This window comes from Zalophus californianus, chromosome 16, assembly GCF_009762305.2.
Source record: "Zalophus californianus isolate mZalCal1 chromosome 16, mZalCal1.pri.v2, whole genome shotgun sequence".
Classification (NCBI taxonomy): domain Eukaryota; kingdom Metazoa; phylum Chordata; class Mammalia; order Carnivora; family Otariidae; genus Zalophus; species Zalophus californianus.
The window spans coordinates 24,644,699-24,783,677 of record NC_045610.1 but is presented as its reverse complement, the minus strand read 5'-3'; the positions used below and the strand labels follow the sequence as shown (position 1 = coordinate 24,783,677).

The 138,979-nt window shown below is 47.9% G+C and overlaps 6 protein-coding genes, 1 long non-coding RNA gene and 1 pseudogene across 15 annotated transcripts; 5 read left to right on the top strand and 3 right to left on the bottom strand.

Annotated features, from left to right (window-relative positions):
• The first annotated feature begins 28,177 nt into the window (after positions 1-28,177).
• Positions 28,178-36,124, top strand: ZNHIT3 (zinc finger HIT-type containing 3). 2 transcript variants are annotated; one of them, XM_027615588.1, is made up of 7 exons: positions 28,178-28,809; positions 30,902-31,147; positions 31,268-31,299; positions 33,014-33,097; positions 33,511-33,582; positions 34,066-34,146; positions 35,587-36,124. In XM_027615588.1, exons 2-7 carry the CDS (start codon positions 31,062-31,064, stop codon positions 35,766-35,768), a joined length of 537 nt encoding a protein of 178 aa, XP_027471389.1. In that variant the 5' UTR covers positions 28,178-28,809; positions 30,902-31,061; the 3' UTR covers positions 35,769-36,124. The 2 variants fall into 2 exon arrangements, with proteins under 2 accessions (XP_027471389.1, XP_027472196.1); XM_027616395.1 differs by lacking the exon at positions 33,511-33,582 and having other exon boundaries at positions 28,203-28,809.
• LOC113938998 lies at positions 28,303-29,669 on the bottom strand (annotated as a pseudogene).
• A 143-nt stretch (positions 36,125-36,267) lies between the features above and the next one.
• Positions 36,268-65,506, bottom strand: MYO19 (myosin XIX). Its single transcript, XM_027599866.2, is given in 24 exon segments — positions 36,268-36,761; positions 37,656-37,958; positions 38,352-38,437; positions 39,568-39,697; positions 39,832-39,998; positions 41,611-41,714; positions 43,441-43,511; positions 44,424-44,531; positions 45,558-45,710; positions 46,020-46,196; positions 46,458-46,571; positions 46,740-46,861; positions 47,552-47,625; positions 49,350-49,518; positions 49,949-50,039; positions 51,764-51,840; positions 51,982-52,078; positions 52,740-52,842; positions 53,376-53,445; positions 54,131-54,263; positions 62,618-62,731; positions 64,646-64,794; positions 65,261-65,437; positions 65,440-65,506. Coding segments are annotated over 24 exon segments (2,985 nt in total). The 3' UTR covers positions 36,268-36,632.
• Positions 65,507-70,537: 5,031 nt separating this feature from the next.
• PIGW (phosphatidylinositol glycan anchor biosynthesis class W) lies at positions 70,538-74,690 on the top strand. 3 transcript variants are annotated; one of them, XM_027602105.2, is made up of 2 exons: positions 70,538-70,846; positions 72,758-74,690. In XM_027602105.2, exon 2 carries the CDS (start codon positions 72,770-72,772, stop codon positions 74,276-74,278), a length of 1,509 nt encoding a protein of 502 aa, XP_027457906.1. In that variant the 5' UTR covers positions 70,538-70,846; positions 72,758-72,769; the 3' UTR covers positions 74,279-74,690. The 3 variants fall into 3 exon arrangements, with proteins under 3 accessions (XP_027457906.1, XP_027457145.1, XP_027456522.1); XM_027601344.2 differs by having other exon boundaries at positions 70,538-71,075; positions 72,758-74,689; XM_027600721.2 differs by lacking the exon at positions 70,538-70,846 and adding an exon at positions 71,109-71,331 and having other exon boundaries at positions 72,758-74,689.
• A 5,229-nt stretch (positions 74,691-79,919) lies between these two features.
• LOC113924664 lies at positions 79,920-80,996 on the bottom strand. The gene is made up of 2 exons (XR_003520828.1): positions 80,713-80,996; positions 79,920-80,599 (listed from the first exon to the last, which is right to left on the bottom strand). It is a non-coding gene; the product is annotated as an uncharacterized LOC113924664 (long non-coding RNA).
• A 56-nt stretch (positions 80,997-81,052) lies between these two features.
• GGNBP2 (gametogenetin binding protein 2) lies at positions 81,053-111,745 on the top strand. 5 transcript variants are annotated; one of them, XM_027603960.1, is made up of 15 exons: positions 81,053-81,252; positions 81,763-81,961; positions 88,785-88,865; positions 90,519-90,772; positions 92,651-92,749; positions 96,509-96,634; positions 96,723-96,836; positions 103,140-103,343; positions 104,413-104,587; positions 105,771-105,965; positions 107,806-107,953; positions 108,746-108,871; positions 108,952-109,100; positions 109,821-110,069; positions 111,104-111,745. In XM_027603960.1, the coding sequence occupies exons 2-15, from the start codon at positions 81,869-81,871 to the stop codon at positions 111,305-111,307; spliced, it is 2,217 nt and encodes a 738-aa protein (XP_027459761.1). In that variant the 5' UTR covers positions 81,053-81,252; positions 81,763-81,868; the 3' UTR covers positions 111,308-111,745. The 5 variants fall into 5 exon arrangements, with proteins under 5 accessions (XP_027459761.1, XP_027452616.1, XP_027423268.1 ...); XM_027596815.1 differs by having other exon boundaries at positions 103,140-103,349; XM_027567467.1 differs by lacking the exon at positions 96,509-96,634.
• A 1,982-nt stretch (positions 111,746-113,727) lies between these two features.
• Positions 113,728-121,805, top strand: DHRS11 (dehydrogenase/reductase 11). Its single transcript, XM_027619979.2, has 7 exons — positions 113,728-114,087; positions 116,684-116,893; positions 119,462-119,556; positions 119,956-120,085; positions 120,689-120,781; positions 120,984-121,049; positions 121,174-121,805. Exons 1-7 carry the CDS (start codon positions 113,728-113,730, stop codon positions 121,213-121,215), a joined length of 996 nt encoding a protein of 331 aa, XP_027475780.2. The 3' UTR covers positions 121,216-121,805.
• Positions 121,806-122,629: 824 nt separating this feature from the next.
• MRM1 (mitochondrial rRNA methyltransferase 1) lies at positions 122,630-127,714 on the top strand. Of its 2 annotated transcripts, XR_003515695.1 has the most exons (6): positions 122,630-123,334; positions 123,530-123,623; positions 125,245-125,377; positions 125,462-125,581; positions 125,794-126,295; positions 126,625-127,714. XR_003515695.1 is itself a non-coding variant. In XM_027569384.1 (5 exons), the coding sequence occupies exons 1-5, from the start codon at positions 122,772-122,774 to the stop codon at positions 125,874-125,876; spliced, it is 993 nt and encodes a 330-aa protein (XP_027425185.1). In that variant the 5' UTR covers positions 122,630-122,771; the 3' UTR covers positions 125,877-126,481. The 2 variants fall into 2 exon arrangements, 1 of the variants encoding a protein (XP_027425185.1); XM_027569384.1 differs by lacking the exon at positions 126,625-127,714 and having other exon boundaries at positions 125,794-126,481.
• The last annotated feature ends 11,265 nt before the right edge of the window (positions 127,715-138,979 follow it).

Here is a 138,979-nt window from a genome sequence, read left to right as displayed (position 1 = left end):
GGGGCTTATGGGGTCAGAGGGAGGGGGCTGGTTCCTGTTTTGAGGCCCCCAGACCCCTGAGATGCGATGGGAAGAGAAGAGACAGGGGTCTGAAGGGACCCCTAGTTCTCTCATCTGCCAGGATCTTCAGGGGGGTCCAGGCTTGAAGGAAGCCCTAGCATTTGGGACAACGGGGCTGAGGGCAGTCATAGAGAGGAAGCTGCCCCTGGTCTCAGGAGGGGTACTCTGTCTCCTGGCTGCCTCCCCCCGGCTGCAGGGCCTCTAGACTCTTTCACGATGGCTCTAGGTACTCTGCGTCCCACATCGGGTGGGACCTTCTGTGGGGGTTTGGAAAGCTCAGTCTTGGGTAGGGAAGAGGGACAGGGAACCAGGCAGCGGGCCTGGGCCCCCTTCATCAACAGGAAGCCCCTGTTTTCTGGTTTAGTCGCTTCCCCATCCGCTGCCAACCTTTCTGCTCCCACTGGCCTTTGAACCTAGGCTAGGGACCTCTGAAGAGGGATTGCTTCTCCTAGAACTCTCCAGGCAAAGGGGCCTCCTCCTTGCTCAGAGTCCTGGCTCTAACCTCTGCCCCCCCCCCCCCCCCCACCTCCTGGCCCAGGATCACAGCCTCAAGGAGCAGCTTTGATCCTTCGGAGAGGGGAGGGGGCGTCCACATCATGTTTAGGGCTCTATTGTCTACACTGCTTTTGAATTTAATCAGCAGCTGAGGCTGTGGCAGTTAGGGGAGGGATTCCACACCCTAGGGCCTTTTCTGGGGAGTGGATTTATGTCCTCAGGGCTATAAAAATATATCTCTCAGGACTGGGGAATGGAGTGGGGAGGAACCCTATTCCTGGGAATGAAATGTACTTCAGGGGGTCCGTGTGACCCCCCCAGGCCAGCCCCCTGACTGGCAGGAGAGATTGAAAACCTTTGGTGGGGTTAAGGGGCTACTGATCAGTGACCTTCGGACCCACTTCAAAGTCCATCCCCTTGGGGCCTCCCAGGGGAGAAGAATGTGATGGGGGAGCTTCCCTTGCTCCACACCTGCGAGTGTGCCCCCCTAGCATGCAGGGGCCAGCGAGATGGGGGAGAACCGAGCTCTGGTGTAGTGTCCCCTCTGAGGCATGGAGCATGCATGGGAGGAGGTTAAGGATGGGAGCCTCCTCACGGATGTGCCTCCATCAGGGACACCACAGAGGCTGTACATGGGCAATGCGGGACGTTGGGGCATAGCTCCTGCTCTGTATGGCATCTCCCCAAGGCTACATGGGGCAAGAGGCTCCCCGCTTCTAGGCTTAACATTCCCAGCCTTATCTCCCAGCCAACCCCCCTGTCCTGGCTTGCCATAAACTAGTCACCTGTCACTGTCTAGGCCCAGGGCCCCGCTCCCATGGAGGGGACAAAGCCCTCATTCAAGCAGGGGTCATTAGAGCAAGGATGGGCCCTGTCACGTCTTAGTGACTTACAGGGCCCATAAAGCTGCCAACCCCAGGCCCACTGGCCCCAGCCCTGGCACGGTTTCCTTCCTCTTACTCTGCCCAGGCTCCCCAAGTGTCCTGCATTCAAGGCTCTGCGCTTCCTCTAACCTAGGCATGGCCTTGGGCAACTTTCCTACTCCTCTCTGATTGCAACTTCCTTGGCTGTAAAGTGGGGATGGGATGGTCATCCCTGCCCTCTGCCAATGAACAGTTACTGAGAACCAGCTGTGAACCAGTACCTGCCCAGCCCAGGCTTTCACAATGCACCTCATGGCTCCTGGGTGCCTCCTCCCCTGACCCATGGCTGTCGCAGAGATGAATCATGGCTCTCATCCTCTGGGGATGCTCACCCCCATGGCGCCGTCTGGTGTGAGGTGGTTCCCGGTGTTCATCAGTCAGAGGAAGGCTGAGCGTGTACCCCTAAACAGAAACCCATCGCACCTATGTTCAGGCAGCAAGGTGGGCTGACAGAGTATGAAGCAGAAGCTTAGAACCCGCTTTGGAGCAACACTGCTCTGGGTTCACATCCCAGCCCCACCACTCACCCTTTACCTCCCTCAGGCTCAATGTCCTGATCAGGAAAATGGGGATAAAGACAGCACCTCCCTCACATGGTATGGTTAGGCTCCAACTATGTGATGCTAAGTGAAGAGCCTGGTACAGGTCTAGACACTCAGTAAGTACTCAACAAACCTCAGCTCTAATTACTAGCCATTAAGGGCAAAAATGGCACATGCCCTTGATTGTATAGGAGCCCAGAGAAGTGGTGCCTCAACCAGTCAGTGAGTGGAGAATTGGAGAAGGCTTCCTGGAGGAGATGAGATCCACACTGAGTATTAGAAGACAAGTAGATGTTAACCCGAAAAGGGAAGGGAAGTCCAGCCAGAGGGAACAGAATGAGAAGAGGCAGAGTGGGGTGGCTAGTCACTAAGTGAGAGGTAAGGGTGCTGAGAGACAGAATTGGGGAGGTATTTGGCATCAGATGGATAGGACCTGTTTGTTGGGGTTAGAAGGTTGGACTGATACTTCTTTTGATGAGGGGGTTGATCTCAAGAGCCTGATTTTCTAGGTCAGGAAACCTCTTCAGAGAGGGTCCCTCGGCCCTAGAAAGGGACAGGGATCCTTAATTACTACTTTGAGTCACAAAAGAGGAAGCTGAGGCTCAGAGAGAGCAGGAACTCACCTAAGTTGCCCAGCAAAGAGAGAGCAGAGCTGAGATTTGAACCCGGGTCTCCTGCTTCCCTCCTCATTTCCATGCCATTTCACCCCCCTCTCTCAAACACACACACACCTCCCTCCCACAGGGATACCCAGCCTCCATCTCCCATTGCTTTCTGCACTCTCAGGGCCTCCTCGGATTAGCAGATAATTCAAGGAAATGTTTGCAGAGACTCCAGGTTTGTGTCCCTGGAAGTTAAGATGAAACCCACATGCGGAAGAAGGTTTAATCAATATTCTCCTCTCCACCACTCCCCAACCTGGATCTCTGCCATGTTCCAGCAGAGACAAGAAAGCTCCTTTCCTGCTAGCATCTGTGAAAGCTGCAGTTCTTCTTCCCTCATCCTCACGCCTACCCTATTTCTCTGGTCTATAGGGAGAATCCTGGGGGAGAGTGGGGGGGGCAGAAAGATTTGGAGGCTCTCATGGGGGCAGGATAGGGGCCTCCTTAGTGGAGGGGTTGGTGGAAACTTCTGCCCTTGAACATTTTGAAATAACAGCAGTAAGAAGCATGGGGAATGGTCCAGCAGTGGAGATGACATATGTTCTGTTCCTGCCCTGCAGAGAGTTCAGGAAAACTCCCCCAGGGCTGTCCCCCTCTCTTCTGTGTCTCAACCACAGGAATCCAGGCTCACACCAGCAGGAGGCTGGGATCAGAGCTGCTTTGGATTTTCCAAGTGTATCCACTTACGTTCTGGTTTCGTGATAGGAGAACCTCCGAAGAGGATGATGAGGGTGGAACCAGGTGGGGAGAAAAAGGCAGCCTTGGGGGAAAAGGGGACATTCCCTCCTCAGTTCATGATGCGGCCACATGAGGAGAACAGGCTCTTTCAGGGTGTGTGTGTGTGTGTGTGTGTGTGTGTGTGTGTGTGTGTGTGTGTTAACTTCTTTTTCTCTGATTATCCAGGTAATACTCATTGTAGAATATTTTTGAAAGAAGCAGTGGGGAAAAATCACCAAAAACCTTATCTCTCAGAGGCAACTATTTTACAATTTGACATATTTTTAAGAAAAAAAATTAAACAAAATAATCACCTCCCCACCTTAATCTGTTTAATTTTTCTTTCTCCCTCTCTCTCTCTCTCTCTCTCTCTCTTTTTTAAGATTTTATTTATTTATTTGACACAGCGAGAGAGAGACACAGCGAGAGAAGGAACACAAGCAGGGGGAGTGGGAGAGGGAGAAGCAGGCTTCCTGCTGAGCAGGGAGCCCGATGCGGGGCTCGATCCCAGGACCCTGGGATCATGACCTGAGCGGAAGGCAGACGCTTAATGACTGAGCCACCCAGGCACCACCTGTTTAATTTTTCTGTCTTCTCTTTCTGTCTTTATCTATAGGAAAAACACTGTTGACATAGTGAACAGCTCAGTGTCATGCTTTTTAACCTTCACATTTCAGTGTAAACATGAGTCCACCTTACCTCACAGCCTTTGCAACTGTCATTTTGTGGTTCCCATTGTACCCAGGCTGTGTCCTCAGCTGACTTCCCATTGTAAATAACACTTGAAGGAACATCTTCCACTGAGGGGCAGAGCTGTAGGCTGGGGAAGGAAACCAGGTGTCCCAGGGCCTTCCCCCAGCTCCTCATTGAACAGAACTGCCATCAGTTCAGGAGAGCAATGTGGAGGTGGGATAAAGGAGAAGGCAAAAGATTTGTGTGGGACCCCTGCCAAGGGACCCTCAGAGGTCAACTGGAGAATCTGAGCCTGGAGTCTCTTTGACCTCGGGTGTGCCTGTAAGGGAACATGTGGGAGGGGGCTGGGGAGATGAGGGGGTTGTTCTGTGTAGATCTGAGGGGAAGAGAGGCTGGGAGGAAAAGTGTGCGGGTGGGTGCCTCGGCCCCAGGGTGTGTTTGCACAGCAATGGCGCCCTCTGCTGTCCCTGTGCTTCCAACCCATCAGGGCCTTTTACACTTCCAAGTTCTTGCCACTGGCTAACTAGATCAGTCTGTCCTGCCCCGGCGTTTTTCAGTTGGGCATGGGTGTCATCTAATGACAGTGAAAGAGCATGCAGAGAGTTGGAAAGCAACTCGTTAGGGTCACCCCATACCTGATTCCCAGAACTTTAGCCCCCTTCAAGAGACTTCACACCATGACCACCGAAAGCAACCTCATTTCACACCTGAACTACTCTCAGATATCAGAAGGGAAACGGAGACAAGTACTTGAGAATGTGTCAGCAAGTACCACACCCTAGCTCCTTCCTTCGGGTGTGGCCCTGGCTCCCCCATACCCCGGGGACATGATGAAGGTGTCAGAGCCGCAGATAGAAGCTGAGATTTAGCAAGGCTGCATAGATTGTTCACCTCCTGCCTCTGGTAAGAGCTACGTGTGGGTACATGTGGGATGGTAAGAATAATCTGCCCTGCCTCCTCCCTTATTCTGGCAACCAAGGGAGGTGGGGGGCAAGTGGCTGCCATAGTAAGTAACCTCAAAGTTAACTCTGAAATGTAGTTAAAGTTCGATGAGACCTACGCTAGATGGGACTGGGCAGGGCTGGCTTCATGAGTGTGGGACTTGTGTAGACACAGAGGGGCCGCACTTGTTTGAATATTCTGCCGTCGCCCTCTTGACATTCTTTTTTTTTTTTTTAAGATTTTATTTATTTATTTGACACAGAGAGAGAGTGAAAGAGCACAAGCAGGGGGAGCAGCACGCAGGGGGAGAGGGAGAAGCAGACTCCCTGTTGAGCAGGAAGCCCAACACGGGGCTCGATCCCAGGACCCTGGGTGGATCTCCACCCTCCTAGGGCTGGCCAGGAAGGAGGCAATGGTGCCTCAGAGAACCCATGGGCCAGCAGCCCCTTGTGGAGCCCTCAGCTGGGTCACATTCTGCTTTCTCGAAGCTTGGACTCCGGCGTGCTTGCAATTCAAACCAGTGATGGTTTGAACTGTTAAAACAGAGGATGATCCATGCAAGTGATTGGACAGTGTGAACGTGTCCTAGAGTTCGGGTCGGATTCTGAGTGGAGGCTACAAGTGGGGGATGTGGCTCCCAGGAGGGATGGGAGTAGTTGGGAGCTTCAGCACCGTGAGATGGACAGCACCCTTGAGGCCTGGGCTGAAATCCTACTGGGGCGGTGACAGCCCCACTCCCCCACTGTAAGTTTTACCCTGGGAAGCAAGGCAGAGGAGTGCGCCCAGTAGGGCCAAGCCCCTGAGCCGGGGCCACAAGTCCCAGAGGCTGGCTGGGGCTCGGAGCCTGTGCTCAGGGAACCAGCCAGAGTTTGAGGTCAGGGATGAGAGGGAAGGAGGTAGGGAGGGAGCTTGAATTGAGCTAGCCTGGGGGGGCTGGTGTTCCAGGAACGTGGAGCCAAGAGCTGGAGGCAGAGGCCTGGTCACACCCCTGGGGCCTCTTCCCTGTTCACTTGGAATCCCAGTATAGACTCTGGTTCCAGTGCTTGTTGTGACAAACCCTCCTGCACCCGCAGGCCCACCTCACACCCCAAGTTAAAAGGAAAGGTAAGGGCACCTCTGAGGAGAAATGGAGGTGCAGAAGGGCTGTTTCGGGGGAGGGAGGCAGAGAGATCCAGCTGTGCTGACTCAGTGACAGTGAGGGACATGGTGGACTGTTTCTAGGAAACATGAAAATGACCCTTTGTAGGATTCAGATTCCGTGTTTCATGGAGGGGAGTAGAGCAGCATCCCAACCAGGGCCTCCTCCCAGCAGCCACCCTGTCCCTGGAGCCTCCATGGTTGGTCGTGGGGCACCCCTGTCAGAGTGCGACAGAAAGGGGGAAATGAGTGGACAAAGGCGGAGGGGAGACACTTGAGGGCAGCAGTTTATGGTCATGGGAGGGCAAGCACAGTTGGTGTGCCCTGGACAGGTCACCCAGCCCCACCCCAGGACCAGGATGAGGCCCTGGACTTCCATTAAACACGACTCCATCTATACACAAGGCCTCCCCTCCTGAGCTCCCGTGCACCCAACCGGTCCCGCTCATCTCTGCCCATGGCCACTCCCCAGGCAGTCCGCCAGCGCTGGTCTGGGGAGCCACCTCCTAGCCGTGTCAGTCTCCTGGAATTTCTGATTCCATCTACTCACAACACCCTTCTTGAGCAAACTTGTACAGCCCCTCAAGCCTGAAGTGTCCCAACGCCTCCAGTTGGGTGGTGGCTCCCTAGCTTGGGGCCCTTGGCCCAGGCCCCATCGTCTGGTGGCAGATGTCACTGGGTGTGGTCCTCTTGTCTCTTCCCCGATCAGTCTCTCCCAACCCCGAGGCCCTGAGCTCAGTCAGGTCAGGATCCAGGTCGGCTTCTCCCACAGCAAAGCTCTTACACGGTGGGAGTGGGAGCTCCGCAAATATGTGTCAGTGAGCCAGCCTTGTCTTGCTGTACTCATTGTGGGTGGTCTGACTGAAGAAAGGTGGGTCCCTATAGGCCAGTGGCTCAGGATCACCCCGGGAGCGTTTCTGTGAATGCCTGTACCAGGCCCCAGCTGCTGGGACCAATCCAGGCTTGCCCAGTTGCAAGATGTATTGGCAATGTTATGAAAATAACATGGTGAATCTCGGCGCATTTTGCATTCATTTTACAGCTAGGGCTACAGAGAGGGGGCTGTAATTTGTCCCCAGTCACACAGAGAGGTAGGTAGACCCAGGCAATCAGAGGGAGGCCCCTCACACCCCTTTCCTGTCCTCAGAATGTGCATGCAGCTGCTTGCCTTTCCCACACTAGAAGCTGCCCAAGGACACAGCCTTGAGAGAGAGAGACCATCTTGACTGTATGTGTGACTGAACCCAGTTAAGGCCTTTATATAAACTCTTAAGATTCTGTCAGTGGGTGCGGAGATAATACTCACCTTGCTGCTGGCCAAGACAAGCCTCATATGTAAGTTCCCTCGCTTGTCAAACCTGCCACCTACCCACAGAATGGTTTGTCTCCTTCTCCCTCTCTTCCCACCCCTCTGCATAGCGGGGTTGATTTCAGATTACACCAGGGAAGCTCGGAAGTTTCAATTTAACAATGTCAGAGTTTTTTTCTTACTTTTCCTTTCTTTTCTTTCTCTTCTTCCTCTTTTCTTTTTCTTCTTCTTCTTCTTCTTTTCTCTTTCTTTTCTTTTTTTAAACAATGTCAGAGTTTTTCTAAGACATCAATGGATCAGGGAAAATCACTTTCCACCACCACCTCACACACACACACACACACACACACACACACACACACACACACACACAGACACACACAGAAAATTTGATCCTTTAGCAACCTGGGAGACAGCCAGAAAACACAGTTTCCAAATAGCTCTAGTCTCCCAGTCCTGGTGTTGATCAAGTGCAACCATGCTTTACTCCCAAGACTTGAGGAACACCAGGGTTGCTCTTTTGGTTATGCCGGCCATGGGATGGGGGTTGCTGAGCGCCCACCCCATGCGTGAAAGTCTTACACCAGCAGAAAGGGAGCTGGAGAGGACCAGGCATGGGTAGCACACCGTGAGCATGAGCTGTAGGGAAACACGAATATGGCTGGCAGGTCCTCAAAAAGGTTAATCATGGAGTTACCATGTGACCCAGCAATTCCTCTCCTAAGTCTTTACCCAAGAGGAGTAAGAACCATGTTCAGGCGAAAACTTGTACATGACTGTTCATAACAGAATTATTCATAGTAGCCACAAAGTGGAAATAATCCAATGTCCATCAACTGATGAATGGATAAGGAAAATACGGTATGTCCATTTAATGGAATATTATTCGGTCATAAAAAGGCAATTCTAATATACACTACAACATGGATAAAACTTGAAAATGTTTAGCTAAAGAGAGGTCACAAAAGATCACATATTGCATAATTCCATTCATAGGAAATGTCCAGAATTGTCAGATCCAGAGAGACAGAAAGTGGACTAGTGACTGCCTATGGCTGGCAGGGTTGGGGGGAAATGGAAGTGACTGCTAATGGGTATGGGTGTTTTGTTTTGTTTTGCTTTGGCATGGTCTATGTGGGAGGGCTCACCAACCCCAGTCAGAAACTGAATGGCCTTGAATGGTTCAAGAGAGAGGGCTTTTCTATTACTTGGAAAAGCTGGCTCTTTCTGGGGGAGGTTGGGTGGAAGCCCACATTGCTTTATTGGCTAAGCCCTTGTGCAGTGCACAGACTGCACCACATCCATGTCATCCCTCCCAGAACAGGTGAGAACAGCCCTTCAGAGTGTCAGCCCTAGCTTGAAGTGCACCTCTGGTCAGAGCTGATGGTCCTGCTTCTTATCAACCCAGGGCCACGGTCAGGCTTGTCTCTGTGCAGAGACCAGGTCCTATGTGAATTACCTCTTCCTGGTGTATGGTCTGTGCTTGTCCTGGCTGTTGAGCTTGATGCAAGGATGTAGGGAGTGTGGTACTGTGCATAACCTGCAGGACATGGGCCAAGGAAGCCTTCAGAGGGGAGAGAAAGCAGCTCGGGAGGGGATGAGCACAAATCAGGGGCTTGTTGACTGGATCAGACACCTACAGGGACCCTCCCAGCCCTGAGATTGGGGTCCCCAGATCAGGATCCTCATGTGTCCTGGGATGCCCCATTGGATGGCCACACCTCCTGTGCACCAGCAGCCGTGTTGGGGCCGCAACAGAGCTATCTCTGCCCTCCCAAAGCGCAGAAGCTAACGGGTCATGGTGGTTGGGCTTGTGACTTACGCCAAGGCATGCACAGGGCACTAACTAAACTCGGTGTCTCGAGAGGTCCTTCTGTGGCAGCCGATGGTAAAGCTGAAGTTATAAGGAGACCGAATAAACTAAGAAAGTGATGTGGAGGATGGGACTGAGGATAGAGTTGAGGGGGCAGTGGTTGAAAAGCGTTCAAAAAAAGAAAAGAAAAGAAAAGCATTCCAGAAGGTGAACAGCATGTGCCTGGAAAGGCTCAGGGAAAAGGAGAGAGTGTGGGATATTGGAGAAAGCCACAAACAAGTTCTGGCTCAAGGTAGAGACTGGGGAGGTACCTGGAAGGTAGGAACAGGCCAGATCACAGAGGTTCTTATGATTAGTACATCCCAGTGACCATGCCACCAGCAGTGGGCGAGGGGCCCTCACCGTGTGTCACCCACAGCCCCTGAGATCACTTACACCTAATGATCTATTTGCACGTTTCCTGTGTCTGTCTTTGGATGGGCCTTGGTGCCCTGGGCTGTCCCTATCACCCCTCAGGCCCTTCTGCCTGCTCTGGGCTCACAGAGGGGGCAGGGGAGGCCATGGTACCACCTTGGGTATGTACGGAGCGGAGGTTATTGCTCTGTTCACTGCCCTGCATCGTGTTCCCCAACCTTGTCCTCAGGCGCCCCAGTAGTGGGTTTCTTCTGGTTCATGATGGCCATATGTAGATGCTTAGGCTGTCAATCATTCAGTTTGGTGGGAGAGCTCCTTCCCTGGCCTTCACGAAAATCCTCTCCTGGTGGGCCCTCAGTTTCCCTCATTCTGCCAGGCCTGCTGGAGGTGTTTGGATTCATGTTTGTGATTTGGCACAGCTGTGGCTCAACTCCCGCAGTGAGAAGCTGAAGCCGAGCTCCGGGCTCACCCCGGGAGGGCCCAGCAGGTGTGCGAGGCACCTGCACTTCCTCCCAGCCCCCCACACGGCCGTGGGGGCTGATTGGCAGTCTCCTTTCCTCATGGGTGTTGTGCGTGTGCTTGCGGTGGCTGGCAGGCCGGCCAAAGGGGGGCATGTTGGTTCTCAGGGCGGAAAAGCCCTCCTCCTGTCTTCCCAAGGAGGATTCTGTTGTTGACGACCTGTTGTTATTTACCATGACGGGCAAATCTGTTTGGATTTGACAGAGGGGACAAAATCTGCTCCTCGATGACGGAGATGGAGAGCAAGCTACAGGGAGGAGGGTGTCACAGGGAGCTGAACACCACAGGCTGGTCCTTGGGCTTTCTCTGGGGCTTTGGTGACTGGCCCATGCCCTCTCTTGCCCCTCTGTCTTCCCATCTACCTCATGGGTTTGCTAATACCCACTTTGCCTCTTGAAGTCACTATGTCACCCAGTGGGACACTTGTCCCCTTGTGCTGTGCCAAATGGACAGAGGAAACTCAGGTCCTGGTGGGCAAGGAGACTTACCACAGGCCCCCATAAATGTCGGAGGCAGGACTTGAACTCAGGCCTTCTCTGTCCCAGTCCACACTGCCTCACGTGGGACAGATCACGTCATAAATGCTCTTTTTTCTCATCTGTAGAACAGGGCCGCTGCTGTCTGCCTCCCCAGAGATGGGGGTGAGCAGGAACATCATGGTTTCACCGAGGGCATCGCCTTCCACATTCCAACCCTGGGCCTCCCCGCCTCCCCCCCATCCCACCCATGTTGGCCCTTTTGCAGACAGGGCGGGCCCTGCTCCCTGGCGGTGTGACCGAAGCCTGAGCCCCGGGCCCCCGCCCTGTCCTCACACTTGGCATCGCCCATCAGCTGGCAGGGCTGAGCTTCGTCCTCAGAGTCGGCAAAGCGGATGTTGCCGAGGTGCAGCAGTCCGGCCAGGACCTGAGTGGGCAAGGGGACACAGTGTGAGCTCTTTCTCCAGGGCTGGAGCCTCGCCCGGGAAGGGCCCGTCTCCTGCTGAACAGAGTCCCGGTACCAGGATCATTAAGACAAGCTCCTAACTGATGCCCCCTGACTACGAGACCCTGCCAGGCACAATGCAAGCAGCTTTTATGCATCACTGACTAGAATCCTCTCACAGTCTGGGAGGCGTGTGCTATGACAGCGCCCACCGCGCAGATGGGGTCGGTAGCAGTTAAATCACCGCGCAGACCACACAGTTGCAGAAGGAAAAGCTCGGATTTGAACCTAGGGCAGCCTGACTTCAGATGCCTCTCAGATGCTTTCGGTGGGACTTTGGTGCTCAGGAGAGCATGGCCTGCCTGGTCACCTCAAGACAAACCAAGCACCATGCCAGGGCCAGCAACGTAACAGGAGCACAAGATTTACCAATGAGCAAGCCCCATTTTTTTTTTCCCTCTATGCCTCAGTTTCCCCAGAGATGGTGTGTCGAACTGGGGAAAACCTGGCTGCGTGTGTTACTGCTGGAAGAGCTTCAGATGGCCATGGCCAAGGTGAGACCACTGACATCAGCCAAGAGACACCTGCGCTGATCTTGGGTTTGTGAGGCCAGGCTGAACGAGGGACCATACTGTTCTGTCCTATTCATGCTTTACAGGTGGAGCAAAAGACCCAGACAGAGTAGATGACTTGCCCCAAGCCACACTGTGAGGCCGGGGGGGGGGGGGGGGGGGGGGGGGGGGGGAGGGGGACCAGATATGGTGTTCTTCTAGGACCTGAAATGTTCGAGAACAACTTCTTTCCATGCCACGGAATCTTGACCTCCCAACGACCCAGGAGGCAACAGGAGAGCAAAGTCCTCCAACTTAGCAGGGGTCCCTCCTTTGGGCCCAGGACCTCCCACCCATCGAGTGCACGACGCTCTGCTTCTAGGTCTCGAAGACCAAGCAGGACAATCGATTGGTTTTCCCCTCCGGGCCTTGCTGAGCGCGGATTGGCTCTGGTTTGGAAATGCGGAAAAGACGGGGCGAGGGGAGAGCAGGTGGAGGGGGGTCCCGAGGACGCCGGGAGTCGAGTGGCCCCAGCACCGCCGTCTGCAGGAGGTACTCGAAGCCCAAGTGCGGGGTCCTGTCGCGGGGGCCGGGGGTTCCCTCCTTCCCCAGTGCCGTTGGTTCTAAGTCTGGTCAAGTCCGCCCTTTACGTCGCCCCCTGGCCGTGCCCAGAGGTCCTGTGGTTTCTTGTTCGGTGGTCTCCATAGCGAAAACTCATTAGTCGTACCCGCTCCTGCAGCCCCCGTTTTGTAGCAGTGTTTTTCAGAAGAAATCACAGCAAGCGGTCTTCTGTGCCCAAAGCAGAGTTGGGGGGCGTCTGGGTTCCTGAACACCTGTCTACACTCCAGAACTCTGAGGGTTTGCCTCCAAGCATATTCCTGTTCTTTCTCGGTTGCCCATGATATACAAGCATGGCGGCCTTGGAACATTCACTTGCCACCCTCAAACCCCACCCCACCCCGCACCTTTCTTCTGTTGGGAAGGGATGTACGTTAGAGTAGTAAGATTTGAAAAAACAAATCGCAACACCAAAAAACCATGTTATGTAATGCAGTGCCATTTGACAGAACAAGCTGTCAACAAAAATAGGACTAGTTAATTCTCTGGAAGCGAAATTAATTACAAATTCACAGGAGATGCCAGAACCCTTCGCTGGGAGGTTTTAAGAAGTAATGGGACTCTGGAAAATTCCTAGCTGTATGGATACAAATAAACCAAAGCTAAAGCACCGAAGTGCAGGCTTCTGCCAGAGTTAGGGGGGCGCTTGACCTAACTTCCATCCCACTCCCCCTGGGGCTGCCTGGCCTCTCTACAGGGGCTGAGTGGGGCCGGGAGCTCTGGTGGGGCGTTCTCTCCTGTGGTAGAGTCATATCATGGATAAATTCAACGGAGGATTGGCAAGCAAAAAATAAAAGAGAAAGAGGAGTAATTTCAAAGGTACAGGCAGTTCATTCTCTTCCATTCCAGAACTGAGCCTGAGACCGGAGGAGAGGGGGCTGGGCCCCTAGCCAGTCTCAGCAACTGCTGCCTCTTGACGTGCAGGCATTTCTCCAGGCTTATGGGCAGTTGGAGGTGTATTTATTTATTTATTTATTTGACAGAGAGAGACACAGTGAGAGAGGGAACACAAGCAGGGGGAGTGGGAGAGGGAGAAGCAGGCTTCCCACGGAGCAGGGAGCCTGATGTGGGGCTCTATCCCAGGACCCTGGGATCATGACCTGAGCCGAAAGCAGACGCTTAAATGACGGAGCCACCCAGGCGCCCCTGTTTGTTTTTATTTATTTTTTTAAAAGATTTTATTTATTTGAGAGAGAGAATGAGAGACAGCACGAGAGGGAAGAGGGTCTGAGGGAGAAGCAGACCCCCCCGCTGAGCGGGGAGCCCGATGTGGGGACTCGATCCCGGGACTCCAGGATCATGACCTGAGCAGAAGGCAGTCGGTTAACCAACTGAGCCACCCAGGCACCCTGTTTTTAAATACCTTTTGAGGGGCACCTGGGTGGCTCAGTTGGTTAAGCATTGGATTTGATCGCAGCTCAGGTAAAAAATAAGAATAAAAAAAATACCTTTTGCTGTTTGTGCTCGGTATAGAATATAACCTTTATGAGGAAGCATAACACAACCTTCATAGAAAAGAATATTATGTTACTTCAGTGGCTGGCTCATCTGATGGTGTATGTTTAACATTTTAAGAAACTGTGGGACTCTTTTCAGAGTGGTTGTACCATTTTACATTCCCACCAACAGCAAATGAGGGTTCCATCTCCTTGTGTGAGGATGTATAACTTGTACTTTTGTATTTTCTGCATTTTGTTTTTAAGTCAAAATGAGAAAATGCTGTTGGTATTATGTAAGACTCAGTATGTTGGCATTTGTAGATGAAACTAAAAACCACCTTTAACCTCACCCCCCCCATGCTTTTGCTGTATTTTCCTGCAGGATTTTTTCTTTTTTTAAAAAATTTTTTATTGTTATGTTAATCACCATACATTACATCATTAGTTTTTGATGTAGTGTTCCATGATTCATTGTTTGTGCATAACACCCAGTACTCCACGCAGAACGTGCCCTCTTTAATACCCATCACCAGGCTAACCCATCCCCCCACGCCCCTCCCCTCTAGAACCCTCAGTTTGTTTTTCAGAGTCCATCATCTCTCATGGTTCATCTCCCCCTCTGACTTACTCCCCTTCATTCTTCCCTTCCTGCTATCTTCTTCTTTTTCTTTTTTCTTAACATATGTTGCATTATTTGTTTCAGAAGTATAGATCTGTGATTCAACAGTCTTGCACAATTCACAGTGCTCACCATAGCACATACCCTACCCAATGTCTATCACCCAGCCACCCCATCCCTCCCACCCCCCACCACTCCAGCAACCCTCAGTTTGTTTCTGCAGGATTTTTTCTGAACACCCACAAGCCTAATGAAGGGTGTACCATGATTGAGTCATTCCTCTGCTATTGGATATTTGGATTGTTTCTGATTTCTTTAGTTTTTAAAATAATATTGCTATGAGCGTGCTGCTAAATAAAGTCAATTTGGTTATTTCATTAGGAGTGGAATTAGTTCATTCTTAGAAGTAGAATTATTGGGGGCAAAGGCATGAAGATTAAGCTTCTTGGTGAACACTGTCGCAGAACCAGTAAGGTATATATGTACATATACATGTACATACGTGTGTGTGTGTGTGTGTGTGTGTGTGTGTGTGTGTGTGTATCCTGGTCAAGGTGACATATGAAATTCGCCATCACAGGAGTGAATTACTGATGCATTGCTATAGCATGCATAAAACTTGAAAACATGATGCTAAGTGAAAAAAGGCAGTAACAAAGGACTACGTATTCTATGATTCTATTTATATGAGAGGTCCAGATTAGGCAAATCTATAGACACAGAAAGATTAGTGGTTGCCTAGGGGTGGGAGGATTTGGAGGTGATGACTAAGGGGTGCAGGGTTTCTTTTTGGTGTAATGGAAATGTTCTAAATTTGCCACGGTGGTGGTTACACAACTCTGTGAATATAATTTAAAGCCACTGAACTGTACACTTGATTTTTTTTTAATTTTTAATGTAAGCTCTATGCCCAGCATGGGGCTTAAACTCACAACCCTGAGATCAAGAGTTGCATACTTTACCAACTGACCCAGCCAGGTGCCCTGAATTGTACACTTTAAGTGGATGAATTATATAGTATGTGAGTTATATCTCAATAAAGCTGCTAAAAGGGATGCCTGGGTGGCTCAGTCGGTTAAGCGTCTGCCTTCGGCTCAGGTCATGATCCCGGGGTCCTGGGATCGAGTCCCGCACCCGTCTCCCTGCTCAGCGGGGAGCCTGCTTCTCCCTCTGCCTGCCACTCCCCCTGCTTGTGCTCTGTCTCTCTGACAAATAAATAAAATCTTTAAAAAAAATAAAGTTGCTAAAAATATATCAGTCAGTCATCGCAGCCAATAGAGTGGTATGTTTGGTATTTGGTGGGTGTCAGCTCAGTGACCTTATTTTTGTCTGTGTTTAAAAATTATGAAGTGGCTCATTTTGTCTCATTTTATCATGGTTTCAGAGTAACCTTATCTGAGGTTAGTATTGTTGATTGCTTATATCCAACAAGAGAAGAAAATGACTTGGCTGTAAATGTTAGACCAGTTCGTAGCAACGCTGAGGTCTAACAGTGAATGTCAAATCAGTTGTGAATGTCAAGGCTGTGTTTTTTCTTCCTCAGCAGACACTGGGAACCTCAGCGGGGGCCTCAGGGGCCCTTGGGAATGCAAGTTAACACACTTGGGAAGGCCACAGAAGCTCTGGTCCCAGCCTCCTGCTGGTGTGAGCTTGGGCTTGTGTGTGTGGGACCTTGGGAGGTGGGGCCACTAGGCTGGAGGAGAATGTATGCCATCTGTGTTGTAGGGACTTTCTGTACTTCTTATGTGTGCTGCTATTTCAAAGTATTTAAAGGCAAAATGTTCCTTAACTCGCTCTGCCAAGGAGGCCCTGTCATACTCCAGTGACCACCGCTAGCCTTCTGCTTTGTTCAGTCTCCTAGGATTCCCTCAGTAGCCCAGGGAGGACTTGTAGGGTTGAGGTGAAGGAGAAGGGAGGGGAGCAACAGCTTTTTCAGGCCTGGCAAGAAGAGAACTTTTCCTGTCTTTGCTCTCCATTGCTGTTGATTGAGCCTTGTTTTGTGTTGGGTTTAATCCCAACAGACACCTAGGGGCACCCAGAGTCCCTGCAGACTCTTCCTGGTATCACTGCCTATCAGAGGATGCAGAGGGGAGGGTCCAGTGGAGGTTGGGGGTCCCAGTGAGCAGAAGGCAGGGGGATGGCATAGAAAGAGCACTGGGAATGAGCTTCAGATTCCAGCTCTGGTTCACTAGGCCTGAGGGCCTAGCATGTGTGGGGGGCAATCAAATCCAGAAAACATCTGTGCTTCCTCCAGGCCCCCCACCCTTCCTCACGGTCTGCCCATCATCATCATTTCTTCTTTGGATGCTGTTTGAGTCCTTGCCTTGGCTGTGGGGCCAGCCAAGGGGTGGCACATGGCCCTCAGGCCACATGTGCCCTCCTCCTGTCCCCCTAGGATTATGTTGTTGAGAGCCTAGAGTGGTTGCTTTTTAATTACTTTGGTAGCCAGATCTGTTAGGATCTGACTGAGGGGGACCTCTATTAGCATCAACTCCTTGATGGATGAAGTGGAGAGCAGAGGACAGGAAGGAGGGTGTTACGGTGAGCTGAACACCAGAAGTTGGTCTTTAGGCTTTCTCTGGGGCTTTGGTGACTGCCCCATGCCTTCTCTTGCCCCTCCGTCTTCCCATCTGCCTAATGGTTTGCTAATACCCACTTTGTCTGCCTCTTGGGGTCATTATGATGCCTAGGGTGACATTAGTTACTATCTGTTGCCATGGAGGCCACAGTATGGAGCCCATGTGTTGGGGGGTGGAGGGATTAGAACTTCTCATCTCCTAGTTGACTGTCCACTCCATCCCACACAGGTGTGTGCCTTCAATGGGCTGAGCAGTACTGCCCATCTTTCGACACTCATCCAGGGTGCACCAGCAAGCACCCTGGATAAGGAGAGGGGCAGGTTCTAAGAGTCAAGCAACATTCACTATGCAGCACAATAATTTTAAGAATCCTTGGATGGTTCAACAATCCTGAGGCCACTGCCTGCCCTTCCCCCTGGTATGAATTCATCCTTACAGTAGTACATGGTCCCCTGTGGCTCTGCAAACTGTGTCCAGCCAGAATGCTCTCTGTACCCTGGAGAGCCTCAAACTGGAGTGGCGGGTATTTGTAGGCACTGGACCTGGTTCCTTTCATAAATCTCTGAAGAGCAGGATGTGACATTTACTTCTGCCAAATGAGTGCTGACCACATGCCCAGCTCCTCTGGAGTGCTCTCTCAAAACCCTTTTGCCTCAGCTGATACCTCATCTCTCTTCTAGCCTGAACTGAGGCCAGCTGATGCTAAGGAGGTATGACTGGGCCCTGGACTGCCATGAGGGTCACCATGGGATCCTGGGGCAAGCCAGGGCGTATGTGGGGTTGGTCATGAGCTCCGGTGCAGTCATCTGGCTGCCCCTTCTGGCGTCCTATCAGCCCTCTTCTCTGGACTAGTTTCTGGCCCAGGAACTATATGCAGCTTCTTCTTGCTGCCCACCATTACTGCCATCATGATTATGCTAGGCAACTGTGCCATTTACTCCCCCAGGACAAGGTTCTAGACTCTTAAGTTGCAGAGCCCTTCACTGGGAACACCTGGTCTCCCCTGCCTGCCTGAACACTGGGTGGGTGGGGGGGGAGGTTGTGGGCATTCACAAAAGTTGGGGGTCATCCAGAGTAGAGGGAGAAGCATCCCCACTGCAGGGAATGTGTGCAGGAGGAATTCCAGGGATTGTCTCACCTCATCCTCTTCAGGTAACAGGGCCTACTGGGTTTGGATGCAGGTGGGAAGAATCAAGTTCTTGGAAAGTGAGGCGACCCTCCCCTGGGCCCAGTCTCCCCACACAACCCGTAGGACAAGTTGGGAGAGGGCAGTGGAGATGCCCATAATGTGTGAATGCCTACTCATTACAGAATGGAGCACAGGAATTGAGTACTGTCCACTTTCCTGTGCTGAGTGGCCCCTGGAAAACATTGGCCTTCTCTTGGCCCCATCTGGGAAGCTTGGACCTCCAAGGCGATTCCTTTAAACCTGCTGAGGCAGACAAGCATCCTTGTGGATTATTAGGCCAGTGTGAACAAGGCCTGGAGTCTCCTGGGTTGGGAACGGCGGCTGTAGGCAGAGACTATTCTCTGTTCTCTGGCTGCCGGGCCCAGCATGCTTCAGCACTGCGGGCTGGACAGCGCCTTTCAGGGCGAGCAGTGGCGCCCGGCAAGGACGACTGTCCTCACCTCTTAACCAGACCTTCTCACGGAAGGAACCGGACGGAGTTTCCGGGGTGGGCCCTGAGCCGGCTTTGGGGTGAGGGGCAGGGTGTCCTTGTCCCAGCGCGGTGAGGCAGGTGTCACGTGACCCGGCGCCACCAATCCGCATTAGCCAGTGCCTGGACTTCTGGCGTTCTGCAAATACGAGGAGAAGCGGCTCCGCGGGGATGCTGGATCCCTGCCTACGAAGCCACCCTTTCTGGCAAACGCTACCACCAGCGACTGGCCCAGAGAGGGCCTAAGCATCGTCCCAAGCCACACAGTGAGGCAGGGGAGAGCCAGCAGTAGGTAGGACATGAAACATCGGGAAAACCTCCTTCTAGTTCAAACCTATGAGAAAAATCACCGAATAAGCAGCCCCGAATTTACCCTCCTGCTATGGGCATGTGGACCCTCAGTCTGTGTCATCTCTCCACTAACTGCCTTTGTCACAGCATCATGCAGCTGAGCCAGAATGTCCAAACATGCTCTCAAGGTCCTGGCAGCCTTCTGTACCTTTTTGGACACTGTTCTGGGGTTTGCTATTCCCAGAAAGCCAGCCATGAGGCAGCAAGACTGGTTCTCAGGCCACATAAGTGGAGAATGTGACTTGAGAGAGTGGTCATTTCTCAGCTACCAGGAGAGCCAGAGCTGTTTGGATCTGCTTGGGAGGAAGAAGTGCAGATATCAGCTGTCTGCAAGTGTTCCTTCACGGAGTAGCAGAGGAATCAGATGGAGGTGGATGGGCAATGCCCTCCAGCCTGTTTGTGTGATGGGAAAGGTCCAGAGGAAACCCTGATGCAGGAAAGGGCACTCTTTAAAAGCTATGCTAATTTTTAAACTTCTTATTTTGAAATACTTTGAAGCTTACTGGAGAAGGTGGTACAAAGAACTTCAGTAAACCCATCACTCACATTTTCCCAAGTTTCTACTATTCTCTGCCTTCATTTTCTCCCTCCCTCTCTGTTTCTCGAGTACACGCACACACATGCAATTGTTATTATCACTGTTGTTTTGAATCACTTGCCAGTGAGTTGTACAGGTCTTACCTACTCATTTTTATTTTTATTTTTTTTAAAGATTTTACTTATTTATTGGACAGAGAGAGACAGCGAGAGCAGGAACACAAGCAGGGGGAGTGGGAGAGGGAGAAGCAGGCTTCCTGCTGAGCAGGGAGCCTGATGTGGGACTCGATCCCAGGACCCTGGGATCATGACCTGAGCCGAAGGCAGACGCTTAACGACTGAGCCACCCAGGCGCCCAGGTCTTACCTACTCATAGTCTGTGAAAGAGCCAGGTCATTGGGCCCCGCTGGGAGCCACAGCCCAGGGGGGAATCAGCCTGGGGGGGATGGGGTAGGTGGGGGTCTAAGTAGAGTGATCAATTTAGTGGGGACACTGAGGGAGCCTGGATCTCATGGTTTTCATCTCCTCAATGAGCCTGTGGGGCAGGTTGTTTGCATCCCTCAAAAAGCAGGTCACCCCCCCACCCCAACTCTGTCGGGGGAGGGGCCCAACCCAGGGGAGGAAGCCAGCTCTAGTTCCTACCTCAGTGAACGGCTCCCATTCAGGGGCTGGAGTTGGGGAGGGGCCCAATTATCCCCCTGCCACTTCCTGACCGCCATTGACCGTTTTCAGCCATGTGATCTCTCTTGAGGGGGACCAGATTCTTGGCATGGGGCTTGGCAGTAGGAAGTGAGTCCTGTCTACACATAGCATGACACCCACACAGGCCCTATTGAGACAATCTGCTTAGTTTTTCTCCTGTCTTGGGTGCAGTTTTGTTACTTTCACTCTTCCTCCCACCTCCCTTTTCTCCATGGCTTACTTTCCTCTTCTGTGTCCCTTGCCTCTGGCTTCTGGTTGTCATGGATTTTTTTTTTTTAAGATTTTATTTATTTATTTGAGAGAGTGAGAGAGAGCGCATGAGCCTGGGGGGGGGGGGGCGGGGGAGGAGCAGAGGGAGAGGGAGAAGCAGACTCAAGTGGGATTACAAGAGGCCTCGGAATGGCCAGATCCTGAGCTCCTCAGAAAATGTCCAAAGGGAAGAAGAGAATTGGTTAGAGGCAGGAATGGCAGGAGAAGCCTGCGGAGTGCTGAGGAGGCCAGAGCCAGCCATCGCTCCAAGCTAGTGGTGGTTTGAGGGTTGTTTTCTAAGGTAATTTCTGACTTATTTTTGGTGCTGACTTTAGGATTTAACCTTTATGAAGAAGGTTAATATATTCAAACCTTGGGCGCCTGGGTGGCTCAGTCTTTAAGCGTCTGCCTTCAGCTCAGGTCATGATCCCAGGGTCCTGGGATCGAGCCCCACATCGGGCTCCCTGCTCAGCCTGGAGCCTTCTTCTCCCTCTTCCACTCCCCCTGCTTGTGATCCCTCTCTTGCTGTGTCTCTCTCTGTCAAATAAATGAATAAAATCTTAAAATATATATATATATATATATATATATATATATATATTTAAACCTTTACAGGAACACTGGCTTCAGATCAGGGACAGATGCCTAACAGCTCTAATGACATTTTAATTTTTCTCCTTTTTCTGGTTGAAGCTGAAACTATTAGCAGCGAGTTCCTGGCTAACCCAGAAACACACGTGGAGGCTGAGGTGGTTGCTGCTTTCACCAGCCATGTACCGTGCAGTGAGCGTCCGACTGTCCGGCCGAGGAGGCAGGGAGGCGTACTCGGCCCCAGACAGGCCTGAGTTCGGAGGCTGGCTCTGCCACTGAAAGCTGGGTGACTTCAGGGGAGTCCTTGCACCTCCTGGGCCTCACGTTCCTCCTGTGTGTGGGATCCCACCCACCTTGCAGCCTTCCCTCTGGGAGTTGTCTTAGGCTCTGGGGCTCCCAGGACCTGTGCTAAGGCTGCATCTCTTCCTGGCCTCTGCCCATGTCCATTACAGGCTGTGTCCACTGAGCATCAGCCACACCATCCCTGAACTCGAAGCCGAAAGTGGGACTGGATTTACCAAACCAAATCCTGCTTGGAAAACAGGTCCATTCAATGGAGATCCATTCTACCCAGAGACTTTTCATGGGGCCATTTTAATTAGAATTTCTTTTTTTAAAAATTTTTTATTGTTATGTTAATCACCATACATTACATCATTAGTTTTGGATGTAGTGTTCCATGATTCATTGTTTGTGCATAACACCCAGTGCTCCACGCAGAACGTGCCCTCCTTAATACCCATCACCAGGCTAACCCATCCCCCCACCCCCCTCTCCTCTAGAACCCTCAGTTTGTTTTTCAGAGTCCATCGTCTCTCATGGTTCGTCTCCCCCTCCGACTTACTCCCCTTTATTCTTAGAATTTCTTTTTTTTTTTAAGATTTTATTTATTTATTTGACAGAGAGACAGCGAGAGGGGGAACACAAGCAGGAGGAGTGGGAAAGGGAGAAGCAGGCCTCCCGCCGAGCAGGGAGCCCAATGCGGGGCTCGATCCCAGGACCCTGGGATCACGACCTGAGCCGAAGGCAGTCGCTTAACCAACTGAGCCACCCAGGCTCCCCTTAATTAGAATTTCTTCGAATGTCCGGATTAATTAAGGGATAATTGGCATCTTTAGTACAGAGGATTAGCATTCCATTACTTAGGTACTCTTTGAAGTTTTTCTAATTGTTCGGTAATTTCCTCTATGACATTTTATGGTAGCATTTTTACAGATTCCCCATGAGCTCTTTGGAAGAGAACAGTGCAATCACCCAGGGAAGGCCAGAGTGAAATGTGACTTGAAATTTTGGCTGGGGAGGAAGTAGGGATTTGGCACAGAGTTCCTTTTGAAAGGGAACCAAACCTTAGTTTTTAATAAAGAAAACTTTGCCAAATGTTATAATCTTTTATGTGGTCTACCTTCATTATACCAAAAACCCAAAGGTTTAAAAACAACCATTTGGCAGTAAGCAAATGTCATGTCAAGTTTTCTTTCTGCAGGGGATTTGCCACCTTGAGTGCCTCCATATTTCTGTGGAGATGAGGATGAAGGCTTGAATGACTAGAACATTTAAGGAGTGCGGGTCTCTAGTAAACTTCAACAGGTTCTTGCCTCGGAACTATTCTCTTTTTTTCCAGGCCCTTTGAGAGATACACACCCTTTTCTCCTTAGTTTCTCTGACCCCTATTCATTTATTGGGCTGATATTTCTTAGAAAAGTATCATGCCAGAATTTCTCCCAAAAAGAGGAAATAATTCTAGAATTTGATGGTAGTGATCAAAATAGCCAATCCAGGGAATTAAATGGCCCTTTGCCATCTCTTATTTGCTCCATCTCTGATAGCACTATACCTGAGTCTGGGGACACTGATCATTTATTCCTATGGATCAGCTACCATCCTTTTTATGGGTAAAACCCTCAAATGATACTGCAGAATCCGCAGTGCACCTCCCATCAGGATTCAAATAGAGTCCTTCAAACCTTTCTCCAGAATTAATCAATACCCTATGAATAACAAAGACCTTTAAGGTATCAAGCCCATAATAGAAGAGTAGAAGCCTCAAGGCCTCATCATCCCCAACACTAGTCCCTAGAATACCCTTATTTTACCTGTGAGAAAACCCAGTGGCTGAGGATGGAGGTTTGTTCAGAAACTCCGAGTAATAAGTAACATTACTATCTCTTGCCGCCCTGTTGTTCCTAAACCCCATGTGCTACTCACATCCATTCCCACGGAAAGCAAACCTTTTCACTGTGATTGATGTATGCAATGCATTTTTAGTATGCCAGTTGATAAGGAGAGGCAATATCTTTCTGCTTTCACTTGGGAAGAATGGAAATGCACCTAGACAGTAACGCCCCAGGGTTTCAGAGTCCTTTTTACCTTTCACAAATCTTTTTCTTTTTAAAGATCTTATTTATTTATTTGAGAGAGAGAGAGAGAATGAGAGATAGAAAGCACGAGAGGGAAGAGGGTCAGAGGGAGAAGCAGATTCCCTGCTGAGCAGGAAGTCCGATGCGGGACTCGATCCCGGGACTCCAGGATCATGGCCTGAGCTGAAGGCAGTCGCTTAACCAACTGAGCCACCCAGGCACCCTACCTTTCACAAATCTTAAAAGCTGATTTGGATGCTGGAAGGGTTTCTGCAGCTTGCCCTTGGTCGCAGTGAGTAGATTTGCTTCTCTGTTCCCCTTCTCAATCCTCTTCAAAAGGAAGACAGCATCCACCTGTTAAAACCTTTGACCTTAAAGGGACATAAAGTCTCCAAAGAAAACTACGCAGTTTGCTCAAAGTCAGGTTCAGTACTTAGGGCATCTGATCTGGGAATGAGGATGACATTTGGACCCAGATGAAACCCTCACAACTTCTTAACAATGACAGATTACCTTTCGACTCCCCATGGAAATTTACAGAAAACTCTAACAAATGCAGATTATTCATAGTTTACCAATGGTTCTTATTTATTTTTTTAAAAAGATTTTATTTATTTATTTGACAGAGACACAGCGAGAGAGGGAACACAAGCAGGGGGAGTGGGAGAAGGAGAAGCAGGCTTCCCGCGGAGTAGGGAGCCCGATGCGGGGCTCGATCCCAGGACCCCGGGATTACGAGCCCAAGGTAGATGCTTAACAACTGAGCCACCCAGGCGCACCCAATGTTTCTTATTGAAAGGATGAAAATGGTGCATTTCTTGCTGAGTCTGCTATTGTAACTCCTTTTGAAGTCGCGGAGGCAGCACCTTAACCTTTCCCTTCTTCTGCCCAACAGGCCGAATAATCTGCCCTTACTCAAGCTTGTACCCTAGCTAAGGGTAAAACTGCCAACATTTATACTGATCATTGGTATGCCTTTGGGGTAGCTCATGACTTTGGAATATTATGGAAACAGCAAGATATCCTTACCTCCAATGGGAATAGAATTAAAAAATGGCTCTTATGTCCAAAAAATTTATTAAATGCCATTTTGCTGGCTGCTCCAGCTATTATGAAGGTTCCTGGGCATTCCAGACGTGACTCCCTGGGGGCCAAAGTAATCTACCTTGCTGATATTTCCACCAAAAATCCTGCTTTCAAGGAAGCCAATAGCCAAACCTCAGTCATGGTTCAAATGGATGTTCTCCCAAATGATAATTTGTAAAAGTTGACAAGAGATACCCAACAACTGTCCCAGAGAGGGAAAAATTTAATTGGAAATTTAATAATTATTGGCTCAATAACATAATTCGGTTTGGACCAAATAACAATCTGGGCCTACCAGAAATTCTAAATTCCCACTACTTGCCACTGTACGTGCATTGAACCATTGGTCTCCTAGCAAAATGACAGAATTCATAAATGGGTATTTGTGGGGAAAAGTTAATAAGGCCACAAAAAGCTCCCACTTCTCTTGTCCAAAGTAGAACCTGGCAAAACCTGCTCACACAAATGGATTTCATACAACTTCTCCTCTCATTATGTTTCATGATATGTTGAATAAATCTGTTTTAGTCATGGTTTGTATGTGTTCTCACTGGATCAAAGCTTCCTGTTGTAGACAGGCCAACGCTTCTTCTCTTGGAGATTATCCCTGCCTGGGGAACCCCTCTCAAACTTTATGGTGATTAGGGAACCTATTTTCCTGGTCAGGTGCTTTGACAAGTCTGTGCTATTTGGCTAGTTGTACCACATATTTTTGTTTTGTTTTGTTTTATTTTAAGTAGGCTCCGCGCCCAATATGGGGCTTGAACTCACGACCCTGAGATTAAGAGTCACATGCTGTACTGACCAGCCAGCCAGGTGCCCCTACAACATTTTCATTGTGCATACCATCCTCAGTCCTCAGGGTTAGTTGAGCACGCTAAAGGCACCACTAAGACTCAATAGGCAAAATTTGTCAAGCCCCTCCAAAAACCTTAGCCAAAAGCCTTGCCATTGGTCCTTCTAAATCTCAGATCTACCCCTTAGAGCAGGATATCCAATACACTTGGCCCCTGCCTCCTTTGACCCACTGTTGATCAAGGAGATTTACTTCAATATTGTAAAGTCCTAATTGCTTCTATTAAAAGTAACCATGCTGGGGGCACCTGTGTGGCTCAGTTGGTTAAGCGACTGCCTTCGGCCCAGGTCATGATCCCGGAGTCCTGGGATCGAGTCCCACATCGGGCTCCTGGCTCAGCGGGAGCCCTCTGACCCTGCTTCTCCCTCTGGCCCTCTACCCTCTCATGCTGTTTCTCTCTCGCTCGCTCTCTAATAAATAAATAAAATCTTAAAAAAAGATTATCTCTTAAAAAGAAAGTAACCACGCTTTGGGGCACCTGGCTGGCTCAGTTGGTAGAGCATGCAACTCTTGATCTCAGGGTTGTGAGTTTGAGCCCCACATTGTGTGTAGGAATTACTTAAAAAAAAAGTTTCTGTTTTAAAAAATTAAAAGAAAAGACCAGAAAGACTCTTCCGCCTTGATGGAAAGGTCCTTTTCCGGAACTGCTCACCAACTCTTGTGTCACCAAAGTCCAGGAAACCGACTCATGGAGTCACATGACATGAAACTTTGGACCAGCACATCATCTGATGACCTGAAAGTAAAGATTTCCAGGAATTGGAGCCGACGACACAGCTTTGCCAAGATGTCCAGACTAGGCCTGTACACCTTTTTCTTACTGTTGCTTCTTCTGTCTCTTTTGTGGCAAGAAAATGCCCTTGTCCACGTTTCCCAAACTCTTATGAAAAGGGGTAACTTCTTCTGTGACTATGGCCTTTCGGACACAGTCTCACCATGATCCTGTGACAAAGGAATTTTTCACTTGCTTTTTCTGAAGGGTTAGAAGGTTCCGAATTCATGAAAGTCTTCTTTCATCTGAACTATTATTATCTGGATTCTTATTCACATTCATGGTTTCTGAATTTACACCTTTACAAACTGTATTACTGAAAACCTGTTTGGTTCTAAACAGTTATTTTGAGATAACATTAGTGTTTTAAATCGTCTTTGAAATTGTGCTGTTTTGCAAAAAGTTCGTTAGCTGTTGCTCTATGTTTATACCTGCCCTGAATCTTCCCAAACGCACCGGGTTCATTCTTTCAGCGCGTTCCTGCACGTTTGCTAGTCACTGCTCTCCGGTTGCTTTAAGCGGAGACCGTAGGAGGCATACGGGTTGCCAGGTCTGCTCTTGCAGGATGGACCTGTCCCCCTCAGTCTCAGTAAGTGCCAGTTACTTTCAGACCTAGAGTCCTGGTTCAGAACCATGATTCCATTTGGAACTGTTATGTTACCTCTTTTGTTATGTATAATTGTTTTAAGTTTTGTATTTTGTTGCCAGTCACACTGTAAAAAAACCCAAAAACCAAAAAACAATGTACCCAATAAGGGGATGCTGGCTCAGTGCTTCAAGATGACCTCTGACACCTACGACCTTGAGAAGATACGGAGTTTAGATGGGAAGTACGTGAGAGTTCTCCCTCCTAGTCTTCCCTATTACTCAAATGTGACCTTAAGTGGTTTCCAACTGTTATGCACTTTCCCTCTGATGTAGGGTATGACGAAAGATCTTGATCAAAGGGGGAAAACGTGGAAATTAATAAAAGGAAACCTTGTTTAGAATGGAGTGGGGAGGGGCGCTTCCGTGGCTCAGTTGGTTTAGTGTCTGTATCGGACATCCTGTTCCAAGGAGTAGATCTGAGATTTAGAAGGACCAATGGCAATGCTGTTGGCCAAGGTATTTGGAGGGGCTTGAGAAATTTTGCCAACTGAATCTTAATAGTGCCTTTAGCGTGTTCAACTAACCCCGAGGACTGAGGATGGTATGCACAATGAAAATGTTGTAGGGGCGCCTGGCTGGCTCAATCCAGTAGAGGATGTGACTCTTAACCTCAGGGTCGTGAATTCAAGTCCCAGGGTTCTGGGACCAAGCCGGACATCGGGCTCCCTGCTCAGTGAAGAGCCTGCTTCTCCCTCTCCCTCTGCCTGCAGCTCTCCCTGCTTGTGCTCTCTCTGTCAAATAAATAAATACAATCTTAAAAAAAAAAGAAAAGAAGAAGAAGAAGCTGAGATTTGGCAAGGCAGCAGAGAGCCCAACCTTATGAACCTCCCACCTCTGATAACTGGAACATGTAGCTCAGGTTGGGTGATCAGATCCCTCTGCCCACCCCATCATGGCACCAAGGAAGGTGCAAGGAAGAGGCTCAGGCCCTAGTTAGTAACCTCGCCCTCCCGAGAAGTACGGTTAAACTTCCATCAGCTAATGTGGGTGGCCAGCTTGCAGCTGGATCTCCACCCCTTGGGAATGCCAGGAAGGGTTGGGCGATAAGCATCGGTGAGTTTGGCCCTGGAGGGCCAGCTGCAATTGGAGCCCTCTGCTGATACAGGTCTCGCTTTCGTGGAGGAGACACTCCTGCCCATCCCGTCGCCGGCTTCAGCACCGCGCCCTGCAAGCTCTTTCCTGCCACTTGGCGATGGTCGAGGTACCGGCCAATGCCTGGATTTACCCTCCCCTGCGCGCGGAGACAGCCTTGGCTCGGACACGGAGTGGGGTGGAGTTTACTCCTATCCAGCTCGAGCTCTGCTACACCAGGCCAATCTGGACCTGGAGCGCCCTCTGGCGCGCAGTGCCAGGCTTTGAGCTTGGTCCCGGGAATGCGCTGGAGGGCGCCTGCTGGGTGGCGGAGCTCTGAAAATCATTCGGCCTTGATTATTATCTCACCCGTCTCCAGGTCCGGCTCGGGGAGGCGCAACGCAGCCTTACACAGCTGCTAGGATGGGTTTGGACGGGGGTCAGGGAGAACCAGGGTGCTGCTAAGGGTGGCTACATCAGTGTGGACATGCCGTTGCTGGGCCTGGAGTCATACGTGTTTTCTCTGAACTGGTCACTGCCAAGAAGATCTATACTGGCCTTGCTTGGCCTTTTGATGTTCCCCAACCTCATCACCACCGCTGTCTTTTCCTGGACATTGGAGCAGGAGGGGTGCAGCTGTTTCGGGATGCTGGGGGTCTCCCAGAGTAGAGGGAAGGCTGTCTTTACCGCGTGTAATGTCATGGGAGGAATTCCAGAAACTTTTTCTTTTCACTGATGTCACCATCTCTGGACCCAAAGGTAGAGGAATCAACGTGGTTTGGATGTGGGTGAGTTGGGGTTGAGCCCTGAAAATTGTAGAGACTCTCCATGGCCTCAGCCTCCAAAGACAGCTCACAGGAAAAATCTGGAGTGGGAAGTGGTGATGTCCACAGTCAGCAAATTTCTACCAGGTGCCAGAGAGGGCACAGGATTCAAGTGTGGCCTGGACAAATCACTGACATTCTCTGGCCTTCCCAGGTAAGCGTGGACCTTCTGGGATGGTTCTGGGGTGGTCACGACTATTGAATACAGGGAATGCTGCTGATTACTGGGTCGGTGTGGACATGTCTTAGATTTCAGGCGGGTCCTGGGATACCCAGGGGTAGCTGCATGCGGGGCAGGTTGGGAACTATGTCACTTCAGCACTAAGGACTGGACAGCATCCTCAGGGCAGTTTCGCAAAGCCAAAGCAGGGACGCCCGATGGCTTACGCCCACTGAGGGTGGCCCATAGAGGCTGCCGGCAGAACCCTTTTTGAGGGTCCTGAGCTTCGGGACCCTGGCCTTGAGGGACTTGGGACCTGACACCTGCACTCATAGGGTTGGGATCTGAGCTCCAGGAGTTACAGACTCTGGGTATCAAATAACCCTTTGTAGTGCTTCGAATTACAAACTTTTAAAAAATTCAATCCATTTCTTTACATATAAAGTCTACATGAGTTATGAATCCTCACTTCTGCCACTCTGCTAGAACTTTTCCAGAAAGCCTCCATTTCTTCCTTGATCTTGTTTTCTACCAGTAATGCGAAGTTACTGTGTTTTGAAGGTTATAGCTGTTTGTAAACACCTGCTTGTTGGTCTTCCTGGCTAAGTGCTGGGCAAGGCCAGAGGAGGTCACCATGTCAGAATTGTCTCTAAGGAGGGAGGTAGACACAGGGATGGAATCGTAGCTTTGCACATGGCCACCTCGAGGCTGTGCAGGTGTGGCATGGCCCCCACCCACAGGAAGAGCGAGTCCATCAGCTGCATGACATGAAAATGCGTGAGCTGCTCCTACAGCCTTGTGCTGAAGTTGTGCAGAGAGACATCCTCGACCTTGGCGACCCAAGGCCCCTTCATGCCACAGCAAGCCCCGGCCCTCAATCATCGAAGACTCTGGCTCCGCTCAGATTACATACACTTTTACACATGGTCTTTTCTGTGCTTCTCAACAGCTCAGGAGAGCAGGCCTGCACATCCACACTAATAGGTGGGGGACCTCAGGGAGGGTAGAAGTCACATAGCCAGGGAGGGGTTTGAACCAAGACTGAACAATTGCCTTGGTCCTAGCAGATTTATCCACAAAAACAATGACGATCATGTGGAGCCCTTATAGTAGTGGGATCCTGAGGGCTGATGGGCTCAACGCAAGGGAGGAGGGATTTGGGAGTGAGAATGACTTACGGCCCTAGGTGGGCACTGTGTATGTGGGGTGGGAGCCCTGGTTAGGCTGGGCAGTGCTTAGGGCTTTAAGGAGGCACAGGCTACTAATGAAACATGACTGTTCCTGAAGTCTGAGGTGCCACTCAAGGCCCATCACAGTTCATAGTTCATCTATCCAGACTCATTAGGCCAGGACCCCCTCCTTTGGGCCAGAGCTCCCTCATCTGTTGCCTGACCAAGCCATCCCAGCCAGGGCTGGGACTAGGGTGAGTCAAGTAAGGAGCCTAGGGTGCAAGATTTGAAGAGGCATTCACTGTCAGGGCCGTGCAAGTGCAGGCTGGCACCGGCAGGACCCTAAGACAGAGTCTCTTCTCCCTCCCCTCTCCCTCCTGCCTTCACTCTAAGCTTTGAGCTCCTAGAGGGCAGAGACTGTGCCTGCTACTGCCTTGGGGGCCCCGGCCCAGCATGTGGGCTGTGCAGTGCTGTTCTCAGAGCTCAATAAACATTTGTCAGTGGTCAAGCCTCAGCTTTCGTTCCTGAGAGAAAAACAGCTTAAGCAGGGAAGAGCATGTGCGTGTCACTCAATCTAACCGATTCTGGTTTGGCCACGGTCTGGACTTCTCATTTGCTAAATATAAGCAAATGGAATGTCAAGGGGGAGAAGGCAGTGCCCTTGCAAGATTCAGAAAGTCCAAGTCAGGGGCGCCTGGGTGGCTCAGTGGGTTAAGTGGCTGCCTTAGGCTCAGGTCATGATCCCAGGGTCCTGGGATGGAACTCCGCATGGGGCTCCCTGCTCGGCGGGAAGCCTGCTTCTCCCTCTCCCACTCCCTCTGCCTGCCACTCCCGCCAGGGACAACAGCTAGATCTAATCCGGGAAGCCAAAGCAGCTACTGGATGTGGATCGAGTGTATCGACTTTCTACTTATCAGGACTGGAGCAATAAGCAGGATCGATCCATTGCTTTTGACTGCCAGTGAGTGCTGCGCGCCGATTGGTCCCGGTTAAGGAAACGAGGAAAAAAAAGGCGTGCATGTGGGTGCCTCGGTCAGAGACTGGCGCGTTCGGTGGGAACGAGGCCGGCGAGGGACCATGGCGTCGCTCAATTGCAGCGCCGTCGTCTGCGTGATTTGTTTGGAGAAACCGAAATACCGCTGCCCCGCCTGCCGCGTGCCTTAGTGAGCGCGGGGATTGTGGGGAAGGGGACCGGGCGGGGGCGGCGGGGGGCCGGGCGGGGACCCCGGGAGGGTCCGCGCGACCCTTCGGGCTGACGCGGCTCGTGGCTTCTGTTGTTACAGCTGCTCGGTGACCTGCTTCCGGAAGCACAAAGGTAAGGCACCGGCGTCCCCTCTCCCCCCCTACCCCCCGAGCCACCGCTCTCCTCGTGCGGGCAGCCCCACGTCCCGCCGCCCTCCCTCCCGGCCTTGCCTCGCCCGATCCTGTCGGAGCCCCAGGGGGAGCCTCTGCCTGTGAATGCCTCCCCGGATTTTGAAGTCAGAAACTTCTGCTCTGCCTTTCCTCCTACAGACTGTCCTCCCCACCCCCCCCTTAAAAATCGGCGACTGCTTTGGCCGTCGAAGTCAGCCCTAGCAGTTTCTTCATCTTAGTATTCTGACTCAGAAGCAAGACCATTTTCTTTAAATGTCTGGCTAGAAACAACGAGGTAGATCTGTTTGCCTTAAGGAGCGATTAGTGCTGTTAAATCTACATTTTAACTCCAATCAGGAACGTCAGTCCTCAGAGACCGTTTCCCACGACTTCATGCTGAGTTGACTCTGGTTAAAGTTCTATTGGTTTTTTGCGTCTAGTGTGATCTCCCCGCCCCCCCCCCCCCCCAAGCCAGTCTCTGGCTTAGAGGTCTGTTTCAAGCTGCATCGCTCCCCCTGCTGTTTTTTTTTTTTTTTTTTTTTTTTTACCCTAGTATCTCGAGCATTTTCAAAGGAAATTTGTCAGTTCAAAGAAGTAGAACTGTTTTGCTGGAAATAGGGTCGGGGGAGCCAGGTTGGGTAACTTTGCTCTGGCTCTGCAGCCCTGGGTGGCCCAAGAACCCCTAGGGCAATCCGGGGCAATCTGGAGCTCTAAACAGTGTGGCCCTGCTGCTGCCAGGGTTTCTCCTAAAATGCACATTTGAGTAATTCACTCCCTTGTTGAAAACTCCAGCCTCTCTAGCAAAGGGAGGCAGTGGTTCTTAGCCTGGGTATTGCTCTTCCTAGGGAGACACATTGTGACAATGTGTCTCAGTAGCTGAGGAGGCTTGGGGCCGCTTCTGGCAATTGGTATTTGTGCAGATAAACATCCTGTGGTGAGACCATCTCACACCGTTAAAAGACCTTTCCACCCTGAACATCACAGTGCCTTTGATGAGAGACACTGGTCTTGGGAAGGCCAACCTCCCATGTGGCATTCTTCTGCTTTCTCCACTTGCACCCCAGCCACCTGCCAGGCCTGCCCTGTCAATCAGCTGCTAGTCAGGCATCACTGTGTCCTTGCATGTGACCCTGTTTTTCAGGGGTCTGGTCCAGCTGTAGACCTTTCCCTCTGCTGGGAATGCTCTTTCGCGCTGGCAGCACCTCCCCTTTGTCTCCCAGTCCTCTCAGGTGACATCAGTCAGACTCTTAATCCAGGGCTCTAGCTGCCGGCCATAAGGCTCAACCCCTTGAGGTGGGCCTGATGACTTTCATCTGTGTCATCCCAGTGGCATGTGGTACATGCAAATTTGGTATCTGAAACTGCTGAGAAAATAGCTAATTGAAGTCAGTGTGCTACTTAATCTTGGGGAGAGCCCTGTGAGGTTAGGCGGTGTGAGGAGGATGGGGACAGTCCTCAGGGTGCATGAGGCCTGCTTCCTCCACCCTCTGCCAGGCTCAGGATTTCTTTTTTTTCTGGGTGCTGCCCTTTGATTGGATCCCTCGGTTCCTTTGCATTTATCTCCATCCCCACCCACATGCCTTACCCCGTACATGTTTCCCACCTAGATGCTGGCTCGGTGGGGAGGTGCAGCCTTTAAGTGGAAGTGATGTGCATCTGATTTATGTCTCTTTCAGAGCAGTGCAACCCTGAAACTCGTCCTGAGAAAAAAGTAAGGTCAGCTGTTACAGCAAAAACTATAAAGCCTGTAGCAAACAAAGGTGGGTTGCTTGACTTCAAAAAAACCTCGGAAAGGGTTTCATACAGAAGCTTAAGGAAGAGACGTGGGTTGGGACAGGGAATCAGGAACAAAGGCTTCATCTTAGCTCAGCACCAGGATGGGGGGGGGGGCACCTGTTGTGTATTTTAGAGCAGCCTGAGGGCATTGTTAAGGACAAGAAATGAGGGGGTGAGAGGCAGCTGGCTGTGGTGTGGGGGTGAGGGGTGGACCCTGCTGGCAGGAACCTTCTCCAGTCATAGCTTCAGGTCTCCCTCCCTGGGCCTGGATGGAGCGGTCCGTTCACCTGAGCGAGGCTCAGGTAGGAGGCTGCCTTGACCTAGCTCACCTCCCTGCTGCTGGGGGCTCCTCATGGCTTATTGTGGGAGTGGGCTGTCAACCCATCCATCTCTACAGACTTCGGTATCTCCTGGGTGTCAGGCACCATGCCAGCCTCCGAAGGCAGCCCCTCCTGGTGCCAGCAAAGAGGTACTGAACATTCACAGCATGGGATAGCCTATTTCTGCCCTTTGAGAAACTTCCTTGTTGGCTTTAGGCAGTGTCAGAAATTTTTGGCCATGCTGAAAGCACAAGGTATTCACGGTAGCAGGTTTTTATAGAGCACCTAGTTTTTTGGCCCCTGACAGGGCTGGAGCCATAGTGAGGAGAGCTGGGGTGATAAGAACTGGAAAATGAGGCTCCTGGCCCAAAGACCACAGAGAAACACATAGAACAAGCATGTGAACACGCTAGGATGCATCTGTTAAACTCCCCAATTGTTAGCTTCACCCTCCTTCCCCAAAAAGAGGAATGTTGGTAAAGTCACAAATTCCAGAAAAGGTCACTTTTGTTTTGTCAATACCTGCTTACCGCTGCTCCTGTCACTGGTGTGCACATTTATCTGTTGGAGTAGTTCGTCTGGCAGCTGGGTTCTATTTCTGGTCGTAACTAGTTGTGTTCTGTGTTCCTCAGATGGTGAGGACTCTGTAGCTGACTTTCTCAACAGTGATGAGGAAGAGGACAGAGTTTCTTTGCAGAATTTAAAGAATTTAGGTAAGTGTGCTGTGCTTGCTTCTTTATCGACCACTGATACATTTAATCCAATGTATAGAATGTGATTTTTTTTTTAAGTTACTAAATACAGGTGACCTTTGAACTGCACAGGAGTAGGGCTCCCTTCCGTCCACCCTGCAGCTGAAAATTCATGTATAACTTCGGACCCCCGCAGAACTTAACTACTAATAGCCTACTGTCGGCCGGAAACCTTACCGGTAACATAGTTGGTTACCACGCAGTCTGTATGTTGCATGTATCATATGCTGTATTCTTACAATAAAGTAAAAGAAAATGTTAAGAAAATCACAAGGAGAAAATATATTTACATCACTGTATTTATGGGAAAAACTCCATGTATAAGCGGACCTGTACAATTCAAACTTGTGTTGTTCAAGGGTCCCTGTACTTGAGTGTGGCACGCAGAGCCCTTCAGCCACATGACCCTGTAAACACTCAGGGCTTCCACACTTCCCCGCCTTCCTACGACCCCCTCGGCCTGGAATCCTACTGGTTTTGTGAGTTGGCAAAATTCTCCTCCCTCAAGCTTGGTTCAGATTACCCTTCCTCAGCTCAGTTTTTCTTAGTCTTTTGTCTTTCTCAGAAGCAAGCACTTTTCACCTTCCCATGGGGCCTTGCAATATACCACTCGTATTTTATGGTACCTTCTCTCTCCCACACTGGTCTGTAGGGCAGGGACCTGCATTTACCCCACCTCCCCAGTGCGCCATATGTGGTCTAGCCATTCAAGCAGACGGTAACCCCAGGAGTTGGGAGTTTTAGAGGGATGAGAATGTTCGTGACGCCCGGTGTTTCTGTAGGCCCGCGCGGTCAGGCCTTGGGGCCATTCTGTGACCCAAGTGATGAACGGGCCTGGGTAGTTCCTACACGTGGGAGGTTTCACTTCCGCCTCACCGTCAGGCCCACCCTGCTGCTCACCCAGTCCCACAGCAGGGAGGAGACTGAGGGCAGGTGTGAACGGTTTTGTAAACTGTAAGGCACCACGCAGATGTTGGCGTCTGTTCATTGCTACTGAGCCTGCAGTGTGAGGGCCATGTGCTGGCTTCTGCAGCGTTCAGAGTCTTTGGTGTAACTCTCCTCACCAGGGAGAACCTTTAGGCCTGTGAATAACAACGTGCCATCAACTTCATGTTGTTCTCTGTGGTGTTCTCTGTGTTTGTGCTGGAATTTTTTCCTACTTGAAATGGTGTAAATTTATAGAGATGCCAAGAACAAGAATCTGTGATGGCATTTAACTGGGAAATCATCTGCTATGCTGACCTCACCTTGTTTATGTGGAGCACTGGTTCCATTCTCGGGTTTAAAGGTGAAGGGAATGCACCACCCTTGATCTGTACACTACATCGGACGCATTTAGCTTTTAGCTGTCTCCATCTGTTCCCACTTGAACTCACACTGGCTTTCTTGTTCATTTTTAAGGAGAGTCTGCAGCATTAAGAAGCCTGCTGCTCAACCCCCACCTTCGACAGCTGATGGTCAGCCTCGATCAGGGCGACAACAAGGCGAAGCTCATGAGAGCCTGCATGCAGGAGCCCTTGTTTGTGGAGTTTGCGGACTGCTGTTTAAGGATTGTGGAGCCATCCCAGGATGAGGATTCCTAAGACGGATGATTGTGCTGCTCACTGGAACGTGTGCGTGACTTCGAACCTGCCCGCACCCCCAGGAGAACAGCTAGCGAGGGGCCCTCAGCGAGGGTGCTGACTTGCAGACTGGCTGGCGTAGCGTGGGCTGCACAATGGCCTTATCTCCAGCACTGTAGGTGTGGGTTTCAGGCAAGAGGAGGATACTCGAGGTGACAAACCCTTTATGGAGGGAGAACTTGACATTCTGATGGTGTTTAAATGTTTTAATTTTGGTAGCGTTTAGGCATCACACATGATTTGTCAAGTTTCATACCCATTTGAGTTAAAACTTGCTCACTGTTGCTAAATAAAATCAGGATATGGTGATTCTCTGGTAAATGGCATTGTTCATCCTTAGTTCATAATTGCTTGAAATTACATTAATCAACCTATTAAATAGTAAGGTTTTGTTCCTTTCAAAGGAACTAAATGCAAATATCCCAGTCGAAATTTGGGGGCTACTTTCAAGCTAACTCGGCCTGTTCTGTTTGCAGGGACTTGGGGGTGCCCCACTGTAGTGATGGACTACACAGCTCAGTTGGATCTCTGAAGGTAGTAAAATTGGGGAAATCCTTTCTGGCCCTGAGGTTTCTTAGCCCTGGTTTGCTAACCAACCCTTGACGTCTGTCAGGGCCTGAGATGTGCACGGAAGCCCCGGGCAGCGAGTGTAGGGGCCGCAGCAGCCGTTGCTCATTCACAGGAGCTTGGAGTCGTTGTGGGAGTAGTGTGGCGGCATTGTGTGGATTAAACGTCTTTGGCAAAGCAGCCGGCAGGAAAAGGCCTTGTAAACACAAAGGCACCAAAGGGTTGCCCAGCCAGGTGAGGCTAGAAAGTGGGAAGACCTCACTTGTGGCCCAGGCTGTGTCTTTCCAGCAGAATCTGATTAAAGCCAGTAACACTGTAGGGTGAGGGTTCAGGGCAGATGTCTGCATATGGCAGAGGAGACTTTTTGCAGTGGAACTTGATCGAGCCCTGGGGGGGAGGGGGAGAGAAAGAGACCACTGAACCCCAGCTCCCAGCTGTGCCAGCCCTCCGGGTGCCCCCTGCCCTGAGCCAATGCTAGAAACGCACAGAGATGTGGACGAGCACTGGTAGGAGACCAACAGCAGGAGGATTGGGTTCCTGCTTTTTGCTCATTCTAAACCAGTGGCAAATTAAAATACAACATTTCACATCCATTCACTGTGATGGATGAGGGAGCTCTCCCCTAATAAGAGTATTATCTGCCACAGTCTTAAGACTGCTTAAAACTGGAAGAGCAAACAATCCCACTTCTGTTTATACTCTGGCTGGCTTGTGTGTTGTCATGGGAGATCTTCTCCAGATTACGTCCTATCGTAATTCCTCTGGTATGGAAACTTTCCTTTTGACTTGTGTCACTTAATCCTTGCTGGGACCCCATGTGGTAGGTTGAGCATTAGCCCACTATATGTGTTGGCTGACTGTCTCTCCGGCAGCCCATAATATAAAAACAGAGCTCTTGGACCACTGACTACCTGCTTGTCATTTGCACAGCTGGAGCAGGAGATAAACCAAGTAATAATGTGAGGAAAATAAGATGCTAACTTCAGAATAAACTGTCATCACAACCCAAATTTTAAAAAGTGGAACTAATTAAATGGAGGTTCAGAGGAGCCAGAACACTCAGAGGCAGTTTTTAAAAAGTGAGAGGGCTCTGGAAAATTCCTAGTTGTAATGATGGAAACCACCCAAACCGGCAGCCAGTTGGGAGACTCAGGCTTCTGGTGTCCTGAGCGGGGTCAGGACAGCTCTTGTCCTAGCCTCAGCCCTGCTCCCACCACAGACTCATGGGCTTTGGCTCCTGCCTTCTACAAGGAGGTGTGAGGGACCCAGAGGCGTGCTTACCTGAGGCAGTGCTCGGATGGATGTGACACCAGCTTGTCCTTGGGCCATCTGGACCGTGTAGCTACTGGGGCTCCCCATGGGGAGCTGGAGGCAGGCCCAGACCACCAGCTTCCTCTGAAAGCCGCGGACACCCACAGCTGCGTTGGCCAGGACCAGGCCCAGGGGCCAGAGGCGGATTACTGCCGCCAGGAGGCTGGTCTGTGTTTGTGGCAGCAGAAGGGAGCCCGTGGGAAGGGGAACTTGAGACAAGTGGTTTTCTTCCACACCATCCAGTTCTTTCGAAGCAAGGAAGGCCATTCCAATCTAAAAAAAAAAAAAGAGTGCCACTTTATAGCTTTCAATGTATTCTTAATGGAAACCAAAATGATCTTTAACAAGGTAGCTTAACAAGGTGACCTGAAGGGCACTGGGCTGTTGAACAGCTGGATGCCTTCAACTAGATGGGCGCCATGTGGCCGAACTTCTTTATGCGCAGGGCACCTGTGCTTATAGGCCTTACATATGCTACTTTAAGAACAGCCTTGAGATCTAATTGATACACCATAAAATTCACCCCTTTAAAGTGTGTAATTCCATGGTTTTTAATATATGCCCAGAGGTGTTAATGTCGCCCTTTCTGCGTCCCAGGAGCCCCACCCCAGGGCCGTCGGGTACCACCGTCCACTGTCCATCTTGCCCAGGGGGTCAGATACTCACTTGCCACCTCCGCCACGCGCGCTTGATGACTGTGGCAGCTGCATGAAGCCTCCGCACGTGTTTCCGAGCTAACCAGGACCGGATGGCTGAGGGGTTTGCCCAGAAACAGGAAGTGAAATGTTCCTTAGAACTATGCGTAGCCTGGCCCTGCAGCCACACCCGAGCTGCTGAAGAAGTTTGGAATTGGCGCATCTTCAGGGGACGGCTAGCCTATGCCACCCGGTAAAGGAGGGAATGGAAGTTGGTACCGAAGTGAACTTGGCTCTGAAAGACGCCCCTCAGACCGTCAGGCTGGGACAGACGTCGTGTGGAAGGGCCGCAGGGAGCAGGCTGAAGTTGCCTACCGGCCTTACGAATTCATAAACTGGACCCCACTGGGCACCCACGTGTTGGTAAAGGTGACACTACTGGATGGTAGACTGGCAATTTTCATTTCCTTCTCCTGCAATTTCAGCATTTTCTGGTTCTTTTACATTCAGAAAAGGAGCTATTCCATTCAATATTAATATGTCTGGATTCTAGAAAACTAAAAAGCTTAAAGACAGATCCAAATCCTATCTCACCAATGCAGACAGTTCTTTAGTTTCCTTACGTTTTTTTAGGCCCATACACACAGAAACACACTTGAGGAAGGTGGCATCACCCTTGACGTGCAGTTTGGCATCCTGGTTTGAACATCACATTGGAAGTAGTTTTTCATTAAATTTAAAATGTTCTTCTAAAACACTTCCTAGCTGCATCATAAGGATGGTCCGTAACAGCCATGACTTTATCACTGCCAGCTACATGGGTGGTTTCTAGTATTTTCAAAATAAGACTGCTGGGAACATGGTTCCTATATCTCTTCCTTTGATGAATCAAATCTTGTCAGTTTTTACCTTCTCAAACTCATTACAAGCCCTGGACCCAACATGTAATTTGTCATAGAGGCAAAGGAAGGTGGCGGCATAAGCTGCTCTCTAGGTCTGGGAAAGGGGAATTAAAGGCAAATTTTCAGCCTCTGCTGCCTACAGAGCACCCTTATTTGTGGTGTCACCTGGTTTCCACTGAACTAGGGAGACACTCTGATGAGAATTCGAATCCCAGTGTACCATAGGGTCGTGCCGTCAGTGTCTTGAGGCTGGGACACAGCCTTGGCACAGGGGGTCTCCAGGAAACCCGGATCATTAGGGGTCTGCACGTGGGCCCGTGGGCCCCAAGCCCATGCACCTCGTACCTGCCTGGATGAGCACGGCTGCCCGTCTCCGCCTCCCCTGCTTGCGGGACCAGTGTCGCCTCCAGCTGCCCTGGATGCGGCGAGCACACTGCTCCAGTACTTGGGCACGTCCGTGTTCCAGAAGCTCCAGCTGGGAGAAGGGGCATCCGCTGAGGGCCTCAGCCTATCCTCCCATTGTCCTGAAGTGGTCCCAGACCCTATCCTGCTGAGGAGAGCACACGGCTGGCTTCGGGGAACCCCCCTCCTCCTCATAAACCAGCTTACCGTGAAGTCCGTCATGAACACCTTGGTCCTGCCACAGTGAACTGGGGCTGCTGAGGCCTCAGATGGGTCACCAAGTGTAGCCGCTGCCTGAGTCAGAGCTGGAAGAGTGTGGAGGATGTCCTGGAGGAGAGGCTGCAGTGCGGCCGCCTCAGTGCATGGAGACCATTCTGTGGGATGGGAAATGGAGGTCCCATCAGCTCTTGGTCATTCACACGCTTCTGTGGATTGGAGAAACCGGTTCTGGTCTCCCCAGTACTCCACAGACTTCTCTGCTATTCTTGCCTCTAACCACTTCCCCATCCTTTTTTGGGGGAGGCCAGAGGTGACCCCTCTAGTGTTCCTCAGGCCCTGGCTATTCTGAAGAATACAGGAGTCCCCACTTGTGGCTGTGTCCTGGGCTGGCCTGCAGCCTCCATCCCCACCAGTCCCCTGGGCAAGCTCGCAAAGGGCACTTGGTGCCTGGACCCCAACCTGGAAACCCAGGCTACTCAGCCGGCATTTGTTCCAAGGCCCCAAACATGCAGGGGACCAAGCAGGGCAGCTGAGCCGCTCCCTCTGCACTGGACCCCTTAACTCCCTGCCACGTATGAGAAAAGGGAGAACAAATCCCCGTCCCAGGGAGGCCCAGCAGGTGCCCCTGCCTGCCCTCTCGCAGCGTGCAGGGCTGGCTCCTGTAGAGGATTTACCTGAGGGCTCTGACCACCTTTTGCTGCCCAGCACCTCTCTGGAGAAGAGGCTGCCAAAGAGGACGCCGCAGACGAGAAACCGCAAAATCGACTGGGGGTGAAGGGGGCTTTGGGCACGAGACACAGCAGTAGAGCAGATCATAAAGAGAGGAGAAGGAAAGAAGTGGGGGAAAAGAATGAAAGGCAAGTGACAAAACTGCCTGAGAGAGGCGGGAAAGCAGAAGTGTTCCAGGTCTGCTGGGCCCCAGGGTAGGGCTGTGTGTGTGGGAGCCGTGGCTTGCTGGGCTGGGGTCCGGCTGGGCAGGGGCCTTGCATTCAGTCCTTGGCCCCTTCTTACTCCACCTGTGAGGGGGGGCTTACCCTACATGCTGACGACCCCAAACCGGGGCCACACGCCAGACCTTTCCCTTGACGTTAGAGCTTGCCAATGGGATGACACCAGGGACCTGGAGCTCAGGTCAGCCCCGCGCTCCCCCAAACCTCTCTTCCCCACTGGCCGGGCACAGTCTGACCAGTTTCTTCCCAACATTGCCCACTGTGCTCACATCTCTAGCTTGACTCTGGCCAACGTAATAGCCTCACGCCCATGGCCTCCAGAAAGCACAAGGCTGACGTCACTCCCTTCCTCCTCTGAGGTGCCTCCATTTGCCCAGAGAATAAAGCTTGGCTTCTGTGACATGGCCTATCACCCCAGTCTCACTTCCAACTGTTCTTTGGCCGTATGGGCGAGCAACACTGGCCCGGAATTCCTCACACACAGGGTTGTCTCCTGCATGTAGCCCTCCGTTTGGATTACCTGTCAGGTGGAATGCTCTTCACCTGGCCAATACCATCTGTCCTCAGACACCACTTCCTCCAGGAAGCTTTCCCTCATTCACATTCCGTAGCACTACCCACGGCACTCTGTTCCCAGCTCTGCCTTTCTACTTTCCCCACTGTCTTCTTTTAGTCTGCTTTCCTGGCTGAACCAAGAACCATGAAGGCAGGGCTGTGTTTTACTCTGAATGCCCAGCCCCTACCCCTGAGATGGCTCAGGATAGGCGCTCAGTCAACTGTGGCTGAACACACAACTAGCAAATGGGGCCCCACTCACCTGAGCGCCCTTCAGCAGGAGGTGGGCCGTGGGGGCCCGGGAATGTGTGAGCAAGGAACCTTCTCAGCAATTCATATCGTTCCACGAAGTTCCGGTGAGGGATCCTGGAAGCCAAGGGCAGCGGAAAAAATGAAGTGACTTCATCTGTGAGCCTGGAATAGCGCTTGGGGCCAAAGGGAGCTCCTCTGTTCAATCTACTCAACAGCTGCCTGACTGTGCCCACAATGAATGGATGAGGTGGTGCTTCTGGAGGGATGACTATGGTCACTCATGGAAGCCCGTGGAGACCATTTTAAACTGGGTCTGCTCTTCCTGCCGTCTTGGTCTACCCAAACAAAGCTGTTCGCTCTTCTTGTAGGGGATTTGCGGCCTGCCGCCTTCCAAAGGGGCTTGCAGGCTTCTCCCTAGTTGGATGGCTCCTGCCACGTACGTGGTCAGCCATATCTGTGCCTTCTGACCCCACAGCCTCCCTTGCTTCCTCCCGATTTCTCTGCTCCCCTTCACTGCAACACTTAAACAGCTGGTGACACCTTGTATCTATCTATACCTCCTCCTCCTGAGTCTGGCTTCTGTCCCCAGCATTGTTCCCATGTGGCTCTTTTTGCAGCCATCAGCAGACACCACGCCACCAAATCCAGTGGCCAGTGCTCTGACTGGCTGATGGGAGGTGCCCGGCTGACCCCCATGACCCCCGTGAGCCTGGCTTCCTCCTTCACCCACGATTCCTGCCCAGTTGTTGTTGCTGGTTTCTCGTCACCTACCCTAAATGTGAATGCTCCTCAGGGAATGGCTTCAGAGTGCTTCTCTCTCCCCACCGTGATTTCCTCCTTGCTTGTGATGTTACAACCCACTGAGGACAGATCCTCATGCGCCCTCCAGTTCCCAAAGCTCTGGGCCCCGAGCTTGTCTTACAGCCGCTGCAAACCTGACGAGGTCACGTTCCTGACTCCCCCCACCATCCCACCTCCAGCCTGTGCCTTCCCCAGACATCCTATCTCAGGGAACTGTCCCCTGATGCATCCATTAGCCTCCGATGGAAGCCTGGAAGTTTCCTGTGTAAGCTGGAAGCTGACTGCTCCTCTGCCCACAACCCATGGTCATCCAACCCCCAGTCCTGTTTCTATCGCAAGCCATACTCCAATTTCACCGATTTCGCTCCATTTTGCACGGCTGCCCCCTCATCTGGGTCACCATCTTGCCTGTATACTGGCAACAGCCTTCTCACACATCTCCCTTCTCTCCTGCCCCTACGTCCAGCCTCCACACAGCCGTCACAGAACATGAATGGGAGCACAGCACTCTCTCCCCGCAACGTCCAGTGGCTTCCAGGCCCTGTGGACAACCTGCCAAGTCCTCGTGGGACCTGTGCGGCCCCTTTCCCCCAGGTCCCTATGCTCCCATCACTTTAGTATCTTAGTTCCTAAGCTGGGAGCTTTGTGCTTGCTGTTTTCTCCGTTCCCAGAGGCCTGATCTGCTTAGAGGGCTCCTCCCTGACCAGCTCCAAGATCCTCTTCCCCCATTAGTCTCCTAGCAGCATTTTTTGTTTCCTTCCTACACTGATCAACTTTATATGTGTGTGTGTACCCGCAGGAACGCATGCCCCAAGAGGCAGAGGCTCACCTTCCTTATTCACTGATACTAAAAACTGTGCTTGATACAAAACAGTACACAGAAAGTGAACAGATAAACGAGCGAAGCCTCTCGAGTTGCAGAGGTTGACCTCTGCAGACCTGCTTCTTTCTCTTCACCTCTACCTCCTGCTCTGGGCTGGGCAGCTCTTGTCACGCCTGAGTCCCAGGCTCCACCCCAGCACCGGCCCTGCCCACTCACCGGACGGGGAAGCCAGCAGCACTGATGTGGATGGTCTCCACGAGGCCACAGGCCTCCAGCTGACTCAGGACCTGCAAGGGTGGGAGACAGGCTGGGCACCTGCGGCCAGAAATACCACTCCTGCCCTCTCTCTGAGGCCGTACCATGGCCTTGGTTGGTATGAACCTGCAGGCTGTCTAGGGGCGTGGCTGATAGGGGTCTATTCCTTGGGATCTCAAGAAAATCTCCCTGCTGAAAAGGGTCCTGGTGGCCCCAGGTCCCCTTATCTGATGCCTGACTTCTGATGCAGCTGAGGCAAGTGCTGGTCCTGCTCTTCTCTCACCCCTCCAGGTAGTGCAGAGCTTCTGCCTCACCATGCAGCCCAACCCCATTTGTTTCCTATTTATTTTCTATTTTGTGGGCAACAGAGTAAATCATAGCTGAGAGGGAGGAGAGATAATATTGTAAAGATTCTTTGGGACCTGAGTGGAGAGAGCCTGGCCTTAAACCCCCAGGCCAGTTGACTGTGGGACACTCTCCAGCACTGTGCAGCACTCAGACCTCATCCACATCTCAGAGCCCCGTACCCTGAACAAAGGACAGCTGCTGGCCACCGACTGCTTTTGTGCAAATCAGAAAACACTCGACCTCTGGTCAGAAATGGCTGCACTGTGCAGGACTGTAAGGCGACGCAGGCTTTCAGCGAATCACAAAAGCCACCCGCCACCCATCCCTCGGGGCAGCTTCAGTTTCATCAGGGCACGTGATGGGCGAACAGAGTGTCAGACGCAGTGCAGCCTTCCTGGCTAGCTTACTGTGCTGTGCACAGACCACAAAACCGTACATGACTGTCCTGCCAAAGCAGGGGACACAAGATGCCCTCATGTGAGACTCAGCCCGAGAGACACGCTCTGTGCACTCCATTTGGAGCCTAAGTTCTGCCTTTCGGCCGTCCCCCCCAGGGCCTTGGCCAGATGGAGCTCCCCTCTGGTCCCGTGAATTACCTCCTCCCGGAGAAAGGTGTGCGCCTGGCCCTGGCTGTTGGGCTTGATGCAGCGAATGTAGTGGGGCGTAGTGCTATGTAGAACCTGCAGAAGCTGCTCCAGGGAGGCCTGCAGGGGGGGAGACTGCGGGGTCAGGCAGACTGGAGCTGCCTGTGTGCATCAGCTGGGTCGTGGTTAGTGACTGCCTCAAACACCCGAGGCAGTCCTCAAAGTCCTGAGGCGGGGATGCTCCTGGGCCCTGGGATGATTATGGGAGGTGCTGAGTCCAAGCACCCTCCTGGCCTGACCTCCCACTGCTCCTCACCCCTGCCTCCAGGGGCCTTCCTGACCTGTGATCCTGTACCTGGTTGGTCTCTGCTGCCCTCCCCCCACCCTCACTGGTGCAATCTTCCTGGAAGAGCACAATCTCGGAAGCCAAAGCCATTCATTCAGGCAACAGCTGTTCTCATTAAGCCCATCCTGTGTGCCAGGGGAGCTGTGCTGGGGCAATGACAAGGTCTGCGGCTGAGCCCAAGGTCTGACGGGCCACACAGACATGGGGTGGGCCCCCTCAGTGGCATGTCTGAGGCTAGGCAGGAAAGTGCCAACAAAATCTGGGCCCCACAAGGTGCTTCTCCAGGAGGTGATCAGGCTGAGGTTTGAAGGAGGAGAAAGCATCAACTTAGGACAAAGGGTATAGAGGGTGGGAGTGTGTGGGGAGGGCAGGGGCATCCCAGGAAAGTGGAACAGAAAGTGCAAGGGTTCAGAGGTGACAGAAAGCCAAAGGTGCTAGAGAAGGTGACAAATCTGCTAGCCAAGGACAGCTGGAGCAGGAAGCTGGAGAACTGGGAAGGGACCGGCACACAGAGGTTCACGGTAACTATTGCTCTTCCATGACCGCCCTATCGGCAGTGGATGAGAGGCCCTCACTGTGCCACCCACAAGCCCCTAGGCTTCCAATCATGTCAATTATACGTCTGTCAGTTTCCTGTCTCGGTCTTCCCCATGAGACTACCAACTCTGCGTGGACCGGGACCATGTCTACTTGACTCGTCAACACTCCCTGGCACACAGTACCAATCCTGGAAGGTGCTGGGTAAATATCTGAGACTGGTGAATGAACCAAGCATATCGTATCAACACCCCCCGACCCACCTTGAACTTGGACACCACAGTCAACACAGGGGCTCTGCTCTGGCCAGAGAGCTCCTCCTGGGCCTTCTCTTTGGGGTCAGCAGGAAACAGCACCTTGAGTAGGGGGTCCTGGGATTGCTGTAGGAGCCTGGTCAGCTCAGGTGGGACAGGGTCCTATTGGAAAAGGACAAGGGCAGCAGGTAACGGCACGTGGAGTGCTACCCAGGGCTGTCTACAGATGAGCCAGTCCTGCTCACCAGCGCCCCAAAAGATGGCTTCTATGGGAGCCCCACTGTGGCAGGAGTCATTTCTGGGCAGCTCATGCCTGATTATCAGGGACCTTAGGCAGGCCCTAGAGGTGACTTTGGATTCTGGGAGGATGTTCAGGAGAGAGTGGATGACTGGATACTTCCATGTATGTGCAGCAATGACTCAACAACCTCATTTCACGCAGGCTCCCACAAGCCATGGCCTGGCCCTCACCTTGTTCTTCTCCACCAGGCCTGCAGTGTGGTACTGCACAGGCCCCGCATAATGCACCACGATGAAGCTGGGCTCCCGGCTGAGCTTGTTGTGGCCCAGGCAGGGGCTGCCCGCCAGCGCACTCTCGATGCGTGTCTGGAGCTGGGCTGCACTGCTTGGCCGATTAAGGCGGCATTCCTGCATGGGATGGGATGGGCAGTCAGCCACAAACATGAGACGGGCCCACCGCAACCCTCATGGTCCCCACGCCCTGTGGCCCCCCCCCCGACAGCAGAGTTGTCACACAGTGGCTCTCAGAGTGAAGGAATGTAGGGATTAGCAAGCCCATTTGGCAGATGGGAAGACAGAGGCACAGGGTGGGTACAGTATAGTCTCCAAGGCCCCAAAAAGGCCCCAGAAAGGCCCAACTCTGGTGCTCAGCATACTAGCTGACCCCACCTCATTTATGAGGGAGCAGATGCTGATGGGGCTCCCCTCGATGAGATCTAAGCAGGGCTGGTTGTCCTGGTAGTTGACAAATGACCACTCCAGACCCTCGACTGCATATTCCTCCTAGGGGACAAAGGTGGGGGTTGGGTGGCAGGAGAAGGCAACTGTGATCTAAGGCCCAAGATGGCTCATCCATGGCTGGCCTCGATACCACAGCATATTCCAGAATGGCATCAAAGAAGGAACTAAAGGCTCTTGGTAAGATCCTGGAAGGAGCATTCCACCCCTCACCTGTTGAGCCCTTAGGTAGTGAGCCACAAAGTGCTGTTGCAGCTTCTCATTGGCGTAGTTGATGCACAACTGTTCCAGGCTGTTGTTGGGAAAGGACTCAAATCCGTACACATCCAGCAGGCCTGAGAGGATGGGGAAGAGCCCATGGGGCTGTTGCAGGGGCAGGGGGGCAGGTGGGGGGACTACAGGAGCCTGGGGCGAAACCTCACGCTTGGCAGCCTGGAGATGAAGTTAAATGAGCATGACACCTGGCAGTGGGCACAGCACACACCCCGCCTTGGGGAGGGGCCCACCTCCACTTCATAGCCTCTCAGAATTCAGAGCAGGAGAGAAGGCTGAATGAGGTTTGAGGGGTGGCCTAGAGAACATTTTCTGTGTCCAATCCAGTTTGGAGGGCCTCGATCTCACCAGCCCAGCTGGTATCTAGAATTCCACTGTCCCTTGAGCAAACTTCACATCTTTGAGCTTGACTTCCTCCCCTAACTATCCCACCCCAGTTCCAACCACGTTAGCGTGTCCCCCAAACCCCCTCCAATCTAGCTACCTTGCCTCTCCCCCCACTGCTCTCCTGAGGCCGGACCTGGGTCTCAGGGGAGAGGAGGGGCCCTCACAGACAAGGCACCATCTGAGTCTGCCTAGGGAGCAACAGACGGGGCAGACGTGGGCACCGAGAGCACAAGCCGTCTTCCCCAGACGTTGGTGGATGAGGAGATGGGAGTGCAGAGAAGGGAAAAGAGCTGGGTAGAGTCGCACAGTGGGCTCTACTGTTCTTTTTCTGAAGGAGTGCTCCTGGAAAGGTGAGCCCCTGCTACCTATGAAAGTGGTCCAGGAGTCAGGGTCTGCACAGATGCTGCTATTGATCACGGATACCAGCCAGTCAAACAGCCTGTTGGGGTGGGGGTGGAGGGAGAGAGGACTCTGGTGAGAGGTCAGGTGAGCCTGAGGGGTGGCCAGACTGCTCCTCTAGCCAGGGTGCCACACTCTAAAGGGCCTGTATCCCAAGCCTGACAGGCCAAAGGGTCAAACCCTCTCCTCCAGTTCTCTGGCCCATCCTGTCTTGCCCTACCACGAATGCAGTCTATGGTCGTGCCTGTTCCTAGGTACATAAACCTGGCCTGTCCTGCCAGCACGCTGAACACAGGACAACGAGACCTTGGGGCTAGATAGGGAGTGGGTCTCCATCAGTCACTTGGCCAGACACCCAGCTGGTGTCTTGACTAGAAAGGAAGGGGCCCGTGGGTAGGCCTGCATGAGGCTTGCGAAGAACCAAGTTCATTAGACTCCCCTGCAAAACTAGACCTGTGGTGCCTAGAGCTCAAGATCCTGCTACATCCCCCCCACTCGATCCTGCACAAGTGGGCCCTGAGTCACCTGAGGTCAAGTGGCATCCCGCACTCTGAACCATCCCCCCCCCCCGCCGCAGAAGACGAGGTGGTCGCGGTCCCGGGGACACGTTTGGCATGATGTACGGTACTATTAAGGAGTCTCTTTCTTACACTTTTTCTTAAAGTGACTGCTCTGCAACTTACTGCAATCCAGTCACTGGTTTCTATTTTTGCCATAGGGGCTTCAAGTACCCGTCTGAGGTACTGAACACAAGTGACCCGGCGTTTACCCCGTTGGAAATGTTCTATTGCACACAGGCTCGCTATGTCTGCGGTCCTCATATTTATCTAATCTGCTCATTTTGCAGTGACTTGACACACAGGCTTTAGAAGACTTTGGCCTGAAATCAGCTTCGGCGCAGTGGGAACGAAGACTCTTGCTGAACTGGGGTCAGTCTGAGCCCAGCTGCCGTGGGCCACTTTCATCCCAGTAGTGCCTCTCAGGCTCTCGCCTCTTCAGGAAGTTCATGAAAGCAGAGGGACCCTCTCTCCCCAGTGCTCAAGTTCCCATAAGCAGCACATGCATACGCACACGTATGTGTTCTGTCCCATAGCTGTGCAGGATTCCAGGGCCCTTGATACCTTTACTTGGTACCTTGAAGGTTCTCAGAACCCAGGGTGAGAAATCACCCTTAACCACATGGCCAGAGTCCACGTGGAGATGTCCAAAGAACCAACCAGGGAAAGGCTAGGACCCCCACCTTCACCATGTTCTGGGCTTGCACTTGCTGCACACTATGTCATGTGAGACTGTGGGCCACACTTCTGGCTCTACCGTCTATCAGTCTCCCCAGGTAACATGAAAACATGAAGTGCGAGGGCACATGGAGACAGAGGAGCCGATTCACCCATAGGTCTAAACCTGGAACTGAGAGGGCCCCAGATCGCCTTGGCAGCCTGCTCTGCCAGTGGAGAGCCAGGCAGGCTTTCCTCACCCACTGCCAAGGGCAAGGCAGGCTTCTATGCTTTAATAATGAGTTGAATCTAGCCCAGACTATGGCAACTTCCCCACACAGAGGACTCCGGAATTAAGGTCAAAGGCCTTGCTCAGGAAAAATCCAGGAGCCACCACCTGCTGTCCTTGAGGGTCTGGGAAGCAGGGAGAAGAATGTGTCTGCTTTATCTGGAAGGCTCCACCGTGGGCCCGGGCCTACTGCCTGATGGTGTCTGGTCCAACTCCAGACAGGGGAGAACCTGGAAGGAGGGCAGGGCCCCAAGTGCTCACCGTGCATAGACTAGTTTGGCCACACAGTCTCTGCGGGTGTCGCACTCGGCTCGGGAGCAGGGCTTCTGGAACACCTGCTGCCTGCCTGCCCTGATGGTTCTGATCCGCAGTGTCTCCAGCAGTGGGTCTTCTGGAAGCTGCAGCAGCAAGGCTGACGTCCTGATAGAACCTGAGGACAAATCCCCTCCATGCACACGGCCCTCTTCACAAGACAATGTGACGTCATCACAGTGGAACCATGGAATGGAATGGAATAAACCCCGGTTCAGGTGCGGGAGGCTTGCCCGAGGCAGAAGCAGGACTTGAACTCAGGCCTTCTCTGTCCCAGTCCACACTGCCTCATGTGGGACAGATCACGTCATAAATGCTCTTTTTTCTCATCTGTAGAACAGGGCCGCCGCTGTCTGCCTCCCCAGAGATGGGGGTGAGCAGGAACATCATGGTTTCACCGAGGGCATCGCCTTCCACATTCCAACCCCGGGCCTCCCCGCCTCCCCCCCCCCCATCCCACCCATGTTGGCCCTTTTGCAGACAGGGCGGGCCCTGCTCCCTGGCGGTGTGACCGAAGCCTGAGCCCCAGGCCCCCGCCCTGTCCTCACATTTGGCATCGCCCATCAGCTGGCAGGGCTGAGCTTCGTCCTCAGAGTCGGCAAAGCGGATGTTGCCGAGGTGCAGCAGTCCGGCCAGGACCTGAGTGGGCAAGGGGACACGGTGTGAGCTCTTTCTCCAGGGCTGGAGCCTCGCCTGGGAAGGGCCCGTCTCCTGCTGAACAGAGTCCCGGTACCAGGATCATTAAGACAAGCTCCTAACTGATGCCCCCTGACTACAAGACCCTGCCAGGCACAATTCTGTACGAGTTACATGCATCACCTCGTTTACTCTTTTCAACGATCGCTAAGGAATGTGCTGTGATGATGCCCATGACAGACAGGGGTGACAAAGGGAGAAGTTCAGTCGTAAATCTACAGGGCACCTGGCTGGCTCAGTGGAGCGTATGACTCTCAATCTCAGGGTTGTGAATTCGAGTCGCACGTTGGGTGTAGAGATTACTTAAAAAAAAAAAAAAATACATAAAATCTTCAAATCACAAGCCTGCAGGCCACAGCCTTGGTAAAAGACAAAGGCTGGATGAGAACCCAGGCAGTCTGACTTGAGGTGCCTCCCAGGGCAGCCAGTGGGGCTCCCAAGTCACCCACCATCTGTCCCTGTGCCTTCCCTTCTCTAGAAGCAGACTGTGAGACCACTCCTATTACCTGTGGGCCAGGCTCACTTCTGCATGGCCAGTGGGGCTTTGGCCCTGGCTCCCTCTGGCCTCCTCTCAGCACTGGGGCTCTCTGACAGCTTGGCCTGGGGTAGAATCTGGAATTTTGGTCTCTGCACATTGGGCTCAATGTCCCAGGCCACACTGTACAGTGGATCAGACCCTTATCGGGAGAGCAGGACCTCTCCCACAATCCCCGTCTGGTCCCAGGACAGAGGTCTCCACATGCTACCAGTGTTCAGGCCACAACCTACCTTGGGAGAAGACTGCCATACCCATTGGGCAGAGGGTCATGATACTGCAAGGCCAGAACCCTGGGGTTGTCCACTTGCCCTGGGCTTGTCCCCATGTGCTGTCCCTCTGGCCAAGCTCTGGCCTGATGTGCCTATGCTGGCCATGAACCCCTCCCTGCCTGAGCAGCCCCCATCTAGAGGTAGAGGTCACTGTCCACTGCACTGTCACCTCCCTGCAGAGGCTTCCATGTGGCTGCTGCCAGCCTATCCTGTATCCCTGCCCCCTCTCCTCTGGTGGGTATGGGGTGATAGGCGAGGGCAGCAGTCAGCCCCATTAGCAGACACAGAAGGGAGAAGGGAGGCCACTGGCGGGATGACGGGGGCCCAGTCACCTGGGTCAGCACTCCATCTGAGAGGAGGGAAAGGTGGGAAGTCGGAATTACTACGTCTGGTACAAACTGTCACTTAGTGATGTCCAACCCGGGGAGGTCACTTTACCTCTCTAGTTTTCTCAAGCATAAACATGGAAAAAATCTCCACACACACAGGACTGTTGAAAAAACCAAGTGGACTAAGAGGTATGAACGTGATTTTAAAGTCTGAATACACTAGATGAACCTGTGATAGCATTACTTCTCTATTCTGTACTCTGATCACTGCAGTAATAACTGACCTGGGCCCTGCGCCCTGCACCCTCCCCCCGCCGCCCACTGTTAGGTTTTATAGCACAGCACTGCACACTAAATCACTGTCCTCTATGCCCTGTCCGGGCTCAGCGGCTCAGAGGGTAGGTGACTCCTTAGAGACTGCACAGTGGGGCTTAAAGTCCTAGATTTTCAGAGTTCAGAGAAGGGACGTATGAAAGGGGCTGCCCATCCATCACCTCTGCCAAACACAAGAGCTGTGCCTTTTCTTCTAACCTGAAAGATGTTGTTCTGAGTGGGGGTGTCGATACCCAAATGAAGCATGGCCTCTCTGGTCACCTCGAAACAATCCTCTGAAAAGGAATCCAAGTCACAGCCCAGGGTCAGGAACAGAGGTCAGCAGGGGCATCGAGGGGTGAAGAAGGCAGGCCCTGTGCAGAGGGTGAGTGGGTACTGACGGGCCAGCCCAGGGTGCTGGACAAGGCTCCCCCTACCTTCCAAGGTCCTCTCTGGGTTGGGCAGCCAAGAGAAGGCTGCTCCCTCGGGGAGGTGCCACTGGAGCCTCTCGTCCGTGCTGGCTCCTTTACAGATCTGTGGGGAAGGGTGGGCGGGTGGCCGAGGTGAGGGTGTGAGGAAGCCCAGGCCCGCATAAGCCTGGGGTTGCCATGAGAGGAGAAATGCTTTGATATCACAAGGCTGAGAGGTCCCTCCACAGAGCCCAGGGCAGGCCCAGGGGCAAAAGCCTTAGCAACAGTTCTGAATGTCTCTAATCTGATGCAAGAAAAGCCTGCTGAGGAGGCCTGTGGTCTGATGAGGAAAGCACGACTCCTGTCTGGGGAGCCCCAGGTCCCATCTGAGCTGGGAGACATACTATCCAGGTTCTGGGGAACCCAAAGTCTGATTTATAGGAGACACATCAGACACAGCTCTAGGGAAGCCCTCACTCTGCTGGAGACCTTTGCCATTGTTAAGAGTCCTCGGTCTCATGAGGGGGACCCAGTCCCAGTCCCAAGGACCTTTTGGTCTGATAGAGAAAGCAAATGCATCTCCATGTCAAAACCATCCTGGGAGCTAAAGTCCAGCACGAGGGAGAAGAGTTGCACAAAGCCTGCAGGAGTAAGTGGCAGCCTCATGGAAAGCAGTAGGTGGGGCAGGCCTAGAGCATGGGGACGGGGGCGGAGAGGAGCGTTTGGAGGCTCAGACCCATCTCCACCCTACATCTGGGCAGCTGTGGGCCCAGCTTGACACAAACCTGGTAGAAGATGTGGAAGTTCCTCTCACTGGATGCCTGACAGGCCACTCGAGTTTTCTCCAGGAGGTACGTCTGGACTGCAGCTCCAGTCATCTGCTGGGCCCTGGGCACAAGCAGGTAGTCATTTATTAAGGACTTACCATCTGCCAGAATGCACCCTAGCCACTCTCCCAAAAAGCTCTTCCACTTAGTCAAAGTGAATCTTGAGAACTAGGGACCAGCCAGCAGGTCCTCGGGTGGTCTGGAACATTCCCCTGTGACCAGCTCAGGTGGACAGGGCCAAGCCCTCTATATACCATTTTGTCCCATCTCAAGGCAGGAACAGAAGCCCCAGCTTCAAGCTCAGGGGTGCAGTCCAGAGAGGTGGTAGTTTAACTAGAAGCCCCTGAACCAGGGTAGAAGCCAAGAGGAACTCACAGGCCATAACAAGCACACTGCCTCAGGGTCTCTAAGGCTGGAGTAGCTAGAATTCTCCAGGTTCAAAGATCACCCCCAGGTTCATTTATTCCACAAACATTGCATGCCAGGAGGAGCAGGGTTCTGCCCATAGGAGTAGCCCAGGCTGGAAACCGCCCCAGCCACTTTCGGTCTCCCCATCCCCATCCTCCCATCAGCCAGGGCGGCAGTGACCATTACCTATTCAGCTGGAGCTGGATGAACTTCCCAAAGCGACTGCTGTTGTTATTCCTCAGGGTGCACGCATTCCCTAGAGATCACACCGAGGTTTATACCACTCCCCCATGCTGACCAGGTCCTTGTGGGCCAAGGTGGGGGCACGTCTCGATCCTCAAGTCACCTAACAGCCCCTTTGTGGGTTTCCATGAAACAGGGCACAGGACTAGGGAATGGGCACTCGCACTTTAGCAAATGTTTCCAGAGGATTAGAACTTCTTGGCAATGAATTGGAATAAGCAAGGCTAGGAGGTCAGGGACTGTCTTCTTTGAAGGGAAAGGACCAAAACCAACAAGCTGTCACTACTGAGTTAGACAACATCTAGGTACAACAGACCTATCTCCACCCCGCGTCTGGGCAGCTGTGGGCCCAGCTGGACACATCTAGGCTCGAGTCCCGACATGGACACTCACTGATGAGCATTCTTAGGCAAGTCCCTTTCTTCTCTGAACCCTCAGGAAACCATTTAAGAACAGGATTTGAACTAGGTGAGCCACAAGGTCCTCTCCAGCACACTGTTACATCTGCCTAGGCCAGAGAATGGGGTGACTCTAATGGAAGGAGTCCAAGGGCACCTGGGAGGTTGAGGGTCCAAGGCAGTGAGACTCTCATCCTCCAACTCCCAGAGATGGGCTCAAAGCACTACCCCTCTCCCTGGGTGGTGGCAAATCCCAGAGGAAATAGAATTGAGGTACTGTGCAGACGACACTGAGCTTACCAAAAGCTTCCATGACAGGGTTGGAGTTCAAGATTCGCTGCTCAATCCTCTCTGTAATCCTGTGGCTCTCCCAGGATGTGGGTGAGGCGGCCACCACAGCAAAGAACTTCATCAGGCAGCGGGATGTCCAAGTCTGTGGCAGAAACAGCCCTATGGGAGCTGTGTTCATGTTCCCTCCCACCATACCTCAGGATGTGGGGCCCACCAGAGTCCTCTTCTCTACCAGGCACGTTGCTGACCGAATGGGGGAATGTTGAATTCAACTGTGTCCTTTACAGTGAAATGGGGGGTTGCTCCCTTCTGCTGCTCCTAGTTCCAGAGGACACCTTTAAGAAATGAAGGAAGGAGGGACAGAGAAGGGACAACCCACCTTGATCTGGGCAGACTACTCAGTGTCTCTGAGGGCTCACAGCTAATACTGACTACTCTGTGGCAGGCGCTGAGCTAATAAGGATGCTTTCTGTGCATCTTCTTACTAAACCTATCGATGCACGTGCCAGGATATACCTGTTTTTAAAATGAAACTGAGGCAAATAAAGATACTTAATTTTACTGAAGATTACACATCTAGTAAATGACAGAGTTCTGATTTACACCCAATCTAATTAAAAAATTCCCAACTTGTTTTTAATCAGCTGAAATGAGGCACATTTTCACTTCCAATTGTTTGTTGCTAGGGCATGGAAATACAATAGATTTTTAATTTTGTTTTTTAAAGATTTATTTATTTATTTGACAGAGTGAGACAGCAAGAGGGAACACAAGCAGGGGGAGCGGGAGAGGGAGAAGTAGGCTTCCTGAGGTGCAGGGAGCCCGACGCGGGGCTCGATCCCAGGACTCCGGGATCATGACCTGAGCTGAAGGCAGACGCTTAACGAATGAGTCACCTAGGTGCCCCAGATTTTTATTTATTTACTTTGTAACCTGTTACTTTGCTCAACTCTCTACACACCTCACTACAACTTTTTAGTTGTAGTAAAGTTCTGTAAATCCTTTTAGGCCTTTCTATGAGGTGGGAGTTGTTCCCTTCTATTTTCTGAAAGACTGCGTAGAACTGGTTAACATTACCTCCTTAAATACTCAGTAGAATTCACAAGTAAAGCCATCTGGGCCTGGAGCTGTCTTTGTGGCCAGGTTTATTACCATGACTTCGGCATCTTTCATTGATAAAGGCCTATATATTTCTTTTTTTTTTTTAATGGTATTTATTTATTTATTTATTTATTTATTTGAAGATTTTATTTATTTATTTGATGGAGAGAGACACAGCGAGAGAGGGAACACAAGCAGGGGGAGTGGGAGAGGGAGAAGCAGGCTTCCCGCGGAGCAGGGAGCCCGATGCGGGGCTCGATCCCAGGACCCTGGGATCGATCACGACCCGAGCCGAAGGCAGACGCTTAACGACTGAGCCAGCCAGGCGCCCCAAGGCCTATATATTTCTTGTGTGAGCTCCAGCAGTTTGGGTCTTCCACAAGATTTCTCCATTTCATCTAAATTGTAGAATTTATTGGAATAAAGTTGTTCATAATAATCTCTTACCAATCTGTAGGATCTATAGTGATATCTATCCTTCAGTTCTGATACTGGTAACTTGTGAATTTTTCTTTTTAAAGTTTGACTAGAATGTTATCAATTTTATTAATCTTTTAAAAGATATGGCCTTTGACTTCATTTGTTATTTTTGTTTCCTATTTTATTGATTTTTCACTTTATTTCCTTCTTTTTATTATTATTAATTTATACTCTAGTTAGGTGACAGTTCAATATTGATTTCAGGGGTAGAAATTCAGTAGTTCATCATTTACATACAACACCCAGGGCTCATCGTAACAAGTGCCCTCTTTAATCCCCACCCACACACCTCCCTCCATCAACCCTCAATTTGTTCTCTACCTTCAAAAGTCTCTTATGGTTTGTTTCCTTCTTTTTTTTTCCCCTCCCATATGCTCTGTTTCTTAAATTCCATATATGAGTGAAATCACATGGTATTTGTCTTGCTCTGACTGACTCATTTTGCTTAGCATAATACACTCCAGCTCTATCCATGTCATTGCAAATGTTAAGATTTCATTCTTTTTGAGAGCTGAATATTCCATCTCTTTTTAAAATTTTAGGTAGTTAACATACAGTGCAATATCGGTTTCTTTCATTTCCTTCTTCCTTATTTTGGGTTTATTCTTTTTTCTCCTAGCTGCTTAAGTTGGAAGTTCAGATCACTAATTTGAGTTCTTTATTCTTTCCTAATTAAGCATTTAATGCTACAAATTTCCCTCTAAGCAGTTATTTTTTTAAAGATTTTATCTTAAAGATTTTATTTATTTATTTGAGAGAGAGAGAGAGCATGAGAGGGGAGAGGGTCAGAGGGAGAAGCAGACTCCCCGCTGAGCAGGGAGCCCGATGCGGGACTCGATCGATCACGACCTGAGCCGAAGGCCGTCGCTTAACCAACTGAGCCACCCAGACGCCCAGCACTGCTAATTTTTTTAAAGCAGATTTTGATATGTCCTGTTTCCCTTTTCATTCAGTTCACAGTATTTTTCTAATATTCTTTGTGGTTTTATCTTTGCCCATAAGATATTTAGAAGGGTGTTAATTTCCAAATGCTTTGGGTATTTTCCAAGTATCTTTGTTACTTATTTTTAGTTCAATTCTACTCAGGACAGAGAACACAGTTCGCATGATTTTAATCTTATCAAATTGAGATTTGTTTTAATGGCTCAGAATGTGGTCTGTTGGTGAGTGTATCATGTATACTTGAAAAGAATGTTCAGGGGTGCCTGGGTGGCTCAGTCATTAAGCGTCTGCCTTCAGCTCAGGTCATGATCCCAGAGTCCTGAGATCAAGCCCTGCATCCGGCTCCCTGCTCAGCGGGAAGCCTGCTTCTCCCTCTCCCACTCCCCCTGCTTGTGTTCCCTCTCTCGCTGTGTCTCTGTCAAAAAAATAGAATCTTAAAAAAAAAGCTCAAATCTCAAACTATAATTTTGATTTTATCAAATTCTTTCAATTCTATCCACTTTTGCTTCATGTATTTTGAAACTGTACACATTTAGTATTATCTTCTCTTTTTTAAAGTTTAATTTTTTTAGGAATCTCTACAGATTGACCTCAACCCCAAGATCAACAGTCACATGTTCTTTCCAACTGAGCCAGGCAGCTGTCCCTAAAATGTTCTTTGTTCTGTATAACTGCTTCAGCTTTCCTTTGATTAATGTTGGAATGAGGTATCTTTTTCTGTTCTTTTACCATGAACCTACCTGTATAATTATAGTGGGTTTTTTGAAGACCTATAACTTGAGTCTTACCTTAAAAAAAAAAAAAAAAAAAAAGAAATCCAGTCTGATGTTGTCTTTTAATTGGGGTGTTTAGTCTATATTCATTTAATGTAATAATCACTATGGCTGGGTTGAAATCTACCATCTTGTTACTTCTTTGCGATTTGTTTCACATGATCTTTGTTACTTTTTTCTTCCTTTATGGTTGAATTTAGTACTTTTACGATTCCATTGTATCTCCACAGTAAATTGTTACTATCTTTGCCTTAGAGTGAATTATTTTTAAGGTTTTTTTTTTTTTTTTTTTTTAAGATGGGGGAGAGAGTTGCGGGGGAGGTGCAGAGAGAATCTTAAGCAGGCTCCATGCACAGTATGGAGTCTGATACGGGGCTCAATCTCACAACCTGATCACGACCTGAGGCAAAACCAAGAGCTGCCTAACCAACTGAGCCACCCAGGACCCCCTAGAGAGAATTATCTTATAGAGATAAAAAATAAGATATCACATCCCCAATGTTCTTTACTCCTTTGTATCAATCCAAATATTCACCCGCTTTCATATTCCTTTGGTCTAAAGAACTTCCTTTAATGTTTCTTGTGTACAGGTCTGCTGGCAATGAATTCCTTCAACTTTTGTTTGAAAGTCTTATTTCACTTCCATGGTTAAAAAAATTTTTAAAGTAATCTCCATGCCCAAAGTGGGGCTTGAAGTCACAACCCTGAGATCAAGATTGTATGCTCCACTGACTATCCGGCTGGGCATCCTTTGTTCTCATTTTTTTAGATATTATGATATTTTTGCTGGCAATGGAATTCTAGGTTGACAGGTATTTTTTTCTTAAAAAAACAAACAACAAAAAAACTTTCCTTTTTATTAAGTAATATTTACACCCAATGTGGGGCTTAAACTTACAACTCTGAGATCAAGAGTTGCATGCTCTACCAACTGAGCCAGCCAGGTGCCCCAACAGATACTTTCTTTCAGCACTTTAAAGATGTTGCTATTACCTTTGGGCTTGCAGTTCTTGTTTGTGTTTGTTTTTGTTTTAAAGATTTATTTATTTTCTGGGGCGCCCGGGTGGCTCAGTCCTTAAGCGTCCGCCTTCGGCTCAGGTCATGATCCCAGGGTGCTGGGATCGAGCCCCGCATCGGGCTCCCTGCTCCGCAGGAAGCCTGCTTCTCCCTCTCCCACTCCCCCTACTTGTGTTCCCTCTCTCGCTGTGTCTTTCTCTGTCAAAGAAATAAATAAAATCTTCAAAAAAATAATAATAAAGATTTATTTTTTGAGAGAGAGCGAGCAAAAGAGAACTAGAGAGAAAGAGAGCAAGCATGAGCAGGAGGGGCAAAGGGAGGGAGAGAGAATCTGAAGCTGATTCTGTGCTGAGTGCGGAGCCCGACGCAGGGCTAGATCCCATGACCCTGACATCATGACCTGTACTGAAACCAAGAGTCAGACACTCAACTGACTGCGCCACCCAGGCATCCCAGGGCTTGAGTTTTTGAAAGATGCCCGTTGTCATTTTTTTTTTTTAAAGATTTTATTTATTTGACAGAGAGAGCACAAGCAGAGGGAGAGAGAGGGAGAAGCAGGCTCCCTGCTGAGCAAGGAGCCTGATGTGGGACTCGATCCCAGGACCCTGGGATCATGACCCGGGTCGAAGGCAGCCGCTTAATCGACTGAGCCACCCAGGCGTACCCCCGTTGTCACTCTTATCTTTGTTCCTCTTTTTGTAATATTTCTTTGTTTTTCTGGTTCCCATAAAAGTTTTCTCCTTATGTTTGGTTTTCAGCAATTTGACTATAATGTGAAGTATGTTTTCTTTGTATTCATCTGCTTATTGTTTTCTGAACTTCTTGGATCTGTGCCTCCCATCTTTTGTTCATTGTGTAAGATACCACCTCTGACCCATGTGCTCTCTTTCTCCTGCACACCAAGAACAACTATGGTAGAGGGCGCCTGGGTGGCTCAGTCGGTTGGGCGACTGCCTTCGGCTCAGGTCATGATCCTGGAGTCCCAGGATCGAGTCCCGCATCGGGCTCCCTGCTCGGTGGGGCGTCTGCTTCTCCCTCTGACCCTCTCCCCTCTCATGCTCTCTCTCTATCTCATTCTCTCTCTCAAATAAAATAAAAATCTTTAAAAAAAAAAAACAACAACTATGGTAGACCATGGGATACTGTGACATAGCTCTCAGATGTGCTTCTTTCTTTGTTTCTCAATCTGAATTATTTCTATTGATTTACTGTCAAATTCACTAATGTATTCCTCTGCACGTCTGGTCTGTTGATAAGCATGAAGGAATTATTCATTATATTTTTAATTTTTATCATTTTCATTTAACTCTTTATAGTTTCCATATCTCTGCTAAGGAATCTTTTCTGGAGACACTTGACAAGCTCATGAGAAAAGTTATGGACATTCAGGGTCCCACAAGTTTAAAAAGTTACCTACAGTGAGGCTCCCTGGTTGACAATCCTATCCATAAACATAATGACTCTAATCAGTTACTGAATGAGGCATTTAAGAATAATGCCTTATTCTTAAATATGAACAGAAATTTACTGATCATCAACTATTTGATAAACCTCTTTTACATGAATGACAAATATCACAACAAATGAAGGAAAAGGAACCAGAAAGAAACAGAGTCAAAGCAAGGAGAAGACAAATAAAAATCATGAAGTATCCTCAAAAATAAGATACTGAATCTATGAAATAATACCAGGATGGTGGGGCTGTGGGGAATAATATTCAGAGAACAAGCGAGAACTCTTAGAATGAACCCTTTTTTAACAAAAAATTCAAAATTCAAAAAACTGGAAGGTAGAGAATTATCTCCCAGAAGGTAGAACAAAATATTGAGATGGAAAAATAAGTGAGAAAAATAAGAATATTAGACAATTAATCAAACTTCCAACAGGAGTTCCAAAAAGAGAAAATAGAAGGGAGGAAATTATTAAATTACTAGCTATAATACAAATTCCCCCAAACAAAAGAACATGAGTTTTCAGGTTAAAAAGACCCACACAAAATATCCAGTAGAGCAAATGAAACAAAACAAAACAACATGCCAAGACATAGCCCTTGAGTTTTAATACCTATAGATAAAAATGAAGACTATAAAAGCTTTTGGAAAGAAAAACAAATCGCCATTATGGACTGGGACTCTATCACAACATTAAAAAAATATAGAAGAAAAAAACCTTATAAATTTGGAAAGAAAATGGTCTCTAACCTGGAATTATAAAATCCAGCACGGGGTGCAACAACTCAAAAATCTGCCCTGCATGTAACTTTTCCAGGAAAAGAATGTGCTCCATAAAAACAAGGCCGTTAAGAAGTTGAAGCCATGGGCTCCAGAAATGGGTTAGGGGTGGGGCTGCTGTCATAGGACAGAGGGCAACTGGGGGATCCCCAGTGAGGCAGAGAAGTTCCCAGGTAATAACTGTGTGGCAACACCCCTTGGCAGCCACCAGTCCAGGTGGGAGCCAGAGATCTGGGAGCCCTGGGAAGAATATCACCAAGAAAAAAAAAAGGACCTGATGTACTTGCCGGTGGATAGGTGTTACCCAGCTTTGGTGATAAGTTTAGTAATAACTTAATAATAGGTATATAGAAACTAAACAAGTGAAAAAACAGGGCAATTATTAAGTAGAGGGCAAGTAAAAATTATACAAGGATATTATACTGCTTTGCTGTGAACAATATACACATGGCTGTAATACTGCCTATTAATTAGAAATCGTGATATAATCATGTATGTATTTGGGGGCAGAGAAATAGGGCGAAAATCCTTATCAGGGTAGGAAATGAGTGGATTAGGTAAAAAACTGAAAAATTAGTAAAAATATAAGGATGTTATTTAGAAATACAGATGCAAACACCCAAATAAACTGCTAGAAGATGTGAAAGTAGCTGCCTCTGGAGAGAGGGACAGTCTTGACAGATATGGGGTATGGCTGCTGTTTTTCTCTTTAAGCCCTGCAGTATTGCTTGATTTCTGATTTATGTAATTATGCTACTACTTATTAAAAAACCACACAGACCCAGCAAAAGACCATAGCGGCTGCTCAATAAAGGGTTACTGAGCTCCAGTGGCATGGGTTTCAGGCCAGGTCCAGCCTCAGCTCCTCAGAGCAATTCTGGAGGACAGTGGGCTTCCTTCCTCTGGGGGCTGGGTATGAGCCACTGCCCTGGCCAGTTTGAAAGAGCTCTTGTAGATCCTCTCCACACCCAAGTCCAAGCTGTCATCCCTGCAGCTAACTATCTTTCCTAGTGGACTGAGAGCCCCCTGAAAGCCATATGTTGCATTTTTCAGCTCTGTTCCTCCCCCTGCTACTCTTCAGTGGCTAGCCCACGGCCTAGAAGCTGACAGGTACTCAGTGCTCGGCCATTCTCTTACGTCGAGTACAGGCAGAGGCAGTTTCTGGTCTAAAAACTCCCTTGTGAAGGTACAAGCATTGTGGAAAAAGTGGGGTGGCTGGGTAAGCCTTGGCAAGAGGGTGGCAAGGCCTCGCCCGGTGGCCTCCTCTGACCAGCGGTGCAACTCCTTAAGTGTCCTTGTGCAACATTCTGTCTCACCTGTGGTGGTTCTGGCACCTAGGGGGCCACATGACCGCATCACATGCTTCTGTCCTTCCCCACAGCTGGTCCAGTGCACTGTTGTTGCCAGCATGGGCAACCCAGAGGGTACAGGAGGGCTACTCCAATAACCCTTTCCTACAAGTGACCTCAGCTTCTTTTAGAGGAGTGCTGCTACGTGCCAAGCATACCAAGTGCCTATGTGCACTGGTCCATTTAACTCTCGTAGGAGTCCCATGACTTACATATTGGTCCTCCTGTCCCTGTCATGTTACAAATGAAAGAACTGAGGTTTGCAGAACCTAAATACCTTTCCGATGTGCTCTTAACCGTATTCTGGAATCCCCAATAGCTGACTTTTGTTTCCAGTGGTGTCAGAGCTGAGACCTTTGAGGAGAAAACGAAGGCTGAGAGAAAAAAGTACCCACCCAGGGCTACATGGAAGAGCCTGGACTAGAACCCCATCTCTTGACTTCTTGCCGAGTGCTTGCTCAACGCTGCGCACTGACTCCCTGCTTGAACCAGCCTATCTGGGAATGATCAGGCAGCAAAAGAACTCCACAGGGAATGACCTCCTCCCTCTCTGCCCACCCCACCAGTCACGAAGTTGACAGGGTGGGAAAGAGGCCCTCCTACCTTTCCAGCACCACTCTCTCCGCTGACAATAACAGACTGGTTGACTGGCTCAGTCAGGCTCTTGACATTCCTGTAGGTCTGTTCACCCACAGTGAAGATGTGGGGCTTCAGTTTCTAAAACATCAAGGGGTGAAAGGTCACATGAGGGAATGCCTGTCTCCAGGGAGTTGTTGATCCAATGATGGCTGAGATGGGGAGGCTTCCTCTAGAAAAATCTCCTGGATGTAAGTGTTAGACCCAACTGTGGGACCCCTATGGTGCCTATATCCGCTCATCTTTTAGTATGGAAGCAGAGCTGGCCTTGACCAGTCTATGACCTTAACACTTTGTCCTCCCATTTTATTTTACCTTAATAGTCTTATTCTGCTTACTCTTTTACGTTACTATACTTTGAAGCATGCAAAGAACTTTCCTACAAGTTACTGCCTAAAAAATCTATCCATTAGTTGGATAGCTAATCCTATTTTATGGACGAGAAATCTGAGGTTTGGACGGGTTAAATAATCTTCCCAAGGCCACTCAGCAAGTAAATGCAACCATGTGATTTGAACTCCTAGGCCACTAGTCTTCTTTCCACCCACAAATATTAATTATCTTCAATGTGCTGGGCATTAAAGTGGGCACTGGGGAAACAGGAAACCATGACATGGCTTTTGCCTTTGAAGAGGCTGTCAGTGAGATATGGGCTCTCAGGGAAGACTTGGACACTTAACCATGCATGAGCTTCTGGAGGGCCAGGCCATCTGCACAATGCCTAGCCAGCCCAGCACTGCCCACCCAGCACTCACCACCTACCCACAGCTTCCTGGAGAGAAGGTGCTGTTGTGGATAGTGTCAGAGCCATCCCTCTCTGCACCTGCCTCTGCCCCAGCTCCCTCTTCCCTGAACTGTTAAAAGCCTCCAACTGTTCTCCCTATATCCTGTTTCACCTTCCTGAACTTGACTCCCCCAACGTCCCGAGTAATTATCCCCATGGTGGGCTCCAGTCAGCCCCTCCAGCCCTGGGGAAGCAGCACTGTGGATACATTCTGCCTGCTCTGGTGCCTCGGACCCTTTGCAAGCAGCCCTGGCTTATCTCATCTCATCTATTGTCTCTCTTCTTGACAGCACCCTCTTTTTTTTTTTTTTTTTTAAGATTTTATTTATTTATTTGAGACAGCGAGAGAGGGAACACAAGCAGGGGGAGTGGGAGAGGGAGAAGCAGGCTTCCCGCCGAGCAGGGAGCCTGATGTGGGGCTCGATCCCAGGACCCTGGGATCATGACCTGAGCCGAAGGCAGACGCTTAACCAACTGAGCCACCCAGGCGCCCCTGACAGCACCCTTCTTTTTTTTTTTTTTTTAAGATTTTATTTATTTGAGAGAGAGAGAAAGAGAAACAGTATGAGAGGGGAGAAGGTCAGAGGGAGAAGCAGGCTCCCCGCTGAGCCGGGAGCCTGATGTGGGGCTCGATCCCAGGACCCTGGGATCATGACCTGAGCCGAAGGCAGTCGCTTAACCAACTGAGCCACCCAGGCGCCCTGACAGCACCCTTCTTGCTAGCAAGTTTGCTCTTGACTCTCTCTGAAGACATCATGCACTTAAACACCAGCTAGCCTATTCTCTGCCTGCACCACCTCCAACCCCATCAGAATTTATTCTTCTCATTCCTCTGAGAGGAACAAATGCTGAATTTTCTAGGGCACTCCTTATTATACGTGATTTTATTCTTTCCCCAAAAAATGGTTCATTAAATACACAAATATACCTTTGTAAATCCTTCCCTCTTAATAGTCACAAACAAGAAAAAAGTCCATTATCCTATGTCCTTATTTTAGGTTCCAAACTCAGTTGAACAAATATTTGTCTCTCACTTGGCACCTACTGTCATGTGTCCAAAATTCTTCAACCACCTGGTGGGCAGGGCTGTGGCACCAGCCGATTCTGGATGACTGCATGGCTGGTGAATAGATGGATAATGACAGGGAAGTTGCAAGGAGGCCCCGGGGATATGGCGGAGACCTGAGGCCCAGGAAGTGGCTGAGCCTTACCTGGGGATGAGGCGCAGCGTGGTACTCTCTCATCAGTGCTGGTGAGTAGAGCTGAGGGACGGGCTTGAAGGGGTTCAGAGCGACCAGGGTGCAGCCAGCATTGGTGTAGAACGTGTCTGCTGCGTACCGAGCCTGCAAACACCTCAGGACTGAGGCAGAGGCACCTTTAGCAAACTCTGGCTCAAATACAGACACAACTGCCCACACAAACACTGGCCTAACAGGGCTACCTTTGCAATTAGCCAAGTGCCTTTAGATCCCAGCAGCTCCCTGATGGATAGGTACAAGATCTAATTAAGATGAGCCCCAAATCTGGAGCAAAGTCTGCCCTGGGGAGCTTGGGTGCAGCTGCCAGGGAGACGTCTGGAGCAGCCCATTGGCTCGAGGTCAGGAGTCCTGCCTGCCTTGGTCTGGCCAGGGGAAGCTGTGCAAGCTACCCACATCACACCCCTACCCTCTTGGAGACAGCCCTTTTTTTTAAAGATTTTATTTGTAAGTAATCTCTATACCCAACATGAGGCTCAAACCCACAGCCCCAAGATCAAGAGTTGCACGCTCCACCAACAGAGCCAGCCAGCACCAAGGGGTGCCTCTTGAGGATAGGGAGGCCCATACCTGTCTCCAGTGTCACGGGATTCACCTTGGTGAGGTCATCCAGCTGGTGCAGCGGGGCTTCCCCACTCAGGAACTCCCGCAGGTCTTCTCTGAGGGATTCCCCTCCTTGGGCACCAGAGCCTGAGCTGTGGCCATAAACCTGAGAAGCCACGAGAAGAGAGCCATGAAAGCTGGGACGAGACCAGCTGGCAGCAATGTAGGGGTGGGGGCCTGAACAGCAGGAGGAGAACAGGCCTCTAGTATCATAGTCTGCTTGGCTTCAAATTTCAGTTCTGCCACTTACTAAGCCTGTGAACCTGGGTAAGTTACTTAACTTCTCTGAGCCACAGCTTCTTTATTTGTAAATATAGGAAAATAAAACCAGTTCGCAGGGCTACTAGACAGAAAAATAAGAGATACACAAAGCACTTGGTGCCTGGCACACAGTGTGTACTCAATAAATGAAAAAATGCTATCCCCTCTCCTCTAAACAAGCTCCAGCTTCCAGGCTGGCCAGCTAGGGGTGGGGCCCAAGGTGGGGGGCTGCTATAGGGGATCATAACCCCCCCCCAAAAAAAGAACCATGGCTTGGGCCTTTTTTGAAAGAGACCACTTAGCTTGTGATGAAAAACCAGCTGTAAGGTAGCCCCATGCCTTCATCACCTGGCTCTTGGGGCTTAAATTTAGCCTGGCTATTTAGTTAGTTTCCTCTGCCCTGGGTCTACTTGAGAGGAAGCCTGGTTTGGAAGTTGGATGAGGTTAAGAATAGGCACAAAAGGGAAAAGGCTGTTTCTCTTTCGCCCTTGCCGATCCTTGATGCCAACACTTTCCACGTGTTTCCCCTTTCCAAATTCCTCCCATGGTCTCATTTTCCCTCTGATCTCGCTGGAGACTGCAGGGAAGATGGGGTGGGGAGTAGGAGAAGACAGTAAGTAGTACCTGGCTGAAATCTGCTTTTGGAGAAAGGAGTCTGTAATAGGACTGTGCAGGTTTCCAATGAGATTAGGGAACCCTAAAAGTTCAAACCCCTCAAGCCAAGGTGTCAAGTGTCATCTGAGAGGCCCAGCAACAAGTTTCTTTCCAAAGATGTTGTCTGTTCTCTGAATTTGGGCCCACCATAATCCACAAGGCAGGCTCTTGGCCTCCAGGATAAAGGCTGAGGTCAGAGCATGGCTGGATCCATGCAAATCCCTTTGCTCTGGGTGGGGGGAATAATAAGCTGGGCCATAATTTATGATTAGCTCTGATCCAACCAGAGAAGTAGCTGAGTATAATGGTCAAGAGCCTAGGCCTTAAAGCTAGATGCCCTAGATTTGAATCCTGATTATACCACTTACTAGTTGTACAATGTTATGTAAATTTCCTAATCTCTCTGTGCTTCAATTTTCCTATCTATAAAATGGGAATGCTGGTAGCACCGAGGTCAGACACTAATAAGCACATCAAGTATTTAGAGAAGGCAGCTGTATATGCACCCAAAATAAGCTATTATTATTCTTTTAAAAACAGTTCTTTAATTATGAAGTGATATAGCAAGGCCTAAAAAGCACACATGCCTCTTTAGCCTGCAATTCTTTTAGAAAATGATCCTATGTAAAGGCCATAAGAATATTCAGTACATTTTGAGCTACTTATAATCGTAAAAAAGTTGAAAACAACCCACTTGTCCTAATGGTGGACAATTTACAGTATATCCTTACAATGGAATAAAGCAGGTTACAAAAAACTATGTAGCTTCAAATATTTAAAAATATATATATTTAGGGGAAAAATAAAGGATATTTTCTAAAACGTTATCTCTGGTTAGTGTAATTATGGGTAATTTTAATGTTCCTTTTGCTTATATTTTCCACATTGCTTACAGTGAATGTGACCTTGAATAAGTCACATAACCTCTCTGAGCTTTATCTCCAAAACGGGGATACAGTAGCACCATACATATAACACTGTAACTTGCTTGAGAACTAAACAAAATTATTTGTGTTAAATGCTTAGAACAGTAGCTACTACTTAGGGCTCAATACAGAGCAGCTGCTAGAATGGTTATGGTGAACATTACTACTTTTTTAATTAAAAAAATAAATAAATAAAAAGTTAAACAAACAAAAAAAGCCCAGAGCAGACAATCGTCCTGCCAGCTTCTCTCCAGTCTCAAGCTCATTTCATAAGACAAAAGTCTGGAAGATGATCAAGCAGTAGTGTCTACCAGAGCTCCCTTGAGGCTGGCTGGCTTTGCACTTGGTCATCCTGATAAGTCTCAGGCACCTACCTGCCTAGGACTCTACTAGGCTGTGAGTTCCTGGAGAGCAGGTATCACCTTAAACATCTGCCTCAGCCCAGTGCCTGGCCACGTTTTGTAAATAAAAACTCAGCAAATATCTACCTACTGGCATTCTCTTTGGACCGAGAGCTGCACGAGAAGGATGATATGGACAGGAGATGGCTGATTTGGAATCCCGAAGGCCTGGGGCCATAGTAGCCTTTTTAGAGAGGCAGAGGCCTGGAGTAAGGGCAGGTTTCATGCTGCAGTAGCAATTCTCCCACCATACGCTTCCTGATCCATTTATCAGACTCCTATATTTCCACCTAGGCATCTTCACCCACTGACCCCTCTGCTTGGACTGCTTATGTCCCTTCTCCACCTGGCTAATTCCTACATATTCTTTAAGGTTCAGCTTCAAAGAATACCTCCTCTTGGAAGGCGCAGGCTTCCACTGTACCTCGGCAGTTCAGGCCGGCAGGGACATCTCTCAGGGCTCCCTCACTGGTTCAGGCTTGTGAAGTCACCAAAGTGCCCTAAGGATTCCCCTTGCCACCCCATCTTACTCATCCCGGGAAGGAGAGCTAAAGACCACAGTAGGAGAGATTCAAATCAGGTATCAGGAAAAGCTTCTCAGGTGAAAGGCAATAGAGTGACTGTGCGAAGACAGAAAAGGTCTTTCTTCTTTCTTCCTTCCAGGTCAGGGTAAGTGGAATCTTCATTCAGCTAAGTGACAGATGGGAAAGTGCCTTGGATGCTTCAGGGCCTAGGTTACCTAAGGGTGAGGTTTTACCTGCTGGAGCATCTTGCTTCAGTGTGACCAGCCAGGGTTCTGGGTCACAGGCACAAAGAGTGCTATCCACGTGGTCATGGGGGCACAGGTTGGAACATAGGTCCAGTAAAAGGCTCAGTTCTGGAGGAATCTCAGATGAATCACCTCAGAGCCTACGACATGAGAGAGAAGACAAGGGCCAAACACGGGTGAGGGCTTCTTCAGGGTGACTCACTCCGGCTTCTCCCGCCAAGCAAGAAGAATCAAAATAAGAATCAGGGCGAGCCTGGGCAGAAAGGGAAAGTCTGTCCTATCCCCTGCCAATTAGGAAACGAGAAACTTTTATGAGAGCCTCCAGAGGCTCCCTAGGCTCTTCAGGGGCAGTTTTACTACAGAGGTTTGGGGTGGGGCTGCATATGTTCTGAGTCAGTGTGCTGTGGAGAATGGAGACACTGGGAGACAGAGAAGTCTCATGCCCTACCCTCTCCACTGGACAGAAATATCGTATTTTTGTATAGCCAGTAATTGATAGACCAGGGAGGCTGGAGTCAATTCTTGATGCTCTAAGAAAGTTGTGTGGGAGCAAAATTACAGCTCATTCACAGGAAAGCCGTATCACCTTCCTGGCCCACCTTGATCCTTTATCTTGAAAATGGGGGTAGTAAAATCTACCTCACAAGGAATGGTTGTGAAGGTCAATGATGTCACGGAGTACAAATCTAATATTCAGTCAGAGGGGGAATACTGTTATTAACAGTAAGGACTACCGAGGATGGATAATCCATGTGGGGACACTAATCAGGTAGAACAGCCCAGTGTCAACTTTAAAAAGGCAAGGATTTCAGAGGAGGAAAATCTGAGAGGGGGGTGTTGTGAGGCTATACCTAGACCAATCTCTGAAAAACCGTAAGTGACCCTAAGACTCAAAATATCCCAGGCCTCACACCTCCCTGGCAAGGAGGAATGAGGATGAGAGGTGTCTGTAATGGATGGACCCTGGCGGAGACTTGTTTGAGGCCCTGAAATGCATCTAGCATGTGAAAGAATTCGGGGATAGGGACTTCATGCAAACTGGAAAAAGGACAGAGAAGAGCATCAGGAATGTGTTGGGTACATTCACCTTGGACATTGATCATATGCTGCCCAAGGGACAGCCATGGAGAGGGCAACCCGAGAGTCAAGGAGAACAAAGCTCCCTCACCTGGAAGCTCATTTTAAGAGAAAGGACGGGGGGGGGGGGGGGGGGGGCGGAGCATAATAGGTTGTGGCGTTAGAAATCAAAGCCCACAACTCCTCCAAGGCAGATCACAAGAGCTCTCTAAGCCTTATTCCATTTACTCGTTTGCAAAAAGGAATACTAATACCTACACCTCAAAACACTGAGTTAAGGATCAAATGGGCTAGTACCTCACAGAACGCCTTGCAAATGTTGGTTATTATGATGCAGCGTCCGTTCCCAGCCAGAGTCAAGTCAGATTAGAGCGGTTTTCTCCAGTTCTCCCAGCTCTTGCTCTCCCCCAGCTTCGCGGTTACCAGCCAAGACTTTCTGGAAAGGGTGTGACCACTGTGGGCAGAAGGGAGATGGTAATGAACAGATATAACACCAAGTCGAGGCAAGAGGCAACCTGATCACTAGCTCCTCCTCCTCCTCCCCAGCCTCAGGTTCGTCCTCCGCTTGGAGGACCGTGGGAGGGCAGGCGAGAAGAGCTGGGTAAGGGTCCTGGGAACCCAGCTGGGTCCGCCCCCAGCTTCCCTGCGGGAACAAGGACTCCCTCTCTGGACAAGGTGCCCGCAGGGACGAGGGCTGGGATGTCGCTCCGGAAGCACCTGGCACGGGGAGAGTATGCCCTTCCCAGGAAGGTGGATGTGACCGCAGCCAAGGGCGCGCGCGGCTGCCCCGACGCTTACCCGGGCCAGCTGCCCCTTCCCCGGTCCCTAGGATTGAGAAAAGGGCAGGAGACGGGACTCAGCCTCCCAGCTGAAAACTTTCCCCGACCCCGGGCCGCCTCCTGCCAGCAAGGTGGAGAGGTGGAGGGGGGGACCATGAAAGGTTCTTGTTCTAAGCAAGGGCCAAGAGCTGGGCTACCCCTGCTGAGATACGAGACGGTCAAAAAGGAAATGGGAAAGGGTAGGCAAACGGCGCTTTGGAAGAAGGAGAGGAAGACGCCCTCCGTTCCTCTGCGCTCCGGGGGCAAACCGGCCTCCCTGCCCTTTCGGGGTCGCGAAGCGCTTCGGACCTGGGCTGGGGGCGACACTCACCGGTCCCACGGCCTGAGCCGCCGAGCGCGCGGCCCCCGCCAGGCCCGACTGCAAAGGCAGGCGGGAGGGCTGGGAGAGACGGCGGGAAGAGCCGAGGAGGGGAGGGAAGAGGAGAGGGCGGGAGCGAGCCGGGGAGGAGAGGAAGCCGGGATCGCCAGAGCGCACCGGCCGCCCGCCGCTCTGGCCCAGTGGCCGGGAGCCAGCCGGCTCCTCCCCCGGGGCGGGGCGCGCACTGAGAGCGGGGCGCACGTGGCCCGCTCTTGCCGGGGTCGCAGTTAGGGGCTCCTGCTGGGACAAAGTATTTTGAGAACCTGGGGTAAGATGGGGTTGAGACGCCGCCCTCCCGTATTCCGGCAGGAGACGCGTGGGAGGCAGGGCCTCCCGGGCTTCACAGGGCCTGGGGTCCTTCAGTAGAGGACGCCGTGGTCGAACACTGAGCCGGGCCCTCTGACCCCCACCAGTCTGAGACTCGTCGTGGGGTTCGAGGGACGGCGGTGAAGCGCGTGACGCGTCTGCTCCGGGCTCCACGGACGGACCTGGGCGCGGTAAGCCCACCACGGGCAAGAACTAGCGCGGGGAGCCTACGCTGCTGGGAAACGGGCTCGGGTCCTGGGCGGGACCGGCGCGTGCGCGCTGCGCGCGAAATCAGCCGGCCCGGAAGCGCAGGCCGCCCCACGTCGGCCGGAAGCGCGGCTTGGGAGGCGAAAGCGGGTTCCTCCCGCGTGGCTCCGCGGTTGCGGTGGGAGTCGTGCAGCCAGGACCACGTAGACTGCCGGCTGCAGGGGCGCTGGGACACCGAAGGCACGTGAGGTGTAAGGGCCGGCGCGGCCGTGGCGCGTGTCAGGAAAAGGACTACTTTATTTCTAAAAGCCAGTCGATTCAAATCGGTTTGTTATCGAGAGGAATTGTTGCTGGCTCAGGCCGTCAGGCATGCGTGCATTCATTTGTTCTACATGGTTCTGGTTTGGCCAACAAACGTGTTCTGTGTGCCACTTTAAAGACATTGAAATGAGAGAGAGGTGTTTTACATTCCTTTGAAACCACAAACACTAGTGTGTGCTATACGCCCAGGCCTCCCCCGCCCCCTTCCCCAGGATTAGCATCCATTCTACCCATCTACACTTACCCTGAAAGCATGGCTGTGAATGAGGTAGGGAGCAGCCTGGGGCTCAGGATGTCACTGGAGGACTAGTATTTTGTCCTGGAGGCAAATGGGTTCAGAGAGGTTCTTCACACAAACCAAGGTCTTCAACTCCAAGGTGTACTTAAATACCTTCTCCCTATCCCTCTCTGATTTGACTTGAAGTCATTAGTTAAGTGTATTCAGTTTGCATTACAAAATTTTAACAGCCTATCCTAATGCTTTGTAATAGGAATTACTATCTGTGATTCCATTTTCAGGGTTTATATGCCAAATTAACTTGATTTGTGAGCCTGCCTTATACAGAGAATACGCTTTTTAACCATTGATTTCATACTATTAGCATGACATTCTTATCCTTTTTAAAGATTTTATTTACCTGAGAGTGAGCGCGAGAGAACCCAGAGGAAGAGGGAGAAGCAGACTCCCTGCTGAGCAGAGAGCCTCAGGCAGCATTGGATCCCAGGACACTGGGATCACGAGCTGAGCCAAAGGCAGATGGTTACCTGACTGAGCCATACAGGGGACCCTCTTTTTTTTTTTTATTAAGATTTGAGAGAGTGAGAGCACTAGCGGGAGAGGGAGAGAAGTTCAAGCAGACAACTGTGCTGAGCGCAGAGCCGGTGGGGGGCGCTCAATCTCAGGATCCTGCAGGAGCTGAACTGAAACCAAGAGTGGGATGCTTTACCCAGATGCCCTGACATTCTTATCCTGATGTGTTAGGTTTCTTACCACAATCCTTGGGGGGAGGAATCACAAATTCTATTTTCTGCCCTGATTTGAAATCATTAGGCCTAAAGTTCTGCTCTGAAATCTAGTAATATGAGTAAAATCGGGGGCACTGGGTAGGCAGTGAGTTAAGCGTTAGACTCTTGGTTTCAGCTCAGGTCATGATCTCAGGGTCTTGAAATCAAGCCTCACGTCAGGCTCTGAGCTCAGTGAGGAGTCGGCTGAAGTTTCTATCTCCCTCCGCTCCACCCCACTCTAATAAATCTTCAAAAAAAAAAAAAAGTAAAATCAAGTCATATATATGCCTATTCCACAAGAACATTGCTTTTCCAATGTATCCCTTTGCTCTTATCACAGGAAGAAGAAAAAATGTCTCAGAAGCAGATGAAGGAAGCTTTTGTCAGTAACCACAATGGAACCAGCGTGCTGGAAGTCACCCAGGGCCTGTGCTTACCTGCATTCTGTATCCTGTGCAGAGGGCTTCTCATCATTCTCTCACAGCACTTGTGTTCTTTACATACCTGGAGAACTAGATTCTTCATTGACTTTGTTTTCCTAATAGTTCCCCTGGTGGCCACTTTGACAATTTTGTCTTCATTTGTCCTCCTGGAGCACCTTGCTGTAATTATCCTTGGAGCAGGCCTAGTCTATCAAATATACTGCAGGAGAACTTGCTGTACCAGAATGCCTGTCCAGAAAATACTTGAAAAATTCATGAAAATCAGTCTAGAATCAGAATACGTTCCAGCCATCTCCTGTTTCCGTGTAATTAACAGTGCATTTACTGCTATTGCCATTTTGGCTGTGGACTTCCCACTTTTTCCCAGAAGATTTGCCAAAACTGAGCTCTATGGGACAGGAGCAATGGATTTTGGAGTAGGAGGTTTTATTTTTGGGACTGCAATGGTTTGTCCAGAAGTTAGGAGAAAATACACGGAAGGGTCCAGATTTTATTATCTTACAAAGTCCTTGTACGCTGTTTGGCCATTAGTTTTCCTAGGAGTAGGACGATTAGTCATTATAAAATCCATAGGCTATCAGGAACATTTAACTGAGTATGGAGTTCACTGGAACTTTTTCTTTACCTTAGTAGTTGTGAAACTGTTAACATCACTGCTTTTGATTATTTTTCCTGTAACTAAATCCTGGATTGTGGCCATCAGCATTATTGTGTTATACCAGCTAGCCCTTGACTTTACCCCACTGAAAAGGTTAATTTTGTATGGCACTGATGGTAGTGGCACAAGGATTGGTTTATTAAATGCCAACCGCGAAGGAATAATCTCTACCTTGGGGTATGTGGCAATTCATATGGCTGGTGTGCAAACAGGGTCATATATGCTTAAAAAAAGATCACATGTCAAAGACTGGATAAAAGGAACATACTGTATCCTGCTGACAGCTATTAGCCTCTTCATATCTCTTTACATAGTTCAGGTAAATGTAGAAGTAGTATCTCGGAGAATGGCCAATTTAGCCTTTTGTATTTGGATAGTTGCTTCTAGCCTGATCCTTCTTAGTAGTTTATTACTGGGTGATATAATTTTGAGTTTTGCGAAATTTCTAATTAAAGGGGCTGTAGTACCATGTTCTTGGAAACCAATCCAGTTGTCTGCCACAAATAAAAAGCATTCAGAATCTCTAGTCTCTGAAGCTGAAAGAAAGGAACCCAGTCTTTGTTTAATTACAGCTATGAATAGAAACCAGTTAATTTTTTTCTTGCTGTCAAATATAACTACTGGTCTGATCAACCTGTTGGTAGATACGTTACACAGCAGTACCTTGTGGGCCTTAATTGTGCTCCATCTCTATATGTTTACCAACTGTTTAGTTATATATGTGTTACACTTGCAAGATAAGACTATAAAATTTTGGTGATCAGCATAGGTACAAAGTACCTGTGTTACAAAATGAGGGAGAATATTAAATGTGAAGAAAGTGGGCTTTTGGCAACCCAGTGTTAACCATATTATAGAATTGAGTTTCAATCCTCTATAATAGTAGTGATGCCTACTGTTTTAATGTATCCTAACACCATACAATTTTAAAGAAACTGCAGTCGTGACACTGAAAGATTAGAGGGTAGGGAGGAGGATTTTTACTTTACATCTTACATCACAAACCATTCTGTATTTTTTTATTGTATGACTTTTATAATAAATTTACATTACAACATCTCAGCATGATCGTGAAATTGTCAACACTTCTTTTTTTTTTTAAGATTTTATTTATTTGACAGAGTGAGCACAAGCAGGAGAGGGAGAAGCAGGCCCCTCGATGAACAGGGAGCCCGATGCGGGGCTCAATCCCAGGACCCTGGGATCATGACCTGAGCCAAACGCAGACGTTCAACCAACTGAGCCACCCAGGCACCCCTGTCAACACTTCTTTACTGCTGAATTTTAACCTTTTAAAAATGCCCAAGTATAAGAAAGCAGGTGTTGACCACGAAACACTTATAAAGTCAGAAAATAAATGCTCCAAAGAATGGACTGAATTGTGCGATGTAGTTTACATGCCTAGTAATTATGAGGTAACAGTTTTACTTCAGGACTAATTATTTTTTTTAGCAACTCTGCTAGGGATGATAAGCAGGTTTCTTGGTATCTTGGAGCTTGTAATCCAGTGGGGAAACAGACATTGAACAACCATTATAAACTGTGGTAAGTCATGAAGTATAGGTTACCAAGATTGTCAAATCAAGAACTGATCTAGTAGAGTCAAAGTTTTCCCCACATACTGTATTTTTTTTTTAATATTTTAAGTAATCTCTACTGCAACATGGGGGCTTGAACTCATAACCCTGAGATCAAGAGTCATGCTCTGCAGACTGAGCCAGCCAAGTGCCTCCAGACTGTTTTTTCTTTTCTTTTTTTAAGATAGTCTCCACACCCAGCACAGGGCTTGGGGGGTAAGGGGGTGTGGCACAAGGTGGGGCTCAAACTCACAGACTGTGAGATCAAGACCTGAGCGGAGATCAAGAGTCTGAGGCTCAACCGACTGAGCCACCCAGGTACACCCCTAGATGGTATTTTTTTGAGCTAGAGCTGATCGATAGGATGAGGAATTAAAATGTGGTAAGGGAAGGAGTAAACAGCATTCTAGGTAGAATGAATCCTTCAGCAAAGGTCCTGAGTGGGGAGGGAAAATTGCACGTCTTGGAACTCAAGGCTGGAGCTCAGAAAAAGGGAGAGGGTGGGTAATAAGCTAGAGAGGCAGGCAGGGACCGTATCAGGCATACCTCATTTAATTTACCATGTTAAGGGGAAAGAGAACCAGTGAGAAAGTCAAGCACTAGGCTGATTTAATACAATGATGGCTATATAAACGTTTAATATCCTACTAGGAATTTGAGTCATTTAAAAGTTCTAAGCAGACTTTTGAACCAGCTGTTTAAAATCTAAGATTTAAAAAAAAACGAGATTCTGGGGCGCCTGGGTGGCTCAGTTGGTTAAGCGACTGCCTTCGGCTCAGGTCATGATCCTGGAGTCCCGGGATGGAGTCCCGAATTGGAGTCCCACGTCGGACTCCCTGCTCAGCAGGGGGGTCTGCTTCTCCCTCTGACCTTCTTCCCTCTCGTGCTCTCTCTCTCTCATTCTCTCTCTCTCAAATAAATAAAATCTTTAAAATAAAAAAAAATAAACGAAATCCTCAGTTTCCAATTATAATGTTTCCTGTATATTGTTTAAAGTGGGCAAAAAAAGGGGTGCCTGGGTGGCTCAGTTGGTTAAGGGTCCAACTCTTGATTTTGGCTCAGATCTTGATATCAGGGTTGTGAGTTTGGGCTGGCGTTGGGCTCCATGCTGGGCATGGTGCCTACTTAAAAAATAAAAAGTGGGCAAAAAAATCAACTAAAATCTGCCTTTCTGTTGTGTTCTATTTTCAAGGAAAAATCTGATTCTGCAGAAATAGTCAAAGGTCAGAATGCTCAAGTTAATTTTATATTTGGTTTTATTTGTGGAGTGTAGGTAGAGCCTCCTCTAAAATTAAATTTTGGATTTGCTGTTTTAATCAGTTGCCTCTAAATTAAAAATTTATTTTATACCTGGATTTGTTAAATACAGTCATGTTATTACACTAGTTTACTTCAATTTGTTACATTATGATGGCTAATTTAGTATTTATGTGGCATTTTTGCCAACTATAATCAATATTTGGAGTTAATCTATTATTGAAAGGAATTTTCTCCCTAATCAGTATGTTGAGCAGCTATAAAAACAAAAATCAGATTCTATTTTCAATTAAAAAGATTTTTGAAATTTAACCAGTAAGATTATAGCATATCAATTAAGCATGACTAGGAAAGGTGATTGGTTCTCTTGCTATGTCACAGTGCTAATACCCCATGACTTATCTGTTCAAAGCGTTCAGAGCAGGGCCGAGAGACTAAACATACTGTTCTCTCATTTAAAAAAATGTAATTTAAATTATCTGATGACTGAATGAATATGTTGTCTAACTGGTCTGTTGCTTGTGGGTAACTGCTCCTTCATCTTTTCTAGATCTTAAATATCTCTCAACAAGTCTGTCTCACAATTACAGATACTGAATCATAACTTAAAAGAACAAAGTGTACTCTCTGTTTTTTCTACCTCCAATTATGAAAGTCATGTAAGAGAAAGCAAATGAAATAGCATTCATAAAATAGAAGAATTAGTTAAAAAAAATTCTGACTTGGCTCTAGTTTACAGAAAAGATCACTCAACACAGATTTATTGAGCTCCAATGTACCAGGTATAGGTGCTGGGAAACAGAAAAGACAAAGTCCCTGCCTTACCTTTTAACTTGCAGACATTATTTTCCCTTAAAAGAATTTTTCCCCTCTGAAAAATTTTAAGTGGGGAAAGTATGTCTCTATTGTTTTTTTTTATTGTTAACAGACACAACAAAACTTCCCACTGTCAGCTTATAAAACAGAAAACCAAATTCACAGATTCTCAGATTTGGACAACAATGGTAATTTAAGTAACATTCTGCTACTGATTTTATTACCACATAAAACAACGTGGTTATTATAGTGAAAACAACAAAAGGTACTCTAATTGGCTAATTTCCTTTTCAACTATCAATTTAAAAAAAAATATTTATTTGACAGAGAGACAGCAAGAGAGGGAACACAAACAGGGGGAGTGGGAGAGGGAGAAGCAGGCTTCCCATGGAGCAGGGAGCCCGATGCGGGGCTCGATCCCAGGACCTTGACCTAAGCTGAAGGCAGACGCTTAACTACTCAGCCACCCAGGCGCCCCTCAACTATCAATTTTTTAAAGATTTTAAGCAATTTCTATACCCAAAGTGGGGCTCGAACTCACAATCCTGAGATCAAGAGTCATATGCTTCACTGAGCCAGCCAGCCTACCCCTCAACTATCAATTTTTGAGGACAGAAGGGAGGGGGGGATAGAGAAGGGAAGAATATAATATGGTCTACGACTTTATCCTATCAATAACCTCCAGGAAGTGACTCATTCCCATGACTTTGTTTTTTTTTTTAAGATTTTATTTATTTACTTGACAGAGAGAAACAGTGAGAGAGGGAACACAAGCAGGGGGAGTGGGAGAGGGAGAAGCAGGCTCTCAGCTGAGCAGGGAGCCCCACACGGGTCTCGATCCCAGGACCCTGGGATCATGTCCTGAGCCAAAGGCAGACGCTTAACAACTGAGCCACCCAGATGCCCCAATTGTTTATTTTTTTAAAGATTTTATTTATTTGACAGAGAGAGACACAGTGAGGGAGGGAACAAAAGCAGGGGAAGTGGGAGAGGGAGAAGCAGGCTCCCCACTGAGCAGGGAGCCCATTGTGGGGCTCAATCCCAGGACCATGACCTGAGCCGAAGGCAGACGCTTAATGACTGAGCCACTCAGCGCCCCTTTCATGGCTTTAATTTTACACAATTTAAACTGGAGGTATCTACCAACATGTATCAATAGCTTGTGTTTAGAAGATGACGTTTTATTTTTATTGAGCATTGACGTCCAATATGATGTATAAATCACACAAAATCTTATTTTGCTCCCTAGGAGTTAATGTACAGTCTATGAATATAGGCAATAACATAAGGAATAAATCGTTTCTCTTCATTTCTTTTAAACCTAAGTTGCTTGGAAAATACCTATCTCATATATGCTTGAGTTTTGTGGCTGGCTTTTGCACACTGGGAATCTAATAAGAAAAAGAAAGGTATTTTGTTGATAATCTTATTTTAAAGATTTTATTTGAGAGAGAGAGAATGAGAGACAGAGAGCACGAGAGGGAAGAGGGCCAGAGGGAGAAGCAGACTCCCCGCTGAGCGGGGAGCCCGATGCGGGACTCGATCCCAGGACTCCAGGATCATGACCTGAGCCGAAGGCAGTCGCCCAACCAACTGAGCCACCCAGGCGCCCAGTATTTTGTTGATAATTTATTACCTCTCCATCACTCCAACTGTTACTAGGTACCAGCAAAATGTCCTCTGCTGTTGACTGCATTCTCCTTGCCTTTCAAATCCTTCAACCTTGCCTTTCACAAGGCCTACATCGAAATTTAAAAATAGGTAACAGCTGGCTTTTTTATGTAGTAATAACTTATTTTGTCAGAGTTAAGCTCTCTAAAGGCAGATACTTAGTCATGAAATATTTGCTGCAGTATTGGTTTTAGCAGAAGCTAGACCAATAGTGAAAATGAGTGCCTGCTCTAAAACTAAAAAGATATGTAGTTAAAACTTCTAAAAGTTGTTTTCCAGTGAAATAATTTTCTAAGCATTTCTCCTCGAATATTTATCGTATTTGGAGCACCCAGGCTATCGCCTTACCGCCTTAAGAACCTACCTAGCAAATTATCCATCTTTTTAACCTTACAGTTTTCACTGAATACCTATGGTACTGTCCAAAGATACTAAGCAGCATGCTCAGTGGATTAAAAGACAATTCCAGGGGTGCCTGGTTGGCTCAGTTGGTAGAACATACAACTCTTGATCCCAGAGTTGTGAATTTGAACCCCACATAGGGTGTAGCGATTACTTAATAAAAGACAAATCCAAGTCGGGGAAAGTAACCTCAGATGGAGACTGTTGTGGTACCATTATGTTTTATATCTGCGTTTTAATGCTTTTTCTAACTTAAGATTTAAATCCCCCAGGGTGAAAACTCTGTTCTTTGCTAGTACCCAGTGCGTACTCAATAATCAAAGTATTTAAATTAGCACCTATATATTGAGCTTGTCATTTTCAATGCCCTTTACCAACCACAACCCAAAAGAAGTTTAAGAGGTATAAAGTAGGTACGTTAATACAGTCTTTATAAGAGCACCTTTAGGTCTTAAAAGCCACAGTACTTTTTTTTCCTTAGAGCAGTATTTTTACATAAAACACAAGATTCTCTCAAAAGTCCAAAGTTTGGCTATGTAGTCTAATGTAGTCTAACCTATCAGAAGCTGCATGCTCGTCCTATATGCCTACTGGATCTAAGCTAACGATCACGTTGTTCTGCTCGCCAAACATGGCCAAAAGACACAAATAATAAATACTGGATAATCACACCTTTGGGACTGAACAATGGTTCTTCCAGTTTATTATGTCACCTAACCTAACAGTGACAACACAATGTCGTAAGTCAACATGGCTAAAGATGTACTGCGGGGTTTTTTGTTGTTGCGAGTCTCTAAGATTTCAGGTGATGACGAAAATACTTTTTACAGATCAGTATCACTGCTCTAGCCTAGTCTACCAGGAAATACAGATGTCATCAGGATTAGTTAGTTGTAAGAGGAGCAAATGGACTTATCATTAAAATCATCAAGACTTTCATAGGCAAAGTACTTCCCAACAGCTATTTTGGCTTTACAACAGGCCTCCAAAGCCTTCAAGGTAGGAAATGAGTACATGGTGGCACGCAGAGTGTAGATGAACTGCCTTTACAGCGGCTCTGCTTCTAAGGAGAGGGTCAGAGGGAAGGGCCTTTACCTGTCCCAGTACTTTGCCCGGGGGAATCCGTGTCCCGAGTCCTTAAGTTAATATTAACCCGGCCCAAGGAGTTTCTCTGGCGAGTGCGTTTACGAGCCTCTCCTCACACAGTCGTCCATCTGCCTCTAGTGTAGCAACTACAACGCAAAACCGTCACCACTAAGTTTCCCTCGGCGGGATCTTGACGCAATCGCAGTCAAGGAAGCAGTGATGCGGCTGGCTCCCGGTGAATCAGGGCGTTCAGGGAAAGCGGCGTCAACTACCTGGAAACCAAGCCCGGAGTTTCTCGCTCACCCTCCAGACGCTCGTCGCCCCTTCCCGCACTCCCGCTTTCCGCTCCCACTGACTTGGAAAGCCTCAGCTCCTTCCCACTTACCGAAGTCCTCCCAGGGCCTCGACCCTCGGGTGGGCACTGAGTCAGCTCGGCTCGGCACCCTTCGGCCCTCGGGAGAGCGGTTCTCAGGCCCGAGCGGCAGGGGAACAGAGGTTCGGGCCTATTCACTCCTCCTGGCAGCCCTATTTCGGATTTATTTGGGTAGCTAGACTCGGGGGAGGGGGTCGGTCACGCGTTCGAGAAACCCGAGGGAGAACCCCCCCCACCGCCTCCACCACGGTTTCGAAAGAGGCGACCCGGGAGCGGCGGTCTACAGTCTCGCGAGAGGAGGCGGGGCCCCGCCCAGAGTTCTCGGCCCCTCCCTGCCCCACCCTCCCCACGTCCCCCGCCCTCCCTCCCCCACTGCCCGTGGCGCGAGCGGCTGACTGAGCCTGGAGAGGAAACGGCGTTCGGAGCAGCGCTCCCGCCCAGGCCGGCCCTGACGCGGGCCTCGTCAGCCGGTAACGGGGAGCAGACGTGGGGGTCAGGGAGGCGACCACGAAAACGGTGAAGGTCAGAACCCAGAGGCCTCCTCCGAGAAGGGTGAGGAAAGGGTCTGAGCCTCCCTCTACAGACTCCGCAGAGCTGAGGCGGGGTCGACCCCTCCCAGGGGCGGGGTCGCGCTGGGCAACTGCAGCCCTGGGGACTGACTGGGCGGGGCGCGCCAAGTAAGGGGAGGAAGGGGTCAGCTGGGGGTTGAGGGCTCCCCGGCAGCGGGAAGCAGGAGGTGGGCTGTGGGGCTGAGGCCGTGGGTGGGGTCCTGGAGCTGGGACTCCGGTGACGGGCTGGGGAAGCCCCGGGGCCAGCGGGTCCCTTCCGCCTCTCCTTTGGACCCTGACTGGAGGCCGGCGGGGGTGGGGGCAGGGGAAGGCGAGCGGAGCGAGGGGGCGGGTCCCGGCGCTGCTCGGCGCTGATTGGCTGAGCGCGTGTGGAATCGGGTGATGGGAAACGCAGCCCGGCTCTCCCGTGCCCTACTGCTCCTTTCCCTCCCCCCCGTGGCGAATGTGCTGCGCGGCGGCGGGTGCTTACGCTCGCGGGGTTTGGCTGTTGCAGGCAGGAGCTGGGAGGAGGCGGCAGCGGCAGCGGCAGGAGCAGCAGCGGCGGCGGCGGCGGCAGCTGGGAGGAGGTGGTGACGGTGGCAACGGCAGCGTCGGGGACGATGGCGCGACTGGTGGCAGTGTGCAGGGACGGGGAGGAGGAGTTCCCCTTCGAGAGGAGGCAGATTCCCCTCTACATAGACGACACCCTCACGGTGAGCGGGCCGGGCCGGGCCGGGCTCGCCGCTCCCCTGGCAGCTGTTTCCCCTCCTCCCCCTCCCCCAGGCTGAGCGCTGCGCACTGGAGAAAGAGTGTGTTGCAACTCCTAGGCGAGGCCTCCTCTCCGGCAGGCCCCACAAACTCGCCTTTGCAGTGTGTCGCACGGTAACCCCTGCGGGCCCCTAGCCCAGCGCTCCGTGAGCATTTCGAGCCCCACTCGCCAGATTTTCCTTCCTTTTTGAACCTCTTCCTTTCCCCTGCCTCTTAGCGAGACGCTGCTTTTGCCAAAGCACGCGCCTCGGAGAGGAGTTGAAGGATCTTGGGCGTTTAGGGCCTATCCTTTACAGAATCCACCTACCCTCGGGGAAGCTTAATTATCTGGAAATGTCGCAGCTGCACTGCTACCTGTATATTTTCTCTCTCAATACTGTAGCTCACTACGGAAGCTTAATTACTTAAGGCAGAGTGGCATGCTCTCGCACAGTAAAGATTCCACTAAAATGATTTGGTTTCATTGCAAATAGTGTCATATTGCCTAGTACATTAAAACTCTTTGAAATGATTGTAGTGCTAGGCCATGACGCCTCAAAATGGATTTTCTTGGCAATAATTATTTTTTAGTGTACAGGTAACCTTTTTTTTCATTTTTTTAATAAAGCAAAATTATTGAACGTGTAAGGGCATTCATTATAAAAAGCTGATTGCTTGTCTGGAGTGTCAAAACCCACTTCTGGGTAGTTTTCTTAGAGTTGATGGTAGTACAGCATACTGACCCTCTGCCCTGTGTTGCTGTACTATTTCCTTTGAAAGGAAATGGCAGAAATTTGAATTGAATCTGAACAGGAAATGAGTGCAGTTGCTTGCCACTATTTCGTAAAAAATGAAATGAACCTTTTCTGAATATCTTTTGAAATCTGCATTTTGATGATGCTGAAGCTTTGGATTATACATTTGCCTCTTTTGATAGGTGTAACTCAGTCTTTTTATCGTATTACCTTTGCCTTTTTGCTTTTCAGAGGCAGTTCTGTTTTGTTCTTGAATTTTTTTTGGCAAATATCTATTGAAGTTTTTTCAAATTTTATATAAAATGCAAGTCATTGTAGAGCTGCCACTCTGTGCCTTTCTGTTTGCCAGTCTCAATTAAGATTTGATTGAGCTGCAGTACTTTTAGATTAGAAGAGCTATTTGGTGACAATTTGTTAGAACTTTTTATGTGAAAGCGTCTTTTTTTTTTTCATGGAAAGAAAGTGCATTTTTTTTTTTCATGGAAAAAGAATGATTTGGCCTGACATAAGGTAAATAGAGTTTGTGTTGATGCATTAGAAAGTGCCTGTATGCCTTGGTTATGATTTCTGTATTTTTTACATTAAAAGTATAATGGAATTGTATTTTAAGTTAAAAAACTAGCACTCTGATCAAATTAAATGATGCATTTCTCCATTTTAAAACTCCTAATATGAGTTCATTTGTTACTTTCTTCTCTTCCTCTTCTTACACACTTTTCTAGAGCACGTAATTTGGTATCAACTTTCTGTGATTATTGTCCCACAATGTCTTTGAAGTTTAAAAAAATCCAATGGGTTTAGACATAAGATTACTTTTGAGTGTATAATATCAAAACATAGGGGAAATCAACATAAATTTGAATATTTACAGCATTTTAAAAGACATTTATTGACACTTCCTGACACTTATGGTCACATAACCACCTTTCGTTTGAGTGGAGCTTTGATACATCTGTCATATAGCACTTTAAAATAGTGGGTGTTTTTATACTCTGTTCTCTGTACAGTGATACTAGTTTCTAAAATTTTCCATAGAAAAAGATGTAACCTTGCACTGTGATACATAATTGTACTTATTTCTCCAGAGAAGTTGGGATTGGACTGAACCTGGTGATTGAGTTTTGCTTTTATTGTATTGTGGACTTGTGACCAAGGCAAATAAAATTTAGGGTCATTTAATTTAAATATCCCAAAATAGTATTTTATTTAGGAAAAGGTGCAGTTTTTCTTGTCTTTAGAAGGGTTTTTATCACTGGGAATGAGTGGGACTATTTATTGCTTTGTCTTGGAACTTGTGCATAGTCATTGAATGCTGGTTAGTGAAAATTCTTGTCAAGAATGCATTATATTTAGGGAAACAACTTTCAGAACTTCCTATCAAATACTACTCAAAAGAAGACAGAGCAAACACCTGTTGGGGAAGAGGGAGGGAAGATGCCTGTAGCATAAGTTTATGCTCTGCACTGGTCCACTGATAGTTTGATGGCAGTGTATCCCTGAAGTTAACATTTGGTCTGGTCTTTGTTCTTAGGGTCCATAGGTAATGCATTGAAAAAAGGCTGTGTGATCTTTATTTCAAGTAGTCTTAGAATCTTGTTAGCGCCTACATGTTAAGTCTGGTTACAGCTTTCACAGTTCAGTTACAAATGTTGTATCATTTTAGTAACAGAAGTTGAAACCTCTATCCTTAATTCTACTGGTGATTTTAGGTTGGATTTTATAAAATGAAATTGAGAAGCTTGTTTTTGTGAGGAAGTAGTCTCCTCCTTTATGTGGTATGTTAAATCCACGTTTAAGACTCATTTGGTAATTCTTAGTGGGTTTGAATACTTGAGTACAGGTGTTATAGGTGTATTTGAGAAAATCCCAAAGAAGTAAGTCGGTGGAAAATTAAGAAAGTGGTACGCTGTGTGGCCAAAATGCTTTTTGGTGTTACTAGAATTGTAAAATAACAAATGGGCAGAATACGGATTTTATTTTAGAGATATTTTTGGAGAATTACAATTTTAAGTGAGTAGTTTTAAAAAAAAGAGTCAAAATTTACACCCTTTATAAAATAATCTTGAAAAATAGCGGTATAACAAAGAAAAAAAATTATCCTTAATCCTACTTCCCAGAGATAACTAAGGAGATAGCAGCATTTGCTATAATTCTAGTCATAGACACATAATTAGATGCAGAGTTGAGATGTATTGTTTACTGTAACATTTTATATCTGGCTTTTTTTTCCCCACTAAATGTAATACTGAGAACATTTGTTCTTGTCATTCTTAAGCAGCTTTATTAGCCATGTAATTTGTTGTGTGACATTCCATAATTTAATCATTCTTCCTTTGTGGATGTGTAGGGGTGATTCTGCCTTGACTATGAATAATATAAAAATATAAATAATGCATAAATCTAGGCATTAATTTTTTTTTCTCAGGCTTTGAAGTACAGTTCTGGATCACAGGAGAAGAGCGTTTTGTAAAGTTCTTGATACATAGTGTCTACATTGCTGTAATATTACTGGGAAGCAGTTTACCCTCCTAATAATTCAAATAATCTAAATGAACTAGAGACTCTGATAATGGATTTTAATGGAGACATTAAAAGATAGTAAATGTAACATATCCACTTGGGGATTAGGTATTTAGCATTTTTAAATTTAGTATTTAATGTTTTCTTTTAACTCTTAAGTATTTAATTGATTTTACCAAAGATGATAGATGTTAGAAATAGCTGTGAGGATGAAGTAAAAAAGTAAAGCTAAAGTGACAGTGACTTTTAATAAATACAAATTTAATACTGTTGGTTAGAGCTTGTGAGAATGTGCTAAAAACAGATTATTTGTGGTCAGGAGAAACCAGGACAGATATTTAAGAGTGAAAGTGGGTAATGGATTCAATAAACTTTATAAAGCAGTAATTGCAGGACAATGACTGGTTCTGTTTTAGGCCAGCGAGGGAAAGGCAACCTCATCATGAAACAGAACACTAATGATTCCTCTGTGAAACCACACCTGAAATACTTTACGTGACTGTCTTCTTTTAGGTAACCTAGAATCTGAAGATTAAGTCAAGGAAGTGGTTTTAAAGAATGGCAAAAAATAGTGCTACTCTCCTCTTTGCCTTCTCTTTTTCCTTTTTTCTTATTGTCCTCTCTGAACATAAGAGCATATAGTGATTTACCAGAAAACAGCAAGGTAAAAAGCCATTGTCCTAAGTGTTTGAAAGGCAAGGACAGAATAACTTAGTGTGAGTGCAGAGTTTGTAACCAGGGTGGTATAGAGTAAGTATAAGAGAAAATTTAGTATTATCCAAGCCAGTGAAACCCAGGAAAGACACAGTAATAGACCTAATCTTGACATTTATCTCTACTAGTTAGGTGAAAATCAAATGATCTGAAATGAAGATTAAAAAAAAATTTTTTTGACCCTGTCCCTTGTTGTACCTTTTAGAAATGATTCCTAAAGCAGGTATTATCCATTAAATTATATATATTTGAAATGTCAGCTGTTAGATCTCAGTGTTAGATTTGTTCTTTGACCTCTGCTTTAATTATTAAAACAATAAAACATAGTTGATAAAAATAAAAATTCATTTATGCAGAGTCAGAATTTAGGATTTCCCCTATGAACCAGACTGGAGAGAACTTGATTTGGTTAAATAAGGAGCATTCTTTGAAGGTTCCTTAAATTGGTAGCTTTGATCTTAAAATAGTATCGGTAATTATCTTAATTTTTTTTATGGTGGCAGTTGATAACGTGGTGAAATGGTGTACATTTGTTATCGAACAAGTGAGAATGCAGATCAAGGTGTTAGTTGCTTAAATGGTAGATTTGGAGTGACCTGCAGTGTCCTGTTGAGTTACATGGCTTTAGAAGTTTTCCTACACCTTTTTTCTGACTTGACAGTTCAGTTTCTTTGTGTTTTAAACCATGTAGTGATGACAAAAAACATGTGAGTTAACTGTACAGTACTATTAACTATTTTTATCTTTTATCAGTTTTCATGGACCAGGATTTCTAATATTGGGATTATTAATTTTTTTAAAAATATTTGAGTAGACTGTTAAATATAAGTACAAAGGACAGTATGGATCATTAGATTTTTTTCCTCATATATTTCTGTTATCCTCATGAGTTCATTTAGAGCCACCTTGTTAAAGCAGACCAGTGACCAGTTTTACTTAGTACTGTAGGTGAAGTTAACATATGAAAGTGCATAGAACAACACCCAGTATCTATGATGCTACACTAAATGTCTTACTACTACGGGTCTTCGGAGATATTAATAAGACTGTAAGAGGGAAGATTAGAGAGAAGTCAGTAAACCTGAAAATGGGGTAATTGTTCCTTGAGCCTATGAGATTTGCACATAATAGTCTATGTGTATGGAAGAAGAAACTCCCAGAACAATAAAGCTGTTGAGATGGAAGCATGTCTCTGAATATGGTATAATGAACATAGAATTGGAAGCAAGGAACACTGACTTTTCTCCCTTGTTAATAAACAGTATATATGCATTGTAATAAATTTGGGAAAGGTAGGAACACATAAAGGAAAAACTCTTATCTTTCCACTGCCTAGAGATAGGCCACATCTAACATATGTGTTTTCTTTTTCTGTAAGAAAGTATACTCACATACAAACATTTGAATCATTTTGTACATGCAGTTTTTGGTTCTGTGAAATACAGTGGTGTCCTGGATTGTTGAGTTGGTGCTTGCATCATTGTCCATTCTTGGTATCCCCTTGTCTCTGCTTCACATATCCTGTGTTCCCTCCTTATCAAATCAAGAAAAGATCTATTCCTTATACTTGTCTTTATTGTTCAGTCCTTAGTTTATTGTTAGAACAAGCATGTTTTAGGGCTGTTACTTCTAATGTGGAGGAAAAAGAGGGTCACGTCTATTAAAGCAGGTCTTTGTGGTGCTGGTTGGTGAAGAAGGAATCTTTTTAAGATCATATTCAACTGGTTGGGGTATTTTTAGTGTTTTTGCTTCAAATGGGTCTCTTTATCAGGACTTCATTCTTTGGATATGTAGGAGTTTGTGGTCCTTGTCATCTGGAAATATAAGTTTGTCCTAGTACAGTATGTTTAATACCTTTAACAATGTTTTAGTTAAGATATAAATGTGTTACTTTATTTCATTGTTTTGAAAGGCATACTTCTTTTGTTCCCACGTTTTACCATCTCTGAAATTGGGATGTTTCTTTTATTTGGTGACATATCTAATTTGGTGACAGTTATAAAGGCTCTTTCCTAGTGGTATGTAACCATGGTACTTTCTAAAATGAGTGGTGTCACAGATCGGTGACATGTGCTAATTAGTAGTTCCCCATTATCTGATACTCAGAAACATCCTTTAGCTTTATATCCCTCTTCCTCTGGTAGGGAATTTTGATAATTGAATAAATGTCTCTGTATCCTTTTTGTTCCTAATTAGAGCAGACATTTAGTATATGCCAGGTGTTGTTCTGAGTATTTCATATATGTGTGGTCCGTATGTATATGGCCACTTGCATAATAAAATTTAGTATATTCCATAATTAAGAGGAATAACTAAAAGTACGTGTATTTAATGTAAAATATCAGGTTATTTTACATATTATTGGCCACTGCAACAAACGCTTTTAAACATAATTTAATCTTTACAACCACTCTATGAGAGATATGAAACATTATTACTTAATCTTATTTTACAAATGAGGAAGCTGAAAAATCAAACAGGTTAAGTAACTTGCCCAGAGTTATGACATACTTGTAAGTGGTGGAGCTGGGATTTGAACTCTTGTTTGCCTGACCTCATTTTCCTTGCTTCTAATGACTATACCATTCCTGGCTTTAGAAACTTATATAACTTGCGTGGTGGTGGTGGTTGTTGTCTTAACTTCTTTTGACCGGGGGCGGGGGGGGGGGGGGGGGGGGGGTACTGGGATGTGCAAATCCTGCTTTAGGGATCTATTTCTGTCCTAGGAGTTTATAAAATAGTTCGTAGCATGTGTTCAAAGAAGATAAAATAATTGATTTTCATTCTTTTGCATATTAAGATGGTGATGGAATTCCCTGACAATGTGTTAAATCTCGATGGACATCAAAATAATGGTGCACAACTAAAGCAGTTTATTCAGGTAATATTTTTTAAACTTAATGTTTTAAATGGTGTGTGTGTGTGTTTTGAAGAGTCATTTAAAATTTTAGCTTTAAGTATTAGTTTCATTTTACCTGGGGCTCTCTAGGTCTTAAGATTGCACTGAAATTGCTTTCTTTCATCGTTGCTATAGTGAATATATTTATGTACCTATTATGTGAAAGAGGTTCGGTGGTGGTGTGTTATCATTGTACATGTCCCTATGGCTTTAATTTCACCAAGCCATCTTTCCCAGTTTTTGAAAGATGAGGTGTACAGCTTTTCATTGAGAATGTGTTGGTTTTCTTCTGTAGTGATTGTTTTGTTCAAGTTAAAAAAAAAAAAAAATCTTGTACTATGAACTTTATGATTTTTATTTAATTTTTAAGCAATAGATACCTTATAAAACCCTGTATGTGATCAAGATAATGGAAGGTAGATTGCTACTTTACTTCAAAATTCTATTTCTCCTTTTGGAGAAAGCTTTGAATGAAAGGTTAGTGGTAAATGTGAGAAAATTCTAGGGAGTATCTTACCCATCTTTTTTGGTAAAGCTAGAAACACTATTTGTAGTGTAACTAACTCCATTCAGATAGAAGTTACTTACTAGAGTTTTGCCCATTTCTCTACAGCTGTGGTTCTCAGTCCTTTTTCTACCTTGTCATAACCAACAGATAACATTCATATGCACCACCATATTACTTACTCACTGCAGGCTTCTGCGTAGGTAAGATAGGCCTTGTTCCCTCCCACTAATCCGTAACACACCTGTCCGTAACTTCACGTTGAGAATTGCTGCTTTACATGATCACCATCCTAACTTGATTCCAGTAGCTAAACATAGTGTGGTGGTAATTGAGAGGAAGACATGGCAAAGCTGTATTCCATCTTTATTTTTTTCTTTGTTTTAAAAATTTTTTTTAAATTTTATTTCAGAGAGAGAGCAGAGATAGTGACAGAGATAGCACGAGAGAGTACGAGCGGGGAGGAGAGGGAGAAGCAGGCTCCTCGCTGAGCAGGGAGCGCAATGTGGGACTTGATCCCAGGGCCCTGCCATCATGACCTGAGCTGAAGGCAGATGCTTAACTGACTGAGCCACTCAGGAACCCTAAAAATTTTTTTTATTTCAAGTGAGCATACTAAGCTTAATAGTCACTGAACAAACTAAATTTCCAGAGGCAGGGCTTCTTTTTGCTATGCTGAGGCACATACTGCTTAGCCCTAACATCCTAAGCAGAGTTTTTTTTTTTTGAAGATTATTTATCTATTTATTTATTAGAGAGGGCAAGCAGGGGGAGCGGCAGGCAGAGGGAGAGGGAGAAGCTGACTCCCTGCTGAGCAGGGAGCCCGATGTGGGGCTCGATCCCAGGATCCTGGGATCATGACCTGAGCCGAAGGCAAACGCTTAACCATCTGAGCCACCCAGGTGCCCCAAGTTTTTTAGACCTCAGATGCTAGAACAGAGGGCTTTGGGGAGCAAACAGTACAGCTTGGGCAAGGCCGACTTGTTTTTCTGACTCAGTTGTAGATAGAGATGGCAAGTCCTGCCCATATTGTACTTACTACACAAAGACAGGAACCAGAAGTAGTAATGAAGAGAAATTTTATGTTTTTCTCAAGGACTGTTCTTCATTTTTCTTTTCCTCTTTCTCAGCGACATAGCATGCTTAAGCAGCAAGACCTAAGTATTGCCATGGTGGTGACATCACGTGAAGTATTGAGTGCACTTTCTCAGCTTGTCCCATGTGTTGGTTGTCGTCGCAGTGTGGAGCGCCTCTTTTCCCAGCTTGTAGAGTCTGGAAATCCTGCACTTGAACCCCTGACGGTAGGGCCCAAGGGAGTCCTATCTGTAACTCGAAGCTGCATGACTGATGCAAAGAAGCTTTATACCTTATTTTATGTACATGGGTAAGTATAATCAATGGGGGTTAGATGACTTTGTTAAAAATTTTTAACTTTGTGACAGTGGTAGCTCTTTTATTAAATTTGGTAGTGGCAAAGCTTGAGTTCAAAATCAATAATTTTATTGAATATCTTCTGTGTGTCAGTGACTATATATATTGTTCTCATATGGAGAGAGGCAGGCAGTAGGCAAATACATGATTTGTCTGGTAAGTTATAAGTAAGGGAGATGAGAATGGTTGGGTGGAATTGATAATGGAGGATGGTCAGGGAAGGCTTCTGTGATAAAATGACATTGAGTTTAGACTTGAGTAAAGTGAGTAAGTAAACCTTGTGGATATCTGGGGAAAGGCTCAGAAGGAGGAGCAAGTGTAAAGGTTCAAAGGTTGGAGTTTTCCTGGGATGTTTGAAGAACAGTAAGGAAGCCATTGTGGCTGGAGCCACATGATTGAAGGGAACAGTAATAAAAGATGAGATCAGAGGAGTAATAAAAGGCCTACTTATGTAGTGCCATCCTGAGTTTTTTGTTACTGTTGGTTTTTTTTACTCTTAAGACGGGAAGATTTGGGAGCATTTTGAGCAGAGGAGGGACATGGTCTGACTTGAACACCTCTGTGTTGAGAATAAGTGGAAAGGTGGTGGAAGGAGAGAGAAACAAAGGCTATTTAATAATCCATGCAAGAGATGATGGTGACCAGTATGGTGGTCACAGAGGTAATAAGAAACGGCTGGATCCTGGGTATATTTTGAGTAATGAGCCAGTAGTATTTTTGGATGGATTGGATACGGAGGACCTCAAGGGTGATTCACAGATTTGGGATCTAAAGAACAGGACCAGTGGTCTCCATTTACTGAGATGGGTAGGAATGGGAGGAGCAGTTTTGCAGAGCTCACTTTTGGACGTGTTAAATTTGAGATACCATTTGGGCATCCAGGTAGAGTTCAGAGAGGTCTGCTCTAGAGACAAAAATTGGTGTCATCAGCATATATATAGTATTTGAATTATAAATAAACTGCACACACACACACACACACACACACGGACATAATTTAAATCTGTGAGATGAGATGGTCATCCAAGACGGAATATAAATAGGAAATGAGAAGGTCTGAAGACCAAAGCCTTGGGTTTTTCTGTTTAGAGGTGATGGTAGAAAGTTAGGATTTTTTTAGTCTGCCTGAGAAAAGGCTTGGAGGGTTTTTGAACAGAACATAATGTAATTTTTGTTTTGAAAAGATCACTTCAGCAGCTGAGTGGAACCTAGGATGTAAAGGCAGAGGGTGGGAAGGAGACCATTTGGGAGGTCAGCTATTGCACTTAGCTAAGCTAGAGAGGTGAGTTGGACATGGATGGTAATGGTGGAGGTGATAAAGGGTATGATTCTGGATATATTCAAAAGTTAGAGTTGACAGGCTTTGCTGATTGGCTGGATGTAGGGTGTGGATATTAGCTGTACACATTTCTATATTTGCATAAAATTTCTGTTGATGGTTCCTCATCAAGAATAGTTTTTATTTAAATATCTTTTGAACAGGGGAAGATGGCTGAGAGGTAGCAGTCAGTCATAAAATATATGAGTGTCAGGCACACTGCTAGATACAGTGCAGATACAGGAATGAATGAGACAGATGCAGTCTAGGGGAATGAGTACACTGAATAGAACAGGTCTCTCTCAACATATTGACAGACTGGGAATGGAATGGAGAAGACAGTGTACAGATTCTTCTCGGTTAGACTTTGTTTGATGAGAAATTTTCAAGGTAAGTGATGTATCCATAATACTTTAAATATACTTTGCACTAAAAGGGAGTAAATAAGAGATTTTGAAAATTCTAAAGAAAAATAAATATTAATCAAAATTTTAATGATTTATTTTTGATTAGGTCCAAACTAAATGACATGATAGATGCTATTCCAAAAAGTAAAAAGAACAAGAGATGTCAGTTGCACTCCTTAGATACACACAAACCAAAACCTTTGGGGTAAGTGGAATCCACTGTCAAGATGCTTTGTAATTGTTAAGATTATAAATGTTGACTGTATTTAGTAAAAAAAAAAAACACTGCTAGTTTTATTAATTAGTTACACTACAACATAGGTTAAAATAAATGTCTCGTGATTCTATAAGGCCTTGCTGCATTGAGACTGTGTAGGGTCTGAATATAGATTTGATTTTTCTTTTGGAGATTTTTTCCCCTTATATTAAATATGTTTCAGAGGAGGAAAGTTGCGATCTTTTTGGATATTTATTTAGCCAATACTAAGTTTTTCAAAGTAATGATATCATTATTTGATCTATATAATAGTCATAATGTATAAATTATTTTTTTGTCTTTCTTATCTCTAGGTATCCGTAATAATTTATCAAGGATTAAAAAAAAAGTCTTGGATCAGTTGTAGCAATATGTATTTATGTAACTTAATTTGCAGTTTTGTTCTGGTTAGATGGTACAATGCCCAAGGCTGCTTTTGCCCCCATCTCCCAGCACATTGTTACACTTGCCCCCTACAAAATTGCTTGAGGTTGGGGGTGGTAAGGAAAAGCCATGGAATTTGAAGGGGGGTAAGAAGTAACTTGTGTTTTGAAGAGAATGGGATGATATAAAACAGTACTGGATTGCTTTAAAAATTAATTTTTGTCATACCTCATTAATAGTGTTGACACCATTGTTGTATAGACCTTTTCCTTCCTGGTAAAAGACCTGGATGACCAGGTGGTGATATGTTAGTATTTGTTTGTTTTCCTATACTCAGGAACAAGATTTTAAAAAAATTTTATTATGAAAACTGCCCAACACATAGGAAAGTAGAGAGACTATTCAGGAACCTTCCTTCCTACCAAATATCTTCACCCAGATTCAGTAGTGTTATCAGGATTTGTCACATATGTTTTATTTATCCATCTTTTTCTTTGCTGAAGTATTTTAAAACAAGTCCCAGGCATCACGCTTTTTTCTCCTACATATTTCCACATGTATCTCTAAATACATGGACATTATCTTTCATAACAACGGGGCCATTATAACACTTAACAGAATTAACTGTAATAAACTAATACCCAGTTTAGATTTCCACAGCTTTCTCTAAAAGTGTCTTTTTACATGGATTTGTTAGAATCAGGATCCAGACAAGAACCACAAAGTATATATCTAAATGTGAGAGTACTCTGAACCTTCAGTGAAGCTCTATAAACCTAAAGTGGTTATCGAAAGAAAATTGTTACTTTACATACCTGATTTACCAACATCTTTAGAGAATTGTCTTTCTAAATGTAAAATTCAGTCTAGTTTTCTCATTATGCAGTAACCTTTAACTGAATGACCTGTTGGCTAAAGCCACAGAGTAGTATTAGAAAAAGCCTGCCTTGTGGTTTTTTTGTTATAAATATTCTTCATTGCAGAACCAAAGAGCAGCAGATCTCAACATCTTACACATCGGCTCATTGTTACCTTCCTTCGAAGACCAGTTCTTCTACTTTTCCTCTGGGTTCCATTTCTTCTTGTTCTCAGTGACTTTGCTTTATCAATTACCTACTTTTGTTAAATTGACATAAGCTATGTTTTCCTATCTTTCAGTTTAAAAACAAAAACAAACCTCCACAGACTTCACATTCCCCTTCAGCTACAGCCCCACCACAAAGCCAAATGTTTTAGGAGGTTGTTTGCTGAATTAAGAAATCAGTATGAGTTGGTCTGGAGCACTGTCTCCTAAGGTAGTTTCAGTTATTCCCACACGCCATATGGATAGCAGGCCAGGGAGTACAGTGTGCTTAGCCAAGACTCCCTCTCCTCCACTTTGGATGGCCACTGCCATTGTATGATACTGTGACTCTCCATTTTACGTATTTCCACTGTTATTCCCCCTTTTCTCTGTTTAGACTTTCTCCAGGGAAGTGTTAACAATTGATTAGGTTTCAGCCTAATCAATGGCAACAATCCAGCTCAGCCTTCCTGAGAGTTCTTGTATCCATGCAAGTAACCCCAAGTTATTGGCTGCCTGGGAGTAAGTTTGAGATCCAGAAGAAAAGTCTAGGCTGCATTTGTAGGCCTGTTGCTGATAACTGAAGATTATCTTAGAGAATAGTATGTAACGTCTGTCTAGAGAGTGAGTAAGAAAGAAGAATGCTGAGGAATTTATTCAGTTTATTGGTAGAAAAGAAGCTAGTAAAGAAACTTGAGAAAGAGTGGCCAGAGAGGTAGGAGGAAGCCAAGGGAAAAGAGTGTTTCATGGGGGTCTTGTCAGCTGTGTTGAATGCTGCTGAGTCATCAAGGACCCAGAAGTGTCTATTGGATATAGCAACACTGTGATAATTGGTAATCTTGATGATCAGATCTGTGGTTGAGTGGAAACAATCTGGATCAGAATGGGTAGAAAACTGATTGTGATATAAGGTTGTATTGGATTAAGCTATGAGAGGAAAGTACGGGAGTGGAAAGACTTCTTTTTCAGAAAGCTTGATCTTGAAAGGAAGGAATGATATAAAGACAGTCTAGAGAGGTTACGGATAAAATCTTGATTTGAACTATAGCATTTTTTAAAAGTATTTTTTAGATTAATGCTCTCATGTTCTGATGATATAGTAGTAATCATTCCCCAGCTCTGATTTCATGAACCTTTCCCTCAATTGTGAGAACTTGGGTTTGAGAGTTGATCAGTTTTAGGAGATTATGGATCACTCAAGCATAATTAGAAAAAGAGGAAATAGGGGCGTTGAGAGTAGAAGGATAGAACATGGAAGACAGAGCAGTGGTTGAGGTCTTTGTTTCAAATTAGAGTGCTGAACCTTGCTTGAGCCCTTGTGACAGGAAATAGGGAGTTGAAATGTACGGATGAACTTAAATTGGTGGGCAGGGAGTTGAGAAATACCTGTTTAGCTATATAGAGTTGGTTAAGTAAAGATACAGAGATCTTTCCATCTCAAGCATCCAAGGTAACGAATTTCTAGGGCTGTAGGGAGACCTGCAAAGGAACAGGCAGGAGCCGGTTGTTCAGAATCATGAAATAATCAAGAAGAATATCATTGAATGGAATAGAGACACACATTTCTTTTGGAATTTACATCTGCAACAAAGCAAAATGCATGACCAGCGCCACATTGAAACCTGTGGGGGAGGGAGAGTCTGGGAAGTTTTTAGTAAGTTTTTTAAAAATTATTTATGTAGTATTTATTACTGATATAGGCTGTGTAAAGTGTTCATCTTAGTGTGCTCTCCTTAGTGAAAAAATTTGTTTACTGTAATTAGATTAATCTGATTTTTTTTTTTCTCAGCTACTTACAAATGTGAAGGTAGATAAGAGTTTTGTTGCCGTGGGTTAGATATAAAACCACATTAAGTAGATCAAAACATTTTAGAATTTTCAATTTGTGGAAGATTGATCCATGTTTATAGGTGAAAATACTGTGTTTTTTTTTTTTTAGCTCTGTTGACTTTAAAGTATTCCAAGTAGATTTGCTCATAAAATGCTTAGTATCTTAATGAGTTGGTATCTTCATAAATGTAAATGTTGTTAAATTGTGTCAAATAAGCTTAATAGTTGAGCAGAAATTTTTATGTAAAGGTATGAGCATATGTTTAAATAGTATTTTAATATGGTTAAAATGAATATGTAATTATATACAAACTTGTAAACTTATTCTACTATAAATGTATTAAAGAGTTGATGATTTTAATTTAGACTATAGAAATTCCTCCTTCAGATCATCTCAGTGTCACTAAGCTTTGTACTATACTGTACTACAGTGAAGGGAGCAGTAGCAGTGTCAGTTCAGAGAAGTTAAGTACAGATAAGAGAAGTAGTGAAGACCACAGGAAGGACAGCAAGTGTAGGATCATTTTCCATTATGGACCTTTCCAGGGAACAGCCAGGTAAAATCAAGCAATCCTTTACTCTGCCTTTTTTAATGTTTTACCCTTATCTATTCCTCCTTTCACTAGTATTTGTTTCTTTCTGCAGAGGTTGTTGGATGGACGTATGGGAACTAATGTCCCAAGAATGCAGGGATGAAGTAGTTTTAATTGACTCTAGTTGTCTTTTAGAAACACTAGAAACATATCTGCGAAAACACAGGTAAGTCTAAAGGTCGTCACATTATAGTTGGAAGGTGCCTTAGTGCTCTCTCAGTCATTCAGATTGACCTGTTACCTCCTTCATATAATAGCACTCCAGTCTTCCCATTAATACCTGGTGCTGGGCAGAGCTTAATGTTAGGGTAAGCAGTTCCTTCATGGGATGACTCAGTGTTAGCCTTCTTGTGTTGAGCCGGCATCTCCTCTTTTTGTAATTTTTACCTGTTGGTTCCAGGCCAATAAAGTATACTTAATTGAGTAAAGTGTACTTAATCACTTTGGAAACTCTAGTGTTCCTTGTTTTAATGGTAGAAGCATTTCATGTTGTCATTTTCAAAATTAAAGTTCAAATTAGCAGCTTTCATTTTGTAATATTTTGAAAGATTTCTTCTATAATTGTCAAGACCTAAAAATAGAGTTAGAATTTGTGTGGTTCTTGTACTAAAAAAGTAACTTCAGGTTTTTCTTTTTAGAATACTACTTTACAAAGGAATTTTTTTTTAAAGAGAGTGCACAAGCGGGGAGAGGGACAGTGGGAGAGGGAGAAGCAGGCTCCCCGATAAGCAAGAAGCCCAATGCGGGGCTCCATCCCAGGACCCTGGAATCATGATCTGAGCTGAAGGCAGATGCTTAACCGACTGAGCCACCCAGGTGCCCTACAAAGGAATTTTCTCTAAGTGTCATTAACATTTGGAAATTTGTAGGGAGGGAGAGTGCAGTAGGAAAGGAAACTGGTAAGGGAGCCATCTAGAGATGGTATTCTTGGGGGGAACTGTACTCTTTTAACATAAATTCATAAGTTATTTGGTATGTGATTGTGTGTTCTTTGACGTGGGACATAAATACTTTGGGGATACTTCTAGAAAACATACGTGAATGTTAAAAACTAGCGTTTTCAAGATTGGTGTTTATATGGCAATGAGCTAATGACTTAATCTGCATACTAAGTTTATTCAGTGTTTTTCTTTTTTCAGTTACAAACTTTCTTGTTTATTTGCCTTTTTGGTTGATTATACCCGAGTAGAGAATATGTCAAATATTTGTAGTTTTGTTGGAGAGGGATTATACATATTTAAATATGTAGGTCCGTTATAGATTCCTTCCCCTTTCAATATGAATTGATCCTTATATTCGATATTAATTGATCCATCCAAAAGATAGCTTTTTGGGGTGATAAATTACTAGTTATAAGAGCTAATGTTTAGGAGTTTCCTGTAATGGTTGTAGGTGTTTCCTGTATTTGGACAGCAGTATTTTATGCCTATTAGAAGGTGGAATCTATTTGATAAATATCTGAAGGATGGGGAGAAGTACAATTAAGAGAGATTGCTTTGAATCTGGTTTCTACTGATTATAACTTTGTACAAGTTACTTTTCTTTGCCTCCATTTTTTTAAGACAAAAATAGTGATAGTACTGTAGGATTAAATTTGTCATGGGGATAGACGATACACAGGCTAACTTAGAACAGTATCTGGCTGGGAATGAAAGCTGGTGCAGCCACTCTGGGAAACAGTATGGAGGTTCCTCAAAAAGTTGAAAATAGAGCTACCCTACAACCTAGCAATTGCACTACTGGGTATTTACCCCAAAGATACAAATGTAGTGATCTGAAGGGACACCTGCACCCCCATGTTTATAGCAGCAGTGTCTACAATAGCCAAACTCTGGAAGAAACCCAGATGTCCATCAACATGAATGGATAAAGATGTGGTATATATACACACTGGAATATTATGCAGCCATCAAAAAAAAAAAATGAAATCTTGCCATTTGCAATGATGTGGATGGAACTAGAGGGTATTATGCTAAGTGAAATAAGTCAGAGAAAGACAATTATGATATGTGGAATTTAAGAAACAAAGCAGAGGATCATAGGGGAAGAGAGGAAAAAATGAAACGAGGTGAAACCAGAGAGGGAGACAAACCATAAGAGACTCAATCTTAGGAAACACACTGAGGGTTACTGGAGGGGAAGGGGGTGGGGGGATGGGGTAGCCGGGTGATGGACATTGGGGAGGGTATGTGTTGTGGTGAGCGCTGGGTGTGGTGTAAGACTGATGAATCACAGACCTGTACCTCTGAAACAGATAATACATTGTATGTTACTTAAAAATAATAATAATACAAAATATATGTAAATAAAATGTGAATATATATATAAAATTAAAAAAAAAAACCCAAGTATCTGGCACATACATAGTAAGCACATTAGTGAATGTTTGCATGCCAGATTTGCAAGGTCTTGTTATTCCTATGTATCTAGTTCTTGTTTTAGGTCCATTTTGAGTTTTTGAGGTCCGTATAATCAGTTGAAAATGATTTCTAAATGTCTGAATAATGGAGGCGCCTGGGTGGCTCAAGGCGGTTAAGCGTCTGCCTTCAGCTCAGGTCCTGGTCCCAGGGTCCTGGGATTGAGTCCTGTATCGTGCTCCCTGCTAAGTGGCGTGTCTGTTTCTCCCTATCCCCGTGTCTGCTGCTCCCCCTGCTTGTGCACGCGCACACTGTCTCTCTGTCAAATAAACAAAATCTTTAAGAAGAATGAGTAATGTACCTTTTTGGCAGTTCTGTTTTATTTAGTGGACTTTTCTGAGTACTTTATAATAAAGATTTGATGGGGAACTGGGGTGGCTCAGTCTCTTAAGTGTCCAATTCTTGATCTCGGCTCAGGTCTTGATCTCAGGGGTGTGAGTCCTGGCCCCGTATTGGGCTCCATGCTGGGCGTAGAGCCTACGTGTAATAAAGATTTGATAACACTAGCCAGTTAAGTATTATGGTAGTACATGATTAGAAATAAAGTGTTAAGAAACTGTGAAACCTCTGCTTTAAAAAATGTTTTTTACATTTATGTGCAAGGTTACTTTTGAAAACTCGAAAAATCACTTTAATTCTTACTGCTTCCGTATAGTATTTTTAAATTGCTGTTTACTTATGCTTATTATGATTATGTACAAAGATACATTAAACTACCATGAGGATTTAAAGTAGTAAAGTAGGGGCACCTGGGTGGCTCAGTCATTAAGCGTCTGCCTTCAGCTCAGGTCGTGATCCCAGGGTCCTGGGATGGAGCCCCGCATCGGGCTCCCTGCTCGGCGGGAAGCCTGCTTCTCCCTCTCCCACTCCCCCTGCTTGTGTTCCTGTTCTCGCTATCTCTGTCTCTGTCAAATAAAAAAAAAAAAAGTAAACTAAGGGGAAAATATTTCAAGTTTTATTATTGTTACTGTATGACATCTAACCATTTATTTACCTGAAAATGTAAACTTATCTTTTATAACCTGAAAACATGGAAGTATTTGTTATTTCTGCATCCAAGTCTTTCTTCTCCCCCTCAAGGGGAAGACTTTTTTTTTTTTATTGTGGTAAAAAAAACATAAATTTACTTCCTAAACAGCCTTTAAGTAAACACTACATTACTATTAACTATATTCACATTGTTGTACAGATGTCCAGAATTTTTCATCTTGCCAGATTGGAACTACACCCGTTGAACAACAATTCCCCTTTAACCCCTTAACCCACGCCCTGGCAACCAGAGTTCTGTTTTCTGTTTTTATGAATTTGATTATTTTAGATAACTCACATATGTGGAATCATTCGGTATTGGTCTTTTTGTGATTGGCTTATTTAACTTAGCATAAATCCATGCTGTAGCATATGATGCAGAATTTTCTTCCTTTTTTAAAACTGTAATAGTCCCATTTATGTATATACCACGTTCACCTCTCAGTGGACATTTGGTTGTTTCACCTACATCTTAGCTATTTGTAACGATACTACAATGAACATGAGTGTGCAGATATCTCTTCTTTCGGATATATACTCAAAAATGGGATTGCTGGATCATATGATAGATGATAGTGCTGTTTTCGGGTTTTTTTAGGAGATACAATACTCTTTGCCATTATTGGCAGCACTATTTTACAGTTTCAGCAACAGCAGTGTCAAGGGTTCCAGTTTCTCTACATCTTTGCCAACACATGTTTTCTATTTTTTTTGATAGTGGCTATGCTAATGGGTATAAGGTAGTATCATGTGGTTTTGATTTGCATATCCCTGATGATTAGTGATGTCGAGCAACTTTTCATATGCTTGTTAGCCATTTATATATCTTTAGAGAAGTGTCTATTCATATCTTTTGCCCAATTTTTAATTTTTTTTTGTTATTGAGTTGTAGGAGTTCTTTATAAATTCTGGATATTAACCACTTATCTAGTATGTGGTTTGCAAATACTTTCTCTCTGTGGTTGTATTTCACTCTCTCGTTTCCTTTGCTACACAGAAGTTTTTTGTGTTTTTTTAAGATTTTATTTATTTGTTTGACAGAGACACAGCGAGAGAGGGAACACAAGCAGGAGGAGTGGGAGGGGGAGAAGCAGGCTTCCCGCTGAGTAGGGAGCCCGATGCGGGGCTCGATCCCAGGACCCTGGGATCATGACCTGAGCCGAAGGCAGATGCTTAACGACTGAGCCACCCAGGTGCCCCACTACACAGAAGTTTTTAAGTTTGATGTAGTCTCATTTGTCTATTTGCTTTTGTTCCCTGTGCTTTTGATATCCTATCCAAAAAGTCATCACCTATTCATTGTCATGAAATTTTTCTTCCTGTGTTTTCTTCTAAGAGTTTTGTAGTTTCAGGTCTTAATGTTGGGGTCTTTAATCCATTTTGTGTTAATTTTTGTAAATTTCTGTGTTATTTGAAGCATTAGTGAAACTGATTTAACTTGTCAGCATTATTGCCTGTGTTTACCAAGTGGATTTAGGGACTATTAACATATATTCATTTCAAGAAACATACTTAGATGTGTGCATCAAACTAATGTGTGACAGTATAAGGGTAAATGCAGTAGGAAGTGTAAATTGCAAATATAGGAACACAGGGGAAGGCTGAATTCTAGTTATGGGAATTGCAGAAGGCGTCTTTAAGGATGGACATGATTTAGGCAAATAGAGAGGGATATGGAAAGGGGTGGGGAGGAAGCAGAAGAAACAAGACTTTGAAGTAGGGACACATCTGCTATGTTCACAGTAGTCCATTGTCTGTATGGTTTGTATACAGGAGCAGGGTAAATTGCCTAGGCAGGGGGAATTGGAAAGAAGACCTATAAGAGATGTAAGAAATAATTGATACCAGTTGGCTCCACGCCTAAAAGAGGATATAAGAAGAAGTTGGGAGTTAACTGAGGTTTTCTTCCTGGGTGACTGTATGAATGGTGGTGTTCTTAACGTGTTTGTAAGGGAACATTCATGTTGCCCTTGGTTTTGGAGAGGAAGTTACATGTTGCCTATTGTACATTTGTGATGTCCCCTATTTTTCAGTATGGGTTTAGCCCTCAGGCAAGAGGCAGAAGACTTGAACAAGAGCTGTAGAGGTGAGAAGTACACGTGTTGGCTGAAGCCATTGGAATAGAAGAGGTCACCTAGAGAGATGAATTTAAACTAAAGAGGTTGAAATTTCCTCATTCCACCAAGCTGATCTTCTCAGAGATGCAGTTATAAATTTTATGAGCCTAGCAATTTTATCAGACTAAGTTCTTTTTTGTTTCAGGAAATCAAAGCTAAAGAAACAAGGCTCTTATTTTTTTTTTCTGACTGAATAATGTTTGGTTTCTAAAAGAAAATGTCATCATCCTCTACGTTCACACTCTCCTCTACACTTTTTTTCTCTTCTACTTTTGCTGCTGAAATTTAGACTACATTTCTATGTATATATTGTCAATATTATGATTGTGTATTGAGAAAAATGCATTTTTTTAAGAAGAAATTTTTTTGGAAGTTACTAGTAAACTAAAATTCCATATTCGACTTTCCTGTTCTTCTCGCCCCCACCCTCTTCCCAGTGTTTACCTAGTGAGGTGTTAAAATGTAGCAAAGTTTGGACTCAGGGTTTACTGAAAGAAGATGGCTATTTTCAGAGGCTAAAGGGAGAGGAATTCTTTGAGTCACTGGTTTGTGTAGCCTCTTGTTTTATTTCCAACTTGTACAAATAGCTCTTGAGGTAGAGATACTCTAGTCCTTGGCAACTGTTTTCTGGACGTGTATTTTATGAGCGAGCGGGGGTATGTCCGTCTCATTCTTCAGGCACACATCTCTCTCTCTCTTTAAGAATCACTTGCAAATGGAGATCTAGCTATATTCTAATCCCTAAATTTGTATTTCTCTTACATGTGTATGTTTTAAATGTGTGTTTGGAGGATTTTTTTTTAATGACTCCATACGGTAGGGGAGTGTCATTGTCTAGTACACTGTTACGTTTCATGAAATAATTACGCAGCAAGTTCTTAATTTTGAAGTTTTTCTTTTCACCAGGTTTTGCACTGATTGCAAAAATAAAGTCCTCCGAGCATACAATATCCTTATTGGTGAACTTGATTGCAGCAAAGAGAAGGGCTACTGTGCTGCACTTTATGAAGGTTTGCGGTGCTGTCCACACGAGCGGCACATACACGTTTGCTGTGAAACAGACTTCATTGCACATCTCTTGGGTCGTGCTGAGCCAGAGTTCGCAGGAGGGTATGAGTATGTAATTTGCTAGAATGGGCTATCTAGCGCTTTGCTTCATTTTATTACTGAAAGTTTATTTCCATCACCTTTTGCCTCAGTACATATGATATATGTATCAATTAAAGTGTGCCTGTAAAGATTTTGCTTTCTTTAAAGTATGCATTTCTTAACTGACTGAGTAAAAATAGGTAGGGAGAAAGTGTTGTGTGGTGTTCATTTCAGTCCTCTTTGTTGCTTGAAGTAGACAGGCTTTTTTTTTTTTGGCTTTCATTATTATAGATTATCATTTTCATTTGAAAATGATTAGAGGGGATTTTCCCCCCTCCATCCATGCATTTCCATGTTTAAATTTTGTTCATAATGATGGTTTTTGCATAGGAAGGAAGGTCTTTGCAGCAGGGGGTTAATACTTTATTGACTGTAATTCATGAACTGTATATATTATTATTGAATTGCATAAGAACCTAAAATTTTATCTCTGGCTTTATTATGAAAATAAAGTTCAGAGAAAGTTGTTCTAGAATAAATTGAAGCCATTTTCCTTTGTGTTTTGCATATCCGCTCTCATTTGAGTGCGTACTTTCTGCTAGGCATTTAGAACACGAAGACTTATCCCTGAAATTCTGTGAACACTTCTACTGAAGGCTAGCCTGGAGGGCTTTTGTCTATGATTGAATCACATTGGCATTTCTCCATTCCCCCTCAAAAAAAAAAAAAAAACAACAAAAAGCAAGTAGGCATGTTATAATTGGAAGGTGAAAGGAGCTGTCTTGCCTACCTCTGAGCTGGACACATATATGACTTCTCTGTGCCCAAAAAACCATCTCTTCAGGGCCAGTTCCTGAATTATCTTACTTTTAGCAATATTAGGACTGAGTTCTGCCTGCATGTGTATTTCTTATTGGTTATATACATGTGTGCTTCTATGTTTATGTGTATATTGAATTTGAATGTATAACTGGCTTGTTATTAGATATGCAAATTGTTTTTAAAACCCGAACTTAGAGAAGTCTTACCTGTCTTTTACTGTTTCAGTAAAGGGTATTAGGAATTATGTGTGGTTTATTCTCCTTTACAGGCGAAGAGAAAGGCATGCTAAGACAATAGATATAGCTCAAGAGGAAGTTCTGACCTGCTTGGGAATTCATCTTTATGAAAGACTGCATCGAATCTGGCAAAAACTACGAGCAGAGGAGCAAACATGGCAGATGCTTTTCTATCTTGGTGTTGATGCTTTACGAAAGAGTTTTGAGGTAAGAACAGTGGGCTGCTTCAGTGTCTAAGATTGCTTAGTCACATTATTAGACTGAATGTTAATATAAGCCACCAGTCTGATTTTGCCTCAGAGGCTTGTGATCCACTGATAGTGTCATGGATTTGGAGGGGTTCGGGGAGGAGAATTGGAATCTAGAAGTTTGTGGGGTTTTTTTTAGTTTTGTAATCCTCTTATTCTGCCAGCTTTGTTTTTTAGACTTTCTCAGAGTAGAAAACTGAAGTTGATGATTATTTAGCAAGATGTTGCTATCAAATATATCTAATGAAAAGTTAAAAGCAGCCCCAAAATAAACGATAAAATTAGAAACCTTTAATGAGTCTCAGCTTGCCTGCTGATGTCCAGTAGCCTCTTTATATTGCTGTTTTGGGTTTAGTGCTTATGATTTGGTGACCTTTTTTTTTTGGTTCTACTCAGCACATAAAATATTGGCTAGTGAACATTTTGTTACATTCTAGGGCATGGTCGTAACCCTGTAACTGGGTCACAGATCCCTTTTGAGAATAATATGAAAGCTATAAACCCTTTTTTCAGAAGCCCATGCATGAGCTTTAAACATTGTTCTGGGGAGTCTAAGGAGATTTGTACTAGTTCTTGCTGAACACATTTCTGTTTCTTTTCTCTCTCTGTTTGTGACTTCAGAAACTAGATCATCTAATCAGGTTAAATAGTCTTCTCGTGTGAAGAAATGAATGTTTACTCACTGCATTAAAAATTTTGAAATTTGAAACTAGAATATTGCTGGTTTGGAATAGGAGTGTGTATATATAAGTCTGGCTCTCCTGTAGGGATTAGCGGTATATTCACGTGCTGTGGATTTTAAGATGTCATCATTTAAAGTATTAAAATTGAAGATTCTTTATGGATGCCCTGTAAAATTGCAACATGAATTACCTGTGTGTGGTATCATTTAAAATTAGCAAGTGAAGGGAGAAAAAATTAGCAAGTGAGGGACACCTAGGTGGCTCAGTCGGTTAAAGGTCTGACTCTTGATTTCAGCTCAGGTCTTGATCTCAGTCGGGGCTGCAAGTTCAAGACCCGAGTTGGGCTCTATGCTGGGCATGGAGCCTACTTTAAAAAATAAAATAAAATTAGCAAATGAGAATTTCCATGGAAAATAGAGGAAGTTTTGACCAATATTCTCAACTTTGTTTTTGTAATAGATGACTGTGGAAAAAGTACAGGGTATTAGCCGATTAGAACAACTTTGTGAAGAATTTTCAGAGGAGGAACGAGTAAGAGAACTCAAGCAGGAAAAGAAACGCCAAAAACGGAAGAACAGACGAAAAAATAAATGTGTATGTGATATTCCTACTCCCTTACAAGCAGCAGATGAAAAGGAAGTAAGCCAAGAGAAGGTAATGTTCCTTAATTTTGACTCATAATTATGTAGTATTGCTTTTTGCTAGATTTTGGTATTTTTACTCTGCTTTTCCAGAATGTGAGGAGCTGCAGCTTGTATATTGGCTTTTTCCCTACTATAATTGGTAAAAGCCAAAATTTTTAATGTCATGTATTCGTTTTATAATGTTCAGTAGTTATCTTTTTACCTGATCTTAGCATGTTGTTAGGTCAAATGTGGAAAGTTAACTCTTTGCATGACCTAGAGCAGTTCTTTTTGGTCTCAGGACCCCTTTGCATTCTTAAAAATTACAGTGCCCAGTGTGCTTTTTGTTTATATGGATTATACTTATTAAAATTTACTGTATTAGAGATTAAAGTGAAGAAATTTAAAATTATTATATTATTATATATAATATATAATATATTTTTTTAAAAAATAAGCCATATTGTATGTTACCATGAATAACATTTTTTGAAAAATGTCACCCCCCCCCAGGAGAAAAAGAAGTGAGAAGAGTGGCATTTATTTTATATTTTTGCAGATCTTTTTAATATTTGGTTTAAAAGGAATTAGATGGATTCTCATATCCGCTTCATTTAGTCTATTTCCATAGGTTGCTTGGTTGAAGCATATGAAGAAAGTCTGGCCTCACAGAAAAGGGAGGAATATTTTAATATAAACTTTTTCAGATAGTTGTGGCTATTCTTCTTTGGTATTACAACTTAACAAGTGGTAGTTTCTTAAAGATTAGTTATGATGTGGAACCTGGCACCTGTCAGTGACCTTTTCATAACTCAGTTAAATTAAAACCCATTATTCATTCTTGTACTTTGAATAGATCTTTTACTCATGCATGATTCTGTAACATCATGCATTGGTCATTTGAAAGATACAGGTTTACTGAGTTATGCAGATCTTGCCAGATACTGACATTTCATTACATAATATCACATAATCATGTTAAAACCAGTACTGATCTCATCAGAAAGGTCTTTAAGTATTGGGAAGCTTCAAGCTCATTGTGCTTGTGTATACAAGTTTTCAAAATTCTGATTGTGATTTGAAAGTTTGAATTTTATCACTGACAAATACTGTCCATTGTTTTCCTTGAGGTGATGGGCTGACTTCATTTTTGAGAAAATGTCTTTTAAGTGTCTGAGTCTGAATAACCACGGTTTGTCTCTCATGCTTTCAAGTAAAATTAATGTTCCAGGATAAAAAAACACCTAGTTCAGTATTTATAACTCAAACAGTTGCTCAAGTGCTCTTCCTTGAGATAACCGTTGTACTTTGGTATGCAGCAAAAGTGCTTTAAGCGTACTTCCTGTTTGTCACATAGACTATTAAAAAGGCATCTGCTCGTGAGTTGATACTTAATAAAAATATTTTTATTGTCTTCATCAAAGAAATTCATAAGTGGAGTATCTACTTATTGATTTCTAAGAGTGCTTGACAAGTAAAGAATATAGTGACTGTTAGTACATTTTGATTGCCACTGCTTTGACTTGTGCTAAGTACCAGCAACTTTTCCCCACCATTGCTTTTGTACCATCAGTGTAAGTGTCAATACAGTGAAAAAGGCAATTTGCATCTTAGTATTCTGATGAAAATAGTTTTGACCTAGGAATCAGCAGTCTACACTTTGAGAACTACTCTCCTAGATTTTCCTGATACCATTAACTCTTGCTTTTAGTTGTTCCATAGTCTTGATCAGTGGGTTAGTGATTTTTCCATGAGAATAATTTTTTCAGTTGTTAACCTCTTAGCTCCTAATTAGTTGATGTTAAGGAAATTAAAATGTATCCATTATGAAGGTAAGACTTTTTACTATCCCTTAAAATTGGTCCTTAAAGGAAACAGACTTCATAGAAAACAGCTGCAAAGCCTGTGGCAGCACTGAAGATGGTAATGGTTGTGTAGAAGTCATTGTTACCAACGAAAATACGTCCTGTACCTGTCCTAGCAGCGGCAATCTCTTGGGGTCCCCTAAAATAAAGAAAGGTAACCAAATACAGTTATCTTTTTTCTTTTTTTTTTTTTAAGATTTATTTATTTATTTTAGAGAGAGCACGAGCGGGAGGGGCAGAGAGAGAGGGAAAGAATATCGAGCAGACTCTGCACTGAGCATGGAGCCTGACATGGGACTTGATCCCATGACTCTGAGATCATGACCTAAGCTAAAACCAAGAGTCTGATGCTTAACCGACTGCACCAGCCAGGTGCCCCTCTTTTTTCTTTTTTATGTAGGCTCCATGCTGGGCGTGGAGCTCCCACATGGGGCTTGAACTCACGACCCTGAGATCGAGTCCTGAGCTGAGAGTGCTTGATGCTCAACCGACTGAGCCACCCAGGCATCCCCAACCCCCATATCATTCATTCTTTTTTTTTTTTTTTTTTAAGATTCAAGAGGTTTTTTTGGGGTGCCTGGCTGGCTCAGCCGGTAGAACGTTCAACTCTTGGTCTCAGGGTTGTGAGTTCAAGCTCCACATTGGGGATAGAGATTACTTAAAAAAAAAAAAAAAACTTGAAAAAATTAAAAAATAGAGGTTTTAGAGATCTTATAACTTAGACACTTAATATTTCCTCTTTCTTGGGGCACCTGGGTAGCTCAGTTATTAATTTGATGAAAACAAAACACCATAAGCCTGTACTCATGTTTTCATTATTTAATTTACTTTCTATTTTCAGTAAGCCATCAATTTTGAAATTTTTCTGTAGTCTCCAGTTGGTTCACTCTTTGTGTAATATATTTATTGGTATCTTAATTGTAACTCTCAACTGATTTATTCTCAGGCTTATCACCACACTGTAATGGTAGTGATTGTGGATATTCATCTAGCATGGAAGGGAGTGAAACAGGTTCTCGGGAGGGTTCGGATGTTGCCTGCACTGAAGGCATTTGTAATCACGATGAACACGGTAGGTTCAGATTAAGCTTCCCAATTACTTCTACTACACGGCTGATTTAAGCACATAAATGAGATTATTGATTTCTGCAGGTGATGACTCCTGTGTTCATCACTGTGAAGACAAAGAGGATGATGGTGATAGTTGTGTTGAATGTTGGGCAAATTCTGAAGAGAACACCACCAAAGGAAAAAATAAAAAGAAGAAAAAGAAAAGCAAGATGTTAAAATGTGATGAACATGTAAGTGTTATAATTCTTAAACCTTTGCTGTTGAGGGGAGAGCAACCTATTTTCCTTGGAGTAGCAGCTTAGTTGCTAGTATTTATTATTATTTGAGAATGAGTACCTTTAGAATGCAGTTCCTGTTGGTTGCTCGTCTTGTGAGGTTTGTATGCATGTGTGTCTGATGTGGTCATTTGACCAGTAGTCCATGTGAGTCATAAATCCAATTCATTCTTTTCATAATACTTTTTTTTTAAGATTTTATTTATTTGAGAGAGGGCAAGAGCACGAGTGAGGGGCAGAGGGAGAAGCAGACTCCCCGCCAAGCAGGGAGCTCGATGTGGGGCCTGATCCTAGGACCCTGGGATGATGACCTGAGCTGCAGGCAGACACTTAATCGAAAGAGCCACCCAGGTGCCCCATTTTTTGTAATACTTTTAAAGGAATTAGCCATGTAATCTTGAGCAGTTTGCTTGATATTAGTTGTCCCATCTGTGAGGAGAGAATAGTCCCTATCAGATTAAGTTCTGCGAAGATGAAATGAGGTGATATTGATGGGTTAGCACAGCGTCTGGTAGGTCGTCAGCACCTGCTAAATGCCGGCACTGCTGTTACTCAGCATTCCTTTTAAGAAGTTAACACACTCTTAGTTAACAGACCTTTTTTTCCCTTTCTTTAAAGAGTAATTGCTACTATTTCCTGCCTTTTTATCTGGGACATCCTTTGCTGTGCTTTCAGATCCAAAAGCTTGGAAGCTGTATTACAGATCCAGGTAATCGAGAGACCTCAGGAAATACCATGCACACAGTGTTTCACCGCGACAAGACCAAAGATGCACATCCTGAAAGCTGTTGCAGTTCTGAGAAGGGTGGGCAGCCACTGCCTTGGTTTGAGCATAGGAAAAGCGTACCACAGTTTGCGGAATCTACAGAACCGTCATTTGGTCCTGATTCCGGAAAAGGTGCCAAGAGCTTAGTTGAACTCCTTGTAAGTAAGGATATCTTATTGTGAATAACTGATTGCTCATGGGGTAGATGTGGGAGGGGATAATATTTGAGAATTTAAAGGTGGGACTGGGGAGGCTTTTAAGAAATTCAGGGCAGTCTTTCATTTTTGGTGACTTCATTTCTGTTCTTTTCCTCATGGCTTATGCAACTGTTCTAGAGCACATTTCCTTGTCCTCCTTTGTCTCAAAGGTAGGAGAAAATAGTTGGGAGAGGGGGATAGAGTTAGCATTATGTCCGGGAGTCTGCCTCCTTGAAGACGGTTATTTGTAAGCAAACTGCCTTTCTGAGTGGCAGTTTATAGTGGCCAGAAACCTTCCAGACCAGGAAAATATGTAGAATCTGAACTAGAGTCCACTCTTCTAGGTTACTTCCTTTCAGTTCATGTAGGATAAAAGCATAACTGAAGTTGGAAAATCTTTTATATTGACTCCAAGTCTTGATACTTCAGATGAATTATGCCCTAATTCCAAGGAACCCAGTATATATTTGTGTGCAGCTTGGAGGAGGGGCAGAAAAGAGAAGGGTGGTATACCTTCTCTATGGTAGTTTGGTTCCTAATGGAACCAAATCCTTTAGAATAGTTTTTTCTTTTAACATGGTGGTTAAGTTTCATAAGTTTTAAAAAGGTTATATTTTACTTAATTTGTACAGATAAAAGTTTCAACATAGGACCAGCTGATTAAAAACCAGATCAGTCTGGTTATTTAAAATTTGGGAACTAGTTGTACCATCTCTAGTCATTTTTTAAGCCAAAGGCATGTTGGTAGTCTGTCAGGCTCATAGGTCTTCTAGGACAAATTATAGATCCAGAGTTTCAAACCGAGTTGAGTTCGATTTTATTCTTACTTAGTACTTTAATGACATGATGCTTGTTCTGTAAACAGTCCAAAGACTTTATGTGACTAAATTGCAATCAAAAGGCTAAACTGCCTTAATTTTTAGCTGTCCTCCATTGGTATAGTATTTTGCATTCTTAATTTAAGTCATAATCTTAACTACTGGTTTAATTTGCAGGATGAGTCTGAATGTACTTCAGATGAGGAAATCTTTATCTCACAAGATGAAATACAGTCATTTATGGCTAATAACCAGTCTTTCTACAGCAATAGAGAACAATACCGACAGCATCTGAAGGAGAAATTTAATAAATACTGCCGCTTAAATGATCACAAGAGGCCCATTTGTAGTGGCTGGTTGACAACGGCTGGAGCAAATTAAATAAATAAAATAGCTCTGTCTTTCAATGAAACACTCAAGATGACTACTGCGCCTTCTCTTTCAAAAACTCTTAATTTAGTGACTTATGGCAAAATTTTATCTTAAATCAATGTGATTCTTTCTTGTTTTGGGAGACGGTGGAGGTAACCTCATTAGTTTGTTCTTTCTTCAGGCTTGTGTCTTTAGTTGCGTGGCTGCGCAGGCCTGCCATATGATTTAAGCCATCTCTCTTCATTAAATGTTTCTCTTCCTGTGAGACTTACTAAAGCAACTTAGTGGCAAAAAGTAATGTACTTATACTTCTGTACAGAAATGACAATGAGCTGAATATATGGTTTTACAAAGTAGACATCCACTTGCGAAATGTTTGGATGTAATGTTAAAGCGCAATGTGCAAAATTTAAAATAAAGAATATTTATTAATATGCATAGTAAAAATTGGTGTACATGTTTCTACTTAATGTGTGGCAGTATTTTAATATTTGCCACTTTGAACTCGGTACTTGGCCAGTGATGATGTCAGAATGAAGTGCAAATGAGGATAGAGTTATAGATTGTTGAGGACAAAATTCTTCCCTTCACCAGAATTGACAACCAAGAAAAGCAGTTTCCAGTCTTTTGTTTTGAAAGAATAAATTTGCTGCAATACCTTTAAATATTGGCTAGCTAGCATCTTTCGCATGACATTGTTAATTGCTATTACTAAAAATTCCCTGATACCTAACATAAAACACCTTAAATTCAGAGATTCATATTGAACTAGAAGAATGAAAACAGAACTTGGCAGAATTTCCATCAAGGGTTGCCTGAGAAGGAATTACTCTAGCATGTAGACCTGGGACTAGAAGGCTGCACCCAGAGCTAACCACATTGCAGTCTGTAAGTGCATGCTCCTTATCTGGTTTCCAACAATAAAGTCACTATGGCATTACAGTGTACTGCTTCCATCAGCTGTCTGTGAGTACTGAAGGAGAGGGATTCCCCGAGGACTAGCATTTGGTTGCCATTTAAAAGGTTGAGTCAGTAGTAGACATGTGCTTAGAGCTTTGTGTCTGCGTGTTGCTAATACTTGGTGGACAGCAGGCAAAGAGTGGGACTGTCAATACCTCTGTGCAGTGGGGAGGGAGTCAATTTTACGGGCTCTCTACCATTTAATCAGATTTCAGGTGGGTAACAGCAGAAGCTTAGATTTAATTTTTATAGATGGTGGCATTTCTTTGATATACCCCCTCATTTGTCTTTTCAAAATCTAACTGTTGTATAGGGATGGGGCGGAAGTAAAATGAGTCTCTCTGACCTTTGTTCACTTCATTCTGGAATCCAGGAAAAATGACTAAGGATCCCCCACAGTCCTGGACCCTGAGCCCAAACCTCTCTTCACCACTTTTGCTGTCAAGTTCTCTCATCCCTAAAAGTAAGGGCTGGTTTCATTTTAATTTAATCTTTATCCTTGGGCAAAACACATGAGTACTTGGTGAATGAATAAACCAGCCGCATTTACTGCTTATACCATTGCTTGCAGGGGAGGGATTCCTTAGACGTGTTTTTTCTTTGGAAGGAGGGCTATATTAATGCAGAGGTAAGGAAGGCAGTTTCCAGAGCTTTGATGGAACATCCTGAGAGGTCAGAGAGCAAAGTGAACTCTCCTCTGAGCAAAACCAATAACCCAAGAAGAGACAAAGGGGAGAATGGAGAGAAGGCAGTTTAGGAGCACATCCCCTGGCCTAAGACTGGACACTGTGAAGTCCAGACCATGCTTCACCCCTGTCTGTCTCGTATAGTCCTTTATACAATGAAGACTAATAAGTAGTATCTCATAGGGCTGTTGTGCGTATTTGTTAATATATTTAAAGTGCTTAAAAGTGCCCATTATACAGTAAGGGCTCAATAAATACTAGCTATTGCTTTAATCTCGGGCATACATAGTGATACATTTGTCTCATTGGGAGTGGGAGGGTCTAGGACAGTTGGAGACAGTAGGCCAATAAACGTGTACTTGGGAATATTTCCATTTTTGAGTTCTCATTCCGGTAACACCAAGGGATCAGGTAGGGTTGAGAGTCTCTCAAGGTAACTGGGCAGTGATAGCTGAGACACAACCTTTTCTGGGCTGAACCCTTCCCATCAGCCACTGGGGGTGGAGTCACCTTAAATGCCCGTAATTTCTCCTCCTGACCTTAGGGCTCAGGAACTGGGAAGGGAGACTGAACACGGAGCAGGGGTACGTGCAGCCTCGGGCCTGGGCCTGGAGCAAGCCCCCGCTAAACATCGGTTTCCCCGCCCCTATGGGAAGCAGAGCCTCAAGCTCCCGGGACCCTCCCGCGGCGCCTGGCTTCCCACCTCCCGCCAGGCTCGGGGCAGGGCCGGAAGGGGCGTGATACGGGGGCGGGGCGGCCAGGCCGGGACCGCCCCCCGGCTGGATGGGGCGGGTGGCGGGGGTGCGGAGGGTGGAGCCCCAGCCCCGGGCCCGGCAGAATGGAGGCGGGTTCGGGCGCGGCTCGGAGCGTAGCGGATCGGCTGCTGCAGCGGCCGTGGCGGTGACCGAAGAGCGGCTGAGCCCCTGCGACCCTGGGCGGAGCTCCGCGATCCAAATGTCCGGCTCCCGGAGCGAAGTGGGCGGGCGGCTCGGGACCACCGCTAGGGCTGGCATGGAGCGGTGGCGGGACCGGCTGGCGTTGGTGACAGGAGCTTCGGGGGGCATCGGCGCGGCTGTGGCCCGGGCCCTGGTCCAGCAGGGACTGAAGGTAGTGGGTTGTGCCCGCACCGTGGGCAACATCGAGGTAAGTCCCCACCGGGGGAGAAGGTCGTTCTGGGAGGCATCGTTTCCACCGGGGTAGGGTCTGGGCTGGGGGTGGGGGGGGAGTGGTGACCTGAGCCAGGCTGCGACCCTGACCTCCCTTGCCCGTCACCCCAAGGCCATTTGCAACGGGATCAGAGTGGGAGCCTTGGATACCTAGTAGGGCAGGCCTCTCCCTTCCTTTTTAGAAAGTCCCGTCTTTTAAGGAGCCCCTACCTACTCCTGACAGACTCTACTCCAGTGTACCAAATCTCTGACTCCTTGGCAACTTTCTCCCTGCCTATCTGCCTGCCCAGGTAGTCAGAGGAAAGGGGAAGCCAGGGAGAAGGAAAGAAAGCTTTCTGACCTCAGGGGCTAAATTGGCTACTGGATTGTTTCCTCTAGTCCCCAGACCTCGCCCACAAAGCAGAGCAAAGTGGCTGCCAGTCAGATGAACAGGGGCTAGAGGTTTTGATCATGATGATTTTTTACCCAGGACTGAGAGTGGTTTTGGGGTGGGAATGGAGCTTCTCAAAAGAGACTCGCCCTCTCCTTCCTCACCCCCAAATTTAAGGGTTAACCCCTACCCAGGGGGATATTTACAGATAGACCTTTCTCCAATTTCACTGTCCTAGGTGGGACTGAGTAGGTGAAATAAGGTGCGGAATATGTGAGCCCTGAGGGGACAAAGCAGTGTGGAACTGGAACTCCTGGTTGTTCTTTCCCAACCCTGGGGTTGGGAGCCGCAAGATGTGAGCACTAAGGGCTCAGAGAAAAATGAAATGAAGTTGGCCGTGTTGTAAGAGGAAGGAAGAAGACGAGAAATTTCCATCATAGGTCATCTTTGGATTTGCTCCTGGCAGGAATCACTCTTGGGGTTTGGGCCAGTGCTTAGCTGCAGGGCATTATTTTCACCATTGCTCAAAGTCCCTGCATAAGGAGGCCTTGGGTGCGGACAGAGGGAGAAGGTGTACCGGAAGGAGGGCTGTCCCCTCCCCTGCTGCTGACCAAAGGTACACTTTATAGCTGCCTAGATAGTCCCAAGGTCACCCAGCTATACCACTGCTCTACTCTACCTCTCCCTTTCTCCTAATCCGAGGAGCTCAGGGCCCAGCCCCAGCCTTGGAGCCTAGATGATCAGACCAGGATTTACACCGCTGGATTCTTTAATTCTAAAGCTGCTGTTGCCTTCTCTTTCCTACTCCTCCACCCCAAACTAGCCAGGAGAGGGGTCCCTGAGCTCCAAGGGGATCATCAGGCTGCTCACCCAGCCCCAGGATGACTCTTTTAATGAGAGAAATGCCTGTGCTGTGAGGGGACAGACATGGTTTAGGGTCATTTCTAGGATAAACGAGGACAGGTGGGACAATGAGAAAGCAGTGACAGGGAGCAATATGTCCCCCGGCCCTGCAATCTGGCTTTCCTGCGGGGATTTGAGTCTGGAGACGGAAGGGAGAATCCCAGGCTTCCTTAGTTTGCTCTTACTGATACTAAAGCAGAGTTTGAGTTCTGGCCTCCGACAGAGAGAGGCCCTGTCTCCTGAGGTGGTTGTGAGTAGGTGAAAGGGGGTCAGCGGGGCCTTCTAAGTCCCAGAGGACCATACCTTTTGAACGCTTGGAGAGTTAAGGCAGAGAAGAATCTCTAGCCCTTTATTCCCATCTTGATTTGGGGAGGAAGGGGTTCGAGGCCAGGGCAGCTGGCCTAGGGCGCCTCCTACCCCCCAACTCTCTCCCTCCCACACATGTACGGTCACCTTCCCGAGGCTCAGGTGCCCAGGCACCGGCCTCCAAGGCCACACAGCTTGGTTTCTTCCTGCTTCTGAGTCTCCATGGCCCTCACAGCCACCTCCCAGTGGCTCTGCTTCCTCCGGTCTTTCTGTCTCAGGGCTCCTCAGTGTGCTGAGGTCCCTGTTGATACACTGGGGCTGCCCAGGGTCACCTGCCACGTGACTTGCCTCATCATATCCCCAGAAATTTTGGGGTAAAGGAGGGTACACTGTGGGACAGACGGAAAGAATCTGTCCTGACTTCCTCACCTTTCCTAGAGGTAGGGCGAGGGGAGACTGGCAGTTGGGCCCAACTCGAAAGCCAGCTGGCTGCACTCTGTGGAGGAAGGGTGACAGTTCAGACCTAAGCCCTCTGGGAGGGACTGGAGGAGGGAACGGGAGAGGAGAGAATCCCGGAGTAACCAGCTTAGTGACTCATGGCACTGGTGGAAGAAGCATGGGGTGGGGTGAGAGGTACAGCTTACCTGTGAGCCGAGGAGGGGTTCCCGTTGGAGGAGAGGCAGAAGAAAGAGAGGCCACGCTATGCCTAGGACTCCTGGCTCCCCTCTCCCTTTTCTGAACTGAAGACTCGAGTTTATCAGGGGATTCCTCCATTGATGATCTCAACTCCCCTGGGCCCCCCTCACTCAGGGGGTGCTCATAATCTCCTGGACTTTGACCAAAGAGGACCAGTAGTCCCAACATCTATGCGGCTGGAAGGTGGCTGCCAAAGGAGCAAGTTCTGTGAGCGGTGACAGTGGAGGAAGGTTGTCTTGGGCAGGAAGGTGTGGGCGTGAGCAGCTCACCCCAGTTAGCCCCCTGTTGGGTTTCATAGGAGCTGGCTGCCGAATGTAAGAGTGCAGGCTACCCCGGGACTTTGATCCCCCACAGATGTGACCTGTCCAGCGAGGAGGATATCCTCTCCATGTTCTCGGCCGTCCGATCTCAGCATAGCGGTGTGGACATCTGCATCAACAATGCTGGCTTGGCCCGGCCTGACACCCTGCTGTCAGGCAGTACCAGCGGCTGGAAGGACATGTTCAATGTAAGGGCTGCAGGCCTGGAGGGTGGGGCTGGGGGGAGAGTAGGGGAGCCAGGGCTTTGTGAACCAGAGGGCTACTCAGGGTAGGACATCTAGCAAGAGGGAGCTTTGGGTTCCTACCTGGGGCACCTTGACTCTCCCCTTGCTTCTTTCCCTACCAAAGGCATAGTGAGTGGATGAATGGCCATATCTTTTGTTCTCCTTTCCCTTGAGCCCCTTAAAGGGGCAGTTTTCTAAAGTCCAGGCTGATTTCCTTCTACTGGAAGAAAGACTAGTAGGGAAGAGAACTGCTTATTGAATGCCGTGTGTGTCGGCACCATGCTGAGTGCTTGGGAACACGGTCTTACAGGAAGCAAAGGAACCAAGAGACAGGAGATGAGGTTCTGACCCAGCCCTGCCAGTCACCCTGTGGCTTCAGGCAGGTGGTTACCCTTTATGAGCTGCAGTCTTGTCACATTTAATTGGGGTGAACACACCTATACCAAAAATATCTAGGGCCCAGGGTCCCCCGGGGCCAGGTAAATACCTGAGTGAGTGAGCTGGGTCAGGTGGAGTGTGCAGTAAATGGGGGAGCACACGGCCAAGTACAAGGGTGACTGCTGACATCCCGCATCACTGTGGTAGTGCAGTGTGGGTCCAGTGTGGCCAGATCTTATGGTTTCTTTGAGAGGAGTGGAGAGCCTGGGTTTTTCTGTGACATCCTACCCCTCCCATTTACCAAAACCTCAGCTCCACAAGGGGAAGGATTTTTTTTTAATAAAGATTTTTTATTTATTCATTTGAGAAAGCAAGTGAGAGCACAAGCAGGGGGGAGGGGCAGAGGGAGAAGCAGACTTCCTGCTGAGCAGGGAGCCCGATGTGGGGCTTGATCCCAGGACCCTGGGATCATGACTTAAGCCGAAGGCAGACGCCTAACGGACTGAGCCACCCAGGCACGCTAGGGCAAGGATTTTTGTCTGGTTTATTCTCTGTTGTATAGCCTCAGCCCATAATAGATATCCAGTAGATACTCAATAGATATTTTTTGAGTGAATGAAATCTTCCAGTACATGTTGGAAATGAATTGAAAGTGTTTTAAAATTTTGTATAGACCAAACACAGCCTTGTTTTCAACCTGTAGACTATATTATGGGTAATATTAGGGTATAAAAGTTTCCCGAGGGTGCCTGGGTGGCTCAGACGGTTAAGCGTCTGCCTTCGGCTCAGGTCATGATCCTGCAGTCCTGGGATCGAGTCCCACATCGGGCTCCCTGCTCAGCAGGGAGCCTGCTTCTCCTTCTCCCTCTGCTGCTCCCCCTGCTTGTACCTCTCTCTGTCTAATAAAAAAATTTAAAAAAAAGTTTCCTGAGAAGTTGAAAGTAGTGTGTGCATGGAGATATGTCTTTTCCCACAATTGATTTAGCACCCAAAAGGTGCTTGGGCCTGCAAATGAACAATGAATGTTGAAACAGTGAACCATGAAAATGAGGCACTACCCCTGTGCTCAGAGAGCCTTCTGGGAGATCTGAGTTGTGGTCCTTGCCTGCAGTAAGTGGGTCTCTAAACCTGGACCTCAACTCCCACATCTGTAAAATGAGGGACTTATATCGAATCCTTAAGACCCTTTCACTAAGAGGGCCAGAAACAGGGCTGAAAGCCCATGAATGTTGAGGCAAGTTCATGCCAAGAGTGTTCTGACCCTATGCCTGGCTCTGACACCCGAGAAACATCGAATGTCTGGGCTGGTCTTGTTTCTTCCCTGGAGGAGAGACATGAGGACCTGCTGAAAGCTTTGTCTCTGCTTGTCCTCATGGGGGAGGGGTGGGGCTTGGCGGGAGCTTTAGAGCTGAGATATTTCTTCAGGCCTTTGTTCCCTGGAGGGTGGGGATTTGGGGTCACCTCTGGCAGAAGCCAAGGAAGACAGAAAGCCCCCATGTGCTTGGGAGCTCCCCTTCCATCCTGTGACCAATTACCCCACCCCCTAAAAAGTCTCTGTGCCTAGTCTTGTAGATGGAACAGAGGGTAAAGGAAGGCACGGAAGGAAGGAAGGTCAGGTCTACTCTGCTTATAGTTGCGGGGAAGGGGACGGGAAGGCAGCAGAGAGTACTCGGTAGGGTGGGGAGAGGCTAGGGTCTGTGCTTGAGGAGAGAGATTTTTTAAAGCCATCTTAGGAAGGATTTTAGGCTTTTTAGAGAGAGCAGGGCCAGGGACGCTGACCCAGAGAAGAGTAGGGTGTTTGGGGAAGAAAAGGAGATGGTTCTCTAAGGCAGACGTTCTATTGTTTGCAGAGGAGACAGCCAAGACAGGGAGGTTCCGGGGTCATGGATAGGTTTGGGGGTTTTCTGTTCCTGTTTACAGAAACTGGGGGAGGAGTGGGTTCACCGGGGGAGAGGAGCTACCTACCACTACTGTCAGCTGGGGCTGGTGGCTTTCGGGGGAGGCAAGGTACCCTGGAGCCATTGGTGGTCTCTGATAGGACCTGGACACTGTTTTGGAATGCCACCCGCCCTGGGCGGGGGCTGCTCTGTGGCTCTGTTACCTGCTCAGATGGGCCCAAGCTGGAGACACCCCATTGCCCTCCTCGGCCTGCAGGTGAACGTGCTGGCCCTCAGCATCTGCACCCGGGAGGCCTACCGGTCCATGAAGGAACGCAAGGTGGATGACGGGCATATCATTAACATCAACAGGTGAGGCAGGTGGCCAAGGGCTAAAGCTCAGACCACCACTCACCCACCAAGCTGGGTGACCATGCTGAGTGATCTGTTGCAGCTCATTTGACCTCTTTGGAGGTCCGTTTCATTGGTGGTAAAGTAGGGATTTAATAGCCGGTTAGCAGCCAAATGGCCCAATTATGGGTGAGGGAAGGAATAGGGCATATCAAGTGCCAGGCCCTAGTTGGACTTGCAGGGAGCTCAGGGCTTGCAGGAGCTGCTTGAATCACAGAAGCTACCTTAGTGGGCCCCCAGAGGTCCCGTTGAGCAGGGTTCTGTGGGGCATCTGGGTGGTGGGGCTGACTGGTGCAGCAGGGGACGTGGCTGCTCTCAGCAGCTTCACTCTCTTCCTTCCCCTTCTCTCCCTCCACCCAGCATGTCGGGTCACCAAGTGTCACCCCACTCCATGATCCATTTCTATAGTGCTACCAAGTATGCTGTCACCGCCCTGACAGAGGGACTGAGGCAAGAGCTTCGGGAGGCCCAGACCCACATCCGAGCCACGGTGAGGGTGCGGCCTGGCCCTAGGGCAGTGGGGGGGGGGGGCAGGGGGGGCACAGGCCCTTCCCACCCCCCACACACACTGGTCAGGGTGTGCTGCTGGGAGTGTGAGGGCACAGGGCCCCTGGGCTCTGCCACTGCTTGCATGACCCTGCCCAGTCCTTGCCTGTGAGGGGGGAGGGGGCTGATGGGAAAGGGAACACAGTGGGTGAGACTGAGGGAAAGCAAGGGGTGTGGGACAGCCTGGCTGGAAACCCGGACTCTGGGCTCTTTGCTGGAAGGCCGCAGGGCCCTGCGCAGCTCACTCAGCCCCTCCGAGCCTCAGCCTTCTCACTCATAAAATGGAGACAGTGACCCCTACCTGGCTATGATGTTTTAAGGGACATTGTTGGAAAACCCTTACCTGATAAGGGCTCTGTAGGTTGCAGGTATCACTGCGATCATTGCAGCTTTGAGAGGATGGGGTGGTTGCTGGACATGGGGCAGCCATCACCGGGAAGCAGGGGGCCCCACCATCTCCATCCTGCCCTCCCCAAAGCCCGGCCTCTGATTGGGGTGGAAGTGGGGCTTGGCTCGGCCCCTGAGCAGGCCCTCTCTGTTGGTCCAGTGCATCTCTCCAGAAGTGGTGGAGACACAATTCGCCTTCAAACTCCATGACAAGGACCCTGAGAAGGCAGCTGCCACCTATGAATGCATAAAGGTGGGGCCTCCCTCTGGGACGGCTGAGCCACTCACCCCCTACGTAAAGGCAGAGGGAACCCTGGCCTTTGGACCGAACCCTTCTAGCCAGCCTGTTGCCCCTCCTGGAGGGCTGGGGTGGGGATGAAGATGCTACAGAGGACGTTAGAGGTGGGAGGTCCATTCTGCCCTCACCTCACCCCCTTTCCTCCGGTGCTCTCCAGTGTCTCAAGCCCGAGGATGTGGCCGAGGCTGTCATCTATGTCCTCAGCACCCCTCCACATGTCCAGGTGAGTCTGGCCTTGACTGCGCACCCCCTGGAGGAGGCCAGCCATCCTCAGAGGAGGACAGCAGGGAGGCCTAAGGGGGTGGGGAGAACGTCCTGGCCGCCTCAAGCCTTGTGCCTTTCAGCAGATTGGAGATATCCAGATGAGGCCCACGGAGCAGGTGATCTAGTTTCCTGTGGGGAGCTCGGCCTTCCCTCCCCGCCCCTCGCGGCTTGGCTCCTGCCTCTGGATTTTAGGTGTTGATTTCTGGACTCCTGGATTCCGCTTCCTCTCCCCACCCCACCAGGGGCTAAAAAATTTGTTTGAAGTTTTTATATCTTATCAAATCGTTTCCATCACAAATAGGAACAGTGGGCTGGGAAGAGGAGGTGGTGTCCCTGATTATTTTACCTGTTAACTCGTTCTCGGTCCCCTTCTTACGCTCCTTGGCCTTTGTTTGCTCTCTTCTGTCTCTTCCTTTTGACCTGGGGAAGGGACTGTGGCCAAAAGGGGGGCTCCCCCTGTCCCTCAGGAAGGAGGTGGCAGAGAGAAGCCCTCACCTTCCATCTGAATGGTAATCCAAGGCTCCAGGCTCCCTCCTCTCCCTGCCCTACTGCCCCCATCACCCCTTCACTTCCCCCATCCCAGTTCTCCAGCCCAGTCTTGGCTTCTCAGCTCCCACAGGGGTCATCACTCCACTGACTATGGCAGCTGAATACCAGGGCCTGCCTCCCAAGTGGATTTCACTGTGATAATTAAAAAAAAATTGCAACAACTTCAGGAGTGTCTTTCAGTTCTTCCTCCTTTTCTGTGTGATCAGGGGAGGTTGTGGGTGGATTTGGGGCATCACTCCTGGAGTGTGGATGACCTTAGGTAGCAGACGTGGGTTTGGGTTGGGTCTTGAAAATGGGTCGGAGTTTGCCAGCCAGGAAAGAGGACAACAGTGGAGACGAGGGTGGGAGGCTGGCTGAGCAGGCAATGGTGTGGGAACAGCACGGAACATAGTGCGCGGGTGTGCGGGGCTGGAAAGGAAGCTCCTGCCTGAATCACCGGAGGTCTGAGTGCTGAGCCGGGAGACTGCCCATTACCTGTGGGCCGAGGGCATCAGTTGGCTTGTCAGCAGGCGCAGGACAGGCACAGAGCTGTCACTTAGAGAATCAGCCGCCACGGGATAGGAAGTTACTGCTGCGGTCCTGCTGACTGATGCCGAGGGTTTGACAAGGCAGTGGAGGTGCAGAGGAGGGGCTGGATGCAGAAGTTTCTAAGGAAAATCACCAGCACCGGGTGGTGAGCTGGACGGGGGCAGGGAGTCACCACGATTGATCTGGTTGAACACCTGCTCTTAAAGTGGCCTTTGCTGGTGCCTGGGGTGAGTGTGGCCCTCCAGCCTCCTGGGACCTCTTGGGACCTGGAAGGGCGCAGAATGAAGTCGCTGGTAGGGGTGGCTCGGCCGGCGGCGGGTACAGACAAGGCGGCGGTTCAGCCAGCCCTGCAGGAGGCTCTGTGGGCACGGCCCGGCGGCAGGGCATGCGCAGTGCGTCGACGGGCAGGGGGCGGGCCGCCTGGACCCGGAAGCGGGGTCGCCCACGTGGGAGGCGGGGCGGGGCCGCTGTGGTTCGGCTCCTTGCTTCTGGGTAGTCTTCGCGGGGCAGTCCAGGCCGTTCGTCCCTTTCACCCGTGTCGGGGAGCCGGGAGCCGGCCCCGGCGGGAGAGAGCGCTCCAGATGACGCTGCAGGGGCATTGACCATGGCACTGCTCTTGGCCGTCGGGGGCGCGACCTGGCGTTGCTCGGGTCGCCTCCCCGCGCGTCATTTCTCCGGAGCGGCGCGGCGTGGGGAGAGGCCAGGCGGGGAGGAGCTGAGCCGCCTGCTGCTGGACGACCTGGCGCCGACCTCGCGCTCTGCGGGGGGACTGGAACTTCTGTTTGGCCTGTCCCCTTGTCTCCTGGCCCTGCGGGCCGCCCGTCGCCGCGTGACCAGACTCCTGCTCCAGGCCGGCAGGTCCGGGCTGCAGGGGGAGAGGGCCGAGCTGCTCCGGGCGGCAGAGGCACGGGACATCCCCGTTCTGCGGCCCAGACGGCAGAAGCTGGACGCCCTGTGCCGCTTTCAGGTCCACCAGGGCGTCTGCATGGAGGTGAGCCCGCTGAAGCCTCGGCCTTGGACCGAGGTCGGGGAGGCGAGGCCAGGCGACGACCCCCAGCAGCTGTGGCTCGTCCTCGAGAGCCTCCAGGATCCCCGGAATCTTGGGGCCGTGCTGCGTTCTGCTCACTTCCTCGGAGTGGATAAAGTCATCACCAGCGGGAGAAACAGGCACGGACGTCCCTTAGTCCCCATGTGCCCCAGTTTGGGGCGCAGCCGAGTTTCTAAGCACCTTGATTCTTGATCCCTCAGCCAGGCCTCCCCATCGCCAGAATTCTCACCTTAACCCTTGGGGGCCCAGGCGGAGGGCAGGGCCACTAGGTTTGAGATTACCCAGATTAATGCGGGGCATGGGGAAATTTGCAGCTGCCCACTCACTCCGGTAGTCAGCAAGGCCAGCGCGGGGGCTCTGGAGGTGATGGACGTGTTCTCCACTGATGACCTGGCCGGCTTTCTACAGGTAATGGCGCGCAGGGGGGGCGGTGGGTAAAGGAGCAGAAATGAGCCAAGCTCAGTCTCTCCAAGGGCACTCATCCAGCAGCTGATGGAGGAAGGGGAGGATGTTGGCATCCTTCCCTACGCCCTTCTGAATCGCTTTGGGAAGGGAAGGATCCTGGAATTTTCGAAACCATACGTAGAGCAGGATCTGAAGTTAGAGACTTCGTAGCTTCATTCCCTTTACCTCACTTCTTCCCCAGGCATCTCTTTGCCCCGTAGGCTAATGTACCTGAGAGCCTCACTGCCTTCTCAGTAGGTTGTCAGTAAATGCTTTTTGTTCAACTGTGGAAAGCTGGGTGGCAGGAATCATGCATTCGCTGAGTAGAGACACATTTCCAAAGGCTCTTTGAACGAGGACAGACTGATCTCTGCCTTTCCCCTCCTCCCACCCCCACAAAAAACAAAAACTCAAACAAACCACCACCACCACCATCATCAACAACAACAAGAAACAACTTTGATATCCAGGAAGGGATAAACCTAAGAAACCCCTCTACTGCTCCAGCTTTTGGTCTTCAGCTGTCCTTCTCTTGCTGGACACAGGGGGGCAGTCTTGCCTTGCATTTGGCTGCTCCCCTGACCAGCCGCCCCCTCAGGGCTTCCAGGCCCAGTCCTTGGATCTCTTCATTTCTTAGTTTCATCCAGTCTCAAGGCTTTACACAGCATCTATACTTGGATGCCTCCCAAATGCGTATCCTAGCCTGGATCTTACTCATGAGCCCCAGATTCAACAGCTGCCTTTGTGATCTGAGGGGCATTTCACACTTCCCATTTCCAAAGCTGAGTGCTTCCTTCTGTAGACTTGCCCAGCTCAGTCGAGGGTGACTGCATCCCTTTGTTTGGGGCCCTTGATTCTTCTTCCTGCTCTCACACCCCGTGGCCCACCTACCTGCAGATTCTGTCGGTTTTACCTTGAAGTCATTTTTGTATTCACACCAATCCTTACCATCTCTATGGCTCCCACTGTGGGGCAGGCCACCATCCTCTCTTGCCTGCCTTACGGTGGAAACATCCTCACCAGTCTCCTCCTGCTATTGGCTCTCAACGCAGCCGGCGGAGTGATTCTGTTGAAGCATGTCAGACCATCTTACTTCTCTGCTCAAAACCTTTCAAAGCCTTTACAGCTCTCCCAGAGTAAAAGCCAAAGTCCTTCCAGTGGCCTTTGAGGTCCTGCCTTAGGTGGCCACTTGGTTTCCCTCTCCTGCCCCAGCTGCTCCCTCCCCACGGGCCACCACCTTGCCCATCTGCCGTTCCTCACACGTGTCCCATAAGCACCAGCCTCTCAGCCTTTGCATTTACTCTGCCTACCCCAGATGTCTACACGGTACTCTTCATCCCCTTCAGCTCTGCCCTCCGGTGTCACCTCAGTGAGGCCCACCCCAATCACCCTTCCTCTGGGTGGCTGCGATTTTGGCCTGTTTTGTTCCCTGCCCTGTCCCCAGAGCCTAGAACAGAGCCTGTCCATTCTAGGGGCTTAACAACTGTTGACTGAATTGAATGGATCATATGGGCAAGTCCAGCTCCTCGCCTGGGGCTCTGATGAAGGTTTGGGAAGCTAGAACGTGATTTCTTCTCCTTGTCAGGCTAAAGCCCGGCAGGGCTGGCTCGTGGCTGGCACGGTGGGCTGCCCAGGGCCTGAGATTTCCCCGTCCTCTGAGATCCCCACCACTAGCTGCTTGGAGTTCCTCTGGGACCGGCCTACTCTCCTAGTGCTGGGTAGGTAGATGTCCCCACTTTTCCGTGTTGAGATCTGTGCGTCCCACTGCGGCCTTGTTAGCCCTGCGCGTCCATGCCCTGCAGGTAACGAGGGCTCGGGCCTGTCCCCGGCCGTGCAAGCCTCCTGCCAGCTGGCGCTTACCGTCCTGCCCGGCCGGCGGCTGCCTCCTGGACTGGGGTCCTTGAATGTCTCCGTGGCTGCAGGTGAGTCTGCTGTTGCCCAGCCTCCTGCCCTCTGATCGCACACGCACGGCTCCTTCTCCCTAAACAAGTTGCTCTCTCTGTCTCTGTCACTGTATGTGCCAAATGGGGAAAGTGCGTTCTTTTGAGGATGAAACGAGGGAGTGCTGGGATGTGGTCCTTCCTCCTCTCCATCCTCTCCCTTCCCCTTGTCCTTCCCCTGTCTGTCGGCGCAGGAATTCTTCTTCACTCCATTTGCAGCCAGAGGAAGGGTTTCCCTGTGGAGGGGAAGAGAGAGCACCTTCTCCAAGACCCCTGAGAACCCTCAGCCACATCCGAAGGGCCCGGAGTGGCGCAGCACCCAGGACTGGCCTCAGGATCAGAACAAGAGAGGCAGAATGGGAGCTGACTTGGACTGAGTTGTGTGTACTGGAGGGCACACATACCCACACGCTCGAATGTGCTGGAGTCTCTTACCCAAGTGTGCACCCAGGCCCTTCTTTACTAGAGACCAGAGGAAAGTTGTTTCCTGTTTTGATTTTGGCCTTGGGCTTGGGGGTGGTGGCTTGTTGATCTCCAGGATGTGCTGGGCTGGGATAGAGGGTCTCTCCTCCAGGGCCCTGCCTGGAAATGAAGACATCAGAAGGGAATCGGGCAGCCCAGTCCAGGTGTCCTGCTCCTCCTGAACCAGTGTGAGAACGTAGAGGGAGGCCTGAGTTCCTCTTGTGGATGAGACAGGTACAAATCCAGGCTAAACTCTGCCCCAGTGGGTTCCTTGAGCCCATGGCTTCATCCTTCCATGCCTGCCTCCCAGGGCTCTTTGTGAGGATCAAATAAAATCCCCTGGCCAACTGAGGGTTCTAGAGGGGAGGGGTGGGGGGATGGGCTAGCCCCGTGATGGGTATTGAAGAGGGCACGTTCTGCGTGGAGCACTGGGTGTTATGCGCAAACAATGAGTCATGGAGCACTACATCAAAAACTAATGATGTAATGTATGGGGATTAACATAACATAAGAAAATTAAAAAAAAAAATTCCCTGGGCTGTTCTGTCCCATTCCTCCACTAGGTGGCAGCCTTGGTCTTTGATCCACAGTCTCTTGGCAGCTTTGGCAGCCACCTGGGGAGGTGCTTGGCGGTGGCCCCCAGAGAGGCGAGGGGAAGAATAGCAAATGCCTCTCACCTCACTGGCCCTCCAGAACCCCTCACCAGCGACTCATCGGTGCACCTCTGAGAAAGGAACCTATGAACCACAGAACCTGGCCTTTGGTTCTGTGTAGTAATGAGCACAGGGTTGCTGTCGATTATACACCCCAGATGGGTTTGGTCCTCCTTCCACGGGGTCCCACAAGTGGAGCAGAAGCCCCCAGTATAAATGGTTTAGAGCAGTCTTGGCTGCACGTTGGAACCATCTGGCAAGCTTTCAAAAACAACCGACACTGGGGGACTACCCCTAGAGAACCTGGTGTAAATGGTCAGGGGGCAGCCCTGGGTATCAGGATCGTTAAAGCCGCCAAGTGGGTGTGCTGTGTAGCCCCAGCCGAGAACCAATGGAGCAGGGCTTCTGGTCCTCAGCAGTCTTGACATTCGTTGTGATGGCTTGTCCCCCACTGGATGCCAGTAGCACGCCCTGCACCCTGTTGTGACAACCAAACGTGTCTCCAGACATTGCCACATGTCCCCCCCGGAGGACACAGTTGCCCCTAGTTGAGAACCACTGCTCTGGAGCCTGGATCTGGGGGACAGCAACCCAAGTTCAAGTCCCGATTGCTGTGTGACCTTGGGCAAGTTCCTTTCCCACCTGAACCTCAGTCTCCTCGTCCGTGAAGGGGGGTGACCCTACCTTCCCGAGTTGTGGGAGGACGAGAGGGCAACGTGAGCTCAATGCCCCCCACACAGTGGTGCTCAGTAAATCGTAGCACCCTTTTCTCTTTGGAATGAGTTTATCTTGGAATTTGATGGGGATGCCAGTTTAGAAAGACATTAAAAGATTAGACAATAAAAGATTGCTCTAAAGTCAAAGTTCTTCCTCTCAAGAAAGAGGAAGAGGGGCGCCTGGGTGGCTCAGTCGTTAAGCGTCTGCCTTCGGCTCAGGTCATGATCCCAGGGTCCTGGGATCGAGCCCCGCATCGGGCTCCCTGCTCGGCAGGAAGCCTGCTTCTCCCTCTCCCACTCCCCCCTGCTTGTGTTCCCTCCCTCGCTGTGTCTCTCTCTGTCAAATAAATAAATAAAATCTTGAAAAAAAAAATAAAGAGGAAGAAATCCTTTCGTGAAACTCAGATCTCTCTACCATGTTGGTCCCCTTGAGCTGTCCGTCTTCAACTCCCACACAGATTCTGACCTCTACTAGCACATGTCAGCCTTGGGCAAATTACACGGCCTCCCCCACCCCTGCTGTGCTCTTGGCCAAGAGCCTAATGCGGTTTTGAACCTTGGCTACACCTTAGATGGGGTTGAGGATGTGTGTGGTGGTGGTGGTGGGGACATCTTTAATATTCCAGATGCCCAGGGGCACCAGGCTGATTCGAACAGAATCTCTTGGGAGGGAGACAGGTCCCTCCCCTGCTGACACCAGTGAGCCGTTGGGGTTCGAGAATCACCTGTCTTCGAACCACCTTCTCATGTCCAAGAAACTGTTTCTAAATCACTCACACCCGTGCTTTTGAGCGCATGTCTGAAAGTTTGGGCCAGTTGACCTTTTATCTCTGTCCCTGAGGTCTTTAAGAAGGTGCTGGGTCCAGCCCTGGCTGCATGGATTCTGGCCTGGATGGCTTCCCAGCCTCCGCATATGTAAAATGGGGATAGTGCCTTCAGTACCTGCTCCAGCTAGCCCTCCCCAACAGGGATTTGTAAAAATAAAACGAGAGAGCATCAGTAAAATAGCATTCTGTAAATCTAAGCCCTGCATACCCCAGGAATAGCACATGATAATACAGACCTGCATGTAACCGCTCAGTTTATGTATGGAGTTGCCTGGGCCACAGCATACCCCGATATTTGGTCAAACATTACTCTGAGTGTTTCCGTGAAGGTTTTTGGATGAGATGAACATTTAAGTTGCGGGGTGCCTGACTGGCTCATTTGGAAGAACATGTGACGCTTGATCTCAGGGTTGTAAGTTTGAGCCCCGCATTAGGTGTAGAGATTATTAATAAATAAACAGATTATTAATAAACTTCAAATTGGTAGACTAAGGCAGAGCGCGCTTTCCAGTGTGGGTGGGCCTCATTCAATCAGTTGAAGACCTGAACAGGGTGGGAGAAAAAAAAGGCTGACCCTCCACTGACTAAGAATTCTTCCTGCCTTTTGGAACTGAAACATGGGCTCTTCCTGGTCCTGAGCCTGCTGGCCTCAGATGGGGACTACATCACCGCTCTCCCGGGGCTCCTGCTTGCTGACTCACCCTGCAGAACTGGGACTTGCCAGTCTTACAATGACAGGAGCCAAGTCTCCATAATAAATAAGCAAGGATGTGTACATGTGGACAGAGATATGGGTATGGATATGGGGTATGGGACCACCTCTTGGTTCTGTGTCTCTGGAGAATCCAGACTACTAGACTTGATGAAAATGAATGGAGATGTCACGGTGTTCCCTCCGTGTGTGGCAATACAGAATCGAGCTCTGCTCTCTAGGAACAAACCCAGCATGGAACCTAGATGTTGGGATTGGGGCTACTTGGGGTTCAGAGCCTGCTCTCCTGCCCACAGACTCCTGTGTAGTGTCTGGAACCTAATCTAACCTGCTTTGGGCATGGTGGGTCCCAGGAGTCTGAGCCATCTAGAGAGCCACTCTGGGGGCTACCAGCCATGCACGGGGGGGGGGCTGGGGGGGGTGGGGGGGAGGGGGAGGCTCCTCCCTGCTTCATCCCCTGGGCACCACGCTGTCTGGCCTCTGGGAAGACAGGTTCACTTGAACCGAAGGGTATTGAGGCCTACCTGCCAGGCACACATCGATAGGTATGTAGTTCTGTCATGCAAACCAGGCATTAAGACAAAGAGAAAGCACCTGAGACCCCCAAGGCTAAGGATGAAGTGGAAGTTTCCTTGGGGGGGGGGGGGGCGGCCTCTGTGCCTGCCACAGAGCAGTGCCTGCCACACAGAGGCTGCTCAGCCAGCATGGTGAAATGCACAGGCCCCCGGGAAGGCCACGGCTGCGGGTATGAAGGGGAGGCCGGGTGGGGGTGCATCCCCTGCAGGGCAGGGTCAGGATGAAGCCAGAGGGGAGCAGGGGCGGTTAAGAACACGACCCTGGCTGTTAGGTAGTGCTTGCTTGGAGTTCCAGCTCTGACTTGCTAGTTCCGTGAATATGGACGTATGTCCTAACTTCTCCGCGCGTCAGAGGACCAGGCCGGGGATGGGGGTGGGGGGCCGGATTCAAGGAGCTCACGGGCGTACAGCGCTCCGCCGGGTCCTGGAGGAGCAGTCCAGCTGTTCTTGTAGCACCTGAGGGCACCAGCTCTGCTGTCCTACCAGCCTGGCCTCGATCTCCCCAGAGACTCCAGGGCCTATTTCAGCGGCAACACACGATTTACTCCTGAGAACCGCTGGAGGGAGTTGGAGAGGGGAGGGGTTGAAATGACATTGGCAAGATCCTTCTTTGTCAGGGCTCCCCAGCCAAAAGGGGAAGGGGCTCAGAAGGTTGGTATTCCAGAAGAGCTGAATTGTGGCCAGCACCCCCAGCCCCCTCCAGGGCTGTATTTTTTTTTTTTTTTTTGGCAGTAGGCTAAATTGCCAGCTCCCTCCCCCAGGCTGAGGTCCTAAATGAGACCCTCCCCTGTCACTCTGGCAGGGCCAGGCGCCAGGGATCCCCACAGTTTGTAAATGTAATCAACCTTGAGGTCTCGGGCTTCCACAGGTGCAATTAGCATGCCCATCTGCTAATCCCTGATTAATGATGTTTACAAACATGGGACGCCACTCACAGAGCTGCTCAGCCCCTCCCTCCAGGACCAGGAGGCAGGGGTCTTCCTAACAGCACCCCCGCCCCCTACACACACACACACACACACACACACACACACACACACACACACACACACACACACACAGAGTCTTTAGGCCAATGTCCCTCTCCCTCCCTTTCCTCAGGCAGTGGCAGAGCTGGAGGTCCTTCCATGGAGCCCCCTGGCCCAACTCTTATTACACACATAGGGAAAGAAGACCCAGAGTGCATGCAGGGAGAGTATGAGACTCAGTGGTAGGGCTAGGATCCTGTTCTTCCCTGTTTCTCTCCGGTTCTGGAATCTCTGGATACAGGGTGGGTTTCCTGCCTTTCTTTACCACGCCAGCTTCAGCTCTGGGGTCACACATACAGGCCTCCCTGCATGGAGGTGGGAGCCCACCCCCCCATGTCCCAGGGGTTGGGCTCCTCTACCTGTCTCCAGACAGGGGACTATTTCCACTCCACCCACCCTCCTTGGTGTCTCCATGCCCAGGGGCACAGTAGCAAAAGCATTAAGAACGCAGACTTCTGAGACAGACAGTCCTGGGTCCAAATGTTGGCTCTGCCTCAGGCCAGTCCTTTAACCCAACTGAGCCTCAGTTTCTTCACCTGTAAAATGGAGACAAGGATAGTACCTACCACATAGCTCGTTGTAATGATTCATTATTGGACTTAGGAAATGGACTTAGCACCGTGCATGGGACACAGTAGGTGCTTAATAATGTGAACTTTTTATTGTGAAAATGATGATGATGATGGTGATGATGGTGATGGTGATGATGAGGAAGAAAGGAGGCATCTGAGGCTACAAAGATGCCCAAGGACTTCCTCTTCTCCCCGCACCCTCCTCTCTGGGGAGAAGGGCAGGTCCCAGCTCATTACCGGTGGGGGCTAGGGTGGAGGTGTCAGATTGGAATCACTCCTGGGTCTGTTCACAGCTTCCCTGTTTCATTAACACCTCCCTGGTGGTCTTCAGCTCATCCTACTGGGGGAGGTGCTCCAGAAAGTTCTAACTGCCCCCTACTCAGCCAGAGCTCAGTGTGGCCCGCTCCAAGGTCTGGGCTCAGATGCACATAGAGAGGGTTTTATGTGGCAGAGAGATGGTGGCCACTGGCCAGGAGACTGTCACTGTCCTCTCCCTCCCCCCAGGGTCCTGGAGGCCTGATCAGGGGACACAGTACCTGAGGCTGCCCCTCTCTTTTCCCTCCCCCATCAACCTCTCCTTGGTAAGTTCTAGTCCCCTAGCCCCACTGCATCCCAATCTGGACACTTCCTTTCAAATCTGTGCCTCGAGGTGAGCAGCACGATCTTGGGTTCTAATCCTGATCCGCCTTTTCCTAGCTGGGTGACTTATTCTATAGCACACGCAGTTGCTTCTGTCAAACAGGGCTACCATCCCTACGGCTGGGGTAGCACGGGGTAGCACGGGGCCCCGAAACTGTAAACGCTCAATAATGGCAGCCACTGTTATTTTGCAGACACGACTGCTTTCTGCATTGTCTTTTTAAATCGCAGAACCTTGTTTAGCCGACCGCGGGTGGGGGCGGGAGGGCTGCCACGTTTAGAGAAGCAGGAAAGGGCGTAAGCTCTGCCCCAGTTAATTGTCCCAGTTTCTTCCCCAGACCGGGAAAAGGAGTGGGGCTGGTCTAATGAATTAGGACCAGGAGATTTAGATCTTGGGCTCTGGGAAGGCTGCTTCTAAACCAGGTTCCCCTCCGGACACTCCAAGAAGGATGCTTATGGAAATGCCTGTCTTTGCCCCCGCTGTGCCACCTCTGTCACAATATCCCATTTCAGAAGACACCCTCTGCCAGCTGTGGGCCGGGAAGGAGGGGCTGCCCGGCCCCTCCCTGCCCCAGCCCTACAGCTGGCTGAACTTGGCCGGCCCTGCTTTCTCCTGCCACCTCTACACCTCACTTCCCCTCAGACTCAGGGCTTTTTTTGCTGAGGTTTGTGGGTGTCCGAAGAGAGACTCCATGAAGAGTGTCACATTTCTGTGATTGATCCATAGTCTCAAAAAAAAAAAAAAAATGTCAGTGGACTGAGCAGTTTCCTCTAGAAAGGAGAAACTGATGTGGGAAACAAAGGCAGAAGAAAAATTATTAAATTTCCTTACTACCTACAGCCCATTGACAAGTCCTTGAAACAGGCCAAGTGACATTCCTCTAGGGACTCAACTGCCTCAATGTTAATACTTTGCAAAGGGCAAAAGGCAATCCTAGCCTGACCCCCTCCACTCTCCACCAGGATCCTGTAAGTCTACTTTAACATACAAAAATTCCTTTGGAAACTTCCTTTATCTCTAACCACCCCCCTCCCGCCCCCCCCAAGATACGTGTTGGCAATCATCCCCCAAGCATATGGCCCACCGATATACATCTGAAGGGTCTCATGACTGAGGTTTTATTAGACGGTAATAAATGACCTTTTCCCAACAATAGCTAGCCCCCTCAAGGTCCTGGAAACCTTGCTCCCAAAATTCCTTAGAGACTTACGCTATCCCTAAACCCCTCCCAACTTGAAAGTATATAATGGGCCATTCCTCCTGACCTCGGTGCTCCTCTTTCTGCCCATGGGGCCTGTCCCCAGGCTTTAATAAAACCACCTTTTTGCACCAAAAAGGTCTCAAGAATTCTTTCTTGAAGCCGTCGGCTTTGAACCCTAATAACGTCTTTCCCACATCAAAACCAAGGCACAAGTCCGCCAAACCAGGGAGGCGGCAAGATACTGGGGCTTGGTCTCTACTTGCAAGTAGCCCCTTGGCCCCCTGCAGGCCTCTGCAGACACGAAAGCCCCTCCCACCTCTAGCCCCCCACCCCCACCCCATCCTTTATGTGAGCTGGGCAGGAATTTGCTTTCCTCATTTTATATTCCCTGGTCCCCGCCCAGGGCCAGGCCCACACTGAGGGTTTAAAAATCCCACATGAACGCGGGGACGGGTGCTGAGGTCGGAGATGAACTGCCTCCCCCTCTCCTCTATTGTCGGTTGGGGCAAATCTCAGCTCAACTCCAGCTAACCCTCCCCTTCCCCTTTCAGAGAAGGCAAGACGCAAATGAGTCCCTAGCCACAGCTGCTCTTGATTCTCTGGAACAAAGGAGCTAATGGAGAGCAAAGGGATGCTCTGTGGAACCCCTCAGCCCTCGGCCCTGCTGAGACCCATCTGTATCCGGGTCTTGCACAGATGCCCTTCCCATAAATAGGGGGACTAGCGGTGGGTCAGGCATAGCGAGGGGTCGGATCTTGTTTGAATCAGAGCCCTGAGACCAACACACATACTTTAAACAATCTCAGCATGGTGGGTATGGGACCCTGAAGCGGTGTGCTTGGAGCGGGGTGATGATGGTGATGGTGATGGTTCCAACGTTCATTATGTATTTACCATGTGCTAACGGTTTTACATGCCTCGTCTCATTTAATCCTCATGATGCTTTGGGGTAGGCACTGTTACTACCTTTGATTTATGGATAGGAAACTGGGGCCCAGAGAGGTTAAGTAACTTGCCTAAGCTCATGCTGTGGCAATCCCATTCTGAAAGGTTTGTAGGGGGTGGGGGATGGAGGGTAGGAAGCTGGACTTGGCAGGAGAGAACCTCCAGCTCAAGCATCAGCTAGGAGGCCTGCAGCTGAGGAGGCCAAGCCAAATCCACACACAGCCACCCTGCCCACACCCCCACCACACCAAACCCGCCCCCATGCAATACCCCCAGTCCCTCTCTGCACTCCACCTCTCCTGAACCATCCCGACAATCTCTAAGTGGGGCATCCCAGCGGAGGGGCCTGGGGGCCACCTCCACCAGCCCCCCACTCAGCTGTGGGTGGTATGCCCCAGCTGGAAGGCCAGAATAGACAGCTCAGAGCTACCGTGGGATGCAGCGAAAAGAGCCTGAACTCTCAGAGACACCCAGATTTAGGTTTAAATCCTGGCCCTGCTCCCAAATAAAGGCTCAGGCCTTGGTCAAGTTTCTTAACCTCTGAGCTTGGTTTCCTTCCTATAAAATGGCACCAGTAACTTTTCTCCCAGGGTTGTGCTGGGGTTTGAGAAAAGATGCTTGTGGCACATGGTAGGTAGGCCTTCAAGGACTGTTCCTTGCCTGCCTCTTCCTTCCTTCTCAGGGGCCTCCCTCTGTGTTTGCCTCCTTGCCCTTCTCAGCTTGGGGTCTGGTGCCTCTCTCTCAGCTCTGCCTGTTTTCTGATGATCTCCATCCTGTCTGCTTGCTGCTCGGGACTCCCTGTTGCTGCTCCCTTTCTGGGGCTGTGTCTCCACACCCTGTCTGTCCCTTGCCTTGCCTCTCCCCTGGCTCCTGATACCCTGGGGGCTGATCGATGGCAGCCGCTGGTTATCGATTGGGGTGGGCGTCCAAGTGTGGCTGCTGGAGGCCGATATTGATGGACAGGATTGGTGCCCAGGCTGCATGGAGTGGCAGTTGGGGAGCCTGGGGCTGCCGGGGAAGTGGGGCTCCCCCCTCCTCTGCCAGGACCTGGGAGTGGGAGTCCTTAAAGCTGCAGACCCCACCACTAGGATGGGAGTAGAGGATGGGGCAGAGGGCCTCTGAGGATGGAAGGCCAAGGCTCGGCTCATGTTTTCACTTAACAAGATTTATTGAAGACCTACTACGTGCCAGCTGGGGATACAACAGTAAACAGGTCAAAAATCAGTAAGTAAAATTATATAATGTGTTATGGAAGAAATAGAGCAGGGAAAAAGATGGGAGTGCCGTGGTGGGGGAACGGTAACATTTTACACAGGTTCCTGAGGGATGGAGCTCCTCGGAAAGGTGACCTTTAAGTAAGGACCTGAGGAGGGGAGGGAGTGAGCCATTTGAGAGCATTCTAGGCAGTGGAAACACCAGATAAGTGCAAAGACCCTCTGGCAGGGACACGCGTGGTGGGTAGTGGGCTTCCCAGAGAGGCACGTGTGGCAGGAGTGAGGTGAGGAATGAGGAGAGCAGGAGGGAACGGGTGGGAGACGGGATGGGGCCGGGGCTGTCCAGAGCCTGCGGCGGACGGACGGTCAGGCCCAGGCTGACAGCTGCCCCAGCTCCAGTCTGAGAGGCCTGAGCAGCGTCCTCCAAGGGAAGCTTCCAGAACATGGTTCTGCTGCCTCTGCCACTCCATGCCTAGAGTTTCACGCCAGCGTCCCAGGCCCTTCACTGCTTTGTTAATGAGAAAATGCTCACAGCCACCCAGCTAGATTCTCTCACTCCCTGGTGTAGAGTTGAGAACAATGAGGCTCAGAGATATTTGGCGACTTGCCTCAGGACACACAGGAAATGGCAGGGCTGGGACTCAAGCCTGGTTCTGTCTGCCTCCAAAACCATTGCTTTTTCCGTCTCTTTTGTTTACCGTCTTAGCTGCTTTTTAAAAAAGGATTTTATTTATTTATTTGAGAGAGAGAGAGAGAGAGAGAGAGTGCGTGCAAGCAGAGGGGAGTGGGGAGGAGCAGAGGGGGGAGGAGAGGAAGAGGGAAAGAATCCCAAGCAGACTGTGCGCTGAGCACAGAGCCAAATGGGGCTCAATCTCATGACCCTGAGATCAGGACCCAGGCCGAAACCAAGAGTCAGACACTCAACCAGCTGAGCCAGCCACACACTCCTTAACCATTTTTAAGTGTATAGTTGCGTAGTTAGGTTTATTCATACTGTTGTGCAACAGACCTGCAGATCTTTTCCATCTGAAAGTGAGCAGAAACTCTATACCCATGAAATAACTCCCTGTTGTCTCCTCCAGCCCGTGGACAACCAGCATTCTATTTTCTATGTATCTATGTACAGGACAACTTTAGATACTCATATAAGTGAAATCATACAGTATTTGTCTTTTTATGACTGCCTTATTTCATTTAGCCTAATGCCTTCAAGGGTCATCCATGTGGCATGTGACAAGATTTCCCTCTTTTTAAAGGCTGAATAATATTCCATAGCATGTATATACCGCATTTTATTTATCCATTTATTGGCTGATGGACACTTGGTTTGCTTCCATCTCTTGGCTTGGCAAATAGTGCAATGAACGTGGGTGTACAGATACCTCTTTGAGATCCTGTTTTCAATTCTTTTGGATATGTACCTAAAAGTAGGATTGCTGGATCATGGGGTAGTTCTATTTTTAATTTTTTAAAGAAGATTTTATTTATTTGAGAGAGAGAGAGCACACACAAGCCAGGGGGAGGGGCAGAGGGAGAGGGAGAGGAAGAAGCAGACACCCCCCACCCCCGCTGAGCAGGGAGCCTGACACAGGACTCGATCCCAGGACCCCAGGATCATGACACGAACCGAAGGCAGATGCTTAACCAACTGAGCTGCCCAGGCGCCCCTCTATTTTTAATTGTTTCAGGAACCTCCATACTGTTTCTATAGCGGCTATAACCATTTTACCCTTCTACCAGCAGTGCACAAGGGCTCTGATTTCTCCACACCCTCTCCAACTCTTGTTTTTGTTGTTTTTGTTTTTTTTTTTTCTTGAGAGAGCAAGTGTTGAGGGGGCAGAGAGGGAGAGGGGGAGAGAGAGGGAAGTAGAGACAGAGAGAGAGAGAGAATCTTAAGCAGGCTCCACACCCAGCGGGGAGCCTGACCTCAGGACCCTGAGATCACCACCTGTGCCGAAACCAAGAGTCAGACACTTAACTGACTGCGCCGCCCACGCGCCCCAACGCTTGTTACTTTCTGGGTTTTTTGTTTTGTTTTGTTTTGAGAGTAGTCATCCTAATGGATGTGAGGTGATACCTCATTGTGGGTTTAATTTCCTTAACGACTAGTGATGCTGAGCATATTTTCCTGTGCCTGTTGGCCAAGTGTGTATTATCCTTGGAGAAATTATTCAAGTCCTTTGCCCCATTTTTTTTCTTTCTTTTAATTACCATATAGTTAATACAGTGTTATATTAGTTTCAGGTGTACAATACAGTGATTCAACAATTCCATAATCACCCGGTGCTCACCAGACAAGTGTACCCCTTCACTCCCGTCACCTATTTCACCCATCCCCCACTCCCTTCCCCTCTGGTCCCCATCAGTTTGCTCTCTAGAGTTAAGAGTCTGTTTCTTGACTTGTCTCTTTCTCTCTCATTTTTTCCCCTTTGCTTGTATGTTTTGTTTCTTAAGTTCCACATATGAGTGAAATCATACGGTGTTTGTCTTTCTCCGACTGACTTATTTCCCTTAGCATCATGCTGTCTAGCTCCATCCGTGTCATAGCAAATACGTTTGTCCAGTTTTTAATTAGGTCACTTGTTGTTTGCTCTTGAGTTGTAGGAATTCTTTATATATTTTGGATATTAACCCCTCATCAGATGGTGATTTGCAAATGTTTTCTCCTATTCTGTAGGTGACCTTTTCACTCCGTTGATTGTGTCCTCTGTTTTAAATTTTGATTTAGTCCTGTTTGTCTAGTTTTTCTTTCGTTGCCTATGCTTTTGGTATTGTATCTGAGAAATCATCACCAAGTCCATCCACATTGGTTGCTTTTAACCACTTCTCTCCGCTCTCAGCAATTCTGTCAGCTCCTTTAGGTCCTTGCGCAGGGCAGACTCAGACCCCAGGACTGGAACCAGTGGGAATCTCAGGAAGACAGACAGCAGCTCAATCTAACAGGATTCCAGAGGTTGAACGGGGGTACTTCGGAGGTAGTGAGCTCCCTGTCCCTGGAGGAGTATAAGCAATCAGATGACCATTCAGGTAGGATGTTGTCCAGGAGCTTCAGGTAGAGGATATTTAGGCTGGATTGATGGCCTCTGATCGCTTCTATGATCCAGTAAGGAAGGATTGGGAGCTTAAAACTCCAGCCAGTGAGGTGGGGGGACAAGGGATGGGCAGGATTGCAGCTGACAAGTGTGCCTTCCTCTGTGCCTGGGGAAGTCTTGTACTGGGGTCTATCTGTGGTGGAGATTCCCTGAGTTCTGGTCACCCTTGACCTAAACCCAAGCTCTGACCTAGATGGTCCAAGGATCTTGGAGCCCTGGGCTGGAAGAGAAGATAGAGATGTGGCTGCTCCCTCACCTGCAGGGGGCTGCTTGTGAACCGAATGCATGAAACAAAGACTGCAGAGCCTGGCAGACCTTGACCCGGGTACTGCCTGAGGCACTCACTGGCTGCATGGGTTCAGGCAATTTCTTTTTTTTTTTTTTTTTAAAGATTTTGTTTATTTATTTGACAGAGAGAGAAACAGCGAGAGAGGGAACACAAGCAGGGGGAGTGGGAGAGGGAGAAGCAGGCTTCCCCCGGAGCAGGGAGCCCGATGCGGGGCTCGATCCCAGGACCCTGAGATCATGACCTGAGCCGAAGGCAGCCGCTTAACCAACTGAGCCACCCAGGCGCCCCGGTTCAGGCAATTTCTTTCACTTCTCTGACTCTGGTCTTCCTCATCTGAGCAAAGGGCTGTCACCTCTCATTCAGGGTTTTCTGCAGAATGATAGTAACAGGTGCCTGGAGCCTGGCAGGTGATCGGTAAACCACAGTGATCAGGGTTAACCCCAGATCATCGGCT

Excerpts from the sequence above, each read along its gene's own strand:
- PIGW (XM_027602105.2), top strand. The coding sequence starts at position 72,770 with ATGTCTCAGAAGCAGATGAAGGAAGCTTTTGTCAGTAACCACAATGGA.
- GGNBP2 (XM_027596815.1), top strand. The coding sequence starts at position 81,869 with ATGGCGCGACTGGTGGCAGTGTGCAGGGACGGGGAGGAGGAGTTCCCC. Across the intron at positions 88,866-90,518 it reads AACTAAAGCAGTTTATTCAG|CGACATAGCATGCTTAAGCA; the intron begins GTAATATTTTTT and ends CCTCTTTCTCAG. Across the intron at positions 109,101-109,820 it reads TGTTAAAATGTGATGAACAT|ATCCAAAAGCTTGGAAGCTG; the intron begins GTAAGTGTTATA and ends CTGTGCTTTCAG.
- DHRS11 (XM_027619979.2), top strand. The coding sequence starts at position 113,728 with ATGGGGCGGGTGGCGGGGGTGCGGAGGGTGGAGCCCCAGCCCCGGGCC. Across the intron at positions 114,088-116,683 it reads GCACCGTGGGCAACATCGAG|GAGCTGGCTGCCGAATGTAA; the intron begins GTAAGTCCCCAC and ends TGGGTTTCATAG. Across the intron at positions 120,086-120,688 it reads AGACCCACATCCGAGCCACG|TGCATCTCTCCAGAAGTGGT; the intron begins GTGAGGGTGCGG and ends CTGTTGGTCCAG.
- MRM1 (XM_027569384.1), top strand. The coding sequence starts at position 122,772 with ATGGCACTGCTCTTGGCCGTCGGGGGCGCGACCTGGCGTTGCTCGGGT. Across the intron at positions 123,335-123,529 it reads ATCACCAGCGGGAGAAACAG|CTGCCCACTCACTCCGGTAG; the intron begins GCACGGACGTCC and ends GGAAATTTGCAG. Across the intron at positions 125,378-125,461 it reads GCCTACTCTCCTAGTGCTGG|GTAACGAGGGCTCGGGCCTG; the intron begins GTAGGTAGATGT and ends CATGCCCTGCAG.
- ZNHIT3 (XM_027615588.1), top strand. The coding sequence starts at position 31,062 with ATGGCGTCGCTCAATTGCAGCGCCGTCGTCTGCGTGATTTGTTTGGAG. Across the intron at positions 31,300-33,013 it reads CTGCTTCCGGAAGCACAAAG|AGCAGTGCAACCCTGAAACT; the intron begins GTAAGGCACCGG and ends TGTCTCTTTCAG. Across the intron at positions 34,147-35,586 it reads GCAGAATTTAAAGAATTTAG|GAGAGTCTGCAGCATTAAGA; the intron begins GTAAGTGTGCTG and ends TTCATTTTTAAG.